This window comes from Zalophus californianus, chromosome 4, assembly GCF_009762305.2.
Source record: "Zalophus californianus isolate mZalCal1 chromosome 4, mZalCal1.pri.v2, whole genome shotgun sequence".
Lineage (NCBI taxonomy): Eukaryota > Metazoa > Chordata > Mammalia > Carnivora > Otariidae > Zalophus > Zalophus californianus.
This window is the reverse complement of record NC_045598.1, coordinates 145,817,466-145,943,761: the sequence shown is the minus strand read 5'-3', so window position 1 is coordinate 145,943,761 and position 126,296 is coordinate 145,817,466. Positions and strand designations below refer to the sequence as shown.

The following is a 126,296-nucleotide window of genomic DNA, read 5'->3' as shown; positions in this document are numbered from 1 at the left end:
TGGTGAGAAAGAAGAACATAAAGCAGACATTCAGAACCTGGCCTGGCACTCACAGGTAGTCCATGCTAATCTCCTTTTAAATATAAACCATCTCACAGAATACCAACCTCACCACTTGACTCCGAGATCAGAAGGTGAGACAAAGCAAGCCAACTTTATAACTTTGTCTAAGCACAAAGAGAAGATCACGGTTGTTACCCACCAAAATACCTAACAACCTGTCTCGTGGCTAAAATGAGTGACTACTTCTTTACCAATTACAGCTTTTACCTCATTCTAGTATCCCTTCACTCCAGATAAAATTTATCTTCCTTCCAGATCCACTCCAGATCTTCCTTCATAAATTGCCCTTGCTTTCTGACAGCATCCAACCTAGGGTGAACCGCCTACTTCCTTGCACCATCTCTTTAGTCGTCCAACCAAAGTCCAAATCCTGTAACAGGTTTCTAACACCCTTTTACTTAGACACACCATGGTAAACTATGGTGTCCTTCCTTGCTGCAAAAATTAATGAACCCAACTGGTTTGATCATAGGTGTGTCCCTGGTGGACTCTGGCTGGAGGGCATTGACAGTGCCTTTACAGTATTAACTCATTGTCTCACCTTAGGTCCCCCCAAAGCAGATCAGGGAACAAGGATCCAGTGCAAGTGACTCATTTGGGAACTTTGGGAATCACCAGTAGGGAAAAGAGGCAGGCAATACAGGATAAGTTATTCAGCTAGCAGACACTGTGGGCAATTAGTGCTAACACCACAGAGGAAACTCTGGAAGAAGATGGAGAAAACATGCTGCTATGGACTGAATAGTCATAGTTTGAAGCCCTAACCCTCAAGGTGATGGTATTAGGAGGTGGGGTCTTTGGGAAGTGATTAAATGAGTGCCCTTATAAAAGATGCCCCAGAGAGCTAACTCATCCCTTCCAACATGTGAAGATGCAAGGAGAAGTGGGCAGTCTGCAACCCAGAAGAGGGCTCTCACCAGAACTTGACCATGCTAGCATCAGACTTCCTGCTTCTGCAACTGCGAGCAATAAATTTCTGATTATGAGTCACCCAGTCTATGGTTTTTGTTATAGCAGCCTGAATGGGCTAACAGACTTGCCTCAGAGAAATCTCACCTGAGAAATGAGGGAGCTGGAGTATTTACACACCACTCCTTTTTCAATGGCTGAGGGCTGCTAGGTGTAGATGTTGATTCTCCAGACCTTCTCTCCTGTGGACTTGGCATCAGGGTTTCAGTGAAAGATCTCAAGAAAAGAAATGTAGGCACTGTAGTTGGTATACATGCTGCCTTGAAGTGGTAAGGCCCAAGGGACCTAAGAATGGGATGCCACACTATCCACCACCCTCATTTAATTCTCACAACCCTATAAGACTTATTATTCTTTTCCCTATTTCCCAGAGGCATAAACCAGGGTAGGTGAGGAACTTGCCTCAAGCTCCACAGCCTTTAAGTGGTAGGGCTGGGATGGGATTCCAGCAGTTAAGCCCTAGAGCCTGAGCTCTTTACCACTGTATTTTTTTTTTCCTGTTCGAATGTAACAAATTACCACCACCTTAGCTGTAACAAAAATCTGTCCTCATTTGTTGATGTTGACTGCTGGTAAATTTTAAGGCTCATTACCTCCCTTTCTCTTATGTCTTGGGTCAGCTGGGCAAGTGAACAGAAAAGCCCAGATAACTCTCTCCTTTGGCGCTGCAGTCAAGCCCCTTCTCACACATGGATACCCACACTCTGACCCCTAACCAGCCCCTAACCACAATAAAACCCCCCAAGCCACTCTTTTTTCCTTACTGTATTAATTTTCCAGGGCTGCCACTATAAAGTAGCACAGACTCAGTGGCTTAACCAATAGAAATTTTTTTTTTCCACAATTCTGGGGACTGGAAATCTGATAATCCAGATGTTGGTGGGATTGGTTTCCTCTGAAGCCTCTCTCCTTGGCTCATAGATGGTGCCTTCTTACACTGTCTCCACATGGTTTTCTTTCTTTACATTTCTATGTCCAAATTTCCCCTTATTATAAGGACACCAGTCATATCGGATTAGGGGCCACCATAATGACCTCATTTTAACTTTATTATCTCTTTAAAGCCCTATCTCTAAAATAGATGATTTGATCTATTTCTCATATTGTAAGGTATTAGGGGTTAGGACGTCAACATATGAATTTGAAGGGGACACAATTGAGCCCATAATACTTGCTCTGTCAAACCATTTTTAGATCAGCTCAGGAGGGCTGCTCTGTCCTCCCAAACATAAATAAACATTTTTATATTCTCATGGTGTGTGGTGTGTGGTGTGTGTATGTGGCATCATCAGTCTTAACATCCAAACTAAATTTTGGATGGGAATCTATCTTGTTTCCACAGAGATATTACAGCATTAGTGTCTTAAAATGATACATATTCATTATGTCACATTTTCTATGGGTCAGAAATCCAGATATGCTCAGAGATAGTCCTAGACAGACTCTAGGACTATCCAGGTATGGTCAGGCTCTCAAAAGACTGCCATCAAGTTGTCCACTAGGCCATGTTTTCATCTGGACTCACCTGGAGAAGAATCTGCTTCCAAGTTCATTCAGGTTATTGTCAGAATTCATTTCCTTGTGCCCGTATGACTGAGGCCCACAGCTTTTGCTGACTGTTGGCTGGAGGCCACCCTCAGCTTCTACAGGTCACTTATAATTTTTCTATATGAGCTTCCTTGGGGTGACTGCTTATTTTATCAAGATTGCAAGGAGAATCTCTCACCTCAGAGAGGCTCCAGTCCCTCTTTTAAGGATAACCACCTGATTAAGTGAGGCCCTCCCAGAATAATCGTAATCTCCTTTGATGAACTAAAAATCAGCTGATTTAGGACCTTACTTACATCTGCAAAATCCCTTCACCTTTGCCATATTCTGTAGGCTAGAATCAAGTCACAGGTCCCATCTGTATTCAAAGGGAGGGGATTATAACTGGGGTGAATACCAGGTGGTAGCGATTATTGGGACCTCTTAAAAATTTTGCCTACCACAACCACCATGCTATACATGGGAAGGAAAGGCGATTGGACACATTTTAGGTAGACCCACACTTTACCACCAGTCAGAGGAGAAGAGCCATAAAATATACTCAGGCAGGGAAGACATTGGGTACTTGGCTTAACTGATTATGCACCAAGCTTGGTACACCTTGGCAGAGGGTTGGACTTCAAGAGAACAAGCCAGCTAGGGAAAAAATAACCACTATGAACTGAATACCAGAGAGGTCTCCCCAAAGGCCTGTGTAAAACCTGGGACCCTTCTCATGATTCTGAGAGGGAAAGAGAGAGCAGGGCACAAAGACAAATAAAAGTAGGAATGAAAACAGTTATCCTAACCACTAATGGTACGATATTTTACTTTTGCAAATTTTGGAAAATAAATGGCCCTGGCATCTTGGAAGGGCTGTATGCTTAAGGGGCCCCAAAGTTTACCAGCTCCAGGTCCATCACCTTTGCCCTTACTACACATTTTCATAGAGCTCCGAATTTTCCTTTTGCAGCTCTTTTTTTTTTAAATCAAACAATTTTAATCAAGTGAATAGTAAGCAGTAAAAGTGCAATTGCATGAAGAGCCCCATATTTCACATGTTCAAACGGTTTTCCAGTGTCTTTACTTGTAAGGTGTTGAAGGTGGGACCCACTCTTGAATCTTCTTTCTAGTGGTAGAATAAGGTACATATTTTTCTGGAGTGCCACTCACATTGAACTTATGGTTTGTCCAGATGAATTTACGAGCAATAGGTTGTCTTGTTTTTGGAGGATCATTGGTCATACAGGGAAGCCAGCGATGCCATTCAGGGGGCACCATGTTTCCATCCACATCCCAAAATGTGTTTTTGCCATTCATTTCAGTAGTATATATAACCCATCGGTGACGGCCAAAAAACTGCTTGTTGTCTTCATAGTATTTGTTTCCATATTTGTCTTCCCCCACTAAGGTACCAACCCTCACATCATTTGCCCTCTCTTTTATATACTAGGGTGTGGAGGTGAGTGTCTTTTTTTTAAGCCACCCTTCTATCAAAAGCTTGGTACATAGTGAGCCTTCCACAAATATTTGCTGAACGAATAAGCATTGAGGCTGTTGCCATCTTGTAAAGGCAGTGGCATAAATATAATTTAGAGAACTTGTAGCACTGTTCAGCATGACTAAAGAATAGACTGGGGGCATGAAAAAAAGAGGCCACTTCCAAATGTAAGGAGTTATTTCAATTAGGCAGGAACCAAGGGGTTTGACTTCAATGCCTGAGGATGTATTACTCCTGAAAGCTAATATTTCTCAACTTTCTCTGTGTGTCAGGCGGCGCTCAGCACCCTACGTGTGTCCTAGTCTTCACAGGCATTTGTGGTTTATACTATTCTTATCCCCATTTGGAAACTGAGACACAGAACAATTAGGCAAACTGAGAAGCTAATAACTAACAGTGACAGAGTCTGAGCCACCCAGGCTGGCTCTGGGGCTCCAGCTGTCAGCCATTGCATTGTTCTCTGTGTTAGTGGGGCATAGACGTGGGAGTCAGACTCCTGGGCCTCAGGCAGAGCTATAAGGCTCACTAGATGTGTCACAGTTAGCCAATTAAGAACTTTTTCTGTTTCATTTCCTTATCTGTGAAGTGCAGGTATTAAGAGTGCTAACTTCAAAAGGTTTTACTCAGGTTTAAATGAAATAATATATTTAAAGCACTTGCAACAGGGCCTGGCACATACAAAACAACAGAAAATTCTCACTATGATCCTGCACTTAGGGACTGAGCAGTAGGTAACGCAGAGTTAAGGGAAACCCTGAAACCACTATACAATGGTTTTTCTTTTTTCTCTTGGAACCACAGGCTGTAACTATTAAGAATTTTTTTTTTTTTTTAGATTTTATTTATTTGAGGGACAGAGAGAGAGCATGAGCAGGGGGAGGGGCAGAGGGAGAGGAAGAGAGATAAGCAGACTCCCTGCTGAGCAGGGAGCCCAATGCGGGGCTCCATCCCAGGGGCTCCATCCCAGGACCGTGAGATCATAACCTGAGCTGAAATCAGACACTTAACCGAATGAGCCACCCAGGTGCCCCAAGTTCAACAAGATTATCACCCAGAAGATAAACTCCCCATGGAAGAAAAAAAGCAAAATACCTGCAAAATGCCTTGCTCAAGATTGTCTAGAAATTAAGCTCGGTGCTGTTTCATATTTTTGTTAAGAGAGTTCTACAGACACCTAATATGAAATGTCCAAAATAAGTTTACAAAGTTGTGTTTTGATGAAACCAAGGCCCACAGCTTCTGCCTCAGGGGAGGAAGTTGAAGAGGGTGACAATCAGTTTCAATCAGCTTGGCAATTAAGCAGTGTAAGCTCCCAGGTGTCCTGGGAGCTCTAACAGTGGATCAGAAACCAGCCCCCTGTCCCAGAGGCAGGATGAGACTGAAGAAAGAGACAGGCCACTCCATGTCAGTAGGTAGCAATTTTAATAATAGCAAAGGCAACTTACATATGAGGCTTGTCTTGGGTGAATGGACAGCAAGACAGATGGGTCCCTGCACCTGCCCTCCAAATCTTAGAAAGCTTATAAAGAGGCCCTAACTGGGCTCAGTCTTGTGTATACCTGCAGGCGTTTTCAACATCACCTCACATCAAAGGCTATGTCCTCAGAGCAGCCTCTGGGAGCAGGAAAGGCAAGTCAAACCCACATTCCAAGGGCAGGGGAGGGGGTAAGGAGCCTCCATGACCTCAACCCTCTGGTCCAGGTGGGAATGCGCATTACAATAAGAGACAATTCTCCCTATTGAAAATAAGGGAAAAGACTCCCTTTTTTAGAACATTACTTTAGAAAGATTGTCATTATAAATTCTTTCTTGAAATGTATGTAAATCCTTTTTAAAAGGGTGGATAAAGCTCTGCCACCTTTACAACCCAGCCATGTCAGGACCTGGGGCCATCTCCTTGAAATGTAACCATCAAGGAAGATAGAGCCATTTCCTAGTTCAACCTGCAAAACTATCTCCTGTCGTAAAGATTTGAGAAGTTTATTTGTCCTTTGGATAAATGTTATTAGCTAACACAGTGGTCACTCCAATTGCCGAGTGAATTTAGGATGAACTATGTGTGACAAATGATGCTGCCAAGTCCTCTTACTCAAAGACTAGCCATTGTTTACCTTGAAAACATGTATGGAATGGGTTTTATCTGCTTGCCTATTTAAAAGGGCGAGATTTCTCTCAGCCATCTGTTTAGCAGATTGTGATTCTGGTTTACTCTTATTTAATAATAAAACAGTTTCTCTTCTCTATTGGGGTGCCAGAAGATTTTGTTTTAATTAAGTTTTCCCAATAGCAATGACATTCAAACTGCAGCAAACCCCTTAGTGCCCAGGTCTAAAGTCACATAGTTACATCAGCTCAGGCCTGACTGCCAGGGTAATAAAGAACCGTGTCTTCCAGAAAAGGCCAGAGAGTTGTTTAGCATTGTCTTGGAGAGAGAATGAGCAGTCCTTTGACCAGCTTCTGTTTCACTCCTAAAGAATAGGAGGAAGGCTCACCTGAAAGGGGGACCTCATGAGTACTTTAAAAGGTGGCCATCAGACCAGTAACATTCTTAAAGGTACAAGTCTGAGTCTGAGAAAAGGGAACAACAATTGATAATGTTCCTACCTCTGGTTTTCCATCCAGCATTCACTCCTGGCTGCATAGCACGGGGGGGATTGCTAAATGGTAGTATCAGCTGGAAAGAAAAGCCACCCTCAAAGTGGGTTAGTAAATGCTTTAGTCCTCATCCTACTGAGTACTATAGCCCAGCAGAAAAAAACTGCTCCAAAGCTTGTCAGTTTACAGGGAATTATATATAAAAAAGGTAGAGGGTAGAGGTGCTTGCAAGCAGTTCTCCATGGTCTGCACATCACATGGTATAATTTGTTCAGTTGTAAAAATCAAGGTTTGTTGATTTCCACATAGATACATGCGAGACCATTAGGTCATCTTAATACATTCATTATGTTTCTATCATATTTTAATAAAAATATTGCCCTCATGCCTCCACTTGACTGATTTTCTGATTCTTGTTTTTGGTTTCTCCTGGAGCTCACTTGAAAGGGTCACAAGAGGCTAACATCATTCACCTACTGCAGTTTTAGTGCACAGTTAGTGCTCAGAGGACGTGGTCCAGGCTGCTGCTGCTGAAGGGATCTACAGAGATTCTGCACTGAGAAGCAGAAGACATGCTTGTCATGATTCTGCTACAGACTGGCTTTCTGCTACTGGGCAAGTAAACTTTCATCAACTTTATTTTCCTCATCATAAAACTGGGTGTTGGTGTAAACTATCTCTAAAATCACTTGTAGTTCTAAAAATCTGTGATTACAAATAAATTAGATTTGGCAAAGTAATTATAGGCCACCTGGGGCCATCTCCTTGAAATGTAACCATCAAGGAAGAAGGTCATTGTAAAATGCTATTACGATTTAAAAAAACTGATAGATAATATTCTTTCTTTAATATATTAGCTCTAGTGTATCTCTGGTGTTTGAGTACCTCATCTAATTTTACACATTTTAGGTGAATATTAAGCTTCATATTTTCAAAGTGCTTTACAATCATTAATTAGCTTCTTGAATGACCTCTGGAAGGGAAGCTTACCCATGATCCCAAACAAAGGCTTATTTTTTTCTCGTTCTGTAAAGGCAAGTCTTAAACTTGTCAATTTGGGATCTTACATTCATTTATTTTTCAATTAAAAAATAAATTATACTTAAACAGCCAATTTTATTCCAGTAATCCACTGCTGCTTCAGGTAACTCTACTAATAATTTATAGATTAACTTGATAGATAACCATTTTACTCCCATATAAAGATAAAACAATTAAGACACATAGAAGTTAATTTTTTTATTCTAGGAAAATATAAAATAGAATTACTACACTAAATTAATTACAATAAAATAGAATTGGGGTTGAGCTACAAAAAATAGAACTCATTTGTTCCTTACTATCTAGTAATCTTCAGACTAAAAAAGATGCAGGCTGAGTCATCACTGGTTCTCCACATGCTTCTCATTTCTCCAAACCACACCTACTTTCACAGTTCAACATAAGTACTAGACACAGGTGCAAAAGTGTTTCAATGAGTAGTTAAACTCAATAAACAGTTATATCAGGTGTTCAACACTAGGGTAAAAATTAGAGATTTAAAAGTGATTTAGACAGTAGGGACCCAAAAATGATTTAGACACAGCCCCTACCCTTAAGGAACTAGAAAGGAAGGAAAGGAAAGGAAACCAATGTTTGTTTGAACCCATGATGCATAGTGTAGTGTCTCATTTAACGCTAACAATAATACTGCAAAGTGGATATAATTTAAGCCCACTTACATGTAAGAGGAGACTGAGCTACCTTTATTGTTACCTGTGTGTGAGAGATCCTGAGACAATAAAATCCTAGCTCCATTAAACCTATGCTTTAGCATAACATTAGTTAGAAATTAATGGCCAAATTAATGAAATTTGGGGGAAAGACAAGATGGTCTTTTATTTATCTTTTTTTCCAAGTTTTTACTTAGATTCCAGTTAACGTACAGTGTAATATTAGTTTCAGGTATAGAATTTAGTGATTCAACACTCACATACAACACCCAGTTCTCATCACAATAAGTGTACTCCTTAATCCCCATCTCCTATTTAACCCATTCCCATACCCACCCCCACTCTGGTAACCATCAATTTGTTCTCTAAAGTTAAGAATCTGTTTCTTGGTTTTCCTTTCTTCCTCCCCCATATTCATTTGTTTTGTTTTTTAAATTCCACATATGAATGAAACCATATGGTATTTGTCTTTCTCTGACTGATTTCGCTTAGCCTAATAGTCTCTCACTCCTTCCATGTTGTTGCAAATGGCAAGATTTCATTCTTTTTATGGCTGAGTAATATTCCATGATATTCCATATCTATATCACATATAATATTCCATTATATTCCATATACACATACCACTTCTTCCTTATCAATTCATCTGTTGATGGACACTTGTGTTGCTTCCATAATTTGGCTATTGTAAATAATGCTGCAATAAATGTAAGGCTGGGTATCTCCTGCTGAATTAGTGTTCTTATATTTTCTGGGTAAATACCTAGTAGTGCAATTGTTGGATCATAAGTTAGTTCTATTTTTAACTTTTTGAGGAACCTCCATACTGTTTGCCAGAGTGACTGCACCAGTTTGCATCCCCACCAACCATGTAAGAGGGTTCTCCTTACTCCAGATCCTTGCCAACACCTGTTGTCCCCTATGTTCATTTTAGCCATTCTGACCAGCGTGAGGTGATATCTCATTATAGTTTTGATTTGTATTTACCTGATGACAAGTGGTATTGAACATTTTTCATGTGTCTGTTGTCATCTAGATGTCTTCTTTGGAAAAATATCTATTCATGTCTTCTGCCCATTTTTAAAAACTGAATTATTTGTTTTTTAGGTGTTGAGTTGTATAAGTTCTTTATAGATTTTGGATACTAACCCTTTATCAGATATGTCATTTGCAAATATCTTCTCCCATCCTGTAGGTTGCCTTTTAGTTTTGTTGATTGTTTCCTTCACTGTGCAGAAGATTTTTATTTTGATGAAGTCTCAATAGTTTATTTTTGCTTTTGTTTCCCTTCCCTCAACAGACCTATCTAATAAGAAGTTGCTATGGCCAATGCCAAAGAGGTTACTGCCTGTGTTCTCCTCAAGGATTTTGATGGATTCCTGTCTCACATTGAGGTCTTTCATCCATTTTGAGTCTATTTTTGTGTATGGTGTAAGGAAATGGTCCAGTTTCATTCCTCTGCATGTGGCTATCCAGTTTTCCCAACACCATTTGTTGAAGAGACTGTCTTTTTTCCATTGGACATTCTTTCCTGCTTTGTTGAAGATTAGTTGACTATAGCATTGTGGGTTCACTTCTGGGTTTTCTATTCTGTTCCATTGATTTGTCTGCAACATGGCCTTTTAAATGTTTTTAAGATAAGGTGAAGGAATCAAAGAGAAAAATGGAAAATATGTAGGAGAAGGAGGTAACTGATAAAGCAAGGCCTTGGGATAGATGAGAGCAGATGGATTTAAATTGAGCACAAATGGAGGAATTGATCCTGAACTGAAGGGTCAAATCATACCCTGAAACGAGAGAGAAGGGGTAAGGATGAGGTGTAGGTATAGATTTTAAAAGAAAAGAAGTTTCTTTTATGACTAGGATAGGGGCAGAGTAGGATAGAAATTGTAAAGAGGTCCTTACAGGAATTTCCTCAGTAAGATACAACACCATATTCTTTGAAGGAGGCCAGGAGATGGCCAGATCTGAGTAGATATTAGCAAAGGTGTGGAATAGCTCTTCAGCATTTCAGAGAATTTTTTTTCTAAGAATTTTACTTATTTATTTGACACAGAGAGAGAGAAAGAAAGAGAGAGAGAGAGAGCACAAGTAAGGGGAGCGGCAGACAGAGGAAGAGGGAGAAACAGACTCCACACTGAGCAAGGAACGTGATGCAGGACCCGATCCCAGGATTCTGGGATCATGACCTGAGCTGAAGGCAGCCACCTAACTGACTGAGCCACCCAGGCGCCCCAGAGAATAGGTTTTTTAAAAAGCAGGAAGTGGGACTGATGAGTCATGTTCTATAGTTCAGCTGATATTAGAGCTTATGAATTTTCATTGATTCCACGTTTTCAAAGATAGGCAGTTTTAATCCAGAAGCTTTAGTATAGAGGATGGTTGTATAATTAATGGGCTCATGGCTGGGGTTTCTTAGGGCTCATACACAAGTGAGGTACAGAGTTGAGAGCTCTGAGACTAAAAGTAGTTCTGAGAGCAGCTCCTAGTACTGAAAGCCAAGCTGTGAGTAAGGGTAGTTCAAGCTCCGATCCCGGTACCCAGCCCAAATATGCTGGAGGACAGGAGACTCATCACCTAGGGAAAGTGGAGGGATCAAGAGATGAGAGACCTGGATGAAGCCAAGAAGCAGGTGTTATGGAACAAGTATATAAGAAACCTAGAAGGCTAGGCAGCTCCACTCAGAAGTAGGATCTTAAAGATGGGGAAGTTTCTGGTGATGGAGAGATCTAAAGGGTGGCCATCGAAGAGGTTGTGTGTATGAAGTAGAGATGAAAATCATAGGATTTGAGAAAGTCAAAGAAATGTGAGCCTAATGGGTAGAGTGAGTTTTCCACTTGTGTCTTACAGTTATTTAAGAATAATGGCAGGAACTGGGACAGAGCAGAAAGCTCTCACGCAGGTGGCAATTTTCTCAATGAAAATGGACAAGTAACATGGATATGTCTGCAATAGGTAGCAGGAACAGGATTCATAAAGGGTGGGTATTCACACATAATGATTCTATCTAGGAGAGATTTTGCAAGTTGGAGAAGAGTAAGATGCTGAAATGGAAAGTTAAGGTATAGGTTTAGGGAGAAAGAGTAATCCTCTTGACCAAAAAATATGGTGGTTATCCTATTGGTCAGTAGCTATAGGAGAGATATTGGAGCAACTATCCTAGAACCAGTAGAGAAAAACTGATCTCGGGTGAGAGCCATGTTTAATATAAAGCAAAACATAGAGGGAAGTTTTCATGAAGACTTAAAAAAATCGAGCAGGGTTTGTTTACAACAGAACAGGGGGTGAGAGCAGATGCCAGTAAGCTACAGGAAACAGGGAGCATGGAATAGTAAGCAATTTGCTACCTTTTTCAAAATTTTTCTAAGCTCTGATTATCAGACCTATGTTGTTACCAAGCAACAGATACATTTTCCTCTATCACTTTGACATTGTCCCATCTTCCCTTCTGGCAACCAAAAAATAAAGGGCTAAGACAGTGTAACCCAGCTGGGGAAGGACTTGGCCTGCTGAGGAGAGAGTGGCTTTACAGTAAAGGAGCAGCAGGGCCATCAACACGTGCCAGCAGGAGCAAGGAGAGTACTTTTGGGGACTGTGTTCTGAGGCTGCTGAACAAGAGGCAAATGGAAAATGAATTTGGATAAGGGAGGGTTTATTAATTTGGGAGCACTCATCAGGAAGAGAAGAATGAATGCCCTGGGAAGGATCCTGGAAAACATGACTATTGTACTTCCATGATGGCTCTTAGAAGCTTGAAGAAAGTGGTGACCCACACTGAGAGAAGTAGAAGGAGAATTGTCATGCCAGAGGGTGGAAGCAGGGGAGCAAAATGCTCAGGCAAGTGGGCATGCTAGAGTGGCTATCCCCTGTAAAGCTGGAAATTGCACCAGATGACAAAGTTCTGATTCAGATGCTCCATTTGTCAAAGTGACTAGGAATTTTCTGGTGAGAGGGGTACCCCATCACTGAGAAGCTCAATGGTGGCTCTCCTCTGTGGGTCATGGCTGATGATAAAAGATGCTATCACCAAACTAGGTTCAAAGATAGCAACAAGGATAATAGAATCCTGAAACAATAGAGGCCAGGTGGCAGCACTTAACCATCAGAAGGGTACAACTGTGGCAGAATTGGAGTGGCACTCAGCGGTCTTGACCTAGAGAGAGCTGTAAAGATGATTAATACAATATGGCACCCCTGGGGGAAAAGACAGAAGCTAGCCAACAAGAGCGTGCTCAATGAAAAAAAAAATCAAGGATGGATGAACACAAGCCTGAGAGCAGCAGCCTCAATAAAAAGTTTCAGTCTCTTCCCCAGGTTCCTGACTTGAGCCAGTTCATCAATCCAGAGCCCAGTGGCTGAGGAGAGGCAGGAATGCAAGGAGGGAGGACCCCGAAACACCGTAGTGAGAATGTATGGTAATGACTTCTCCCACCCCCACCTCACCCCCAATTCTTCCCCAAAGAGACCTATGGCCATCCCCTTGGAAAACCATACACTGAAAAGAGAATGCCTAAACATTTTGAAGATTGCTGGACACAATCATTATTGACACCTAGGAACTCTGAGTATTATTATGGTCCCCAATTAGAGTAGAGGTCTAAAGGAGCCAAATAATGAATGAATGGAGTTTTTGCCCAGATCTGGCATACAGTGGGTCCATTAAGCACATGGGCCTATGTGGTGATCATTTCCCCAGTCCTAAATGCATCATTGGAACAGACATACTTGATAGGTAGTATAACACCCACATCAGTTCCTTGGCCTATGGGATAAGAGTTGTCAAAGTGGGAAAGGGGAGCCTCTGAAATTACACAGTCAATATATTAAATAAAAAACAGTATAGGAGAATGGTAGATATTAATGCCACTTTTGGTTCTCATCGTATCTCCATTTAATTCACCATACACGTCCCTCCAAAGACCCAACAGTTCCTGGAGAATAAACAATAGACTACTGCAATTCAACCAAGTAATAACCCCAATTAGAGCGACTGTACCACATGTGGTATCTTTACAAGAGCAGAGCCAGATGACCTCAGGTAACTGGCTTGAGGTGATCAATATGATGATTGTGTTCTTTCCCAACCTTATTAGAAAGTGTTTGCTTTCAATTAGAATGAATAATAGAAAAATATTTATAGTGTACCCCTAGGGTTACGTTGTCTCTTCCACCCTCTGTCATAATATAGTTTTAAGAGACTTGAAATGTTTGGACATCTCACAGAACACAACACTGGTCTGCTACATTGATGGCATTATCCTAATCAGGTTAGATTAACAAAGATTGGAGGCCTTGGTGAAGCATGTATACTCCAGAAGAATAAGAAGAAAATCCCTACAAATTGTTGGGGATCCAGCAAATCAGTGAAATTTAAGAATTATGGGGTCCAGAGCATATTTTTTGTGTCCTGTTTAAGAAAAATTTGCCTATTTCCCAGTCATGTTTTCTTATAGAATATTTATTATTTTACTTTCATATTTAGGTTTATGATCCATCTGGAATTTATGTTTTGTATGTGTGTGAGGTAGGTGGGCAGCCTTTATTTCTTCTGTTAATCCATATCCCCAGGATCATACATTGAACCCTTCCCTCCAAAAAAACAACTTTCCTACGTTCTGTAGGAAAAAAAAAAATCAAATTACCTTACATGTGTGGATCTTTTTTAGTTTCTCTTGACCATTTGCCTATTTTCTATCCTTGTGCCAAAAGACCTGATTTAATAACCTTAGCCTTATAATAGATCTTAATATCTGGTAGTTTAAGTACTCCAGCTTTGGTTTTTGAAATTACCTTGGCTATTCTCAGCCCTTGAATTTTCATATATATTTTAGAATCTGCTTATCAATTTCCATTCAAAAAATCTTCTGGGACATTATTGAAATTGCATTGAATTTATAGATCAGTTTTGGGAGAAATGACATCTTAACAATCTACAAATATGGTATAACTGCATTTATTTAGGATTTATTTTAATTTCTGCCAATGTTTTGTAGTCAGTAAGGCTTTGTATCACATCTTTTGATAGATTTATTTCTAGGTTTATTTCTTTTTGAGGACTTCGGATGATTCCATTTGCTAATTTCGTTTTTAGGACTTTTGCATCTATGTTTATAACAGAGATTGTTAAAACTGCCTCTTAACACTTTTTTCTTCTCGTTACAAATGCTTTAGAAAACCAGAAATTATATGATCACAAGCATTCTCTAGGGTGTTTACTTTGTGATGTACAGGATGTAGAATGAGTGGTGAAGGATTAGGGGTCTCCTGGAGTATTAAGAGAAGAGCTTGGACCAGTTTGGTACAAGTAGAAATGAAAAGGAAGGATAGACTCCCCAGTGTTTAGCTCCAGATTAGATGGAGGGGTAACATTATGAAATAGAGAAGTTGGGAGAAGTTGATTTCGGCTTGGAGAAGAGCAAAAATAATAAGCTGACTTGGGGTAAAATCTTTATCTTCATCATAACTGTCACCATCATTAGGGTGCATACAAAGGAATAACAGCAATTTTTTAGAAATCACAAATGCATGAAATTACATAACTGGCTAGCATGTTAATGTCTTTAATTAGAAAATTTCCTTACATTGCTTTGTAGCTAATTTTACAAATTATTTCCATTCACAATCAGAAAACGTAATTCATCGTATATTCGTTGAACACCTTGCAAGGGATCCGTACTTCATACATAATACAACTCATTTCTATACAGACTGCGCTTTTCCTTTCCTTAACCACCAGGTGGCGACCAGGAGCCCACGTCTCCCTCCTGCTCCTCCCTCCTCTTCCCAGGCGGCCCAACTCCCGGGAGCGCGCACGTTCCGGAGCCCACGCCGATTGCGGGAGCTGCGGCCGCGCACGTCGGTCAGCTGCGGCTACGCCTTCGCGAGTCGGCCGAGACTCAGAGGACCCAGGCCCATGTGGAAGCTGCTCCCCGCCGCGGGCCCGGCCCGAGGTAAGGGCGGAGGGGCGATGCCCCGGGACTGTTTTCCCGGGAGCAGCTGCCTTGGGCAGAGGGTCTGAGGAGGGATGTTTTCGGTCGGTGCCTGTTCCTCTCTCCGCCTTCCGGCGCCGCCTTAGTCCCCGCCCCGGGAGGCTGCGGAAACGGGATACGCGAACCGTAGGACTGCGTGTGGGGACCGCGTTGTCTTCCCGGGCGCGGGGCGGATCGTTGGCGGCGGCGTCCCTCACGCGATCTACCGCCAGGTTCTCGGTGGTTGGGACCAGCGCCTCCGGCAAGACCAACGCTGACGCGGCTTACAGGCCCCGCCGAGTTGAGTCTTGGCGGGCCACCTGTTGTGGCCTCTAGTGTTCTGAGCTTTTGGCCAAACACCTAGAATAAGTTATCACAGGCTAGACGCACTGTGGCAACAGATGATTTTGTTTGGAGCACATTGTTTGATTTTGTGAAAAAACACAGAGATGAGTTGGGTCAATGGCAGCCACAGGGAAGGCATAATTTCGGTTTTGTTTTAGAGCCTTTTTTTTTCCATCAGAACTGAGAAAGTGGGGTTTTTGGTTTTTTGTTGTTTTCTGTTCTGCACTTGCATCAATGGCAGATGGTTATCTCCTGTTAATTGATTTCCTAGTCGAAGTCCTTATTAGTGGATAAGCAGATGTAGCCTATGATTAGGTCTTGCCCCCAGGGAGTGTATTCTGATCGGCCAAAGATCTACCTCGAAGCTAAATTTACGAACAGTGTATGAAGAGGACCAAACAAATGGTTAGGAAAATAAAGAGTAAAAAGACTCTTAAGATCCAGGCATCCCTGTGGACTTGGAGCAGTGCGGAGGTAGAACATAAGCTGTTGATGGGAAGCAGGATTCAGTTCCTTTCCAGGAACAGTTGTGGTCTGTGGCTGGCTCTCAGTTCCTGTAGAGAGAGGCAGATAACAGTGGGAAAATGCTTTTATCATCAGCGGCCAGCATTCTTAACTTCTAGGAGATTGTGACCTCTTTTCAGAATCTAACGGACACTATGGGCCCATTCCTCTAGAAGAAAATGTAAGTAAACCAAGGTACAATTTTTTTCCTTGAAACACCCCACTCTAGGCTGAGTTTCTGAATAACAAAATATCCAAACATGACTTGCCTTTCTGCTTGTCTAGTTTATATGCCCTAATTACCCTACCACTCCAGTGATGGACTCATGGGCTCCCATACTAAGCTCCACTAATCTCCAACAAATATGCTGTTACACAACAATTTGTGATTTTCAACATTTTTTTTAGAAACTAAACACTTACTTACTTGAGATGCTACCTTTAACATAAAAACAAAACAAAATATACACTTAAATCAGGTCTGAACTTTGCTTGCATTGACCTATGTTGTTTACTCCTAATTCAGTACCATATAATTTAATTACTATGGCTTTATGGCATAGTTTACCATCTTGTAGGGGAAGTTCCTGTAAATTTCAGATTTTTCTTTACAGTTCTTTTACATTCTATTTTCCCAGTGGATTTTTGAATCTGTTTATTGGGTTCCAAACATAGTATTGTGATTTGTTTGGTAATGTATGAAATGTATAAGTTAATTGGGGCAAGCATTGACACTTGTTTTTTTTAAATTTATTTATTTGCAAGAAGGCAAGAGTGCGCGAGTGAGCACGCAAATGGGTGAGCCAGTGGACACGTGCATGGGAGGCAGAGGGAGAGATATGAACCCGAAGCCGACTCTCCAGTGAGCACTGAGCCCAACATGGGGCTCAGTCTCATGACCTGGAGATCATGACCTGAGCCGAAACCAAAAGTCAGACGCTTAACAGACTGCGCCAATCACCTCTGACACTTCAGTATTGTTTTCACTTTAGAAAATGCTAGAGCTTTCCATCTGTTTAATCTTTTGCGGGGCGCCTGGGTGACTCAGTCGTTAAGCGTCTGCCTTCGGCTCAGGTCATGATCCCAGGGTCCTGGGATTGAGCCCCGCATCAGGCTCCCCGCTCTGCGGGAAGCCTGTTCTCCCTCTCCCCCTGCTTGTGTTCCCTTTCTTGTGTCTCTGTCAAAAAATAAAAAAAATCTTTAAAATAAAAAAATAAAATAATCTTTTGCATCTTTCAGTGAGGTTTTACTAGAAATCACAAGTTTGATTTATATGAAGTTGATTATTAACATTTAAAAGCAAAATAAAAATATTTTACTTATGTATTTGCTGTACCTATGTATACATAATCGTGTGTGTCTACGTTTTTTTTTTTCTTTTTTTTAATAGAACCATTCAGACTTTTGACTGGTGTCGAATACATTGTTGGACGGAAAAACTGTGGCATTCTAATTGAAGGTGATCAGTCAATCAGTCGAAATCATGCTGTGTTAACTGCTAACTTTTCTGTAACCAACCTGGTATGTTACTAATTTTATTTCACTAGCTTAAAGTAAGGGGGTGGAAATTACAAGATTACTTTGGTGTGTATGTAAGAGAGTTTGTAGGATTTTTAATTCCATAAGGGTGTTAGTTTTTTTAATGTTAAAATTAAATACTTAATTGTGGTAGTGGTAACAGCGGTGTTTGTTTTGGTATTTGAAGTTTCTGTTCCAGTGTTTGTTGTAGTGATTTAGAAACTCGAAGTAGAACACATTTATACTTACTTAATGAACATTAAGTGCTTACAGTGTCTATCATTGTGCCAAACCTGGTAATAGAGCAGTGAACATACTGTCACCCTCCTGCTCATAAGAGATTGTATAGCCACGTGAACACAGGCATTTTCCATATAATGTAGGTTTTCACAGTGGGAATTGGTTTATTAGGAAAAACAGCTGTTGCTTATGTCTCACAGTTCTTTGGCTTTGAGTTTGTTTTGGTTGGTTAGTTTTAATCACAACTGGGTAGTAAAAAAATATAAATGGCTGTGTTCATGATAATACTGGTGATAATAAGAAAAGCCATTATTTTGAGCAAAGACTACATATCAACAAATGCTGGATCCTTCAGTAATATTTAACTTTTGTGCCTGTATTCTTTTAGGTATAAAAGAAGATTATTGAAATTCCTAAAGGAAAAATAAAATTGTTCCTTTAAGTCAGACACTCTAACCTTTTCTCATTGGACTTTTTTTTTTACTGTGTTATTTGGTAATGTAAAAAAAAAAACTTAGGGACAAAGCTGTCATGGATAAAACAGACTACACAAAAGCAAAGAAATTCTCGAATGTGTGAAATTGAGGGGTCAGAAAAATCTGCACTGACTTACAAAAATAAAGAAAATGCATGTTCTAAGAGGAGTGATCCTGGAATTCAGACATTTGCTATTAATTTCTAGTTGAGTGATCATTCTGTGCCCACAACCGTAACAGTAACTATTGCCTTCTATGTTGGGAGTTAGCCATCTATCCAGTTACCTATTCAAAAAGTTACCAGCTTTTTGTTTTGAAACCTTTTCCCCCGGGAATTGTATTTATTGATTGGTAAAAGACTTTAACTGTATTGATTTTTGTTCGTTTGTTTCAGAGTCAAACAGATGAGACTCCTATATTGACAATAAAAGATAATTCTAAGTATGGTACCTTTGTTAATGAGGAAAAAATGCAGAATGGCCTTTCCCAAGCTTTGAAGACAGGGGATAGAGTTACTTTTGGAGTGTTTGAAAGTAAATTCAGGTAAGAATTTTTTTAATTGATATTAAAAATGGATGGTTTTGTTTTGCACTGATCAAATTTTAAAGGATATGATATTTGTGGATAATGAATTTAAAAACATTTAATTTAGTTCCTGCTTAGCACATTAGTGCCCTTTGCATCGCATGTGGTTAGTGCATTTTGTCAATCACAGATAGTGCCAAGAGTGAATAAGAGTTCAAGTGGTCTCTCAGGACTTTGATGGGAGCTACATTTGTTTGATTACTTTTGATTTCACATAAGTGAAAGTATAATATTAACTTTGATCATTGTTTTTTCTTAAGTGCAACTCAAGACTTAGGAAGTGATAATTTCATAAATTAGAAAGTTTAATAATACATAAAAATTAAAATAATAGCATGTGATGTGAGCTTAAAGTACTGTAAGTTGCCATCTTTGGAGCTATGATAATATAACTTTATGTAACTTATTCTCATTTACAGAGTAGAATATGAGCCTTTGGTTGCATGCTCTTCTTGTTTAGATGTTTCTGGGAAAACTTCTTTAAATCAAGCTATATTGCAACTTGGAGGACTTACTGTGAACAATTGGACGGAAGAATGTACTCATCTTGTCATGATAACAGTCAAAGTTACCATTAAAGTAGGTTGAATGCCATGTTATTATGTTAAAATAAGTTCTGTGTATTTAAGCTACTCACCAACTATACACACAACATTTTTAAAGCCATTAACTTTAAAACTATCAGAACTGTTGTGACTTTATATATGTCAACCCATGCCTTCGTGTGCCGTTTAGGCTCGAATGATGTTTCAGGTAACCTGTTTATCATTTGAGACAAGCAAAAGCATATAAAATTATATTTGATTTTGATTTAACATTTTCAAAATGATATATGTTATATTTTCACCAATAAGTTTATTACAGTGTGTAGTTGGTATCTTCAGTCTAAAGGCAAACTGGCTGAAGTCCACTGCCAGTCTCCAAAGTTAGCATCTCTAGTCCCTTCTCTCAGGTTGTCTTCCTCATCTCATTGTCTCATCCTCTCTTACTCAGTTTCTGTTTCGTATAATGCTCTTAAAAGACTTTCTAAATTATTTTTTTTTTTTAAGATTTTATTTATTTATTTGACAGAGACACAGTGAGAGAGGGAACACAAGCAGGGGGAGTGGGAGAGGGAGAAGCAGGCTTCCCACTGAGCAGGGAGCCTGATGCGGGCCTCGATCCCAGGACCCTGAGATCATGACCTGAGCTGAAGGCAGACGCTTAACGACTGAGCCACCCAGGCGCCCCGACTTTTTAAGTTCATATAGTTTAATATTACCTTAATGTATCTTCACCATCTAGAGATATGTAGATATGTACCATTAGAAGATGCCAACTCTTCATTAAAACAGTGATATATTTTGGTATGTTTTCAGATTTTGCATCTTCATCAGATTTGGTTATATCCAAAGCTAATTGAAGAATGACACTGGGAAGTGATTTGTCTCTTTTTAAACAGGTTGATTATAGATATGTGAGATTGTTTTAGGTTAACATCTATAGTAAAAAGAAACATTTAGATTCCTTCATTAGATGGTACAAAAATCCTTTAATATCTAATATAATTAGAATATGTATATTACAGCTAAACAGATGTCACAGAGAAAGGCTTGCTGCTCAGGTTGAACCTCAGGTTAAACTTGTATGTTGGTGGGGTTATCGCTGATGAAGGATCGTTCTAGCTTTGCAAGTTTATGAAGTTTATAAATTCAGAGTAATTGGCCTCCTGAGTACTAATTTATGCTAATAAATTAAAATGTCCATTTATTAGTTTATAGTAGGTATGGAACTTTATAGTGACCACATATTTATGTGTGCACTCCAACACAATCCCCTTAAAGATACTAAGGTACCTGAGAAATGAGATTTAGGTCATTAGGTGCTCCCTTGGTGGATATGAAATAAGAGCAAGGGCAGTTAGATGGTCTTGAGAGAGATTTTACTGAGTCTGTGACAGACTTGGAACTAGCGTCCATTCACCGGAGTATACACTGTTCCAGTGACTGAGATAATGGCACTGGATATTAGAGTGTCACTGTATATATACCAGCAATGACTTGCAGAGCAATCCTTTTTCAGTACTTTTGATCAGTCATGTGCCAAAAAAGAAAACCTAGCTATTTTTAGAGTAAATTTTCCAAAAGTACAGGTTACCTTATATTTTTAAAATTGTTAAATGTTAGAACCAAAAGGAAACTTAAGGAACATTTTGGTTCAATTTTTATTTCCTGAAGAGGAAACTGAGGCATGGAGCACTGAAATCCTTTGCCCAGGATCACATGTATTGGAGTTTGCTTCCTGCCAGAGGCCAATTATTTCACTCACATTCGAGGTTGTTGTATTCAGATTCCAGTTTTGAGAGGCACCATACATTGCTTGCTCATATTTAAGTAATACCCCATGTTATTAGAAGCATACTTAGAAATTCTTCAGTGGGATTATTTCCTAAGACTATGCTGAATCTTTATTTTCATCTCCAGTGTTGGTATTTTCTAATCTTTTTCAGATTTTGTGGTACATTTTATTTGATGTTTATAGCTTAGGTCAGTTGCTAGTTGAAGTTTCTCCACCCTTACCCCCGATCTCTGTGTACTTATTTTGAGCTTTTACCCCACTCCAAACAGTTATTCCTTTATTTCCTTTCTTGAAAATACTTTATTCCATAGTTACAATCTGTTCAAAAGGTATTTAGGCAGAAAAGATCTTATTATAGCTCATGTTTATCTCTTGATACTGTCTTCTCTAGGGTAGTTGTTACATTTACTTAATTCTGCGATCACTTTTTAACATTTTAAGAACTTTTAAATTGGAATACACTTTAAAATTGACTTATTTTATGTTACATTGTTCTGCCCTCCCCAAAGCAGTTTTTAAATTAATATTATAATGGGTGGCTTCTTAAAATTAAGTGATTATATAGAGATTTGTATACTAAAACTAAACAGTGACCAAATACTGATTTCAGTTTTATAGATTGTGACTCCTTTATAAATGTAGAGGAATGAAAGAAAAAACATAATAAACAGAACAGCCCCTTTGTAGTCTCTAACTTAAAACCTTTCTTTAAAGAAAAGCTAGCACATGAGTATTTGTATTCACATATGTTTTCTTCTTTCCAGACGATATGCGCGCTCATTTGTGGACGTCCGATTGTAAAGCCAGAATATTTTACTGAATTTCTTAAAGCAGTTAAGTCCAATAAACAGCCTCCACAAATTGAAAGGTATATCTGTATTTTTTTTTAACCTATACCAGTTTATTAAAGGATATGATAAAGGATACTAACCAACAGCCAGATGAAGAAATACACAAGGCAAGGTATGGAGAAAGGGCAAGGAGCTTCATGCTCTCTCCAGGTACACTACTCTCCCTGCACTGCACCTCCATGTGTTCACCAACCTGGAAGCTCCTGTATCATGTATTTTAAACATAATATGACATACAGAAGGCAGTAGGACTGATTTTATTTAGGTTGATTCCCTCTTTAATGACTGTTTCAGGATGTAGTGTTCAGTTTAACAGTTTTTTTGTTAGTATGTAAAAGGAGTTTGTTGGTGTTCTTTATCTCAGTAAAACAAATGTTACATATGTGTCAATATTTCTTTTAAAGATTTTATTTATTTATTAGAGAAAGAGCACGAGGAGGGCTGGGCAGGAGAAGGAGAAGCAGACTCCTCACTGATCAGGGAGTCTGAGGTGGGGCTCGATCCCAGGACCACGAGATCATGACCTGCCCTGAAGGCAGATGTTTAACCGACTGATCCACCCAGGTGCCCCCATATGTGCCAATATTTAAACAAAAAATTGAAGGACAGCAAATGGCATGGAGGTACAATCAAAAGGCCACAACATGTTCCAGTGCTGGACATCATGGAAACAGTACCCCTGGAATTGTGTTGTGCAGCAACCCTGTTCTGGAGTCACATAGTCCTGGGCCAGAATATTAACAGCACTGTGGCCTTGGGAATGGAGCTTAGTTCTTTTGATCATCAGTTACCTCCCTTGAAAAATGAGACTAATACCTGTCCTATATTTAAGTATTTAGTAGTATTAGTATTAGTTATTTTAACTAATAGAGTATACAAAGTCTTGAGCATTTTGCCTGGCACTATAATAGGTGCTTGCTAAAAGAAATGCTGCCAATTGCAATAATACTGTGTAAGATTCACAGTAGCTTTATGATGATGGTGATGATGATTTTAGATGCTCTGTTAAATTTGTGAACCACCAGACTAAGGGAATTATCTACTGTATAGTATTTGTGATGCTTTGAAGTGTAATACAAGCTGTGGTTGAGGAGGAAGATGTTTGGATTTTTATTTTCAGTGCATGGTTAAATTGCTGGTGACTATAAAATGGTGGGTGTTTTCGGTCAACTTAGCACAAGAACATGCTTGCTTAAAATGTCAATAGATTATAGTCTATATGGCATAATAGGCAAACTATAAGCTTATCTTTATAAGACAACTTTGAATATTTGAGTCTTTAGAAATCTAAAATGTTATGCAAGTTAAGAATTTTATTAGTAGTTGTAAAATATCATTAGCTGTCATAAACAATTTTGCCTAATGCTGGGCTTTTTTGTTTTTTTTTGAGGTGGGGAGACTATGCCTAATAATATGTGTGTTTTTAAAAGTAACTGAAAGTCAGATTTTTCTTCTTGTTTGTTTTCCATTTGGGGGGTTTCTTGTATTTTATATTCGGCTTAACAATATAATTTTTTTGGACTCTAGAAAGAGGTCCTCAGATTTTAAAATAGGTGATTGTAAACCTTTTTTGAATCCTAGACTCCTGTGAGAACGTGAAAACACTGTTTTCACAATTTCCTCCAGAAACTTCACTTTCATACTACCAACGTGCCTAGTATTTCAAAGGAATCACATCTTCCTCTAAAGCCTTTTCATGATCCTCCATATGGAAGCCAATAAACACCATAAAGATGTTTGCTACAGATAATAAACAATTGTTAATCCTATATTACTTGGGAGTGGAATAATCTGATAGGTTTTTACTACTGATGATATGTTTTTTATGGTCTTGAAGGTCTTAGGATTAGTCATTGATTTCTACTTACTGTTCAGACTCCACAGTATGTTTAACCTGGGTCTATTTTTGACTTTAGGTTCAGCATAATTTTTTCTGGCTTCAATGTATGACTGTATTAACTTAGATGACTGTAATAAAACATCTCTGCTCTAAGATTGTTTAATAACTTCACTGTATTTAAAATAAAAGGGATATTTTTAACCTAACAAAAAGTATAGTTCTATTTAGTGCAGTTGTGTCTTCATCTTTGCACTGTTACCAAGAGACAGGGTAAGACAGAGTTTAAGCTTCATGTACCTGACATAATTTGTGAGATCTCATTTGCCTAAACTGTCATCAAAATACCAATGTAGATGAAGTCATTTGTAGAAGACTCCATTTAAAATATTTATTTTGATAATCAGTACTTTATTAAAGGAAGTTCATCCCTTAAAAAGTAGGAGTTACCTTTTGCTTGAATTTTTAGTTTCATATCATGGGAGTGCTCTCTCAATTACTGTATTTCAAATAACAAGCATTGTTTTTGGGAAAATACTTTTAGGAGAAAGTTAACCTTTGCATTCATATACAGCTTGTCGAATGTGCCAAGAATGCAAGGCACTGACTGCCCTATATACCCAGGCCATTTCTCATGGTTTGCATTGAAAAGCCTTAAGGGAAGAGGTAGTGTCCCTTTCAGGACGAAGAACGGCCTGCTTATAGCTTGCTATGAAACTCATGGATTCTCAAGTTCATTGTTGCTCTCTCCTGTAACACAACCTACTGTATGTGCCTTTTTTTTTTTTTTTAAGATTTTATTTATTTATTTGACAGAAACACAGAGAGGGAACAGAAGCAGAGGGAGTAGGAGAGGGAGAAGCAGGCTCCCCGCTGAGCAGGGAGCCCGATGCAGGGCTCAATCCCAGGACCCTGGGATCATGACCTGAGCCGAAGGCAGACGCTTAACAACTGAGCCACCCAGGCGCCCCTGTATGTGCTTATATATCATCCTGACCGAACTTGGTCAGGGAGGAGATCTACCACAGATATGCAGAGGCTTGCTGCTCACTTTGTCTCTGATCCAGGAGTCTTGTGTCTTCTGCCCACATCCAAGAAACAGGAACAGGCTAACTTATTGGCTTGTAATCAGATATCAGACCCAAGAGACACATTAGTCTGAAGCAATCTTAGTTAATGGAGTTGACTGTATATAATCAATCAAAATTCAAGGCAAAGAAATTTAACATATGGCAGAAATTTGTTCCTGACTGTATAACCTTATATTTACAGGTTGTGAATGTCAATGTAACTTGGGCCTTTTAGAGATCACCAAAAGGAAGTAGTATAAGTTCTTGTACAAATAATGAACACATGCCTATAGGACTGACTAATGAAATAAACAGCTGTCCAGATGTTGGGCAATTGAATGTTGTGGCTTGAAATACAGTTTCCATGACAAGAATTATACATGAATTGAGAAAAATTGTGCATTTGAAAAATCTTGGGACAGAAATTAAGATGCTGTGCTTTGAATTAGATGAAATTTATTGATGATGAGACAAAGAATTTAAAAGTCATAAAATGTACAGGAAAAATTAGTATTTCTAGATTAATATTTTATAGAATTTGTGAATTATATGTACTAGTTACTATATAATATAACATTATTTGTAGCTCTCAAAGTTTCTATATAAGTGTGCCAAAAAAAGTAATTTTTTCATTATAGAAATTGGAGATTATATTTGGAGTAGCCTATTATTTAGGCAATGTGCCTCTAATCTTGGTCTCTGCTAAGTTACTCTTTTCCATATTTTTACTAGCTATCAAATCACTGGAGCCTCAGAAATGCTTTAAAACTTCTAGGACATATTGCTTCAGAAATACTGATTTTTAGTGATGTTTTCCTCACATTTATTAGTTTCTTGTTCTCATCTTTATACTATTAAAGAGAAAACTTGTTTAGGTATATAAAGTTCAAAGCACAGTGTATTATTTATCACTGTCCTATTAATAATTTTATCATACATATGTATATGTATACATGTGTACCTGACTCCAGCATTTGGTTAGATTCTTCACAATACAATGATGTATTTTTTTGCAAAATCAGTCTTAGTGGCTCAAATTTACCACTGTTGTTTTTTTTTTTTTAAGATTTTATTTATTTATTAGAAAGAGACAGCAAGAGAGGGAACAGAAGCAGAGGGAGTGGGAGAGGGAGACGCAGGCTTCCTGCTGAGCAGGGAGCCTGATGCGGCACTCGATCCCAGGACCCTGGGATCATGACCTGAGCTGAAGGCAGATGCTTAATGACTGAGCCACCCAGGTGCCACAATTTACCACTGTTTTTAAAAGAAAACCAAAACATATTTTTTCAATCCCAGAATTTTAAAGCTCAGATCTGTATATTCAGGGAATGAAGGGATGTTTATAATTTTGTCTGCTTTTATTAGATGCATTTTTAATTTATATTTTGTACTATCAGTTTATTACCAGATTTTTTTTTTTTTTTAAAGATTTTATTTGACAGAAAGAGACACAGCGAGAGAAGGAACACAAGCAGGGGGAGTGGGAGAGGGAGAAGCAGCCTTCCCGCGGAGCACGGAGCCCGATGTGCGGCTCGATCCCAGGACCCTGGGATCATAACCTGAGCCGAAGGCAGACGCTTAACGAGTGAGCCACCCAGGCGCCCCTATTACCAAATATTTCTGAATGCCTACCATGAATTAGGCAAGATAGACCTGAGGATATAGTGATGAGCCAAAAAACATTACAGTTTCTGCCCTCATTGCACTTGGTAGAAGAGCCAAACATTAAAAATCACACACATTAAAATTAGAACTCTGGTAGTGCCATCGAGAAAAGGGTGTATCAGGCACCTGTCTTTAGGAACCTGATTCAAGGTTTAACAAATGTTTACTCTTCATTGAACTCAGCTATAATTAACTGTTCTCTGGGGACAGTAAACTATTATTTGGGGCAAAATTAAGAATGACAGTGTAATTAACAGTGGTATAAGTAATTTAAAAATCATTTTTCATTGTCATTGGAAGGCAGACTCAGCATCTACTCAGCTATATGTATGTGTCAAACATTTACACACCATTTTTGCCTAGGACTGGCTCCATCATCCAGTGTTACAGTACTATGTACACTAATTTGTGGACTAGCCATTTGTGTTTAAGTGAAGTGATAGTTGCCTTTCACACTGAAAGAAGTGTGAAATATGGGAGAATTCTTACTAAAAGGGAGAGGATAAAAGGCATTCAAAGAGAATAAAAATTTATCCTATTTATGAATTAGAATATTTACTAATTTTCTAGCACTACTTATTGTAGATTTAACTTTAATGGTTAAAATAGTTTCCACTATTACCTGTGTCTTTAAAAGTAAATAAATAGAATTATAAAGTCACTTATTTAGAAAATCAGAATAATGCAATGGGTTGCATTTCACCTTGTTGGCTAGGTCAGCTGTTGCCTGCAGATAACTCATTTATTTGAGATTGCAGTTTCTAGGAAACACTGTCTTGGAATAGATGTACAGTATCCATTGTAGCAGGTTAAAACACATACATTTGTGGTTTAATCAGTTACTAAATTAAAAAAAATGGCTTGGTTGGGCAGCTGCCTTCGGCTCAGGTCATGATCCTGGAGTCCCGGGATCGAGTCCCACATCGGGCTCCCTGCTCGGCAGGGCGTCTGCATCGCCCTCTGACCCTCCCCCCTCTCGTGCTCTCTATCTCTCATTCTCTCTTTCTCAAATAAATAAATAAAATCTTAAAAAAAAAATGTAATCTTTTAATCATGACTTAGCTAACTTTGAGAAATAGTATGTTGCCAAGGAGAAATCTGAGAGAAAAAGTTGTAAAATGTGGGATGGTGATCCTCATGACCAAAATATTTTTACCGTATTGGCTGTTGCTCTCTGCAGATGGCTAAGTCTTGATTGTTTAGTGACTAATTGTCCAGGTTGTGAATTTCCCCTGTCCTACATTGTTTCCTCCTCATCACCATGATATGTTAGTAACTTTTTTAAGATTTTTTTTTAAGAAATCACCTAATTATTTTTTTTAAATGTTATTTATTTATTCATGAGAGTCAGAGAGAGAGAGGCAGAGGCAGAGGGAGAAGCAGGCTCCCTGCCTAGCAGAGAGCCTGATGCGGGACTCAATCCCAGGACCCTGGGATCATGACCTCAGCCGAAGGCAGACGCTTAACCATCTGAGCCACCCCGCCCAAGATTTTTTTTTTTTAAGAGCAGTTTTAGGGTCATACCAAAATTGAGAGGAAGGTACAGAGGCTTCCCAGATACCTTCTGTTTCCACACATGCTTTGCCTCCCCCAAAAGGGGTACCTCCATCAAAGTGGCATGAGTCTACATTGACATCATAATCACCCAGATTTCATAGTTTACATTAGGGTTTATTCCCTTGGTGTTGTACATTCTGTGGGTTTGGATAAATATATAGTGACATATATCAGTCATTATAATATCATACTGAGTATTTTCACTGCCATGAAAACCCTCTGTTTTCCTATTCATCATTGCCACTCCCCCAACTCCCGGCCACCACTGAACTTTTACCATTTCCATAGTTTTGCCTTTTCCAGAATGTCATATAGTTGAAATAATATAGTAGGTAGCCATTTCAGAATGGCTTTTTTCACCTAGTAACGTGCATTTAAAGTTTCTTCATGTGTTTATGGCTTGGTAGCTCATTTCTTTTTAGTGCTGAGTAATATTTCATTGTTTGAATGTACTACAGTTTATCCATTCACCTACTGAAGGACATCTTGGTTGCTTCCAGGTTATGGCAGTTAAGAATAAAGCTGCTATTCACATCCATATCAGGTTTTAGTGTGGACATAACTTTCCAGCTCTTTTGGATAAGTACCAGGGAGTGCAGTTGCTGCATCATACCATAAGAATGTGTTTAGTTTTGTGAGCAAGTGCCAAGCTGTCTTCCAAAGTCGCTTTACCATTTTGCATTCTCCCCAGCAGTGAATGAAAGTTCCTGTCACTCCACATTCTCACAAACTTTGGTGGTGGTTGTGTTCTGGATCTTGGCCATTGTAATAGATGTGTAATAGTGTCTCATTGTTCTAATTTGCATTTTCCTGATAACATGATGTGTTGAGCATCTTGTGCTTATTTGTTATCCGTATATTTCTTTGGTGAGGTAGCTGTTAAGATTTTGGCCCTTAAAAAAAATTCTTAAATTCAATTGAGTTAACATATAGTGTACTCTTAGTTTCAGGGTTAGACTTTAGTGATTCATCAGTTGCATATAACATCCAGTGCTCATTACATCAAGTGCCCTCCTTAATGCCCATCACCCAATTACCCCATCTCCCCAACTACCCCCCTCCCCTCCAACAACCCTCAGTTTGTTTCCTATAGTTTGGAGTCTCTTACGGTTTGCCTCCCTTCTCTTTTTATCTTATTTTTCCTTCCCTTTCCCTATGTTCATCTGTTTTGTTTCTTAAATTCCACATGAGTGAGATCCTATGGTATTTGTCTTTTTCTGACTGACTTATGTCACTTAGCATAATACTGTCTAGTTCCATCCATGTCATTGCATATGGCAAGATTTCATTCTTTTGGATGGCTGAGTAATATTCCAGTGTGTGTGTGTGTGTGTGTGTGTGTGTGTGTGTGTGTGTGTGTGTGTGTGTGTGTATTACATCTTTATCCGTTCATGTGTCAGTGGACATCTGGGCTCTTTTCATATTTTGGCTATTATGGATATTGCTGCTATAAACATTGGGGGTGCATGTGTCCCTTTGAATCACTATTTTTGTATCCTTTGGATAAATACCTAGTAGTGCAATTGTGGGTTGTAGGGTAGTTCTATTTTTAACTTTTTGAGGAACCTCCATACAGTTTTCCAGAGTGGCTGCATCAGTGTGCATTCCCACCAAGAGTGTAAGAGGGTTCCCCTTTTTCCACATCCTTGCCAACATCTGTTGTTTCCTGAGTTGTTAATTTTAGCCATTCTGACCCAGTGTGAGATGGTATCATTGGGGTTTTGATTTGTGTTTTCCTGATGAGGAGTGATGTTGAGCGTTTTGCATGTGTCTGTTAGCCATTTGTATGTCTTTTTTTTTTAGATTTTATTTATTTTTCAACAGAGAGACAGCGAGAGAGGGAACAGAAGCAGGGGGAGTGGGAGAGGGAAAAGCAGGCTTCCCACCAAGCAGGGAGCCCGATGTGGGACTTGATCCCAGGACCCTGGGATCATGACCTGAGCCGAAGGCAGACACTTAACGACTGAGCCACCCAGGCGCCCTATTTGTATGTCGTCTTTGGAGCAATGTCTGTTCATGTCTTCTGCCCATTTCTTGATTGAATTTTTTTTTTTTAAGATTTTATTTATTTATTTGAGAGAGAGAGAAAGAGAGAGAGCACATCAGAGGGGATAGGGTCAGAGGGAGAAGCAGACTCCCTGCCGAGCAGGGAGCCCGATGCGGGACTCGATCCTGGGACTCCAGGATCATGACCTGAGCCGAAGGCAGTGGCTTAACCAACTGAGCCACCCAGGCGCCCCCTTTTTTTTTTTTTTTTAAGATTTTATGATTGAATTTTTTATTTTTGGGGGTGTTGAGTTTGATAAGTTCTTTATAGATTTTGGATACTAGCCCTTTATCTGATCAGACATTTGCAAATATCTTCTTCCTTTTCCTAGGTTGCCTTTTAGTTTTGTTGTTTCCTTTGCTGGCAAAAGCTTTTTATCCTGATGAAGTCCCAATAGTTCATTTTTGCTTTTGTTTCCCTTACCTCTAGAGACGTGTCTCGCAAGAAGTTGCTACAGGATTTTGGCTCATTTTTTAATCAGGTGGTTTTCTTACTGTTGAATTTTGAGAGTTGTTTGTATATTTTGAGTAACAGTCCTTTATCAGATGTGTCTTTCGCAAATATTTTCTTCCACTTTCTGATACATCATCTCATTTTCTTGACATTGTCTTTCACAGAGCAGAAGTTAAAATTTTTTTTAAAAGTTTTAAATGTTAATGAAGTCTAGCTTGTAATTCTTTCATAGATCATGCCCGCTGTTGTATTCTAAAAAGTCACTGCCATAAAAAGGTAATCTAGATTTTCTGCTGTATTATCTATGTTATCTTCTAGGAGTATTATAGTTTAGCATTTTACTTTAGGTCTGTGATCCATTTTGAGTTAATTTTTGTGAACACTGTAAGGTCTGCGTCTAGATTCATTTTTTTGCGTGTGAATGTCCAGTATCCAGTAACCTCATCATTTGTTGAAAACAGTATCTGAGCTCCATTGTACTGCCTTTGTTCCTTTGTTAAAGATCAGTTGGGTATATTTATGTTAGTCTATTTCTGGGCGCTCTATTCTCTTTTGTCTGTTTTTTTCATAATATCAGACTCTCTCGATTACTGTAGCTTTATAGTAAATCTTGAATTTGGGTTGTATTAGTACTCCAACTTTGTTCTTCCTTAATATTATGTTGGCTTTTCTTTTGCCTCTCATATAAACTTTAAAATCCGTTTGTCAGTATCCACAAAATAACTTGCTGGGGGTTTTATTGGGATTACATTTAATCTATAGATCAAGTTGGGAAGAACTGACATCTTGATAATACTGAGTTTTCTTATCCATGAGCATTAATAATTAGGAATTTTTACTTGAAAGTAGAGTTAAGCTGAAAGACTGATCAGCTATAAATTGCTATAGCAAAGATTTGATTATACAGAACATTGAAACTGAGCTGATGTGAGGCTTAATAATTATCTGTTGATTTTATGTATTTTCCTTCATTTTCATGGATGACTAAGATGTTTTACAGCATTATGTTAAAGAGCTAAAAGATTGTTCTTGGTAGGGAGAGAGAGAATCCCAAGCAGGCTCCACACCCAGTGCTGAGCCTGACACTCCCACAAACCCGAGATCATGACCTGAGCTGAAATCAAGAGTCAGACGCTCAATGAACTGAGCTACCCAGGCGCCCCAAAAGATTGTGTTTTCTAATCTCACTTTGGAAATTTTATTTAAATTGACAAATATTTTAAGTTTTAAAATTTCCTGAGCTTCTCCGAAGGGATCTCTAAAAGCACTTAAAATAGTGGTTTATAGAATTGGATGTGAACATTGTTAACACATATTGGTTCCCAGGAAACCTAAGATGCGAATAGAATTTGATCTTTATGGACAGTGTCTCTTTCAGTCTTTTATAATTCGCATAACTTGTTCGACTCCTGTATATTAAATCATATTTTAGGATTGTCTACCCATGGATTATATTTTTTCAGAAAATGAGCAGTAATGCAATTCCATATGGCATCTGTCACCATTTTGTCCTAGAGAAAACTCTTACTTTTTAAAAAAAATAATGATGAATTAATGATGTTACGAAAATTAAACCTTCCTAGTGTCTAGATAGCCACTCTATTTATAAATTTAACAGTATACATACAGAATAATACATAATTAAAATATTCTTTAAATTTTTTGTACAGCTTTTACCCACCTGTTGATGAACCAGCTATTGGAAATAAAAACATTGATCTGTCAGGACGACAGGAAAGAAAGCAAATTTTCAAAGGGAAAACGTTTGTATTTCTAAATGCCAAACAGGTAATCTTATGAGCTAAATTTTCTTAAAACATTATAAACTAGGATAAATTATTACTGTTATCAACAGTTAGTATATTTTTTTTGAGATTTTGTATAGAAGTGTGAAGTGAAACTGTCTAGGCACCAGAACTTGCCTGGTATTCATGTATATATTTTTTTGGCATACGTTAATTGGCCAATAAATTAAGTTTATATAAATATATAAGTGAGGGGGTGGGGATAGAAAACTGATTCAAGTCCTTACTTGGTCAGTTAGTAAATAGATGTTGAATGTCTTCTGTGTGCTGAAATGGGGATTCAAAGAGTTTATGTTGTAGGTGGAAAATGCAAGCAAGCCCACAGTTAGACCACTGTGAAGTAAGTATGATAAGGAAGTGCAAAGAATGTAACAATTCCAGGGCTGCAGAGATACCTGGTAAACTGGGGATTTTCTGAGTGGAAACTCGGATTGTCTTCTCAAAAAGTAGAACCAATTCTATTTCAGTTCTACTTTTATTTTACTTCCCTAATATAAATGAATGGATAAAGAGATGTGGTATATATACAATAATATTACTCAGCCATAAAAAATAATGAAATAGTGCCATTTGCAATGACATGGATGGAGCTAGAGTATAATGCTAAGCTAAATAAGTCATTCAGAGAAAGACAAATACCATATGATTTCATTCATGTGCGGAATTTAAGAAACAAAACAAATGAACAAATAGAAGAAAAAGAGAGGCAAACCAAGGCACAGATTCTTAACTGTAGACAACAAACTGATGGTTATCAGAGGGGAGGAGGTGGGGTGATGGGTGAAATAGGTGATGGGGATTAAGGAGTGTACTTGTGATGAGCACTGGATGATAGGGAAGTGTTGAATTACTGTATTGAACACCTGAAACTAATATAACACTGTTAACTATACTGGAATTAAAATAAATTGAAAAGAACATACTCAAGGAATTGAAATGTGGCTATTTCATTATATTTTTTCTATTTCTATTTTTAGCATAAAAAGTTAAGTTCAGCAATTGTTTTTGGAGGAGGAGATGCTAGGTTGATAACAGAAGAAAATGAAGAAAAAGATAGTTTCTTTTCAGTCCCTGGAATTTGTGTTGTTGATGTAGGAATAACAAATTCACAGACTCTGATTCCTGACTCTCAGAAAAAATGGATTCACTCAATTATGGATAAGCTCCAAAGGTACAGAATTATCTTTGTTGGTAAAAAAATAAATAAAGGCAATTTTGTGTGTAACTTTTTTATACCAAATTAAGATAAAGGATATACAAGAATTACATTTTATCGCGTAAACGTTGCTACTGAGATCATTTTTGTATGTTTCCTCTTGGTACTTCTGCAAGGTTTTCTTTGGAGAATATTCTTAAGGTTAGAACTGCTGGGTTATAGGTTATGTGAATACTCAACCTCTGGAGGTAGTATCAAATTGTTTGCCACTTTATACTCCCACCACAGTATGTAAGAGATCAAGTAGATGCACATTGTTTTCAACACTTGTTATTGTTAGACTTTACCATATTTGCTAGTTGAATGGATATATAATCCTATCCTGTGATTTTTGTTTCTATTTTTCTCATCACTAGTGATGCTTAACATTTCTTCCGATATTTATTGGACATGTGTTTTTCCTGTTCTGAAGTATCTGCTCATGTCTTTTACCCAGTTTTCTAATTGTATTTTTTTATACGGATTTCCTAGTTTTTGTGTGAGTGTGTGTTTTAGTTCTATACAATTTTATCCCTTGTTGGTACATATATTCACCACCTTAGTCAAGATACAGAACAGTTCCATCACCACAAGGATCCCTCCTGTTCTTTTATAACCACACCCACTTCCCTCCCTACCTTTCCCACTTCCCATTCCAAGTACCCAAATCCTGGAAAACCACTAATTTTTTCTCCCTTTCTAAAATTTTGTCTTTTAAAAAAGTGTTGTATAAATGAAAGCATATACACTTTAGGACTGGTTTTCTCATTCACAATTTCTTGGAGATTCATCTAAGTTGTGTGTATCAGTTGTTCATCCTTTTTAATTCCTGATCAGTATTGTGCATATATATATATATGTGTGTGTGTGTGTATACTGCAGTTTTTGAGTCATTCTTACATTTTTCCAATTTTTGTTACGAATAAAACCTCTATAAACATGCATGTACAAGTTTCTTTGCGCATGTAAGTTTTCATTTCTTTGGGATAGATTCCCAAGAGTGCAATTCCTGGATCATATGGTAATTATATATTTGTGTATTCTTTTTTATTTGTAGAAGTTCTTTCTATTTCTCGATATTAATCCTTTTTTCACTTGTATATATTGCAAAATCTTATAACCACTTTGTAATTAATGTTTTACTGTGATACATGAAAGTCCTTAATTTTAATATACTAAAAATTAACAACCTTTTTTTCTTAGTGATTTTTGTATTTTAAGAAATCTTTTTCTATTCATAGGTCAAAAAGATATTCACCTGTATTTTTTGCTAATTTGCTAGTGTTTTGATACTTTGTTTTTGAAATTTGCTTTTAATCTATTTGGAATTGATTCTGTTTTTTACCAAAGTCCCATATATGCGTAGCAATGTTTTTGGCTTTTCTCTATTCCATTCGTCAAGATGTCCTTGTACCAACACCACATTTACCACATTGTCTTAACTACTGTAACTTCAATTAAGTCCTCATATCTGGTATGGCAAATGTCTCTGCTCTTCTTTAGAAGCATCCTGTCCATTCCTGGTTCTTTGTTTTTCCATATACATTTTATTTTGTTTTTTTTCCATATACATTTTAAATCATCTTTTCAAAAACCCTGTTGGGATTTTGATTAGGAATTCCATTGAATTTACAAATCAGTTTGGTGAGAATTAACAATTTTTACAATTTTTCTATAAAGATCTTGAGTACCTTTTATTAGATTTATTCCTAGGTACTGTATATTCTGTGGTAGATATTATATGTCTGATAGGTAGAATATAAATAGATAATATTATCTCTTTAATTACATTTTCTAGTTTATTATTGGTGTATATAATTTCAGTAGACATTTAGATAATTAATCTTATATCCTGCCACCTTGTTAGACTCCCCTTTTATTTCTAATGTATGTATAGTCCTTTTTTTGTAAAAATATTATCTATGAATAATGTTTCTATCCTGTTTTTTTAATCCTTATACTTTTGATGCTTCTTTTTCTCTTTTTCTGTTTTGTATCTACTGGGACGTGTAGAGCAGTGTTGTATAGAGAAAGTATTAGTGGCCACATTTATCTCACTGTTGACTAAAAGGATGTGTTTCCCCATTTAGGATGTTTCCCCATTTAGGATAATGTAATTATCTGTATAACATTATTAATTACATTTTAAAAATGTTTTTATTTTATGAAGCCAACCTTTCTAACTAATTTACATAATATATTTACAGTTTCAAAAAAGTAAGATAATAAAATACCAATTCTCAATTGCCTGAATTATAAGTAGGTATATGTGATCACTTGATTATAATACTTAAAAAATATTCATAGAGTCCTATCATAATTGCACATATAGTTGAGTTCTGTTACATTAACCCAGGACATACAAAAAACAAATGTTAAGCATTTGAAAAATACCTTTTAAACTAATAACAACCACTTAAAACATATTTGCAATAAATATTAAAAGTAGTTTTGTAGTTCTTAAAGTCTGAGGTATAGTTTTATATAGCAGTGTTACTAAATTGTCTTTGTTTCATTCACATAATAGAAAACAGAAGGTAGGTTTACTATAAGATTCCTTTAAGAAGATTCCTTAATGCATGTAAATTTGGTAAAATTTTATTTACTAAACAAAATTACAAAACATGTATAGATACAGCTTATGGTATTTCTTTGTACTTCCTCCCTTCTTCCCTTTCTCCCCTCTTCTGTCTCTCTTTTAAGTTTTATCTTTGGATCCTAGTAATAGATGTGCTTATAAAAATTTATTTTATTGTTTCATCTGGTATTACTGTTCTTCTGAAAATTATAGAATTTCAGAAATGGAATTTCTGATTCAGATAGAGCTATCTCCTTTACTCTAGGCCTTTATTTTACAGATGAGATGACTGAATTGCTAAAGGTGGTGGGCTTGTCCAATATAACATTGCCCCAGTTGAGTAAGCCAGTACTGTGTGTATTTGAAATTCTCTCCATACCATAAAATTGTGTTATCTCTTTGGGGAAGGAATAAAAAGATTCCACTTGACATCACGTTAATAGAAGTTGTTAGTTTTAATATATTATCATGCTTAAACTATTTTATTCTCATAGGCAGGGGCTTAGACCTATCCCTGAAGCAGAAATTGGACTGGCGGTCATTTTCATGACTACAGAGAATTACTGTGATCCTCAAGGCCAGCCCAGTACAGGTAATTAAAGCATTATTTTATTGGTTCTTTAGCAACTTTATGTGTAACTTGGTGATAGGCTGTATGCACATTACTCTGTATTTGTTAGGGATGACCATTTTCACCATCTCTTAAAACTCATCTATTTACCATTTCATTTATTTATTTGATAAATATTTGTGGCTGCCATGTAATACTGGGTACTGTTTCTAAAGAAGTGCTGAAGATACAGTGGTGAATAAAGTAAAACAAGATATCTGTTACTGTGAACTTTATATTCTAAAGGTCAGGTTTCAAACAGTTAACAGGCAAACAGACATATCTGATCAGTTCAGTTAAAGTCAAGCACCAAGAAAAAGCTAAAACAAGACCTGAAATTCTCCTTGTGCAGCTTCTGCTCAGGAGGTCTGTTGCCATCTGTTCTCACAGCCACTGCCCCACTTCTTGAACTTTACATTGTCTTCCTTTCGTGAGGGCTGTTATAATAGCGCCCAGTAATGGTCCCGCCTCCATACTCATCTCTACAGTTAACAGTTCCCTTTGCCAGTAGAACCACCTTTTCTTAAAACCTTTTACTAGCTCATTATTTATAAAATAAAACCCTAAGCCCTTCGTCTAGAGTTCTGAGCCCTCAACAGTTTAGCCTTTCTCCTCCCATCCTCATTTTTTTTTAAATACATCTCCCTACAGTTTATATGTGCTATATTATTTATAATTTCCACACTCCTCGATCTTGCTCATCATGGTCCCTGTTCCAACACTGCTTTTCAAAATTTGACTCATTTGGCAGATGTTCACCTCCTTCATGAAGTTTTTCTAAGTTGTTTTCTCTCCCATAACTCTCCTCCAAGTCAGAATTGTTCTGTTTTCTATTCCCCAATAACTTTCTTTTGTATTCTAGCTAGACTTTCTTCCTACTTTGAAATATAACCAGTTGTTTCCATGCCTTTTCAGCCACTAAATTGGTCATAAGCTCTAATTAATTTTGGATTCCCTGACAGCACCAAGCCATAGTACTTGTTTGTACTAGGGTATGAATATTTGCTTAACTGAACTAAATTATTGGCATACAGAATTATCTTTGCCATTGTGGAGGAACAAAGTTTTATCATCCACTGTTGGAAATGTGTTCATGGCGAAAAGGGCCTTAGAGATCATCTAATCTGTCTTTCTATTAAAAGGTAAGCGAGCTTGTAAGGCTGAGAACAGTTAAGATTCCATAAATAATTCATGGCCAAGCCAATCCTAAAATTTGGGTTTTCTGAACACTTAGACCAGTACCTTTTCTGTTGTATCATTTCATACAGAGTCATAAGGAGTAAAAATCAACATTTTAATTAGTAGTGTTACTTCTTGCACATACTCATAGGTGGGTCTGTGTAGACTCCATGTCCTAGACATCTGATTTATAAACAATTTTAGAATACAACCCTTTGGGAGGGAATAGAATAAATGCATGTGTCTCTCCCTCCCTTTCTCCCCACCTTATTTTCTTCCATTCATGTTTGTTTGTTTATGAGTTCAGCAAACATTTATTGAACATCTGTTACATACCTGTAATTATTCTAAATACTTGGAATAAAGAGGTGAGCAAATCAAAGCCCTACCCCTGTAGTATTTTTAGCGAGGAGAACATTATAAATCTTTTATTGGCAAACCCTTATTCTGGGTCATTAGATTCAACTTATAGTTTTTTCTAGTGATAATATAAGCATTTGTAATTACTATTTTTTGCAAACTTCTGTGCAAGCTGAAATGAATTCTAGGGATATGCGTATTTAAGGAAATGACAGCTTCTATGGGGGTCATATAAGAGAAGTGGCAGAATTTGGAATCAGTAATAAACACTAAGCACATCCTATGTCATGAGGACCTAATAAGTGATGATTTAGCTTAGATACTTAGTAGATGTCAGCTTTTTAAAATTTTCAGTTAGTGATTTAATTCCATTAACTTATTTATATCTGTAATGTCCCAAACATTGCTCAGGGACTACAGATTTAGAAGTGAACAACAACCAGTTCCTATTCTCAAGGAGATTCTAATAAGGGAAAGTAACAAAGTAAACAAGTGTAGTGTAAAGTGATGATGATAACAGCTAATATTTGCATCATACTGTGTTCCAAGCATTTTTCTAACTGCTATCCATGTATCGATTCATTTTGTTCTCAAAACAAAATGGTCCTGATTTAATGGATGAGGAAACTAAGGCACAGAGAGGTTAAATAACACATACAGCTAATGATTAGTGTGTTAAAAGTTAGCAGAGTGATGTAAAGGGTGGTATGGAAGCTGAAAGGAAGGATACCTAATTCAATGTAGGAGGTTCAAGGAATGTATGCCAGAAGAGTGACACTTGAATTAAGTTGCTATTCTAGTAAATTAAAAGATGAAGTAATCTTTATGGTTTTCTGGAGTGGCCACAGAATTTATGCCTAAAGCTATTTATGTCTTTTTTTCAAATAGTATTCCTTCAGAAGGTGAAACTCACATTAATTTTGATTTATGTCAGCAGTAGAGTTGATTCTCTTTCTGTGGGGAAGAAATGCAATTGTTTTGTCTCCTAATTTAAACCATAATTTCAATTATTACTTAAGTTGATTTTATTTTTAAGTTGGTAATACTTCACAAAAGATTTGATGTAGCTTTAAAATGATTTGATTTAGATGAGTCCATTACAGATGCCAACAGGCTGCTTTTAGGCTATTTCATTAAATGTTTGTTGGTTCCACTGAGCGAAGATGACTGTGTTCTGTGTTGCCTACTTAATTCCCTCAGCATGGCACAGTCTAGCCATTTTAAGTGACAAAATGTCCATCTTGTGTCTAGCAATTGTGATTCTTCGCTTCACTTGTGTGATTTACAGCACTGAAGATGACTCCAGGGCCAAGCCTTTCCCAAGGCTTATCAGTCAATGAAAAGCTAATGCCAAGTGCCACCGTGAATACCACAACATATGTAGCTGACACGGAATCAGAGCAAGCAGATACATGGTAAAGCTTCATTGTTGACAAACTGTTGTTATTCTATGAATAAATTAATAGTATATTCAAGAAGTAAAGTCAGTGTCTTTATCAGATCAGCTCTTAAGAGATAAAGCATGGGAGAATGGGATGCCAGGGAAAATAATATATTAGGTTTAAGGATTAGTAAACTTTCTATAAAAGACCAGTAAATATTTTTGGCTTTCTGAGTCATTAATCTCTGTCACAGCTACTCAACTTTGCCATTGTAGCATGAAAGCAGCCATAGACAACATGTAAATGAATGTGTGTGGCTTTGTTGTTCCAATAAATGAAAATGAATGAAAACAAGTGGCAAGCCAGATTTGGCCTGTAAGCCATAGTTTGCTAACCCCTGTCTTACAGTAAAGTGTTGTTGTTGTTCCTTACAAACGTACATGGAAGACTGTAAAGAATTACACTACTTTATTTGTGACTGTTGAAACAAGTTTGAAGTAAATTTCTTTGTACTATAATGTTTCCTTTATTATTTTAACTTTGGAGATACTTTCTATGTGTCTACCTGGCTATCTAAATAATTAATATTTTTATAAAGATAGTTTTCTAGTGGTTCTCTATTTGAAGAGGTTTTTTGTTCTTTGGGGGCGGTTTTTTGAGCAAGGGTAGGTCGTTTGTATTTGTGGTATTTTTCATTTAAGAGAGTGTATTGTATTTTAAATAATACATAATTACTCATTGAAAAATACTTGTGATATCACTATATTAGATCATATTTAAATTTTTAATACATCCTTTTTTTATAGAGGCCAGATGTGAGTTTTTAAAGAAACTGTTAATGTTTTGAAAGTCATGTGTATGGCCACTTTACTTGTTTTTTGTGAAATAAGAATTAAAGGTAGTTTATGTAACCATACATTGTGAAACTGTGTGTGTGTGTTTTAAATATTTTTCTGGTAGTATAGAGTTATACTCTATTCTAGGGACTGCCATCTGGCTGAAATGTAACCATATCAACTCATCTGAATCTAAATTCATCTCATTTAGATCTAAATGGGATCTAAATATGTCGTTATGACGCTGGAATTATAGGAGATTGTTCTTTTTCTGATTTTCCTTTTTTAATAAATTTTTTGCATGAAAATAATTCTAAAATTTTAAACAAAGCAAAAATTATCTAAGATTATCACCTACTTTATAATAGAATACTAGTTGATACTCCATGTGTGTATGACAGTTTTTTATAGTAGAGTATGCTAGACATTGTGTGCTATAGGGAATGCAGAGTTATCATTTGCCTTTATGGAGCCTTGATGAAAAAGGAACAACTTTTTTGGGATAGTGAAATATATTCCCTAAATTATTGTCTAAAGATAATTATGTTCTAAAGCTGTATCACATTAGTACTATTTAGAAGCCTTTTTTTCCTAGATAAAAATTGGTATAAATCTGATTATGTTGCATTCTTTTCTTTTGTTACAGTATGGATTTTAGTGAAAAACCTAAAGAAATCACAATCTCCAGAGTGGAACAAAAATTCAGAATGCCTTCACAAGAAACATCCACTGTGAAGGAATCCCCCAAAATAAGCTCTAATGATAAAAATGCAGTATCAAATACTCTTGAAAGGATGAAAATCCCAACGTATCAGCTTTCACCAAGTAAATTCTCAGGTGTAAATAAAAGTAGAGATCAGCCTTCTCAGCAGCTGCAGACCAGCTCCATCAAAAACTACTTTCAGCCTTCTACCAAAAAAAGGTCTATTTTTAAATAATACCTCTCTGTCTCTGAAAAATATTAAGAGAATGGCATTTAGTCTGTGTTCTGCTTGAATATGCTTCTGTGGAAAACTGACCCTTTGACCTCATTCCCTCTCAAAAATGTCTGTATCTCCTTCTTCACTAACGTCATTATGGATAGATTCTCCCTCATCCCTTTTTTTTGTGGGTACCTTAAGCTTATCTGTTGTTTCACTGTGCTGCACTCCTTTTGAAGAAGTCTGTCCAGTATCCTGATAGTAGATTAGTATTACTAAAATATCACCTTGACTATTCCAGTTTAACATGAATTTGGTAAACTTCTGGGAAGCAGAGATCCACATTTTTATGTTCTCTATGGACCTTAGTGCAATTTAAATGAATAAAGTACTTATTCAGTACTTAAACAGTATTGTACAGAAAACTCTTAGTCATATTCACATATTATTTGCAATTTATAGTCTGTACTGTATTCTGGATTTAGCCACTCTGACTTATTATCTTGAATCTAGCTCTCACTAACCCATCAGGTTTTATTCCCAAGGTAATTTTTCCCTTCCTATAAGTTCCCTACATTGTAAAGTAAGCTATTGTTTCCTGGCAACAAGTGCTTTGTATTTTTATATCTTTCTACCTTTTCCTCTACATTGACTTATCAGCTACTGCTGCCTTAGCAGAGAAGATAAACCTCTCCCTGTTGTTTTAGCCATTGGGTTGACAGTCCTACGAAAACAGTGTCCATATGAATTATGCTTTTTGTCAGATGTCCCATTTTTTATTTCCAGTGATATTAATTAATAAAATTAATGTTGTGAATTAAATGGGGTGAATATTACCAAAAAATTACTTAGCTGTGTTCATTTTCTGTTTTTGCTTTCTTTTCTCCTTTTTTAAATCTAAGGGAAAGAGATGACGAAAATCAAGAAATGTCTTCACCCAAATCAGCAAGAGTAGAAATGTCTTGTTCTCTTTTAGAACAAACACAGCCTTCTACACCCTCAGTATGGAAAAATAAGGAGGAGCATCTATCTCAGAATAAGCCTGTGGAAAAGAAACCAGATAATTTACTTACAGATAGAGATTTAAAATCCACTGTGAAAAATTTTGCCAATAAATCTCTTTCTACAGAAAAACTAAGATCAGAAAAAAAAGAAATTGATGACTTAGCCATAGAAGATGAAGTATTAGATCAGTTATTCAAGAACACAAAAGCAGAGTTAGAAATTGGAGTGAAAGTTCAAAAACAAGAGGAAGATGTCAATGTTAGAAAAAGGCCAAGATTGGATATAGAAACAAATGGCACTTTTAATGATGAAGCAATATCAGAAAGTAACAGAATATCTGTAAGTAACATTTTTTAATGAGAAGTACTACAAAGAGAAACTTAGAATGTTAAAAAGAAATTTGTGATAGTATAAGCATTCACTCTTATTTCCTTGAGGAAAAAGTTAGGATCTTCAAAACCAGTATTAAGTATAAGAATTTGTTGGTTGATAAGGTCAATATTAAAAATGCAGTGTTTCTCTGACAGGATATAATAAATGACAGCAAGTAAAACTGTTGTTTCCAGGCTGTACTATTACTATACTACTATATCAGACCTTTGGCCCTGCTGGTCAGTATAGGAGATGACTTCATAGAGGAAACAGACAGAAAAATGAAGAAAGTTAGTAAAACAAACTACTAAATAAATTTTTAGATAAAATAGTTATCACTAGGAATTTTTATTTTCATTTTGATCTTTAATATCCTGTCCCGTTTTCCTGAATGTTGGTAATTTGTCTTACCACTTCAGATTATTTCCAGTTTTATGTGTGAGTAAGTTGCCTACTATCTGTAGAAGAGTTAGAGGTCACTGGCTGAGAGCACTGACCACGTGGAGTTGAAAGGTAATGTTCTGACCCTTCAGCTAGGTCTGTTAGCTCCAGTCTCATTCACGGTTGTGGCCGTCACTTCCATGAATGGCTACTGCAGAAGGATAGGCCTAAGGAAAAGGATAAGGATTAAGTGGTTGGAAGGTGCAATGATTCAGGAGGTGTTTGTTGAGAACCTAGTGTGTACCAAGCACGATAAATCTATAACTGCTGTTGAAAAAACAAAGTTTAGTCAAAATACTGGCATCTTCATATGAAGGAGAGAATCCTCATTACTAAATGCCCTTCTGTGGACCAGCTGTGTCAGAATCAGCTGGTGAGCTTTTTTAAAAGTAGGGGTACCCAGACCAAAACCCCAGAAGATCCTGATGTAATACATCCAGGTTTTTTTCCCAGAAAAAGTTTCCTCATTTTATGAGTTAAGAATTCCTTTTGCTCTCTTTAAAAAATTCTAAAATCAGGTGCCTGGGTGGCTCAGTCGTTAAGCGTCTGCCTTCGGCTCAGGTTGTGGTCCCAGGGATCCTGGGATCGAGTCCCGCATTGGGCTCCCTGCTCCGCAGGAAGCCTGCTTCTCCCTCTCCCACTCCCCCTGCTTGTGACCCCTCTCTCACTGTGTCTCTCTCTGTCAAATAAATAAATAAAATCTTAAAAAAAAAAAATCTTATCCAGCAACAGGAAGGAATCTTCAGGCTGATTTAGTAACGATTAACCTGCAATTAAAAAGTGGCTTTCAGGTAATGAGGTAGTATATCCAGAATTAATAATTTTTTTGAGGTGTCAAAATAATAAAATTACTGAAAATCCAAGAAAGTTTAAATATATTAGATGAGAACTTGTAGAACAGATTGTTGTAATAATGTTAGGGTTTTAATGAAAAGAGGTAGACAATACTGAGATTTCTTGCTAAGAAAATATATACAAGAAGATAAATTATTAATTGAGACATTTGTTAGAATAAACTAAATTAAAATGCTATATGCTTTTAGTCTTCTAGCATAGATGTTATAAATGTTTCTAAAGTTGTGGAGTATTTGAGTAATTTTCTTGTTTGAAGTAGATATGATTTGATTCCAAATACAAAGTTTGGGTGCCAGAAATAAACCTTTTTTACAATTTTTTTCAGGTATTTGAACTTATTTCTATAGCTCCCCAAATGACAAGTAATTTTCTTTTTCCTTATTTTTTTCTGTTTATGTATCCATCTTAACCCCATTTAAGATCAAAGGTGAACTTCAGGAGGATGATGATATGCTTCCAAGGAAGGTGTTACTAACTGAATTTAGATCACTGGTGGTTAGTAACTCTGCCTCCAGAAATGCATCCAGTGTAAATAGTGATTATGGTCAACTAAAGAATTTCAAGAAATTCAAAAAGGTATGGTATTCCTTTTAACTAAAATATCACAAGAGGGCAGTGTTTGAAATGCTTTTAGAAATACCACTGATGCTAAATAGTAAAAGCCGTTCATATTGAAAACTAATGTTATTTTTTCTGCTTAAAACAGTTAAAATTACTCTAGGAAGGACATGAAGTGACAGGTAATGAATATATGAATAAATGTATGATGAATATATATAATGAATACTTGAAAACAAACTTCTTCAAAACCGTATTCCCTAAAGGGTGCTGTTTACCTCGTCTTCTCCACCTTGAGTGGCAGGCTTTGTGTTATAGTGATAGGGTCTTTTACTTCTAATAATCATCTGTGTCTACCTGAAGGGGTTCTTTAGCTTAGGACTTTATGAAGATAACAGATTTGTTGAAAATAGCTGAGCACATTAAATCATGAAAAGTAGGCACTTTACTATTACATGTATATATAAAAAATATAAATATGTATCCTGAATATTATCATCAGACCTAGGTTTCTTCTCCTCTAGGAACTAGTAAGATGTTTATCAGTATGGTTAAAAATATTTCTGATCTAGTCTGTATTCTTTTGTTGTCTTTTCTGGAATATTTGCTTCTTATTCCATATCTATTACTGACTGCTACCTTTTGCTTAAACATTTAATCAGAATACAGGTGATTTCTGTGGAAGACTGCTTTTCACTAGAATATGGTATATATGATTCTTGCTCTACTGTGAGGTGTTGTAGCTTTTTTTCTCTAATGTGAGCTACTATTAACATTTGTCAGTTAATTTTTTGCCCACTATGACAAATGTGTAAAAGGTTCTAAACTCCATATCTTGTACTTAGATGGAAATATCTCCCACTTAGATGGCACCTGCTTTCTCTTTTCCATCCCACAGGTGTGGCTCATGAATACCACAGGGTCAGTGTTTTTTTTTTTGTTTGTTTTTAAAGATTTTATTTATTTGAGAGAGAGAGCACGAACACAAGCCAAGGGGGAGGCAGAGGGAGAGGGAGAAGCAGACTCCCCACTGAGCAGGGAGCCGGATGTGGGGCTTGATCCCAGGACTCTGGGATCATAACCTGAGCCGAAGGCAGCCACTCAACCGACTGAGCCACCCAGGCGCCCCACCACAGGGTCATTCTTAACTGTATAGTTACTTCATGTTCAGTATCATGTTACCAAGTCTCATTGTTAAAATTCAAAAGACATAGTATTTTTTTGTTATTAATGAAGTTACCAAAGATTAAAGTAGTAATACTCACTGTTGACCCAGGCATGGTGAAGTATAGAGTAGTACAAACTTCTGGAAAGTAGTTTGGAAAAATTTTAAACTCTTAAAAATAATATCTTTGACTAAGGAATTTTTTTGAGACTGTAAAAGAAATTCAAACCAAAATTTGTATAGCAGGATGATTTAACTAGATTGGCTCTAATGAAAGAATTTGTCTCTGTTTTTCTTTATATGCCCAAATCCAATGACATGGCTCTATTTGTGCTTTTTAAAATAGTGTTTAATGATGAAAACTATTTTAGAATTCCCTTTCCGGGGCACCTGGGTGGCTCAGTTGGTTAAGTGTCTACCTTCAGCTCAGGTCATGATTCCGAGGGTCCTGGGATCTAGCCTTGCACTGGGCTCCCTCTGTCCCTCCCCCTGCTCATGCGTGCGTGCGTACTCTACCTCTCTCTCTCTCTAATCTTAAAATTCCCTTTCCACTTTGTATATTGAAATTTTGAAGGTATGTCCCATAGATACTAAGAATTTATTATTTCCTAAATTCAGTATTAGCAGTGTGCTTCATTTGCATTTTCACAATATTTTTAGCACCTCTTTATTTAAAATAAGCCATTAAAATTTTAATTAAAAATATAAATTGTTGCCATCTCCAACATCTTTTGCTAGAGATCTATAAATTAGAAAGTTTTGAAGATGTAAATTTTCATGAGTACTAGACAAGGCTTAAACTTTGAAATCTTTAGAACAAAATATGGTACTTTATAGTCTCTATATTTGCCTTAAGTTGCTTTAACTGCTAAATGATGAGCTAAGGCCGTTTTTTAATAAAAACTCCCAATTAAGAATCTTAATTAAATTCTTGGTACATAAATCCCAATGACATCTAAATCTAGGTATAGCAATAACCAAAAAAAAAAAAAAAATAGGGCAAAAACATGGGTCTAGCATAGTTACTTCTCTCTCACTTTCATTTGTAGGATATAAACATATTTGGCATTTATGTTATACATGATTTATACTGTGCTATTATTAAGCTTTTTAAAAAATAATGGTTTTGAGGGTACCTGGGTGGCTTAGTTGGTTAGGCGTCTGACTCTTGATTTCAGCTCAGGCCATGATCTCAAGGTTGGGAGATTGAGTCCCGCGTTGGATTCTGCCTTGGTGGCAAGTCTGCTTGAGATTCTCTCTCTCCCTCTTCCTCCTGCGACCCTCTCCGTTGTTCACACACTCTCGATCTCAAAAAAAAAAAAACGAAAAAAAATGAGATGGTCTTAATTGGTTAATGCATTTAACCTTACTATTTTTACTATATAACAGGTCACATTTCTTGGAGCAGGAAGACTTCCACACATCATTGGAGGATCAGATCTAATAGCTCATCGTGCTCAGAAGAATACAGAATTAGAAGAATGGTTAAGGCAGGAAATGGAGGTTAGTAGGAAGTGAGGCCTGGTAATTTGCTTGGTTTAAATTTTGGTCCTTTATGGTTTCCTTAGAGCAAATCCTTAAAACCAAACGTTAAGATAATTGACCTAAGGTCATTCAATCAGGAAGATTCCTAAGTTATAGAGCATTAAGATTAATTTGTACCTTTCCATAAAGCTTCTTTAAGATACTTTTAGACTTACTAGTTAAAAAAACAAATGAATTAAGTTTATATCCTAATGTAAGGGGGAGAAAGGAGACTTAACCTACAAAAATGTAAAAGAAAGCTAAAGGATAACAATTAAAAGAAGGTTGTACAGTCATATGGGTGTTATGCAAATAATATTAATTACATAATATATGAATGTACTGGGCTTTCCAGATCTGGAAATTATCTTTCAGTCGTTCTGAGAATTTCTCAGTCATTATTTTATTGAGTTATTACCCCTTTTTCCTGTTCTCTTATATCTTTTTTTCCCCTATGTTTAATGTTTTAAAGAACTACCATACTGTTCTACAAAGTAACTGCACCATTTCACATTCCCACTGATAGTGCACGAGAGTTCCAGTTTCTCCATATCCTCTCCAACACTTGTTATTCTCTTGTTTTTGATAGTGGGCATCTAATTGGAACCTTACTGTGGTTTTGATTTGCACTTTCCTAATGATTAGTGAGGTCATGCATCTTATGCTTGTTGGCCATTTGTATATATTTTTTGGAGAAATATCTATTCAAAAATCTCTTCCCATTATTAATCAGATTGTTTATTTTTTGTTGTTGAATTAGAGGTGTTCTTTAGTCTGGATAATAGTCCCTTATCAGATGTATGATTTGCAGATTTTTTTCTCCCTTTCTCTGGGTTGCCTTTCACTCTGTTGTTTGTGTATTTTGATGCACAGAAATTTTAAATTTTGATGTAGTTCAGTTTATCAGTTTTGTTGTTGATACCTATGCTTTTGGCATCATATCCAAAAATTCACTGCCTGATCCAATGTCTGAAAGTTTTTCCCTTTTTTCTTCTAAGAGTTTTATAGTTTTAGCTCTTATATTTAGATCTTGAATTGATTTTAAGTTAATTTTCATAGGTATTATAAGGTTAGAGTTTGACTTCATTCTCTGTGGTATACTTTTATACTTTGGTTTAATGATGCATGAGCACACCATCTCAATAGTGAGGGAGGGAGTCTTAAGTCAGTTATACTATTGACAACTGCTTGCTGTGGGAAACTCGCCTTAATGCTTCCTCCTATGGGCAGTTGTTACTGATCTCATTTTTCCCCAGAGTCTTTCCATGTAGTTCAAATTCTTAAACTTTCTATTACAAGAACTTTTCAAACATATACAAAATAAAGGGAGTGTGAAACCCAAAACACAGCTTCAACAAATACCAGTATTTGCACATCTTGCTTCATCTGTTCTTTCCAACTTTTTTTTTTTTTCCTGGAGTATTTTAAAGCAAATCCCAGTCATTTTATCATTTCATTTATATTTATATGTTCAAACATATACAGATTTCTGATCAAATATGTATTATGTCAGAGTGTGCTTTTCTATGTACTTTCACAGGAGGATACTTACATGATCAGTTCATATTGTTTTAAATCCTAGATTAGGACCAGCAGCATAAATTTGACACTTGAAATTGCTTTAGAGTTTTATAATTTTGCATACTTCATGGCATGTCTTTGATCATATCTATAAGTAATATGTTGCCTAAGTCTCAGGAAACCAAACCACTTATAACACTGTTCTTCTGGGAAGATGTGAACTGCTTACAACTCTCCATGTTAGACTGTCATTTTCAAGAATTCATTGTTTACACATATCAACTGTGTATATTTATATACTCTGTAATGAGAACTCACAGGAAAGATTATGAAAATATGCTTCTCTTTTTTTACTTTCTTCCTGGGTATTTTGAGTCCTAGTGGATATCATGTAAAACAGCCATATAGCTTATTCCTAATTCTTTCTACCCCTTACTTATTTTTAACTGGAGAATTTAATAAAATTCAATAAAATGGCAACTTTTTGCTCTAGAGGAAGTTACTGCATGGAAGTTAAGATTTCAGAAACACATGACTATTGAATTGAGAGATAACCAGAGGTCTCTTCCAAGGTTAGACAGTTTTCTTCTTAGCCTTTATATTGCCTGCTTATCTAGTGCTCCTAGAACCCAAAGGTGGGCTCCAGATAGGTCCTCTTAGCAGGCTATTTGAAGTAGGGCCATTTGGTAATTACGGGTAGGGGTATTATCTCTTTCTTAAACTCCAATTTGACAGAAGTCAAATTTCACTTTCTTCTCTATCTTATTTTCTATATATTTTATCTCTTTTTTTCTCTGGATAGTATTTTTTGGCAACTTCTCCAGATTATCTTCCAGTTTGGTACTTTTCCTTTCCACTCTGTCTGGTTGGTATTCCCACCTATCCATTGAGTTTTCATTCAGCCTATTGTATTTTTTCAATTCTGGTTCTCTGTTTCATTCATCTCCAGGTCTTATTGTTCCCTGCTAATATTTTGAAGCTCGTCTTACATTCTTTGCCTAAAGTGTTTGTTGATATGTTTCTGCTACTCTTCTCTTATGGAGTCTTGTTTCCAAGTATATATTTTGTGATAGTTGAATGTGAACTGCTCATTTTCCTTGGAATTTGATCTGTGGGAATTCCTTGAGTCCTAAGATCAAGTTTATTTCCTCTAGAAAAGATTTGTTTGTGTCTGCCAGTCTTGTTCTACCAAATGAGACCCACTTTAGCCTCCACTTGTGATTTTTTCGGATCACCTAGGTAGTTAATACATATTTGGACTAGAAGCCCGAGTGAAGGCCAGCTTGTCATTATAAACTCAAAAGTTTTTTTTTTTTCCTTCACCCCGTGTGTTAGGGTTGAGGCAGGCAAGTTTCTTTCTTGCCTTCTTTTGTGTTGTACAGTTTATTCCACTTTCTCTCTTTAATGCTGGAGTCTTTTCTTAGATTCCCCATCTTTGATTTTCTTTCATGTCACTTATCCCCCATACAGACATCAAAGCAGAGCCCAGTTTTTTTATGCTTTGCAGAAACCCACAGGGCAAGGCAAAAGCTGACCATGGTACTTGTTAACTTCTCAGGGTTTTTATTTTGCTTCATTGTGGGTTAATGAAGTCTTCAGCAGTTTGTGTTTTAAAAATGCTTTTTAATCAAAAAATTGTTAGGAAGGTTGCCAAAAAGTAGGGTTGTTAAGGTCACTCAGGATATTTAGTGTCAAAAAATGAAAGAATGGAAGTCACATCCTTTCCTCCTTTCTTTTTTAAAGAATAAATGGCCTTATTTAAAATGTGCATTTCAAAGAATTGTGGTACCACACAAGAGAATGACGAAGTTAAAATCATGAAGTCCAGGAATTACCCATTTAAACATGAAGTGAATTATTCCAGATATCTCTTTATTGAAGAGGAGTAATTGCCAGAGACAGAGTGGGAAGAGAGGGAGAGAGATTGATAGAAGGAAGAAAAGCTGAAAGCATTGCTGAATTTTTGCAAATGTTTCTTCTTTTAAGGTGTTTTATTTCCTGAGTTCCATCTAAGACCAAGGGTGATATGACCAAAAAAACCCCAAAACAAAATTACTGTCAGGTTAGAATCAGTATTTGTTTCATACTGCCTATTTTGATTTTAGATATATTTTTTGGGTCCCTGCTGTAAACAGTGAGGAAATTATTTGTGCTTCCTCTGTTCCCCCACCCCCCTCCCCACACCCCACCATCTTATGACAGTCCTTTCTCTCTTTTTAAAAGGTGACTTGCATGCCTGCCCCATTCCTTCTTAGGCTTGCACGTCAGTAACTATGAGAATATGTTTCATTGTTGATCAATTTTCCATTCATTTTTCTTGGAATACAGTATGTTATTTTTATTTGCAGATGCAGGTCTTTTTATTTCAAGGAATTCTTCTAATACATCTTGGAAAGCATTTTTATATTTGTTGGGTTCTCTACATTTAAGATGTAACTATCCTTTTATTGGATCACCTTTGCCTTCCACATCCATTTCTTCTGCATTCACTGTGGTTTTCCTGAGCTCTTTCACTATGTCAGAAATCAAATTTCATTTGTGTCTGTTCTATTCCTCATCAGCTATGTTATCTTGGGCAAATTACTTTCTTATGCTTGCATTTCTTCCTGTGTAGAATGGGAACAATAATTATACCTCTGTTTCACAGAATTTTTGTGAGGATTATATAAGATGCTACTTGTAAAGCATTTATAACAGTGGAAACAGTCACTATTAGGTATTTCCAATTTATTTGATTCTGAAATGGTGTTATTAATAGGTCTTAGTTTGTTTACTTAGCATTTATTCCCTTTTCATTGTCATTGTGGTTTTTGTCATCTAACTTTTTGGTTTTTGTTTTATTGCTTTCATGTTCTTAGTAACTTCATTTTTTTATCCTTGGGTTATTATTTCTTACGGACTAGGTTCTTCATCTGTCTTGAATGTTCTGTTCCAGTTGCTGCCCCTTTTTTCCCCTTTAGTATGTGCGGTAGCTTGCAGTTTTCTTTCATCTTGCAGCTATTTAGAATAAAATACCCTGTCCAGGTACTCTGTTTGCTTTGTGAAGCATCGTATGCTATCTTGTGCAGGGATTACAGTCTAAAGACAGCTTATGCGACTGATAAATTATTGAACTCTACATCTGAAACTAATGTATTATATGTTGGCTAATTGAATTTAAATAAAAAAAAACAGATGAATGGATAAAGAAGATAATGGTGTATATATACACAATGGAATATTACTCAACCATTAAAGAATGAAATCTTGCCATTTGCAATGACGTGGATGGAGCTAGAGTGTTTTCTGCTAAACAAAATAAGTCAGAGGAAGACACATACCATATGATTTCACTCATATGTGGAATTTAAGAAACAAAATAGATGAACATAGGGGAAAGGAAGGAAAAATAAGATAAATCAGAGAGGGAGGGAAACCAGAAAGACTTAATTATAGGACACAAACTGAGGGTTGCTGGAGGGGAGGTGGGTGGGTGGGGGATGGGGTAATTGGGTGATGGGCATTAAGGAGGGCACTTGAAGTCATGAGCCCTGGGTGTTATATGCAACTGATGAATCACTAAACTCTACCTCTGAAATTAATAATACACTCTATGTTAACTAAGTTGAATTTAAATAAAAAATTAAAGACAGTTTGTGAGTCAAAAGTGAATGTAGTCACAATTACTCCTACCCAAGCTCTTAGTGTTCTGGTAGAGAACAGAATTATCCTGGTGGCTCCATTCCATTAGTATGGCAATGTGCTCAGTCAGAGGCGAATTGCATGTCCCATCTAATTTCTGTTGTCTGAAGACTTTGAATCCAGGAAAGGAAGGGCTCAGCTGGAGCTATGTGCTGCTCCTTCCTGGAACTGGAATTAAGTGTGTACCAGGGGGGGTGTATCTTATCCCAGAAGACAACAACCTGCCATTTTAGGTTGTTTACCTAATTTGTCAGGGCTGCATGGGGCTGTGCCTTTGGTCAGTGTCAGTACCACTCACTTCCCTATGCCATTTGTCCCTTTCCAGTAGTCTACCAGCAGTGTTTTTCTGCTCAGGCTACTTTTTCCCAAATTTGGAGTATTACTAAGCATTCTCAGGTTTGGTTTTAGTTTGTTTAATGAGTTAGGGCAGTGTTAAGAACATGTTGCAGCAGTCTTTTGGTTCTCTGCAGGCTACTTGTCTCAAGTCTGTGGCTTCTTGATTATCATAGGTTTTGTTGGTTTTTGGCTAAAGAGGAGTTGAGAGATTGACGGTGTAGCTGCTGACTTTTTTCTGTCTTTTGTTTATTTGATTAGAATTAGCGCATGTTCTAGATTTATTCCACCAAATCTCTGTTTCTGCTAGAGCAATTTTAGGTGCACTAGGTTGGATTTACTCTTTAAGATAATAGAGTTGACTTTCTTGTGCACTTACAGTGCCTGTGTATAAGTATGCTACTGCCTTGATGTCCTATTTCCTTAGGCTTGTCCCAGCTACTCTTCTTAAGTATTTTTTTGCCTTTCATTCTTTTTCAGTTTTTCTTTCTCTACGTCTGCTGCAGACCAGTCTTTGTTTTCATAACCACCAAATCCATTCCTGAAGTTTCCTTAGATTTAGGATATTTTCATTTTGTGCATTAAACATAATAACTCTGAGACACTATCTAACCTGATTTGAATTTTGAAAGACTAGATATGTAACTCTCCCCAACCCTTAAAAAATGCCAGTAATGTGAGGATTTCTATTTCTTAAAACTATTTTACTTCATGTTTTTACTAAGACACATAAAAACTGATTTTTCCTTACTGATTTTTCTTTACTATATTATAACTTTAAAATTAACATCCCCTGCCAGGAAGCATTTCAAAATAATTACAATAATAATACCAACTGCTTTTTTGACAGCTGCTTTATGAAAATCATTGTCTTACCATTTATGTTCTGCTATACCTATTAGAAAATGTGTAAAGATGTAATGTCATTTTGATATTTCACCTTATGAGTAGAAAATCATTCTGTAAGAATCCCTGCAAGTCATTCTTCTCGGCCCTTTCCAAAGACTCAGAATCAGTGTAGTAGCCTGGTTAAGACCTGGTCAAATCCCAGTTCTTCCATATGACAACCTTTTTATCTTCTGCAAGTTACTTAACCTAAATTTTTGCTTCCTTGTTGGTTAAAACTGGGACAATAGGGGGCGCCTGGGGGGCTCAGTTGTTAAGCATCTGCCTTCGGCTCAGGTCATGATCCCAGGATCCTGGGATCAAGCCCCGCGTCGGGCTCCCTGCTCCGCGGAGAGTCTGCGTCTCCCTCCCTCTGCTGTTCCCCCTGCTTGTGCTCACTCACTCTCTCTTTCTCAAAATAAATAAATAATAAAATCTTAAAAAAAAAAACTGGGATAATAGTCTAATAGTAATAATGAAGTTATATGAAGATTAAATGAGATATTTTTAGAAGGAGTTTTAAGATAATATCTGGAAAAACAAATGTAAGTTATTAACAGTAAAAATAAATAGTATGGCCCATTTCAATAGTCGCGGGATACTTGAACTGCACGAACAGCCGCCGCTCCGGCGGGCTGCTCGCTGCATCTCGGGGGCCTCTTTAGCTTTCCATGCCCGGCAGTTCCTACCTACGCCTTTCGCAACCTCTTCGGACCTGCGCGATCCCGAGCGAGCAGGCTGGCCCGGGCTGCGGCGGCTGATTACGGCTGGAGCGTTTCTCGGCAGGACGGAGTACACGCTGCTTGGCGCCACAGGCTGATCCCGCCGCGACCCCGGGAGCAGTGATGTTGGGCAGCTCCGAGCCTGGGCCTGCGGTCCGCAAGGCGGGCTCGTCGCTGCTAACATTGCAGCATACGGCACTCCAAGAGGACCAGGAGAACATCAACCCCGAGAAGGTGGTGCCCGCCTGGCAGCCCCGGACCCGGGCGGGGCTGGCGGTACTGAAGACCGGGAACCCGCGCATTCCAGCGCCGCAGCAGAGGCCCAAGACATGACGGGTTGCACCTCTTAAGGATCTTCCTATAAATGATGAACATGTCACTATTCCTCCCTGGAAAACAAACAGTAAACAGCCTGCATTTACCATTCATGTGGATGAAGCAGAAGAAGAGACTCAAAAGAGGCCACCTGCATCTAAAAAAACAACATGAAAATGTCCTGGCTTTTAATTCAGCTATTACTTTACCTGGACCAAGAAAACCACTGGTACCTCTTGATTATCCAATGGATGGTAGTTTTGAGTCACCACTTACTATGGACATATCAATTGTATTAGAAGATGAAAAGCCACTGAGTGTCAATGAAGTCCCAGACTATCATGAGGACATTCACACACACCTTAGGTAAATGGAGGTTAAATGTAAGCCTAAAGTGGGTTACATGAAGAAACAGCCAGACATCACTAACAGTATGAGGGCTATCCTTGTGGAGTGGTTAGTTGAAGTAGGAGAAGAATATAAACTACAGAATGAGACCCTGCACTTGGCTGAGAACTACATTGATAGGTTCCTTTCATCGATGTCTGTGTTGAGAGGAAAACTTCAGCTTGTGGGCACTGCTGCTATGCTATTGGCCTCAAAGTTTGAAGAAATATATCCCCCAGAAGTAGCAGAGTTTGTGTAGATTACAGATGATACCTATACCAAGAAACATGTCCTGAGAATGGAGCACCTAGTCTTGAAAGTGCTTGCTTTTGACCTAGCTGCACCAACAATAAATCAGTTTCTTACCCAATACTTTCTGCACCAGCCGTCTGCCAACTGCAAAGTTGAAAGTTTAGCAATGTTTTTGGGAGAACTAAGTCTGATAGATGCTGACCCCTACCTAAAGTATCTGCCATCAGTTATTGCTGCAGCAGCTTTTCATTTAGCACTCTACACAGTCACGGGACAAAGCTGGCCTGAATCTTTAGTTCAAAAGACTGGATATACCTTGGAAAATCTTAAGCCTTGTCTCATGGACCTTCACCAGACCTACCTCAAAGCACCACAGCATGCACAACAGTTAATAAGAGAAAAGTATAAAAGTTCAAAGTGTCATGGTGTTTCTCTCCTCAACCCACCAGACACACTAAATGTGTAACAGTGAAAGACTGCCTTTGTTTTCTAAGATGTAAATCACTCAAAGTATATGGTGTACAGTTTTTGTAAGGTTTTAATTTTACAATCATTTCTGAATCGAGTTATGGTCAAGCACAAATTATGTTATCTATTACTTTTTAAATGGTTTTAATTTGTATATCTTTTGTACATGTAACTATCTTAGATATTTGGCTAATTTTAAGTAGTTTTGTTAAAGTATTAATGATGCCAGCTATCAGCACAGTAAGAATAAGAACTAATAAATGGATTTGGAAAAAAAATAGTATGTACATTCAAGGAACTAACGAAGATAAGATACAGAATTATAACTTCTTAACTATAAATTCTTAACTTCAGCGAAGATAAGATACAGAATTATAACAGGGAAATCATTTGATAGGCATCTATGAGTTGTATAGTTGAAGTTTTATGGGAGTTCTTCATAGCAGACGTTATTTTTATATTTTTAAATGAAGAGAATTGAAAAACCATTGGTAAAGAGGTGAAGAACATGTCCCTGGACGTGTTAGTAGGCACTAAATTGTTACTGAAGTGAATGCACACTGAAAGAGAGAGATGGGAAGAGGAGAAACAGGAGGTCATTTTCCAGGCAGAGGGGAAAACATGAACACAAACAGAGGGACACAGGGTATTTGTTAACAGGTGAGTCTGATTGGTTGGCTTGTGATTCAGTTTTAACTGGCATACAGTGATCATGAAGAGGAGCGTGAGAAGTGATTGAGAATGTGGAATCGAGCCAGGTTATGAAGAGCCTTTCCCATGTTGAGGGTCAAACTCAAGAGTTTGTGTTTTCTTTGGTAGGTTAAAAAAAAAAAAAAAAAGTCATTGAAGGGTTTTGAATGGCATATGATGGGATCTAGACTTTAGAAAGAGGGACCCAGTCTGGAGTTTTTCTGGTCCTCACTCTCAGAAGTGCATTAGGAGTTTGACGAGGTTGTGTTTAAAATTACTTTGTCAGTGATGTAGTTAAGCAGCAGCTTCAGAGCCCTGACTTGGGACAAGGGCAAGAGAACCACTTCACCCATAAAGTTGCTCTAGTTGAAATGGGATAGATTTTGCCCTCTCAGCCCCTTCATCAGTCCTGTGACCTCAAAACAGTGGCATTTCATTTAGTAAAAGAGTTCTTCTGGAAAAAATATTTAAAAACTCAACAAGCTAGCAGTATATACATATGTTGGTTGCTTTTGATGGAGAGGGGATTAGCTGGAGAAAGTTGTTTAATTAGAGGACTTTTGCAGTAATCTTGGCATGAAGTGAAAATGGAGAGGATTTGATGAATGAGGGAAATACCGTAGAGGCAAGAGCTCATAGACCTGGTGATTTCCTCAATGTGGAAATATCTGAGATGACTGACCACCCACTATAGCAGTTAATTAACCATATATTCATCATTGAACACGTTTGAAATTATGTTAATTTTGGCAGGTGCAAAATCAACATGCGAAAGAAGAATCTCTTGCTGATGATCTCTTCAGGTAAAGTTTAATTTCATCTTTCTCATGAATCTTTGAGATGTATATAAAATTCAGTTTTATTCGTAGAGATTAAATATTCATTTATTCTGTCTTTAGAAATAGACACAGGGCGCCTGGGTGGCTCAGTTGGTTAAGCAGCTGACTCTTGATTTCAGCACAGGTCACGGTCTCAGGGTCGTGGGATCCAGCCCTGCATCGGGCTCTGTGCTCAGGGTGGAGTCTGCTTGTCCTTCTCCCTCCGCACTTCCCGACACACACGTGCTCTCTTTCTCTTAAATAAATAAAAAAATAAAATCTTAAAAAAAAAAAATAGACATTTAGTCCCTTCACCTAAAGAATGTTTCATTTTTGATGTTTTTTTTTTTTTTTTTTTTAACTACTTGAGCACCTCTCAATTGGGTTTGCTGGATATATCTTCAAGGTTTGGGGGCGATTCAGTTGAATTGTATCACAAGATACTTAAAATTGCTGTGAAGGCATTCACACAAAAGAAGGATCCTAAACTGGTGAATTTAGCTGATGACATTTGTGAGATTTTCAGCTCTGAGTTGCGTTATGAATGAATGGGTTTTGAGTTAAGACAAATAAAATACCAGAGCATTTGTTCAGTTTTAGTTGGCATAAGCATAAAAACAAGAGGCTGGATTAGAGTTTCAAATCAGGTTTTTGTGGGAGGTTTAGAGGAGTTATAACGGGTGGTTACAATTTAATTCTGATTTAACACATTTTCAGCATTCCTGCAGCCCCAAAACCTTATAATAATTAGCTCTCAAATACAAATAGTATAAAATAAAATTATCTACTTATAGGTAGGTACTGACTAGGGGAGGATAACATTTTCACAAATTTATGTAAAGGCAGAACCAAGAAGTACTGTATTTTTGAATTTGTTTTGCAGCCAGTTTTGATTTCTTTAATTTCATTATTGACAGTATATGTCTTGGTGAAAATGTTGACAAATGGTGCCGATTTTTCGTAAGTAGTTAAGACTATCTGGTTGCCAGTTAAATTTGTTTAATTACTTATAGGAGAAAATGTATGTTTATTTTAGGCTCATATTATACTCTTTTATGCAGATGTTATACTTTAGTTGGGAGTGGAAGGAGTTTGAAGCCATACTAGGATAGGTGTAAACATGTATTTATTTTTAAACCGTTTTCATTATTTTAATGCTTTTACGGGACTTTTTCTATTGGTGGTGTTTTATTTTTACCAAATAGTCATCAAACCAACATCAAAAGGATAAGTTAAAGTAAAAATGTCAGTGGTTAATACCGGATCCTAAGGATAAATTGACATTCTCATTGTGTTTGCCAAAGTGTGACTGTTTTGAAAGCCCTTTAATTTTATTTCTTTCTTTGCAGATACAATCCTAATGTAAAAAGGAGACGATAACTGAGGGTTTTATAAAGGAGCCACAGAAAAACATTTCCTCTCAAGCATTTACATCAAGTTTCCTCTGGCATACATTCATTAAGTATATAGAAGGGATTTAAATTACAAAGGTTTTATGGCCTAAATTTGTTGAATAAAATGCACAAACTCCATTTTTTTTGTATGTGACAGTATTATTCAGTTTTCAGTCTTTGTCATCTCATCTCTTATGGTAATTTTTTCATTTCTAAATGTGGCTTTTTACTTATTGAATATTTAATATAGTCACAGTTCAAAATTCTAAAAGTATAAAAGGATAAGAAATGATAAAATCTCCCTTTCCCCACTGGTCTAGCTTTTTGGTTCCCCTCTTCTGAAAAAATCCATGATACTCATTTCTTATGAGTCTTTCCAGAGATTTTTGCTGCCTCTTCAAATTTCTGTGTGTATTATTTTTCCAGTGATTTCCTACAGAAATGATAGCATAACATATACAGTATTCTGCACCTTGCTGTTTTTTTGCCAAATAGATTGGAAGATCATATACATATCAGAGCATACATTTTCCCCCTATTACACTGTAGTCTTCCTTGAGCTGAAGTGACCCAAATGGATTTCAGGGGTGAAGATATCACCCACATATTATTCTAGTACTAGAAAAGACAAAATATGGAAGACTTCATCAAGCTTGTGGATAGATTTTACTAGAATGGGAAGACTTATTTGGTGGTCTTACTGAGCTGGGTGTGTAGCTCTTGAGCTTCTTAGAGTCCTGGTTTTCCTATCTGCAAAACAGAAATGATAAGATTGTCTTTGTTAAAGGACTATAGTAAGAAAAAAATGTTTTTTCAAATTTTGTAATATAGACAACTTTGTACATTAGAATTTTAGTAGACTTTTTATCAACTCTGATGCATTAAGTTCTGGGAGGTAGAACAAGCTTTTTATACTGATTGAAATCTTCGTGGTCTCTCACAGGTTCTGCCACCCTAACGAGCTAAGCATTTTATGTTGTTAGAGATAACCTAGCATGAAAGATTATATTGAAAGTTAATATGTACTGTTGCTAGATCCTCATGGAAGATTATTGATGTTGAACATCTCTTCATGAACTTGTATATCTTTTTTTGGGAAAAAAGTCTGTTCAGCTCCTCTGCCCATTTTTTAAATTGGATTGTTTGGTTTTTTGCTGTTGAATTGTAGGAGTTCTTTATATATTTTGGATGTTAACCCCTTATCAGATATATGATATATGATATGCATATATTTTCTCCCATTCCACAGGTTGCCTTTTTGTTTGGTTGATTGCTGCCTTTGATGTGTAGAAGCTTTTTAGTTTGATGTAGTTCCACTTGTTTATTTTTTATTTCGTTGATTTTGCTTTATATGTCAAATCCAAAGACAATCATTGTCATGACTGATGTCAAGAAGCTTACCTCCTTTGTTTTCTTGTAGGAGTTTCATAGTTTCAGGTCTTACGTTTAAGTCTTTAACCCATTTTTAGTTGATTTTTTCGCATATGGGACAAGATAGTGGTCTAGTTTCATTCTTCTGCATGTGGCTGTTCAGTTTTCCTGCAACCATTTATGAAGAGACTGTCTTTTTCCTGTTGTATACTCATGGATCCTTTGTCCAAAAATTAATTGACCATAAACGTGTGACTTTATTTCTGGGCTCTCTATCATGTTCGATTCCTCTATGTGTTTTTTATGCCAATACCAAACAGTTTTGATTAATATAGCTGTGTAATATACTTTGAAATCAGGAAGTATGATGCCTCCAGCTTTGTTTTTTCTCAAGACTGCTTTGGTCATTCAGAGTTTTCTTCTGGGTCCAGCTTTATTTTTTCACATGTGAATATGCAATTATTCCAGCACAATTTATTGAAGAGACTCCTCCATTGAGTGTTCTTGGCTCCCTTGACAAATACTAGTTGGTGACATATACTTGGGTTTATTTTTGGGCTCTTGATTATATATTTGTCTTGGTGTATTTGTTTTTATGCCAGTACCATATGGTTTTGCAGACTATAGCTTCATAGAATAGCTTGAAATAAGGAAAGGGGGTGCCTACTGCTGTGTTCTTTCTTGGGATTTTTTGGGCTATTTGGGGTCTTTTGTGGTTCCATACAAATTTTAGGAGTGCTTTTTCTACTTTTCTAAAAAATGCCATTGGAATCTTGATAGGGATTGCATTGAGTCTGTAAATGCCTTTTAGTAGTATTGACATTTTAACAATATTAATTTTTCTAGTCCACAAACAAGGGATACTTTTCTGTTTGTATCTTCTTCAATTTCTGTCATTGGTGTTTTGTAGTTTTCAGAGTAGAGATCTTTTATCTCCTTAAATTTGTTCCTAAGTATTTTGTTTTTGGTGCCATTTCAAATGGGATCTACTTTATTTTTCAGAAAACTTAGTGTTACTGTATAGAAATGCTGCAGATTTTTGTAAGTTAATTTTGTTTTGTATCCTTAGTTTTACCAAATTCATTAATTAGATGAACAGTTTTTTTATTGAGTCTTTAGTATTTTTTATAAAATCATGTCTACAAATAGAGACAATTTTACTTCTTTCTTTCCAATTCTGATACCTTTTTTTTAAAGATTTTATTTATCTGAGAGAGAGAGAGAGTATGAGCAAGGGGAGGGGCAGAGGGAAAAGCAGACTCCCCGCGGAGTAAGGGGCCCAATGTGAGGCTTCATCCCTGGACCCTGGAATCATGACCTGAGCCACCCAGGCGCCCCTGATACCTTTTATTCCTTTTTCTTGCCTGACTCCTCTAGCTAGGACTTCTGATATTATGTTGTATAGGCATGGTGAGTGGACACCCTTATCTTGGTCCTGATCTTAGAGGGAAAGCTTTCAACTGGTCACCATTGAGTGGGATATTAGCTGTGGGCTTATCGTGAACGGCCTTTATTATGTGGAGGTACGTGCCCTCTATACCTACCTTGTTGAGAGTTTTTATCATGAATGGATGTCAAATTTTGTCAGATGGCTTTTCTGCATCTATTAAGATGACTGATTTTTCACCTTCATTTTCTTAAAGTTTGTATCACATTGAGTTATTTGCAAACGTTGAACCATCCTTGTGTCCCTGGTCATGGTATATGATCTTTTTAATGTATTGTTGAGTTTGGTTTGCTAATATTTATTGAGGATTTTTTTCCATCTGTGTTCATCAGGGATTTTGGCCTGTAATTTTATTTTCTTGTGCTATTTTTTGCTTTTGCCATCAGAATAATGCGGGCCTCATAAAATGAGTATTTCTTCCACTTCTGTTTTTTGGGAGAGTTTGAGAAGGATTGGTTTTAATTCCTTGTTAAATGTTTTGTCGAATTCACCAGTGAAGCCACCTAGTCCTGGGCTTTTCTTTGTTGGGAGGTGTTTGATTACTGATTCAATCTCCTTAGTAATACTTGGTCTATTCAGATATTCTATATCTTCATGATTGCACCTGTGTCGATTATATGCTCCTACAAATTTACCCACTCTTGCAAAGTTCTACAGTTTTTTGGCATATAATTGCTTATCATAGTCTGTTATCCTTTCTATTTATGTGGTATCAGTTGTAATGTCTCCTCTTTGATTTCTGATGTTACTTTTTTGAGTCCCTTCTCTCTCTCTCTCTCTCTCTCTCTGTTACATCTAGCTAAAGTTTTGTTAATCTTTTGAGAAAAAAACAGGTTTAGTTTCACTGATCTTTTCTGTTGTCTTTTTAGTCTATTTCTGCGCTGATCTTTGTTATTTCCTCCCTTCTAACTTTAGGCTTGGTTTGTTCTTTTTTTTAGCTCCTTGAGGTGTAAGTTTAGGTGGTTTATTGGAGATCTTTCTTGTTTCTTGGTGTAGGCAGCTTATTGGTATGAACTTCCTTCTTTGAAGTGTTTTTGCTGCATCCCATAAATTTTGACATACTTCTTTACATTTTAATTTGTCTCAGGGTACTTTTATTTCTCTTTTGATCTCTTCTTTGATCCAGTGATTGTTCAGTAGTATGCTGTTTTATCTCCACATACTGTGAGCTTTCCAATTTTCTTCTTGTAATTGAATTTTAGTTTCACACTGTGATTGGAAAAGATGCTTGATAGGATTCCAATCTTAAATATTTTGAGACTTGTTTTGTGATCTCATATATGATCTGTCCTATAGAATATTTGTGTGTGCTTGAGAAGAATAGGTATTCTGCTGCTGTTGGATGGAATGTTCTGTAAATGTCTGTTAAGTCCATCTGGTCTAATGCATCACTTCAGCCCCATATTTCCTAATTTTCTGTCTGATCTACCCATTGCATAAAATGGGGCATTGAAGTTTCCAACTATTATTGTATTGCTGTCCATTTCTTCCTTCAAATCTATTAATATTTATTCTATATATTTAGGTAATTCTATGTTGGGTGCATAAATATTTGTATTCGTTATATCCTGTTGGATTGACCCTTAATATTATATCATGACCTTTGTTTATTACACTCTCTGGATGGAAGTCTGTTTTGTTTAAATATAGCTACTCCTGCTTTCGTTTCCATGTCCATGGAATATCTTTTCCCATCCCTTCACATTCATTCTGTGTATGTCCCTAAAGCTGACATGGGTCTCTCGCAATCAGCATGTAGTTAGGTCTTATTTGTTTTGTTTTGTTTTCGTCTATTGAGCCACTGTATGTCTTTTCATTGGAAGATTTAGACCATTTACATTTAAAGTAATTATGGATATATGTGAACTTAATGTCATTTGGCTAATTGTTTTCTGGCTAATTAATTTCTGTAAATTGTTTTTTAATTCTTTGAGTCCTTCTCTTTGTGATTTGACAGTTTTCTGTAGTGGTTTATTTAGATTCCTTTCTTTTTATCTTTTGCATATCTAATGTAGATGCTTTGTATTTACCATGAGGCTTAAATATTGGTCCCATGAGTCTCATAAGTTGTCTGCACTCTTTTTCATTCTTTTTTTTCTTTTTTCTTCTCTGATTATGCTGATTCCGCGCTCTTCAAGTTCACTCTTTCTTCCTGTTTCCCCTATCAAGTCTGTTTTGAATCCTCTATTGAATTTTTCAGTTCAGTTTTGTATTCTTCAGCCTTGTGATATGTTTGGTTCTTTTCTCTTTGTTGAAATATTCACTTTGTGCATATGTTATTCTGACCTTGGTGAGCATCTCTATGACCATAATTCTTAACTCTTTATCAGATAAATCACTAATCTTCAAGGTCTACTTCTAGATTTTTATCTTGTTATTCAATGTGGAACATGTTTCTGTATTTCTTCATTTTCCTTGACTACCTGTGTTGATTTCTGTGTATGAGATAACATAGATAACATAGTTGAGGGTGTGCCAAGTTCTCTAAGTGTTTTAAAGGGGAGGATCTTAGCATCTAGATACAGACTGACGGGAAGCTGGACCCTCAGGCAGAAGCTTTTAAAGTATTGAGCCATCTTTCATGGAACTGTGAGCTAGGTGTTTGTCTACTTCTCCACTGAACCCTGGGGGAGTAGCTAGTTAAGAATTGTTTCTGTTTAGCTACAGTCCTGTGTGACCTATGAACACAAGCTCCTTCCAGTGATGTTGGTGATTTGGATTGGGCTACATACAGGGAGAATGCAGCCATGGTGTCTGCTGGCTTCCCTGGTCTCTGAATAGGATGGCAGTCTCTCCCTAGGTGTGAGATAGATTAGAAGCCTGACCTTTACGCTACAGCTACAGCTTTTAAGGTACGCAGATAGTGTTCCCTCTCTCACTGTGTCTCTGTCAAATAAATAAATGAAATCTTTACCAAAAAAAAAGATAGGCAGCTAGGCCTCTGTCATGGAAAGACTGAGATAAGGGCATTTTTGCCTACTGATTCTTTCTTGAACCCTGGGCATATAGCTGGTTTAAACCTGTTTCTTTGTTAGCCATAGTCTTGTTCAACCCACAAACAAAAGCCCTGCTGGCCACCACTGCCAGGCTATCAAGGACTGTGTCATCTGGGTGGCAGCTACAAGAGCTCCTGCACCTGGTATGTGTGCCAGCCCCTTGGAGGAAGACACGAGTGACTTAGAGCAAAAGAGAGTGCAGAGATGATACCTGCTGGGCTCAGAGAAAATAATCTGTTCCTAAACCAGCAACCAGACTTTCAGGCTGTAGCTTGTAAGATATGCAAAGAAGCCTCAGGAAAGACTGGGAGGAAAATGGGCATTTTTCTCTGCTGCCTCTGGTGGGTTTTCCACAGTAAATCCAAGCCAGTTAACCATTCTCTTGTGGGTCCTGTGGGCACCAGGCTTGTTGGCTTTCAAACCTAGGTGTTTCAGGGGCTCATCCCTCAGAAGTCTTAAAAATGGGGACATTAGATGTTGCATCCACACCCTTCAGTCCTCTGGGAGTATATGTAAGTTCCTTCCTGATTGTTTGCTGCTGTGCCAGAAGTGGAGTTCATGGCAAGAGTGTCTCTAAACCTCTCCAACCCCTTTTGGGGGGTGGGGGGTGTTTCCTTGTTTGACCATGGCAGCGTTTCTCAGCTATTTTCTGGATTTCTTTCAGAAGGAATTGTTCCATGTGTAGCTCTAGATTTGGTGTATTAGATTTGGTGTATCCATGGGAGGAGATGAATTCAGGAGCCTCCTGTGTCACTGTCTTGACCAGAACTTCATTTATCTTAAAACTCAGTAATTAGGTGCATATACATTTAAGGTTGGTACATCTTCTGGACTTACTATATTTTTTGTTATGAAATATCCATCTCTAGTAATACTTGTCTTGAAGTCACCTTTCTCTTTAGTGTTTGCATCCTATGTCTTTGTCTTTCTTAATCCTTTTTTAACCAGTGCTTGTCTTTATATTTTCCTAAGTCTTTTTAAACACAACATTGAAGCTTTTTATCCAGTATGATGATATTTGCATTTATTGGTGATGCTTAATCTGTACACAATTTGTGGTTGGGTTAGGGTCTGTTACCATGTTTTTCCTCTTTGTCCCTTTTTCTCCTCTGCATTAATCAAGTATTTTTAAATATTCCATTTTATTGCTTCTCTTGGCTTTATAACTACACCATTTACATTTTCTTAATACTTGCTAGAAGGATATACATTCTTAATACAGCCTACCTTAAATAACATACCATTTATGCCTGTATAATATATGTCATATATGTGTACTCCACTTATCCCTTTATGGTGTAATTATATATTTTACTTCTACATGTCCTAAATCTTAGTTTTTTAAATTTTACTTTAAATTGTTTTAAATAGTTATTTTCCTTTCAAAAGTTAATTGGAAATAGAGCTACCCTACAACCCAGCAATTGTACCAGGTATTTACCCTAAAGATACAAATGCAGTGATCCAGAGGGGCACCTGCACCCCGGTGTTTATAGCAGCAATGTCCACAATAGCCAAACTATGGAAAGAGCCCAGATGTCCATCGAGAGATGGATAAAGATGTGGTGTGTATATATATTGAATATAATGGAATATTACGCAGCCATTAAAAAATGAAATCTTGCCATTTGCAATGACTTGGATGGAACTAGAAGGTATTATGCTAAGCAAAATGAGTCAATCAGAGAAAGACAATTAACCATATGATCTCACTGATACACAGAATTTAAGAAACCAACCAGGCAAAGGATCATAGGGGAAGAGAGGAAAAAACGAAACAAGACAAAACGGGAGAGGAAGACAAACCATAAAAGACTCAATCATAGGAAACAAACTGAGGGTTGCTGGAGGGGAAGGGGGTAGAGGGATCGGGTAACTGGGTGATAGACATTGGGGAGGGTATGTGTCATAATGAACACTAGGTATTATGTAAGATTGATGAATCACAGACCTGTACCCATGAAACAAATAATATATATTGAATTTAAAGTTAATTGGATTTTAATTTAGGCACTAAAGTAATTATCATTTTTGGCACTTTTTTCCTTCATGAAGGTATGTTTCATCAGGTTATCATGTACCTTCAATGTGAAGAATTTCCTTTAGTATTTTGTGTAGTGCAGGTCTTCTGAAATCAAATTTTCTCAGCTTTCATTAAATATAAAGGATATAGAATTTTATGTAAAGATCAGCATTTAGACTTTTAGTTTGACAGTTTTTTTAAGCACTATGAAGACATTTGTAATCCATTTGTACATTTCTTCTGGTCATTTGTTCATTCTTACCATTTTTCCCTGCTGTCTTTTTTCCTTTAAAATTTCTCATCTTGATTTCCAGCAGTTTGATAATGATGTGCATAGGTGTGACTTCCCTTATATTTATCTTGTTTGCAGTTTGAGTTTCTTGGATCTGTGCGTGCTTATTTTTTAAATCAAATTGGAAAAATTTTCAACTTTTATTTCTCCATATATATTTTTCTGCCCTAATCTCTCTCCCTCTCCTGGATTCCAGCTGTCCATGTTAGATCACTTGCTATTTATATGTTAAGTCTGTTCGTTTTTTTTTTTAATCCTTTTAACCTCTCTATGCTTCAGTTTAGTTTCTAAAGATGAACTAAGTTCACATACTCAGACTGCCTAAATCTTATTTTTTCAAACCCCAAAAATTATGCTTTTTAAACATTTTTTTTGAGCTAGACTTTTAAGGGATGAAGGAGACATCCATGGAATAACTAGTCAGTTATTTAGTGCTTCTCCCACCACCTGAATAGCTAGTTGATACTGAATAAAAGATTTAGAATTATGGGACAGAAATTGGTTAAAAGTACAAGAGTATAGTATATCAGAGAAAAGGCTAGAATGTTATCTGTACCCCAGAAGAGCTAGGTTGGAGGGAGAAATGAGGGTTTACTACAGGTGAAATTATTCACCAGGTTTATTTAGGCCCTTACTGAAGCTTTATTTTCCCTAAAGTTTTTTTTTTTTTTTGATGAATACTTTCATTACAAAAATGCTATCGTTTGGTTAAGAGCAAACTTTTGAGACACAAGGGGATGTTAACAGTTCTCAATCTTATAAAAACATCCAGCCCAACTCATTCAGAGCTCAAAAGGACAAGCGAGTGTGCTCAATCATATGCAGTGAGGGGATGTTATAACCATTTCAATAGGTGTGAAATTTGAAAGTTACAATTATAGTTAACTAAAAATGGATTACATCATTTATAATCCAAACTAAATCAGACATGACACATATTGAGTGTAAGAATTCAATTCATCTGAAACAGCTACTTGTAGAAGTGTACTATAAACACTGATGTTTTAAGGTGAATTATGATTCTGTAAGCATATAACACTGCAATTAGAAAAATAGACATTTTAGTCTTTTTATACTAAAGAAAAAGGAAGACATTCAATAAACACATTCCAGATGAAATAAGTTTTACAAAAAGAAATGAAGGCTGAGAAATTAAATTTGCCATGAAGAACTTCAGAAATCAGACTTTTCTGCCTAACACTACAAATGCTGGAGATGTCTGTGAAAATATGGACATTAAGCACATCTAAATAAATGTAAGTCAAGATAGGGCATATAATTCAATGAATAACCATAGGATAAGCTACTATGTCATCTCCAATGAACAGATTTCAAAGTAATCAGCATTGGAATGGGAAAGACAGTTTTTAACCCTAAATAATTCTAGCAGTACCCAAACAGTATTACAATATAAGTATTTATGCCCAAATGTTAGTTTTTTAATGACAGAAACTCAATATTCACACGGGGATAAGTAGTTTAATTCACAATTTATTGAATTGCAAATTAGGTGGTTATGTGAGTTAGAGAATAAATCTCCAAAAATATCTTGGCAGGTTCCTGAATGTCTAAGTGTATGCCAACATTACTGGACTTTATTAGAAGCTAAGAATATGAAGTACTTATCAAGGTTTCAACAATAAAAATATTTTTTTAAAATACCGCATTTGGTAATAAATTAGATTTATAGAAATTGATAATTGAAAATAAATTAAACCTGAGTTGTAAATGCCTCCTACCCTGCCCACCCCCAGCATACATAACTTATATCACATTTTCTTTTAGACCAGCGTGCCTCAAACTTTAGTAAGCATACATATTCCTTGAGGATCTCATTAGATGCAGTTTGATTCACTAATTCTGTTGTGGGACCTGAGGATCCACATTTCTAACAAGCTACATATGAAGTTAATGCTGGTCTTTAGACCACCCTTGAGCAGCAAGGTGACCTAAAGTATAACGAAGATGGTTTCTGGCCTAATATACCATATGGTTTTATAGATTATTCAAGGCTGTAAGATTTTGGAATCAAACGTAGCCACAAATGATCACAAAAAGTAAGTCTTGGCAGAAAAGAATGTTTTAGTTAAGTGAAAGCTTAAAGTATACCAAATTGGCAGTGTTTCTATTTGTCTGACAGTGACACCTCTGATACAATATAAATCAGAACACCAAGTTCTTGTAACTTTAAATAGTTACTATAGCTTGAGGCTCTCTTCCACAGTTAATTCAAGTCCAGAAAATTCAAGCCAGTACACTGCAAAACCACTATGAAAAATCTTTAATGGTTAACTGCCCATATTAATTACTTATAAACTCGCTTTAAGCTATCCCATCTCCTCCTCTTTCAACAAATAAATGTTTTTTTTTCTGTCTTGTAGCTAAACAGCGTGTCACACCCAATGCCCCTCCCTTTAAAAATCGAACAAAATTGTCTCCAACCAAAGGACCCAATGCAAAAAGGTTGGCTTCTTTAACACATTCGTAGGTATATGCATCTATTTCCACAGGATTACTCTTACATGTGATTGGCTGGCTTGAGTTATGGCCCAAGTAACAGCCTTGTTCCTTCAGAAAAGACAGATTGGGATGAGAACCTATGAGTACTACTGCTGCAGAGAGCTTAAATATTTTTTTCAATCCAGAGAGGCTTTGAAGAATGCATTTCATGTCCGCCTTAAAGGAAAGCACATGGTGCTCAGGAAAACTGGTATAATCAGATAAAAGATTGGACTCTACAGAATATGACTGAGTACACATCATATGATAGACTTTATGGTATTCTGGATAAAGCTTTTTGGGAAGCTGTTTGAAAATTAAGCTTGGATCAGTTACTCGTCTGCGAAACACATGAATCACAGGAATATTATTGTTGTACGCACACAGTACTGCATCAGCTGCAGTAAGCCCAGAACCTACAATTAACACTGGATCCACTTTGCCACGCAACTTTCCTTTGGTTATAGCAGCTCCAAATTCAGGCATTGAATGAAACACAAAAGGAAAATCTTCCCCTTCAATTTCCAGATGGGCAGGAGAATCCAATGTTCCAGTTGCCAGAGCTACATTCTCAGCAAAGAGACAGAAGGGAACATGGGAACCATCCGCTATTCGCTGATAACCCCTGATTTCCCAATTTCTCTTGATAAATTTAGACTTCTCTATCTGTAAATGCTGTGTTGAAATATTTCTGTCTTGTCCATCATCATCTTGATCTCTGTAGAGTCTTGATACAGAGGTGATGTAAGTATTCTCTCTGAAATTCTTCTGAAGACCCATGACTTTTACATAATGTTTATAGTAGCGAGCTATTTCCTCTGGCATAACTCTGTCTCCTTTTAGGTTCCTAAAAATGGAAAAGGAAAAATATCCTATGAGAAGAGTACTGTGATAGTTTCCATGATTATTCCTGCTCCTCCTAGTAAGCTATTATAAACATCTTTTTAATTCCTCTGGACTGTCTTAGCTATAAATTATCCTTTTACAAAGAAAGCAAGTTTTTTTATTTAGTTAAAAATGTTAAAGAATTAGTTTTATCAATAGAAGTCCTATGAGGGTAGAAACTATTTTAATGCATCTGTTTCCCCAGTGCCTTGCACAGGATCTGTTCAGATTAGCTACCTTTATCAAGAAATGTATTAAATAAATGAATTAAAATGTGGAAATACACTTTTATAGTCTTATCTCACAACTATTCAGTCTACTGTTCAGTCTACACACTGTAATAGACTGAATTAGATTACAATTGAGATTCTGCAAGTCTATAGTATATATATTTCTTAATATACATGATTTTGACATGATTTTTCATGAGTTGTTTCCTAATGACTGAAAATTCAGATCCATCTTCTGAAGAAAATCATCTTAATCTAAGTACATAAAACATTTGTGTTTTCCTGTTCATAAGGAAATCTATAAATGAACTGTACTTTTTTCATAAAACTGTAAACATAAAACTGTACTTTTTTCATAAAGTGCAGTTTCTTTCATTTTCCACTTGAACTTTAAAGCAATAGGCATTAATACCCCTAAACCCTGGGCCCCAATTAGAAAGAAGTAGCAATAAAAACATACCCAATAATTTCACATAATTCATTACAAATTATAACTGGACATTCATAAAAGTTTTTCTTAAAATTTAAAATGTTAACTCTCACTTTTTACGGAAACCCTATGTAGCAGTTAATACTATCATAATCTCCATTTTATAAATGAGGAAATTAACAGCTAGTTTAAGTTACTTGACCATGGTCACAAAATTATAAGTCAGAGTCAGGATTCAAGAGTCAGTCTCTCAAGATCTAATAGTCAACACTATGCAAAGGCAGGAAGTAAAGCCAATATTTAATCACAAGATTCTTTTTCACATATTACTTCAATATACAATATGCCCAATGTAAAAGGATGAACACTTCTAGCACATAAAAAAATAAAGCTTCCCCTTTTTTACCCATATCACCAAAGGAAGAATGTTAAGCAATTTTTCACTTGCTTGCTTATGAAAATCAAGAACTTGTACAACTTGCCTGATTTTACTACTTTTCATTTCAAACCCATATAAAATCCATTTTTAAAAAATCCGAAAGGTATTGGGGCGCCTGGGTGGCTCAGTCAAGCGGCTGCCTTTGGCTCAGGTCATGACCCAGGGTTCTAGGATCGAGCCCCGCATCGGGCTCCCTGCTCAGCAGGAAGCCTGCTTCTCCCTCTCCCACTCCCCCTGCTTGTGTTCCCTCTCTCGCTGTGTCTCTGTCAAATAAATAAAATATTTAAAAAAAAAAATCCAAAACGGGGGGCGGCGTGGCCGGCTCATTCAGAAAAGCACGTGATTCTTGATCTCGGGGTCATGAGTTCAAGCCCCACACTGGGTGGTGGGATTACTTAAATAAAACTTAAAAAAAAAAAAATCTGAAAGGTTTAATTCTCAATGACTCATGCTGGCCTGAATTTGTTCTCCTTAAATCTTCCCAAATTAAGGATAATTTCTATGGAGTAATACGGTTTTCGTCTAAAAGGAAGTCAAGCACTCAAATGTTGCAACCCTGTTCTAACAAAGGTCAAGTAACTTCCCTGCTTTATTGTTTCTGTGAGCAAATTAGATTCTCTGTATTAGCGATTCCTATCTAATTTAATACTACTATTCTTGAAAATAAGGCTTTTCAGCGTGCCTGGGTGGCTCAGTCGTTAAGCATCTGCCTTCGGCTCAGGCCATGATCCCGGGGTCCTGGGATCAAGCCCCGCATCAGGCTACCCTCAGCAGGAAGCCTGCTTCTCCCTCTCCCACCACCCCCCCCGCTTGTATTCCCCCTCTCACGGTCTCTCTGTCAAATAAATAAAATTAAGCTTTGCGCAGTGGCAGTATCGTAGCCAATGAGGTTTATCCGAGGCACGATTATTGCTAATTGAAAACTTTTCCCAATAAATAAATAAAATTTAAAAAAAAAAAGGCTTTTCATATTACTTTACATTTTAGGTATTTTTCCCCAAATAAATTCATATTCTTCCAAGCAGAGCTTTCTTCTTTCTTCTATTTTCATATTTCTTAATATTTACCTCTATAGTAGCCAGTAGGGTAACCAATCACATCACAGATTCTGGCTTATTCCATCATTCTAAATTATTAATCATATGCACTCTTCTACTCTGAAAGTCAAACACTATAGGTATACATACATGAGATATCCATACACAAACTTGTATATCGACTGATAAGAATAAGTAAGTATAGAAAGGATTTGTGGGTGGATGAGAAATTAGAGTGGTTTAATCAGAAAGTGGGATAAATCCATAATTAACAAAAGCAAAGGAACCCAATCTATCTTATAACATCTCTCTAAATGGAAATTAGCTCATGATCACTGCTACAAAGAGGTTTTATTTGAAAGACATATTATTCCTCTAAGAGTCACAAATATTTTGAAATTTGCTGATGGACTTTCTCATTGTATATCAAAGAACTGTAACAGTTTGATCTTTACCTTCGTTTGCTAGATACCCAATCTTTAAATTTAAGTCCAGGTAGCTCCATCCAATTTCCAAAGCTGATTGTCAACATGGAACCTTCCATATTCTATTTGAATAAAAAATGCACAAATACATTTAAGCAGTGACATGGATTTTTTTTAAAAAACCAAATCCATCTTCATTCACTGTAATTAAGAATCTGGATAAGGAGAGCTGAAAGAAGTTCTAAATGGATGTGTAAATTACAAATACTTTTATCATTTTGTAGGATCTATATTCCTTCTTTCATAAAGTTATACACTTATAAAACAAGTTTATTATAATATTGCCAGATGCCTATACAATGTTAATAGCTTAAGCCTATAATAATATAATCCAGGTACAGAATATGTTAGAGGAACAAATCAAATCAGTATTTTCACTTTTTAAACAAAAGGAGAAAAGTTCATTAATTTCTAACACTTTAGATGTAAATCCATTTTAATATTAACGGATTTTTTTAAAAATGTGCAGAACAGCTTTTCCCCCTCCATCAATTATAATTACAAAGTCAGCTGGTTTGGATACAGCAACATCTCGTTCTTAAACTAGGGAAAGAAGCAGTGGTTACCTGATTAAGAACAGACTCACTGCTGAAGAAGCTAATGCTGCCTTTGAGGACGTGAGCCCTTCAGGCTCCCTTGTCGTCCTCCTTTCTGCTTTGCTCACTACAACGCAACAAAAAGCCCCGAGGGCCAACAGCACCTGTCCCAATGACCTCAATGATCTCTTTCAACCAAGTCTTTTAGGCTATGGCTGTTTCTTAAGTCTTCCTGCCCTGCTTCTATACAACCCAGTACTGGGAATGGTACTTATTGTTATAGTTATTATTATTGACTAACATTTCCAAGCACTTACTATGTGCTGGGCCTTAAGAAGCCTATTATTTGTGACAGTGTGTAGATCACTCCTGGGAGAGAAGGCAGCAAGGTGCCACTGCTTTGGGGCAGACTGGGCCTGATACTAGGATATGAACCAAGAAGATGGAAAACATCACAAGGAAAACTTAAGAATGTATTATATACAGAAGTTATCTGGAGCTGTAATTGTCTCATCTGAAACTCAAAAACCTTAAGGCACAAATATTCCACTTTCTACAATCTACACTTTATTCCCACAGCACCAGCTCTTCCAGTTAGTTGCGAGCCCTAGTCCCTTGATCTCATCTTTCTCCCAGTCTTCCTTGTTTTCCTTATGCCATGCATTCCTGCTGCCAGGGAGACTATAGTATATTAAGGAACACAAACCTGACAGAAGTACCAGGGGCATACAGAAAGAGAAGAATATTTCTTAAAGGACACAAATGGGCTGTGGGGAGTGTACCATTAGGGAGAATATTCCAGGCAGAATAAAGATGTTATGTGAGTTTTATAAAGAGAAAGAACAGCAGTGTCCTTCAAGAAATTAAAAGAAGTTCAGCCTTATGCAAGAAAGTATTAACAGACTTGGGTTGCTTAAACCGTGCACATTACTAAGAAAGGTCTGTCTTTAGGACCTGGCTTTTGGCTGCTTCCTAGGAAACAACCCCTGAGCTCTTGGAATATTCTACCTGATGAGTGACTTTTTGTATGCCAGAGGCCTTGGGCCCTGCTGTACCTGTAACTGTACAGTGTGACTGTAAGTTTATCTTAACAATGAGATTTATGGTAAACGCTAGCATTTGCTCTGGGAGGCAGAGGAGTCAGTCACATGGGTGCTGCTTTTCTACACGACTGGCCCCCAGAAGATCCTGGACACCAACGTGTGGGTGAGCATCCCTGATTGGCAACTCTTTGAACATGTTGTCACAAATCATTGTTGGGAGAATTAAGTGCAGCCCCCTGCAACTCCACTAAAAATGAACATTTAGAAACTGGAGCTTGTTTTCTCCTGGACTTTATTCCATGAATTTTTTCCCTTTAATGATTCTAATCTGTATCCTTTCACTGTAATAAACTATAACCATGAGTACAACACCTTTAAGGAGTCCTGTGAATCCTAGTGAATCTACAGCCTGAGTGTGAACCTGGATTCCCAGAAAGAGTATTCTGGAGCATGGAATGTAAGAGAGCAGTAAAGCAAGAAAGTCAAATGGGGGCTAGATCACCCAGGTATTGGTAAAATACATTAATGAGTTTGCATACTATTCATTAGATGAATTAAGAGCAGCTACAGGGTTTTATGCATGGGTGTTAACATTCAAAAGAAAGATAACTCTGGCTTTGGTATGAAGAAGAAAAGACTGGAGTAGGAAACCTCTGCAATAATTTGGGTCAAAGATGATGATGGCCAAACACAATTACGATGGGGAAAAGTAGGGTGGAAGGACTCACAATATGTTTATGAGAAAGAATGGAGAAAATACAATTAACTGGTTTGAAATGGGAGTTGAGGCAAGAACAATCAAGGAAGGTTTTTGGCTTGAGTAACAACATTCCAGGGCTATTACTCCATGATAAGGAAAGGAAGAAATCTGATGATAAAGATGATTGGTTATGCAGGCATGCTGAGTTTGAGAACACCTATGGAATAATCAAGGGAAGGTATCTAGGTGAATCTGTAAGAGAAAGCAATGTGGGCCAGGGTCCTGATTTGGGAATCACTCAGCAGTCACATGCAAGTCACTGAAGTATATGAGACAAGCCAGGGAGAATGAAGGCAAGACCATGGCTTGGCAGAGAGCTTACAGAAGAGTCCACAAGGTAATGAAAAGGAGTGACTATAAGAAAAACAAGGAGATGAAAGGTTCAGAGAATCTAAGAGGGGTATCATCATTGTCAAATGTTGCAGAGGTCAGGAAAGAAAATTCTGAGACTATCAAACTGAGCAAAAAAGGAAGTTACCAACCTTTAAAAATCAGAAAATGCAGTGACAGAAGCTAGAGTTAAGTTGGCTAAGGAATAGGAGGCGAAGGCAAAAAATAATGGATAGGTGGGGTGCCTGGATGGCTCAGTCAGTTAAGCGTATGCCTTCGGCTCAGGTCATGATCCCAGGGTCCTGGGATCAAGCCCCAAGTTGGGCTCCCTGCTTGGTGGTGAGCCTGCTTCTCCCTCTCCTCCCTGGCTCATGCTATCAGCTCATGCTCTCTGTTGCTATCTCTCTCTCTCTCAAATAAATAAATAAAATCTTAAAAAAAAATAATGGATAGGTAACTATTTCAAGAAGGTGGCTCTAAAGCAAAGAATACAGATAAGCTAACAGAAAAACTTTAATAATAGAAAATAATTTTAGTGTATTTATATACTGATAAATAGGAGCTGCCAGAGAAACTTAAGATACAAGAAGGGGAAAATCAAATAAGCAATATCCTTGGAGAACACAAGGGTCCAGAACATAGCTGGAAGGTTAGTCTTAGATAGAAGGGACACCACTTCTACAATAACAGGGGATAAGAAACAAAAAGGTAGCATGAATGCAGATACATTTGTAGGTTTGAGCACAAAATTATGGAAGTTCAATCCTGATGGATTCTATTTTCTAAAAATCAAGAGTATTTCTAAGTAGGAAGGTGAAAAAAAAGGGATTGAGATTTGAGAAGAATATTTAATAAGGAAGTATCAAAGGATTACTAAGTAGTATTCAGGACCCAAATGAGGTTGCAGAATACTTTTCACAGCTGTCCAACTTTTTTTTTCCTGGCAATGTTTAACAGTTTAAGTATGGGAAAAGATAACGTAGACAGTCATATAAATTGCTTTTTTTACCAAGCCCATGTGATAGAAGGACAATGGGTCAAGAGACTACAGAACCCAAGCTGGGTAGGTAAGGAGGTGAAGATCAGAGCCTCAAACTCTCTGTGTTTGAAGATTAGGTTCAGTGTAATTGGGTGATGCAGCTGGAAGAATAAAAAGTTGTGATCATAAAGTAACATATTTGAAAATTCAGGTTTTCACTGAGTAGTCACAGTGGTGGCCCTGGAGTCAGTATCTAAGGAGGAGATGAGGAGATCATTGAGAATGAAGAGACTAAGAGGTTAAGGGGTTGCTTCTGTGTCACATACGTAGAGGTACTCAAGTTGACAATAAAACCTGAGATACAATGGAAAACCATGACTTAGGTGCCACAGATTCAACAACTGAGGGGGGACAAGCAGGCACAGTCGAGCTAGAAGATAACAAGACCTGTTCAAAGGAACGGGGACTTTGACAGAAGAGCGATGGGGAAGAAAGAGAACCCCAACCTCACTAGTCAACCTGATAGGACATGGGGCCAAGTGAACAGACTCCACTTCAGAGGGCTGCAGCGAGAACAGTATCTTCAGGAAAGCAAGATTTCAAGGAAGGGAGTAAAAGCAGCATATAATAACTGAAATGGTTAAGAGTAAACAAAAGCTTGTTTATTAGCAAATGGAGTTTTAGGGGTACACTGTTAGAAAGTCTGGAAGTGAGGAGAGTGGTGAGAAACTGGATCACACAAGAGAAGCAAAGAACTATACAGAAATGACTACGAGAGGACAAATGACTTAGGGAGCTTACATCCTGAGTCATAACTTAGGTTAACAAGCAGGTACGTGAAGTACGGCAGGGGAGAGGGCTGTCTAAAAAGATAGTACTACAGTCAAGAGTTTTAAGATTAAGGTATGGAATGCAGAGGTGGGAGGGAATAAATAATTATGCCTGGAAAAGTCAGGTCAATTCATAGAAGTGATGCTTGAGAGATGGATAATAGCTAAAATATCATTTATTTATAACCCTATTCTAGTGGATATCCTATATGATGCATGAAAAAAATTCAGCAAGTTTTAAGTATATTTTAGCTTTACCACTGATTCAAATGTTTTTAGTAATCAAGGCTTACACATGCTTTAACTTTTCTATATTAGAGGAAAAAATGATATTAATAGATTATTGTCTGTACATTTTTCTAAGCTGGAAAATATAAGTACAATAAAACCTCAGGAATTTAGAGAAGCATTATGCATTATGGCTTTTTCAGGAACTACCGTTTAACAATGCTACTCATTAACAGCACAAATATAATAAACACTTAAGCCAAAAGGCACAGATAAAGTTAGTTGCTATCTGTTACCATTAAGGAACTTAACATTAAGAAGTTGGTGATATATTTAATCTAGAAAGTCCCCCAAATACCCTGAAACAGTCACTTATTAAATGTAAATAACTACTTAGACATACAGCATTGCACTAATATAGGAATATTCAACTGAAGTCTGTAATGAAGATCTGATATTTAATGTTAAAATTCTGATGAAATCCTTATTCATAAAATAGCAAAAATTATTTACCATTTATTTGTATAACAAATGAGCATTCACTACATACCAGATGCCATACTAACAGCTAAGGACACAGGAGAAAAGAAAAATGATTAGTTCCTGACCCCTAAGGAAATGCACTGAATTTTTATGTTAATCAATTCTCTGGTTTAACCCCTGCCATGAACTCAATTTGTGTCACCCCCAAAATCCATATGCTGAAGCCCTAACCCCCAGTGTCACGGTATTTGGAGATGAGGCCTTTGGGAGGTAACCAGGGCTACAGGAAGTCATGAGGGTAGTGCCCTCATGATAGGATTAGTGGCTTTATTAGAAGAGGGGCAGAGGGGAGGAAGGAGCATGCACCAAGAAAGGCGCTGTCTGCAAACCAGGAAAAGAGCCCTCACACGAACTAAACAGCAGGCACCTTGCTCTTGAACTTCCCAGCTCCACACTATGAAATAAATATCTGTTGTTTAAGGCACATATAGCAGCCCAGATTAATACAACTTCTTTCTTTTACAATCCACTTTTCACTTAAGATATTGAAAACATAGGGAAATAATGGGTATTGGCCTGAAATACTGTGTGAGATTTTATAAAGTCTGAAATGAATTTAAAACTTTTTACTATGCAAAACAATGCTGAAATATTTTCTATATAGTTATTGTAAAATAGTATAGAGAAGCTTAGTTCTAAGACTATACTGGTAATCAAATTTGGCTTAACTTCTCGTAACCCATATTTTATTGAACACCATTAAAATTCTCAGATAAAAATGTGGTAAATGTATATAATGTATAACATTGTATATCATAATGTTTCAAAATTCAAATGGTCTTATCAAGATGACATATAACAACTTACATACACTATAAAACGCGAAGAAAAACATACTCACATGCCAAGCTCCACCAGGTGGACCTTTACCAAGAACTAAGTGAGGGATGTAATGATGTTGTTCTAATTTCCAATGCAAAACGGATGGATAATCATAACCAAAGTCAGCATCTGGATGAAGAAGTGTGTCAAAAAGTACTGCAACTGGATTGGATGATCGGCCCTCAAGGCCCTCAGACAAGTATTCTAAGTCCTGAATAAATTTTTTAAAAAAAGAAAGAAAAAAGGTAGAGTTTGAAGGAAAAAAAACAAAACAAAACCAAACCTCAGCTGGTACAACAGTGAAAGCCATCACTCTAATCCAGCATTTCCTTGGTGGTGTTACTATAAAACACTGATGTTCCCTGAGACCTTAACAGATTCTTTGGTCAAATGAATATAGGAAAAGACTGGATTTCAACAAAACTAATCAGATCCTTTTACTGCAACTCTTGAAGATGCATTTAAAATACATTAATATGCCTTAATATGTCTACTGTAACATTCCAATAACAAAAAGCAGCACTTCCCAAACTTATTTGAACATAGAGCACCTATTAGAACTCCCGCCAGGAAATAATTTGGGAAATTTGAGTATAAAAAAAAAAAATTGACATGTAAGAAATACCTGATCAACAATGGAAAGATGTCTTGCTTCTTCTAATTTACTATGTAAGATTGTATTTGGATGTATTGCTTCTGATGATAAATATGGTCTGTAGCCTGATAACATATAAGAAAGGCAGATTCCTGAGGGTCCATTTCCTATTTAGAAAAAAAAAAAGGTGGAGAGGTACATCATCTGTCTTAACATTCTTATTCCTTGGCTTTTCTCAAAGATGCCTTTTCTCCCTTACCAATATGTCTTCCTTCCCTAAACTCTTAAAACCAAGTATTCGTAGGATACTGACTTTTGTCTTCTCTGTTTTCTTTTGGTAGTCTCATCTACTCGAAGCGTTAAGTCTCTATGCTACTGACCCCAAATTAGACCTGTAGGCTGACCTCTTGCCCAAAAATACATCCCACATTTCCATATGCCACCCCTTCACTCCACCTCATCGAACCACTAAATAATCTAACCACAATGTATCCAAAAGCATACTCTTGAGTTCCTTCCTTCAGAAGTTCTCTCCTTTAAATCCCATCCCCTCTCAGAGTCTGGTGCTAACAAAATCCTAAATTAATCAGGTTCTGACTCTAAATCTATTTAGTCACTATATCCATTCAGTCATCTCTGTGTCACTCCAAGACAAAAAGTCTCTTGTTCATCCTAAAGATACACCTATTCCAAAATCATTTCACATTCTACATGCAGATGAATTTTGATAAAACAAGGTCCTCATCATGCTACCCCCTCCATTTGGAAAGCTTTAATTGCTTGCTTCTGATTACCCAGTGCTCACCATGTTTTGGTCTCAATCATCTTTCCAGACCCATCTCCTCATAGTGTCTTCCTACATTTTTATATGCTTAAACTAAAACCAAACTGGATTTTTTCTTGAACCCTGGTGAACCAGCTCCACTTCTGTACTTCCTTTAGTCTAGGTTTTCACTTCTCTATTATCTCCATCTACCAAAAATTTAATCCAACTGGGATAACTGCTAGCCTCAGGAAGAAAATTCTGTTCCATTCTCTAATATTTTGCCCCAAATAAAAGAAGCTCAAAGATGTAAATATGAAAAGTAAAATCCAAGAATACTGGAAAATGGATTGCTACTTCTACTTATAATAATGAAGTGGGAAGCCTTTAAGCATGACACAAAACTCAAAAGACAGAAAGGAAAGTAAACCATTTGCCTTCATAAAAATTAAAAACAAATGAGAAATAGTGGAAGTTAAGATCTGAGGCAGAGTTAATTTCCTTGAATCAAAAACAAAGACAAAACTAAAGAATAAATATCATATAATAATATCAATACAGATAAAAGATACAGAAAAAGCCTTTAACAAAATCCAACAACTATTCATAAAAAAAAAAAAAACAAAACTCTGTAAACTCAGACGGATACTTCCTCAAGTTGGTAAATTTCTACAGTAAACCTACAACTAACATCATACTTAATGGTGAAAAACTAGATGCTTTCCCTCCAAGATCAAGAACAAGGATGTCTCTTCCCATCATTCCTATTCAACACAAACCATGATAAAAGTCATAGTTAATGCAATAAGAAAAGGAAATAAGAGACTTAGAAAGAAATAAAACTGTCTTTGTTCATAAAAGCCATGATTTCTATGTAGAAAATCCCAAAGAATGGGCCAAAAAACTCCTAGAACTAACATCAAGATTGCACAATACAAGGTTATATGCAAAAGCCAATTTCTTTCCTATATACCAGCAATGAACAGGTGGCATTTGAAATTAAATGTACAATACTGCTTAATCTATGCATGTGCCCACACACACACACCCACACACAAATACCTGGGTATGAATCCAACTATATATATTTAAGATGCTAACTATATATATAAGATGCATACAAGGAAAACCACAAAACTCTGATAAAGATGACCTAAATAGATGCTCATGAATAAGAAGATTTGATATTGTTAAGACGTCAGCTCTTCTCAACTTCATCTACAGATTCAATGCAATCCAGGTAAAAATCCCATCAAGTTACTCTGTGGATACCAACTAATTCGAAAGTTTGAATGGAAAGGCGAAAGACCCAGAATAGCAAACACAATACTGAAGCAGCAAGTCAAGACCAACATCATCAAAACTCAAGTCTTCCATTAAACTACAATCAAAAAAACAGTGTGGAAATTATTAAAGAGGAGACAAATCAATGGAACAGAAGACAGCAGAGATAGATTCTCACAGATACAGTCAAACTGATCTTTGACAAAGGGGCAAAGGCAATCCAATGGAGAAAGGAGAGTCTTTTCAACAAATGGTGCTGGAACAAATGGACATCCACATGCAAAAATATGAATCTAGATACCAACCTTTTATCTTTTACAAAAATTAACTCAAAACAGATCAAAGACCTAAATCAAAGCACAAAATTATATAACTGCTAGAAGATAAAATAGGGGAAAAAAATCTAGGTGACCTTGAGTTTGATAGTAAGTTTTTAGATATAACACTAAAAACAGGATCATCCATGGAAGAAAAAAACTGACAAACAGAACTTCATTAAAATTTAAAATTTCTGCTCTGCAAAAGACACTATTAAGAGAGTGAAAAGATGTCACACTGGGAGAAAATATTTGCAAAACCTAACATATACAAAGAACTCTTGAATCTCAATCATAAGAAAATAACCTAATCAATTAAAAAGTACAGAAAGGAGATGCACAGGCATTTCAAAGATACACAGATTAACAAATAAGCATATGACAAGATGTTCATCATGTATGATTACAGCGCTGCAAACTAAAACAATGAGGTACCACTACACACCTATTAAATGGCTAAAATCTAAAACACAATACCAAATGCTGACAAAGATTTAGAGAAACAGGAACTCTCATTCACAGTTGCTGGGAATGCAAAATGATACAGCCACCTTGGAAGACAGTTTGACAGTTTCTTAAAAAGCTAAACATAGTCTTATGATATGATCCGACAATCACACTCCTAGGTATTTACCCAAATGAGCTGAAAACTCAATGGCTGTGCAAAACCTACACATGCATGTTTATAGCAGCTTTACTCATAATTGTCAAAAATTGTCAGCAACCAAGATGTCCTTCAATCAGTGCATAAACAAACTCAAACATCCATACAATGCAATAGTATTCAGTGATAAAAAAGAAATGAGCTATCAAGCCATGAGAAGACTTAGACGAATCTTTAAGGCATACTGTTAAGTGAAAGAAGCCAGTATGAAAAGGTTCCATACTGTATAATTCCATGAATATGATATTCTAAATAAATCAAAATTACACAGACAGTAAAAGGTCAGTGGTTGCCAGGGGTTGGGGGTTGAGGGAGGGGTAAATACATGGAGCAAAGAAGATTTTGAGGGCAGTGAGACTACTCGGTAGGATACCGCAATTGGGGATATATGACTTACACATTCAGCAAAACCCACAGAACTATACAACACACAAAAGTGAAGCCTAATGCAAACTACAGATTTTAGCTAAAAATAATGTATAATCAGAGGTTCATCAATTATAACAAAGGCAGCACACCAATGCAAGATACTAATAATAGGGGAAACTGGAGGTGGCAGGAGAACGGGAGTATACGAGAACTCTCTGTACTTTCTACTCGATTTTCATGTAGACCTAAACTGCTCTAAAAAAATCTATTAATTAAAATAAACATTAAATAAATGCAAAATAGTGAGACTTAGGATCTGAGGCAAAGAGCTAAGTTCCTTAAATCAAAAAACAACACTCAACAGACATAGGCAAAAAATACAAACAGGCAGTTTACAGAGAAATAAATACATAGGTGGACTGCTCCTTACTCCCAAAGACAGTCCCCATCCTAACCCCAAGAACCTGAGAGTGTTACTTTATATAACAAAAGGTAACTTTGTACATGTGATTAAATTAAGGATCATGAGATCGGGAGAATACCCTGGATCGTAAAGGTAGACATCACCTAATTATACCAGTCCTAAAAAGAGAGACTCTTTCCCAGCTTTGGTGAGGGGGGAAAGGGGACAATGAAAGAAGGTTGAGAGAGAACCCACACTGCAGATCATGAAAATGGAGAAGGGGTCCAGGAGTCAAGAAATGAGAATAACCTATAGAAACTGGAAAAGGCAAGGAAACAAATGTTCTGCCCTAGACACCCCAGAAAGGAATGCAATCTTGCTGACATCCTGACTTTAGCCTACAGAGACTAGTGGACTTCTGACCTATAAAACAGTGAAATAATAAATTTACATAGTTTAAAGCCACTATGTTTGTGGAAATTTGTTATGACAGCAACAGAAAACACACACATTAAGGAAAATAGTTCCTTCTCTGTGCTCTGATGGAGTGCTACTGTCAGTCCAATGTGCATTAGGTTAAGCTACTCATTGGCTAGCTGAAGCAAAACACAAACAGATTGTTTTGGAGGGAGTGAGGTGGGCAGGTACAGATGATGGTACTTTTTTCTTTTCTGACCTGCCCACAGCCAGCGAGAACAAGAAGAGGGTTCCTTTACTCATGCCAACACACTCAGGATGAAAAACCAGTGTTGGACAGAAGTGAGAAAATGGAACATGAGGTAGAGTCGCCAAGATACCCTGGATGTGAACTACTCCAAACACCATCATCTCTAGCATCACCCCTGAAAAGAAATCTAGGATAGAATGGTCTTCCCTCCCTCCCTCCCTCCCTCCCTTTACTGTATCCCCCCATATGCCAGTCAGAGGACAGGACTTTTCTCTCCTTCCTGTTAACTTTGAAAGAGGCTATCAGGGGCCCCTGGATGTCTCAGTCGGTTAAACGTTCAACTCTTTATTTTGGATCAGGTCCTGAGATCTCAGGTCGTGGGATCAAGCCCCACATTAAGCTCCATGCTCAGTGGGTCAGTGTTCCCAGACTAAAGGAACCACAGTTGCTGGAGATCTTTCTCCCTCTCCCTGCCCCTCCCCCACCTCACACGGGCACATGTGCTCTCTCTCTCTCTCTGATAAATAAATCTTAAAAAAAAAAAGAAAGAAAAGCTTTCAGAGAAGCTAAGGAAGCTATATGCCATCAAGGTATGTTATGCCCCGTAATTCCTTCCTGCAGATTGCTTCACACCACAGCACTTATCTTGTAGTACGTTTGAATATTAGATGCAAGATGTGACAGGTAGTTAAAAACATGCAATAAACAAAATCATAAAAATATCTACAATTCTGAAGTAATTAGGTTGCACTAATAGCTTAACTTTTAATACCTTCTATGCCTATCTGTTGAGCTGGTACAAAGGATCTATAATGATAATACTGTGGTTAAGGTCATTACAGTACACACCACAGCAGAGTACCCTAACAGTCATTACTGAGAACCTTTACTAGCTTGCACAAGTTACTCAACTTCTGAGTTGCCCTGACTGTATCCACCCCACAACAGAGGACTCTAGGGTTCTAAGGCATAATCCAATTATGTACACAGAATGCTCTGTATGGGGCTCTACTAATCCTGGTTATAATCATTGCCATGACACTATCATAATAATTAACACAATTGACAGTATTTTAACACAATAGGGTAGTATCAATCCTTCAATGAAAAAAATGTTACATTCTAACACAGAATCTAGTATCAGATAAACCAATTACTCGCTCCCAAGACTTGGTTACTGGTTACTTAATCATATCAAAAAACCTAAGACTACTTCTCAATACAATCCTAAGACCTTGTGCCATGTAACTATGCATATATAGTAGTAGTAAGGATCAGAATTGTAATTTTAAAAGTAAAATGTAGTACTTACCTATTACTACCACAGGCAAAGTCACTGATGAATCTTCCAGTAAAGAAGTTTCTTCAACTAATGGCATAGCTTTAACTTTCTGCCCCAAATTATCACCAAAATATTGCACTAAGGAATTAAAAATCTCTCCTTCGGTTTCAGTGTCACTATAGTTTCTTCAAAAAAAAAAAAAATGAAACAAAAAACAAGAGATGTAGTTTATATATGTGCCTTTATAAAAACCTGTCTTTATTCAGATTTTATTTAGGCCATAAAATATGCAATAGTTCCATAAAAGGAGAAAAAGAAATTCTTCTGATTGCTTTCAAATTAGTAGCTTAGCTTACCTGTCAACCTGTACCATTTTTAATGTCAGAAATCCTAAATAGCTGTTAATGTCTCTGTAGTACCATGTAGGCAAGTCCCACACAAGTTCTAAATAAGAAGCTATCTTTAAAGACCAAAGAGACAGCATTGTATTGGGGATTTTTAGAATTCTCTGAGATTTCCTAGGAATGGCTAGTTTCTTATTTTTTTCTCATTAATAAAAAGATAGGTGCACTAGAGGTGGCATATTTGGAACAAAATAGTCATAATACTAAGGAAAACAGTTATTTCACAGGACTCACAGATCCTGGAGAATGATAAACAGAAAGAATTAGGCAGAGACCAAAATTTCTGCTTCCCTAATAGCCTCCGAAGGTCCCAGTCTACCGTGGGATAGAGTTCTCCAGGATATGCTAACAGCTTTCCTGAAGAAGGTATAAACTCCACCCCAAATATTTGGACTCCTCTAATGATACATAGCCTTTTGGGACCAGAATAGATACCCTTTGGATAGGTCTATTAGGGAAAGCCCCTCCTTATACTGAAGCCTGCTCCCGGAAGAAGTATCTTATGCTCAGCTCAATGCATCCCTTTCAGATCATCCCAACTACTTCTCTGAGCAGATCCAGGTATACTAGTTACCCAGCCTGCTTCTGCGCAACTGCCCTCAAATGAGTGTATTATACTCAGGCCTATTTCTGGTCTCTCTCCTGAATGTGTGCCGAGGACAGGTCCCCCAGCTCCCTCTGGATGCTTCTGATCAAAGTCCTTTTGCATACCCAGGCCTGATTGATATTGTGGTGGCTGTAAAGGCAATTCTTTTTCAGACGATGCACACCTCATCTTCCAGATACCCCCACCTCAAACACTGTTGCTCCCATATATATCACCCGGGAAATAAAATAAAAAATTTTTTTAAAAAAAGATCATCACTAACTTTGTTAATCAAAGAGATGTTTCCTTCAAACCTTAACAAACATGTCCTCCTTTTCAAGTGTGCGATTCAGGGTTGTTAGTATAATCACAAGGTTTTGCAATCACTACTAATTCCAGAAAAATTTTATCACCCTAAAAGTGATAAACTAAGTTAACAGTAGCAAACTAGTTACTACTAAACTACAGTACCCATTAAAACTCATTCCCCATTCTTCCTTCCCTCCAGCTACTGGTGACCACTCATTGGGTGTTGTTGGATTTGCCTCTTCTGGAAATTGCATATAAATGGAACCTCTCACACATTATGTGGCCTTTTGTGTCTGGCTTCTTCCACTGAGCATGTTTTCAAGCTTCACCCACAGTGTAGGGGGTATTGGTACTTCATTTCTTTTCATGCCTAAGTAATTTCTCACTGTAGAGAGAGAACACATTTTGTTCATTCACAAACTGATGAACATTTGAGTTGTTCCCATTTTTTGGCTACACAAATAATGCTGTGACTATTCATGTATAAATTTTGTGTGGATAAATGTTTTCGTATCTCTTACGAGTACATGCAGTGGCTGGGTCATAAACTCTGTTTAACATCTTAAGGAATTGAAAAACTGTTTCCTAAAATGGTTGCATCATTTTACATTCCCACCAGCAATATAGGAGGGTTCCAACTTTTCCACACCCTCACCAACACTTACCTTTTTTTTTTTTAGTTACCCTCATTGGTGTGAAGTTACATCTCACTGCAGTTTTGACTTGCATTTCCCTAATGACTAATAATGTTAAGCATCTTTTCATACACTTTTTAGCAATTTGTATTAACTTCTTTGTAGAAATATTTTTCACCCACTTTCAAACTGGGCTTTTTTATTGAGCTTTAGAAATTATATATGTAGAGCACAAGTTCCTTTTCAGATAGATGATTTGCAAATATTTTCTCCCATTCTGTGGGCTGTCTTTCCCTTTGTTGTCTTTTGAATCACAAAAGTTTCAATTTTTTTATTTTTGCTACTGTGCTTTTGGTGTCTAAGAAACCACTCCCTAATCTAAGATCACTAAGACTTACTATTTCCTGTAAGTTTTATAGTTCTAGTTTTTAGATTTAAGTCTGTCATCCATTTTGAGTTAATTTTTATATGTGATGTGTGAGATAAGAGTCCAACTCCATTCTTTTGCTTGTGGATATCCATTTGTCCTGGAATCATCTGTTGAAGAGACTGTGATCTCCCCTTTGTCTTGTGATGCCATGGAAAAACCAACTGACCATAAATTTAAGGATTTATTTCTGAACTCTCAATTCTATTCCACTGATTAATCTTTATGCACGCGCCACAGTGTCTTGCTTATTGTTTCTTTGTAGTAAAGTCTGAAATTAGGAAGTGGGAATTCTCCGACTTTGTTCTTTTTCAAATTGTCTTGGCTATTCTGGGTTCCTTGCAATTCCGTATGAATTTTAGGATCTTGTCATTTCTGCATAAAAAGGGTGCTAGGATTTTGATAAGACTGCACTAAATTTATAGATCAATTTGAAAAATATTGCCATCTTAATTAAGAATACTAAGCTTTTCAATCCATGAACATGGGATTCCTTTTACTTAGGCCTTCTTTAGTTCTTCTCAAAGATGTTTTGTAGTTTTCGGTGTACAAGTCTTAAGACTTAGGAATAAGTCTTTCTTTTTGATGCTAGTGTAAATGGAATTTTGTTCATTTCATTGTCAGACTGTTCACTGTTAGTGTGTAGAAATAGGACTGATTTTTGTATGTTGACCTTATATTCTCCAATGTTGCTTAATTCATTTATTAGGTCTAGTAGGTTTTGTGTGTGGGCCTCCAACAATTTAAGTCTAGTCTGTTCCAAGACTCTAGAACATTAAGTAGAGCCAAAGTTTTAGCTTATCTAAATTCTCTATAGAGTGTAAGTAATTAGATCTGATTTTCTACTGGTCATTGGTATAATCTGTAATATACAATATGTATATAATCTATAATAATATTGGTATGTATATAATTGTATATGACCTATAATTCTGGTATAAACTATTTGTAATAAACTTGCCTGGTATTTGGAAAATTTAATACTAATTAACACAGATGAAAAACTGAATCAAGAGAAGCAAACAAAAAACAAAAGTATGGTTCACTGATTCTGCATAAAGCAACAATGAAACAAAGGCCTGATAAGTATTCTTTCTAAAAAATTCAGAGCCTAAGTTATAATTCATTATTACTGCACGTTTTATAATATATTCATAATATATCACAGGTCTATGAACAGTTTCAACTTTTACTTGAGATATCCAACCTGATCAATGTTATGTTTAAAACAGTATTGTGAGTAATAAAAAATCTACTTTTCCTTTATTTGGGATACTAAGAAAACATATAATTACATTTTAGGAAATAGTAAACAGCACTTTACACACATGCAAAAATAGTTGCCCTATTAGGCATAAAGACTATTTGATATTTGAGAGGATTTTAGAGCACTTCCATCTTTTGTTCTTGAAATATTATAGTCCAGTCTCAAAACAAACTTAAGAGGATGGCACAGGCATAAAATTTGGGTAACAAAAAGACTTTTCTCACATCTAGCAATACTTCTTTAAATGATGACTCAAACTCAAATGAAATGCTTTAGTATCTGAATTTTTATAGTCTTTGGAAGTATGATCCTAAATTGTCACCAATTTAATACTACTATATGAAAAAAAGGTTCTAAAGTCACAAATGAAGTCAGTCACACTGTTCATCTTCCAACACAGTAGGTATGGAACAAGCAGCTGGAAAGTCATTGGACAGTTATCACAATACCTATTCCTTTCAGGTATGGCACAAGATCCAAAACATACAGGTTTGTCACAACCTGTTTTAAAATGTGGGTTCCTAATAAAATTGCTCAAAAAAATAGCATGAGTAAATTACAGACACCTTCCTAAAGAAGAGGTCTTAAATGTTTTAGTTTTTAAATCTGAGATACAATGTAGTTATTTTTACAATGGAAATAAGGTTTATTAATCACAATTTTTTTCTTTTGGCTAGCAAGGCTTGTTTTCCTTTATCCCTCAAGATCAAAACATACCAACTACTTTTGTCTTCATCTCCTCCAAATTTCTGTACAAAGTGGTAATAGGCATATGGTATCCACAACCGAGGGTTAGCTGAATGGATATGAATCCCAACCTGTGTCCTTAGAGTTCAACTATACCAAAAGCAATCAATTCACAGCCGTGCAGTCAAAAGGCTAAATTTTAGACAGCAGTGTCTGAAAGGCATGTTAATTTCTCAAGGGGCTTCAGTTTAACAAGTTTTCACTAGAGGAACCTGTTTTCACCCAAACTCTCCAAAGTGGATCTGATACTCTCAAACCAATGTCTGTCAAGTAGTCAACAAAGTTGCCTAAAACTTAAAAATCCAGCAATTGCATCAAACATTTTTTTTTTTAATATCTAGAATTTAGAAACCCCTACAAAACTCACTGAGAAGTTGGGTAAGCCCGAACTGTTGCTCTCTATTAAAACAGGAGTTCTGAACCTTCTTGGTGCCTTACACTCCTCAGCAAATTGGTGAAACCTCTGAACCTCTTCGTTGAATATTATTATTAAATACAAAAGAGATACATAGGATTTACAAGGAAACCAATTACATTAAAATACAGTTATAAAAAGTAAACTTGTGACATGTTTATTTGCACAAAAAAAAATAAGTAACAAGTTTGGTGATGTGTAATTACTGTAATTTTGAAAAAATAAGCATACAGTATTTCTAGGTATGTGCAACTGATATATTTGTAATTTTATTGATGATAAGTTCATAAGTACTATGTGACTTGTTGCTTATATTCATAATTGAAAGACATATTAGATTTTGGTTAAAGTTTAGCAAAAATATCAGTTGTACCTTTCTTCCACGCAAGTTCATGGCCACTTAAATTCTACCTACGAACTCCAATTTTAAAATTCTTGATCAGAGTTTCATATTTTGAGAAAAATTTATACATCATTATTCTAGCACATTCATATATGCGAAGTAAGGTAATTTACTTAAGTCTTCGATAAACTGAACATTTATTCACCACAGGGTTAAAATCACTTCCAAGTGCCTTTAGCCTTTCTCCCCGTAACTGAGTTAAATGTCTGCCAACCGTGCAAGAGAACACATACTTTTATTCTCAAATGCATTAACCTCATCACCCTTAAGAACGTTCCCATAATGTGAGTCTTGAATGGCCACCTATTTCAAATTTCTATAATATACAGCTTGCAATGACAAGCATCCTAGAACAAAGTTAGCACCTACTTTTAACTAGACCATCAGACTTAAAACAGTTTCCTACCTCCTTTCAACCCAATAAATTAGATTATTACGTTTATTTAAAAAATCTATAGACTGTAAAGGTGGGGTAGGAGACCTTCGCAACTCTTCAAACTTTGCGCTACTCGGAAGTCTCAGGTCGCAGTAACCGACTCGCTCCGGGTCTAGCCGGTTTCGAAGTCCCGTGACTGGCCCGGTCCCGGAGAGGATAAGAGGACAAGAGAGGAGAGTCCTCCCCACCCCCCCGGAGCGAGGTGCCCCCAAGCAGAGGCTGCCGAGGCGGGAACCCTGATGAGGCAGGAACCAGGAGGAAGCGGCGGCCGAGGCGGGAGGCCGCTGCAGTCCCGGCGCTCGCCCCTCACCCCGGACCCGTCCCGACTCCAGACCGGTCCTGACCCCGACCCCGCCCGGCCTCTGCCCATCTCGGCCCCAGCACGGGGCCGGGAAGCGCTCCACCCTCCGCCTGCTCCCATTCCCTCCGCTCCCCGGCTGAGAAGTCACCTGAAATGACCGGCCAGGGAGCAGCTGCAGCACCACACCGGCATGGAGTGCGGCGCACGGGGCGCCTGAGCGCGACCGCCACGGCCGCCGCCGCCGCCGCCGCCGCCTGCCCCGGCTGGGCTGCCCGTTCGGGGCGCCCGCCCACTCGCCCGGGGTCGCGGGGTCCGCGGGGCGCCAGCGCTCCGCGCGTCGCCGTTACTGCGGCTGCCCGGAAGCTGCGGTTCAGCAGCGGGCCGGGCTCCGGCGCCCCGAACTCCGCCTCAGAAAAAGCGGCTTCCGCTCCTCGCTTGCGGGGAGCTAGACGCCGGCGGCGGATGATCTGGGGGCGCCGCGATGGGGGCGGAACGGGGCGGGGACGCTGCGACGGCTGCGGCGGAGACGCGCGGGCTCCTCCTCGCAGGTGCGGCGGCGGGCGAGGCCGGCGATTGGTGGAGACGCGGCCGGGGCGAGGGGCCGGGCCTAACGGAGCGGCGGCTGCGCGGGCCGGGGGCCGAGGTCCTCGCGCCAACCGGACCGCTGCGGCGGCAACCGGGGACCCGGGCCTCGGCCTGCGCCCCGCGGCCCGCGGCCCCTCCGCGTGCACCCACGGCCTGGGGGGTTAGCAGGGCTGGGCGGATGCGCGTCGAGAGGACCGGATGATGAGAGGAAGAGAAAGCTGTAGCGGAACGGCTCGGGGGGGACCCCTGCGTACACCGCGGCCTCCGCGACCGGGGAGCAACGCGGCGTCACCCCAGTCCGTCCGCGCGGGACTCCCACCGAGGAGGCCAGGGAAAGGCCGAGAGTCCCACCCAAGAAACCCACCTTAGCGCCTTTTCTCGCGCTGGGCTGGGCGCAGACGCTGGGAGCTTCTGCGCGCTTCTCGCTTTCGACCCTGCATCACAATCGCCTGGGGCGTGGTGGGGGGTGGGGGAAAACACACCAAACCACAGGTGCCCGGGCTCCACCCCCAACTGTTCTGACTGTGGAAGTCCTCCTTCCTGAATGGGGGGGAGCCTCCCTTCCCTAAGTAAGTGGCTCGCAAACATTCACTAGTGTGAGAATCACCGGCGTTGCTGGCTAAAAAGTACAGGTGCTTAGCCCCGCCCAAGACTTACTGAGTCCGTTTCCGGGCGGGGGAAAGGGCGGGAACGCGTATTCTAAGTCCCTCCAGGTGAACAGGATTCAAGAAAAGTTAGGAAAGTACCGAGTAATGAGTGTCCCTATTCGATGTTGTCAAAAAAATAGAGGCGGGAAAAACTCCTAGAAGTGATTGATTGCATGTGCTGTTAGATGTAGATGTCTTCCTATCCCCACTTCCAAAAAATCCCAATTATTTTTGCGGTTAAAATATAAGACACATAGTTTCTGTTTTTAAATATTTTTTTTATTTAAGTTCTCTAGTTTTGCTGAAAGTTGTCATTGAACGAAATTGCACATAGCAGGTATTTTAGATTCTGTGGAGCTTAACAGAAAATTGTAGGACTCAGCCTGCCTCCAGGGTTATAAAAAAATTCTGTTTTTTCCCTTGTCTTATTGACAATTTGACACGTTCATTTCATTTAATGTTGTCTCGAAAAGTGAAGCATGAAGTTACTTTTCTGTTACTAGGCATAACATTATCCTTTTAAAGGACCTAAATTCCTAAAATGTATGCCAATCCAGAGAATTGAAATATTTAAAACTGTAAGAATGTTTATAAGTATTTTGTGTAATTTTTCCTTTATGGCTTTGTTTTTACTTTGAGTTTTTTTGAAGTATTTCAGATCAAATAGTAAAGTGAGCATATCAAATTTTAGGCTTAATCTGGTTTGTATTTAAACCTTGTGAACTTGGCTATTGTGGTTTACACTATATAATGGTTTATGATTAAATCAGGCCACAGTGACTACATAGAGGATTTTTCTTACAGTTAGAGTTTTTGTATTTTTTTTAAGATTTTATTTATTTGTCAGACAGGGCACGAGTGGTGGGAGGGGCAGGCAGAGGGAGAGGCAGGCTCCCTGCTGAGCAAAGAGCCTAATGTGGGACTCAATCCCAGGACCCCGGGATCATGACCTGAGCCAAAGGCGTCCTGGAGATTTTGTATTTTTATTTTGAATTGTAGGTGAGGTCTTATTTAAATATAAAATTCAGGTTTTATAATAAAAAATAATATAAATTGTGAGGTTGTGGGGCAACAGACTCAGATACAGCTGGTGAGAAGGTAAATTAGCATGTAATCCAATACTCCCTCACCTGCTTAGTAGAACCTCCATGGACCTTTCAGCCCCCACACTAGTGCGCTTATCTCACACCAGAAGCCTTGCCACTCCACAGTACTTTCTGGACTCCCAGCATTACGTGGTTGTAGAATCCTTACTGAACAACTCTTCTTACTGGTATATAATGTGCTGTATGTCATACATTTAATTATAACCAAGTGGCTCAAAGGACTGTCTGTTGGAACCTTCACTGTGCAGCTAAGGTGATCTTGGACAAGTTACTCAGCATCTCTGGGCTTTGATTCCTCATCTATTATGAACTTACTTCTTTGGTTGTAAGGATTAAATGAGAAAATACTTGGGGCGCCTGGGTGGCTCAGTCGTTAAGCGTCTGTCTGCCTTCGGCTCGGGTCATGATCCCAGAGTCCTGGGATCGAGTCCCGCATGGGGCTCCCTGCTCGGCGGAAGCCTGCTTCTCCCTCTCCCACTCCCCCTGCTTGTGTTCTCTCTCTCGCTGTGTCTTTCTCTGTCAAATAAATAAAATCTTTAAAAAAATAAAAAAAAATAAATGAGAAAATACTTATAAAGCACTCATCACAGTGTCTGGCTCATGTTAATCACTGAATAAATGTTAGTCTTCATTATCAATAATAATACTGTAAAGTATTTTTACATTTTCTAAAGCAGAAATTCAGAAAGTATGGATTGAACTGTGCCCCTTGCCAAATTCATATGTTGAAGTGCTAACCCCCAGTGTGACTATATGTGGAGACAGGGCCTGTAAAGAGGTAATTAAGGTTATATGAGGTCATAAGTATGGGACTCTAATCCAGAAGGGCTGGCACCTTATAAGAAGAGCAGCTTTCTTTTTCTGCCAGGAGAGGGTGGGAAGCCAGGAAGAGCTCTCACCAGGAACCACATTGGCAGGCACCTTGATTTCAGACTTCACAGTCTCCAGAATTATGAGAAAATGTCTGTTGTTTAAGCCACTCAGTCTGTGGCATCTTATTATGGCAGCCCAACCTCACTAAGACAGTATGTTTTTGCATTTTCTAGAAGCAAACAAAAAATTTTAATGTACACTATTCGAAGTAAACCACTGCATTTCATAAACTAGGTAATCTATCAAAAGATCATCTCATGCAGTAGTTTGGTAGTATAATACTCAGTTTTAGAGTGTTCTAGAAAACATTGTAGAAAAAAACAGTTCCTCCTTTATTGAAGCTCCAGGAAGCTCAGATACCGTTCAGATTTCTTATCCTCAAGCCTATCAATAATTTTCGGTACAGTGAATACCTCTGTTGAGCTGTCAGTTTGGAATTCTTAACTAATTCAATTCTCTATATTGATGGCATAGTGTGAGTGCTTTCTTGACTACACAGAAAACTGGGGACAGAAGCTGGTGCTAGAGACTTAAGATGAAGTTTATTACTGCAGCTTGAACTTAGGACAGAGAGAAAAATACCAAAGAGGCTGCTTGCTAAAAATACAATTTATTTTTGCGAATTTTGTAGCAGTCAGTCTCTGTTGCGAGGAACAGAACTCATGAATTCACTCAAGCTAACTTAAGAATAAAAGGAATTTCTTACAGGGTATTGACATGTTGCAGAATCATAGGTAGACTGAAGAACATAGGTAGGACCTAAGAAAAAATACTCAAAGTCACAATGAAAGGGTAAACCAAAGGGCAAAGAGGAGCTGCTGCCTATCCATGGCCAAGATGCTGCCTGCCAAATTTGGTGTTTTGGCTACAGCTGCTGATTCCAGAGCTGTACCTGACATTGCAATACTTTATTTATTTATTGTCTGTCTCCCTCTATATACAAAGGAACTTAGTTTTTCTGTTCATGGTTATATACCACAGCACTGAGAACAGATCTTGGTTTGTAGTAGGGATAAACACATAGCATCATAGGTAACACTCATCCAGTAAACCAGCAGGGCCATTGTTGGATAAGCCTTTAACTAAATGGAAGGGGGAAATATGAATTACAACTCATTTGTCTGTCTCATTGCCTGTAAGGTCAACTTATACACTCTGCATTACTACAAGATTAGAGAAAAGGAGAAAAGTAGAGAATAGAGAGAGGTAGTCAGTGTGACCAAAAAGATAAGTCATTCAGAATTAATCAGGGTTTCAACATCAGAATAGAAGATCTGGAAAGTAAGGGCAGAGAAGATGGTTGGATGAAATTTACAAGAAAAAAATATTCAAAACTAAAGAGAGACATGAGTCTGCAAATGTGTAAGACCTACTGAGTCCTAAGAAGGAAAGAGAAAAGGTCTGCATGGAGGCGTATGTTAAAATTTAAGGATAGCAAGAATTAGAAGATTCTAAAAGCTTCCAGAGAGCAAATATAGGTCCTCTATAAAGGAATGAGAATCAGGCCAGCAATAGGCTAGCTTCCCATCAACAGGACCGGAAATTAGGAGATGAGCAAGCCTGAAAGTTCCATGGGAAAATGATTTTGAACTTGGAACTCTAAACCAAGCCAAACTATCAATAAAATATGGGGGCAGAATGAAAAAGAAAGTTAAACATGAACTGAGAAAGCTTCCTCACCCAAATACTCTTTTTAAGGGTGTTACTTAAGAATGTGGGGTGGCAAAACAAGGGAATTATCCAAGAAATTGGAGCAGGTTGAATGTATGAACAATAGGACCAACTCAGAAAAGCAATGAAGGCAAGTCCCAGGAGGACAACCATGCAGCAGGCCTGAAAGCCCCCCATACAAATTGAAAGGAGACCTCAGGGCTGCAAGAGAACTGCCCATGGAAAGAAGAGAGTCCTTAGATATGACAGTATCCTGCAAATGTCAGAAGAAACTATTCTAATGGTGCATGAAGGCAGACCATTCAAGTAAAAGTAAAAAGGCAACTCGAAGTCAAGAGGGCTGGGGGTGTATGACTAAAAGAATACAAAAAACAGGTATCGCATAGTCATGGAATACAAGTCACATGGGCAGGAGTTGTTTACTGATTTTGTTTTGTTTACTGGAGTAACAAAAAACAGGAGTAAACAAAAAAAGAGGAGTTGTTTACTGATTTTCAAATTTACACTTCACCTGTAGATGAAGCAAGAATCTCTTAACTATGGTTACAAAACATTTTAAATGTTAATCATGATAATGGAAAGAGAAGAAGAGAAAGGTATGGAATACAATATTCTTATGTGACAAAGTAATTGAAACTTATAATACTGCTTATAATTGAAAGAATCATTTTAAGATTATTATTTAGTATCACAAAGGTAACTAATGGAAAAGCTAACGATGGTGGTATAATTTATTAGGTATTACAGGTAGGGAAAATTTGAGGTGGTTTAATAAACGCTTAACTGTATTGGCAGGAAGTGAGTATGCAAGATCTAACACTGATTATGTCCAGAATTAGTGGCATAGAAAGAGGAGGGTAGCAATGAGCTAAATGTGATTGCCTCTGGGGAGCAACATTGGGAGGTTTGGGCAAGGAGGGGTTAGGGGTTCATTGCTTTGTGTTCAGCCCGCTTGAATTGATCCATTCATTTACATGACGAATATTTGTTGTGTACCAAAATGTGCCAGGCACAGGAATGAAACAGAAGATTTGGGGACACAGAATATTTTCTACCATGACAATGCCAAAATTTGGAATTGAATATTAGCCTTGTTCCGAAATTTTTTTTCTTAAGGTTTTATTTATTTGAGAGAGAGTGAAAGCGAGAGAGATCACAGAGGGAGAAGGAGAAGCCGACTCGCTGCTAAGCAGAGAGCCCGATGCGGGGCTCCGTCCCAGGACCCTGGGATCATGACCTGAGCTGAAGGCAGACGCTTAACCGACTCAGCCACCCAGGCGCCCCCGAAATTTTTTAATTAGGCAATCGATGCCAACCGTGTTGTTCCTCCCTTCTCGTGCCCTTCCTCTTGAGTTGTCTTGTTTGAACACACACTTTTCAGTCATCTGACCCCCATACCCAGTGTTGTTTGCTGGTGTTGTGGGGAACCTGGGGGCAAGGCAGCAAAGGAGGAAGGTGCCTTTCCTACACCAGTGGGGCGGTTGGCGAGGTCTCAGGATTTCTGTGGAGGTGATTTGTGGTTTTGGAGTTGCAAACTGATGTGAGCTGGAGCAGCAAGCATGATGAATATATTGGGCAGGCCACCTAGGAGCAGGAGTGAGAAAAGCCTTCTCTTTTTCACATATAACAGAGTCGCGCTTCTCAAACTGGCTGCAGCTTAGAATCACATAAAAGCGTTTAGAAAACAATGCCCAGGTGTAGCCCCTTCCCTAATACTGATTAAATGAAAAGTCTCTGGTGAAGGGACTTCAGGCACCTGGTTCAAATCATTAACACTGAATTCACAAGCAATGTTCACACAATTGATCAAGCTGACAAAACAGAATAGAGCTTCAAACCAGTTTTCATCCTGATATTCATACTATAGCCAGGCTGAGAAAGAGCACACTCACTTCTTTGACCCTATAATACATAGTTATAGCGTAAACGGAAAGTGTGTAGCTTATACTTAATTAATAAAGTTAACTTATTGGTTAAAAGCCCCCTACACACACATATGAGTTTACAGTTCCCATCTCACCTTTTATTCCTAGTGCCACCCATGCTGTTCTTTCCAAACATAGCAGAGAAGTCTCTCCTTAGGATTTTGCATTGGCCGTTCCCTTTGTCTGGAACACCCTTCCCACCATATCCACACAGCTAACTCCCTCCCCTCCTCAGAGTCCACTCAAATATCCCCTTCTTAATGAGGCTGACTCTGATCACCCTGTTTAAAATTGTAATCTGCCCTCCTTGTCCCAAGGCGGTACTACCAATCTCACCTACTCTACTGTTCTTTTTATCATAGCACTTATTACCTTCTAACAGATTATATAATTTGCCTGCTTAATGTATCCACTGTGTAATGTTTGTTCCCTCCCATTAGAATGTAAATCAAAGAGAGAGGGTTTTTTCCATTTTTTTCACAAATGAAACTTGTGTCTGGAACAGTGCCTAACACATAGTTAACACTCAAATATTTGCTGAACTTCAGTGGCCTCTTAAAATATCATTCCATACAAGATATGTGTTTGGCTATGTTACAATAATATGTGTTTGGAACGTGCTAGCATTCCACTGTTACATAATGTCTTTATGGAGCTGCGAATCTACCCAAGCAAAAGTTCTGTCTCCCAGTGAAGCGTGCTGGAAATCTGGGCTGGGAGTCAGAAAACCTGGGCTTTAGTCTTGTCCGTTAAGTAGGTATATAATATTGAGCAACTTATCTTCACCCCTCTGAGCCTCACTTACATAATCTGTAAAAGGCGTTTGTTATAAATGAATTCCAAGTTCTCTTCCTCTTCTGTCATACAATATTTTACTACCAAAGGTGGGGTGGAAACACAACATTACATTCATGTTGTTTTCTATTTTATTATAAAAACAGTTAAAATATGCACCAATCTCCGCATCGCAAGTTGAATTTAGTATAGTGGTTAAAAGTTATCCTCCGTGGAATCAGACTGTCCTTATTTTAATCCTTGCTTAACTGCTCATTACCTATGTATTAAACGAGTTATTAAACATCTCTCAGCCTCAGTTCCTTCTTCTGTAAAATGAAAATCGTAATAGTACCAATTTCAGAAGTCATTGTTATATTTACTGTGAAATTAGATAATCCATGTGAAACATTTAACACAGTGCATGGTTCATGGTAAGGGCTCAATAACAGTTACTAACTTTTTATGAAATATTCATCTTGCAATACTTTCTGTTTGTGGAAATAAATGAAAACTCATAAGATGAGAAAAGCAAAGGCTATTTTTATTCTGAGCTTGCTGTAGAATGGAGTCGGCCACCACCACTTGCATTTTGGCAGACACTCAAAGGGAAACAGATGAGTGGGAAAGCTTTTAGTGGGAGGGGAAGTTCTCAGGAAGGCCCTGATTGGAGGCTGTTGGCAAGGCGTAATTCTAGGCAGGCTAGCTAGAAGCCAGGCATCCCATGTGATTAGTTTGGGGTGCATATTTGGCTTTCTCTGTTGGGTACTAAGTCAGAAGCAGGAATTAAAAATAGGGGAGCTATCAGTTATTTAGCAAGTCCCGGACATTTGGAGCCGATTATTACGGAAGTTATTGTTAGCAGTCTAGCTTCCTGTAAGTCTGACATAGCAGCCTGGCTTCCTGGGCTGTTTATTGTAGGTGAAGGGGTTGGATTCCTGAGCAGGTGGCTGCAGGTTTTGGGTCAAAGTTTTATTTTTATATATGGTCTGATCATATAATCTGTTTGCATATTCAGCGTCTCAGATTCATAAGAAAACAAGTCAGGATTTAATTTCCTTCATTGTGGCTTTTTAATATCTCAGAATAATATTAAATCTGGGGACAATTTAATTAACTCAGTTCATTTGTTTACTTCGATATAGTGGTTTTAGATGTTATTTCCATTAAGAGTCAGTTTAGGGGGCATCTAGTGGCTCAGTTGGTTAAGCGTCTGACTCTTAATTGCAGCCCAGGTCATGATCTCAGGGTCATGAGATGGAGCCCCAAGTCAGGCTCCACACTCAGCGGGGAGTAGACTTGAGATTCTCCCTCACCCTTTATCCCTCCCCCCACCTCACAAGCTTGCTCTCTCTCTCAAACAAACAAATAAATCTTTGGAAGAAAAAAGAGTCAATTTAGTTCCAGTGGGAGATTCTATTTGGATGATGATAGTAGCTAAGCTTTATTAGCAAGGTTATAAGAATATCGACTGGAGAAAAATGGATTGTTTTAGTTTTGTAATAGATCACTTATTTATTTGATTTAAATGTTGATATTTTGTTGATATAAACTTATCCAATCAGCATCTTGCAAAGTACATTACCTTCCATTAATCAGTTTTATACATAAAAAAGGCTTAGAACAAATATAATTATAGATATCCTTTATACCTAATCATCCTCTTCAATAATTCTTTGCTCATTAAATCAGAGAAAATTCTAAAATGCCTGGCAAAGTTATTTTTGGAAAGGGACCCATTTCTGACATTTCCCTCCAGAGGCTCTAGAATTTCAATTTATGCCACCAAATAGGATAATTTCATAAAGACATTGACATTATTTTTTACTTTAAAATAGATTTTTGTTATTTTGTTCCTAACTTTATTCTTTTATATTTGGGGGCAACTATTTGGCCTCCTTGGTTAATAATACAGCAGTTCTTTTATATGTATGGATCTCAGGATCTTTCAAGTTGCTTAACAATTAACAGTGACTTATTTGAAGATTCTCACTCCTATTGAACATCCACTGCTATTTTGCATTTATTTCCTATAGATTTGAAAGAAAGGACTATGATGTCGAATAGATTACTTGGAAAGAACAATTGAATTTCCACCATTATATAATTTCTTCTTGATATGTTTCAGTGATAAAAGAAGAGGAATTGCAAACCTGGCATCTTAAGGCATTTAAAAATTATTAAATTATTTTAAAATATGACAATCTCTATTTATATAATAGTGATATCATCAGATATATAGTATTACTAAAATAACTATGTGTCCTTGTTCTCAATCTCAAAACAGATTATTATAAATCTCAGAAATAAATTTAACCATAAATGTGAACATATAGTTATTTTTAAATTTTATGGTAAAATATGTACCAGTCATAACATAGTTAAATTAATCATTTTATCAACTGTCTAACTGCCTATTACATTTCTATAACTAGAATCTTTGATAGGGTTGTTCATTTGGAAGGTGGCCAAGGAATGTGCTTATTTGCATTTTGTTTTTAAGAACCATAATAAAAAGCCATAAAAACTCATACTAAGTATGCTAGAAATTTAATGTGGCATCCAGAGCTCAGAACTAGAGTTTGGACTCAACTTCTGTAAGGGCGTGTAAAACACATCTAGCTTCCACATGCGATTCCAGGGAGGGGCAGGAGGATCAATTTTCTTCCCTGTGTAAAAATACTACATATGCAAGATTTAATTGCCAGGGTTAACTCACGGAAGACACAGAAGCATTACATAAACTAATTAAATAAAGACATTTGAAGTCTATCCACTCAGTATTTTCTTTCTTATGCGTATATATTTTATTGCAGAAAGATTCTGTTTGGCTTGTTTATAAATCTGTCTGCTCGTATTTAATGTACTCTCTCGTTCTTTCATTGTGATTTATATTCTTTCCTTTATAAATATGTCAAAGTATCTTTCAGACTAGATTGTATCCTTTTTTCTAGTCCTTGGTGTGCAAATTCTTCTATTTGTTGTGTCTGCTAATACTCTTTCCAGTGATTGATTTCAAGAAGATATGATGTCTAGCTATAAGTTCATCTCCAGTGGGGGGTGATTTGGGGACTTATGCCACACACTCAGGATGTAGATACCACAGCCCAGTTTCATATTTGCTTCTGCTTAGAAGACCAGAAGGGGTCTACCATAACTAGATGAGTTTTAATGAAAATATCTTAGTTGGGGATCATTTGAGCCAAACAGAGAGAATGAAGTTTGACTCTAGAGCTCCCCACAAGCTGAGGCGCTAGATTCCTTTTCCACCCAGCTTCCTTGCAGTCTGCTAAGCAGGATCAGTAGCTGTAGTTTTTCCATTTTCATGGACAGGCCAGCTTCTTATGACTCCTGGTCATATGCGGGAAGTTTACAGGTGGGTCTTTTGGCTATGACATGTTTCATGTTTCTCAGAATCCCAGCACCCTGCTCTCAAGCATAATATCTGGTTTCAACATATCCATTAGCTGGGAAGACCTTATAACTTAGCATCCAAATCAGGGCACTTCGAAAATTGGAAGGGGACATTGTTTGAATTACTCTGAAGCAGCAGGTACAAAGCAAGGCCGTCCTTTTCAAACCAGTATGTGTGTGGTAAACCTATAGTCACTCCAAGGTGTGAGCTATTTTGGCTTCTGCTCCTGCTCACTACTCGCTGCCCCACATTTTGCTTTTCTTTATTTCTACAGAGTGGAGATTTTCCTGTCAACTTCTAGCTTGAGAGTACATCCCAAGCTTCCATTGTTAGAGTTGATCCAGGTGTCTGTGTTAGGAGCAAGGGGTCCTTCCAATATCAACTTGTTCTGAAAATTCGTCAATTTCTTTAATATATGCAAGTCTTCCTGCTCCTTGTGAGATCCAGCTGAGTTTGTTAGCTATTTCCCTATTATCATAATCACACTTACTGGAATCCTGGATATAAAGATGGTAAATAATTTCCCCCCTTTTTCTCCCTTAAAATGGTTGACTGAATTTTGTCTTATATTATATGGTTTCTGAATGTTCATCATTCCTAGGGTATGATAGTTCTTTTATTTCTCTCCAAAGAATCAGACTAGTATTTTGTACTTGAATTTACTACCGATACGCACGATGCTTAATAATACTTCATTGTTATTTGACATCTAATTACAGCCAGCAAAACTACTTTGGCAGTAGAATTCATACCTAATTGCTCATTACTCAGAGTCAGGATTCCATTCTATGGGAGTGGGACTAGCAAAAGCCAAGAAAGCTCTGAATAGACTGAAGTACAAGAAAACTAACAGAAAATGACACCCACACATGCGAACAAAGCAGGCCTGTTTTTAAATCTGAATTAAGTCAAAACGGGCAGGAGGGTTTTGGCCTGCAGTAGAAATCTAGTGACGAGAATTGGGTCCCAAGGTGGATGAGCTGCACACATCAGGCAGAGTCCACACATGTGCTGAGTTGAGACATTCATGGCACAGCCACAAATTAAATGAGGCCAAGTGGGTCATAAGCTCTTAGAGAAGAGGCTATTGGAGCGCATTCATTGTGTTCCGCTGCCTCTTCAGTCCCCTATATGTTGTCCATTCCTTCAGAAATGCATGTCTTCCTTCCGACATGATCCTCTGTTATCCTCTAAGACTCTCCAGGCCCAGGCAGAGCACTCAGGACTGGCAAGGACAAACTTGTTGCCAAGGCAGCAGTTGGCAATGAGCTTCCATTAATACAGCTTGGCTTTGTTACAACTCTGGTAACTGCCTTCTCTACCTCTTCCACTTCTTCCATTCCAGCTTTTCCCTACTGACCATAATCCAGCTTTTCTTCCTGCTTTATATTTCTAGCTGGGCGCTCCTACCATCAGCCCATCCTGATGGGTTTTGTTCAACAAAGCTTCTTATTTTCTTACATTGAGGAATGGCCCAAACCCTATGTAATTCGTGGATGTGTTACACTTCTTGGCTTCATCTTATGAAGGTATAATTTAGAGCCAAGACCTGAAATAAAATAGAGTCAAAGCTTTATTTACTCTCTTAACAGAAGAAAATATTATCTTCTTTTTTCTTCTAAGTCTTTTGATTACTTAGAAAAATATCGTATTTCTGGGGCACCTGAGTGGCTCAGTCGGTTAAGGGTCAGATACTTGGATTTGGCTCAGGTCCTGTTCTCATGGCTCATGGGATCGAGCTCCACGTTGGGCTCAACGCTTGGCAGAAGTCTGCTTGGATAGTCTCTCCCTCTGCTCCTTCCCCCACTCATGCTCTTTCTCTCAAATAAAAAAAAAATGTATCATATTTCCGATTGTGACAATACAGTTACTGCTTCTCTGGGTTTCATAATATATTAACCTGAACATTGAAAGAGAAACTGTACATCTAAAGCAAACACACAGAAATGACATAGAAACACACTTGTGGATCTCACCTATCTTGCATATTTCAATCACACACTCTGGAAAATTCCAATGGGTGTCACTATTCTCTTTCCTGTCTTTGACTCCCTAGCCTACCTGCACAGGTTAGGATTCCTTGACAATAAGTCAGTTTATGCTCCATTGAACAAATATTTTCTTTTCTATTTATTTTATCTCAATACCTATCTGTTTTCCTTATCCTGCCCAAATCAAAGTGTAAAAGTTATACCTTCACCAAAAATATAAATCTTAAGCCTTTGCAAAGCATTCAAGGTAAGTGGTCGATTTTAACCGCTGTTTAACATCTTACCCTTAACTTTCTGGTGACCTCCAAATCCTAGTAGTTTCAGCAATACACCAAGATATTTCTTGTCTTGAACCTTTGTGCCAGCTTTCTTTTTTCTCTGGAATGACCTTTTTAAAAAAAAAATTACTGAGTAGTATTCCATTATAAAAACTACCATAACTATTTACCATTTGATGGGCATTGGAGTTATTTCCAGTTTGGGCTTATCATGGACAAACATTTAAAAAAAAAAAAAAAACTGTTGTAAACATTTGCAAGCATGTCTTTGTGTAGATGTGTGTTTTCATTTCATCTGGGAAAGACCCAGGAGTGGGATTGCTGAGTCATCGGATAGTGTATCCTTACCTTCAGAAAAAAATTTAGAACTGTTTTCCAATGTGGCTGTATTACTTTGCATCCCCACAAGCAATGAATGAGAGTTTCAGTTGCTCAGTATCTTCGACAACACTTGGTGTTGTCAGTCTTTTTAATTTTAGATATTCTGGTAGTATGTAAACTAGCATCTCATTTGGGTTGTAATTTGCTTTTCATGAATGATTAATACTGTTGAGCATCTTTTCATATGCTTATTTAGATTCTGAATACAAGTTCTTTCACAGAGGTTCTCTATATAGGGTTCCATTCAACTACTTCCTCTCATTATTCCTTGGGGCAATAAAGATGTGCAGTAGTTCCTGAAGTCATGCTATCAACCCTGGATGGCTTTTCTCCACATCTCATGAGAGAGAGTGAGTTAAGCCACAGTTATTTTGGATTTCTCTATCTAGTAGCTGAACTAGATACCAACCATCATAGTATCTTGCCTGTTTCTTCTTAACCTCCTGAAGAATTTGGTTAATTTCCTTCTAATAGTCAATATCAAAGTCAAAGGATTTTGACTTGAAACATTAATGGAGTTCTTGGTGGTGGGGAGAGTGATTTGCATTAATGTAGGGGGAAGGAAGAAAATTTTGTTCAGAACAGGAAAACTTTCTTTTTTTTTAAGATTTTGTTTACTTATTTGACACAGAGAGACACAGCGAGAGAGGGAACACAAGCAGGGGGAGTGGGAGAGGGAGAAGCAGACTCCCCGCTGAGCAGGGAGCCCGATGCGGGGCTCGATCCCAGGACGCTGGGACCATGACGTGAGCCAAAGGCAGATGCTTAATGACTGAGCCCCCCAGACCCCCCACAGTAAAACTTTCTAACAAAGAGCAAAATTGTTCATGTGGAAGGAAACGGCCGGGGAGTTTAGTTCAGTTGTGGGCTGGCATTTGCTAACTATGTGATCCTGGACAACTCGCCTAAACTCTCACATTCTGTCTCCTGATGTATAAAACAGGGATAGTAATTTTTGGTATCTCCTCTACTTCAAAGGGTTTTTGTAAAGATGAGATGAGATAACATATGTGAAAGATCTGTACAAATGCAATAGAATTAGTAGGAAGAGCCATTAGTGATACAAATAAAAAATAGGTGTGGAAAGTAGCATTGGTCAGCATTCAGCGTGCTGCCTCAGAAGAAGGGCGTTTCCTGCCTCCTGAGGTAATATTCCGGCAGAGGCTGGACAACCAGCCCTTAGCATGTTGTGGAAACGTTGGACAGAACTTCAACCATCTGGTCTTCAGTGTTCTTTCCAAGTCTAAGCCTCTGTTTCTGCGCTATTGTCAATCACTGTATGCTTTTTCTGGTCCTTTGGCAAAGTGCTACAGTCAGTACCCAAGGAAGCAGGGACACGGTATAAAATAAGAGGTAGTGAGATATTTTAAGTACTCTAATTGTGAAAGCTGTTCATTTAATTTCTACCACCTCCTTCGAAGCACTATTAGTGAATAGCAAGTAGGATTCAACATTAGTAAGTTTTAGGAACACTGAGTTAAGTTGATCCTTGTTAAAAATAAGGCATGGATTTAATTTGTGGACACAGACCTCACATTTTGGAATACTTAGAAGCAAAGATTTCCAGGGTCACTGGTATTTTTCATAAAGTTCTTAGTCTGATAGAAGCTAATCTGAGTAAATCAGTCATCAAGCAGCAAATAAATGCATAAGCTAAATGAATGATGTAATTTATAAAATGAATGAATTTGTAAAAGTATAAATTTGTATTATGCCCAAAGACATGGACAAATATTAAGGGGGGAAAATAGGATATTTCAGATACATGAAGTTTAGTAATTTTTTAAAATTAACATTGTTAGGAATAGACATTTTGGCAGTTATCAAATATCTGGAATGTTTTAAAAAGCATTCATATTTTAAAAATTTTCAAATATGTTTAAGCTAATAAACTTCTTCCTTTAACAATATATATTTGAAATTTCTACTTTAGAAATAATACCTGGTCATTACATAAAGTTAAGAAAGGAGTATACATTTCTATCAAAAGAAGAAAAAGAATTATAAGAATCATATCACTAAATGTAACCACTGTTAATATTTTTGGACATTCCCTTCTACAATATACATGTATATACCCATATAAATACATAATATATACATACATATAAACACTTTTAAAATGGGGGTCCTGCTTTCATTAAATATTTTTTTGAAAATCATACTATAATAGTTTCCTAATAGTACACTCTATATTTTATATCTAACATGTTTAACAGTATTCCCTCCCACTGAACATTTGGGCATAAAACATGGGACTTACTTAATCATCTAAACCAGGAAAATTCCATTCCGAGCTCTTTCGTGTGTATTTTATTCCCCGGGGCAATGTAAGTTTGAGTTGACTCAGATCATTGAGGTCTTTTTGTATCAAATCCAGTTGTCTGCAGACAGCTAGGTCACTGTGGCCCTATCTATCACGGTCCTATCCCCCCTCACCAAATAGGGCCATGGTCTGACAGGCCAGTCTTCCAAAGCAAGAGGGGAAAGCAAACCATGCTGTGTTCTAACGGGTGCCACACACTCCCAGATTGCATTAGGCATCAGGCTAGTCACTGCTTTAAGAGGGATGTGGTTTTAAGGTAAGTAATTCTTTACCAGAAGTCTTTTTTTTCTTTTTTAATTTTATTTGACAGAGAGCACAAGCAGGGGAAGGGCAGAGGGGAGGGAGAAGCAGGCTTCCCACTGAGCAGGGAGCCGGATGCGGGACTCCATCCCAGGACCCTGGGATCATGACCTGAGCCGAAGGCAGACACTTAACCAACTAAGCCACCCAGGCGCCCCTTTACCAGAGATCTTTATCTGGAATCAATCTTGAAATGGATGAAAGAAGTTGAGGATGCAATGTTGTACTTTCTACAGAGGATATTTTAAGAAAAACTAATTTGATCTGAAAATGTAGACTCAGAAACACCAGCTGGATAAAATTGTAAAGGAAAAAACTTAAGAATCCTATGTCCCTTACATTTTAGGAAAAATCAACCTCATAACTGTGTAAATAAGACAGATCTTAATGGCTAGCTAAGCTAGGCCAGCAACATAACAATCCTAATGAAAAGTTAGACATGCAGTTGGTAATAGGAACACGGAGGGTTAGGTGGGCTGGGAACCAGGACTGAGAGAGAGGTTCATGACCTCCCTTTCCCACAGCCCACAGCTGTCTTCTTCCTTCCTCATAGAAGTTGGATGAGGCCTCTACCATTAGGACAAAGACTGGGTTCACACCACGAACCTATAGCCACTTCCAAAACTTAAATGTCCCACACCCAGACCCAGAGAGTGCAGAGCTATGATTCAAGACTTCTTCCTCAGATGAGCCTTTATTGTGGAAGTGAGCCACATCTTAGGATGCTGTTGCCCCTTAGATATTTTTTTATTTTGTATTTTATTTTATTTAAATTCAAGTTAGTTAACATATAGTGTATTATTAGTTCCAGGGGTAGAATTTAGTGATGCGTCAGTTGCATACAACACCCAGTGCTCATGACTTCAAGTGCCCTCCTTAATGCCCATCACCCAGTGACCCCATCCCTCTACCCACCTTCCCTCCAGCAACCCTCAGTTTGTTCCCTAGAGTTAAGAATCTCTCATGGTTTGTCTCCCTCTCTGATTTTATCTTGTTTTCTTTTTCCTTCCCTTCCCTTATGATCCTCTATTTTGGTTCTTAAATTCCACATATGAGTGAAATCATATGATTTTTGTCTTTCTCTGACTGACTTATTTCACTTAGCATAATACACTCTAGTTCCATCCACATCGTTGCAAAAAGATTTCATTCTTTTTGATGACTAATATTCCATTGCGTGTGTGTGTGTGTGTGTGTGTGTGTGTGTGTGTATTACATCGTCTTTATCCATTCATATGTCGATGGACTTCTGGTGCTGCCCATTAGATATTATGTTAATTTGGTGAAAGCAGTTATAAGCAAGGATGCAGAATGTGTGACTGGCATGATTCTAAAGGGTCAGTGGGTGAGAATAAGGAAGGGGACACATAATAATTAACAGGGAATACTTGTCAGGCACGTCTAAGGGCATTATACATACTAATCCATTTAAACCACATAGCAATACCAAGGACATTTTTTCATTATAAAATATATTTTATTTCTGATTATATCATGCTAAGTAATTTCTGCATGTCGGTCATTAGACACAAGTGAAGCAGAGGAAGACCTAATTCTTGATTGTATCGATTTGCCTCTTGAATAGGGAAGCATGTAAAAAGTAGTTTAAGAAGGGCAGGTAGATAACTGCTTTGAGGGGAGGGAAGACCTGGACAGCTCCAAGTTACTAGGCTGCTCCTTTACATTCTGAGAGTCGGTGGGTTTTGGCTTGCAACAGGTGAGTGATTACCTTTTTACCCTCTACATTTAGTGCCTTTCTAGGGCAGCTGCTTCCCCCAGGTTATTCCCCTCCTTTAGAATGTCACTGACTGCTGGCTGAAAGTTTAGATAAGCAATATAAACTAGAAGCAAAAATGTTGACTTTTACTTACAAACAAATCAAGAGATTAGAGAATGCTATTACATGGGAGGCGAATAAAAGCAAACACCGACAGAGCCTTCCAGAATGCTTCACACAGATTAACACATGGAATCCACAACATGGCCCTGTGAAAATCCCCACACACAGCACAGGGAGGTTAAATATTTTACCCAAGAACACAAAGCTCAGACATGTTGAAGTCATGATTACAACCTTCCAAGTCTGGATCTCCAACCCACACCCCCTGAGAACCGCAGTTCTCTGTCCACCCAGATGTGAACGCTTGAACACGTCACTGTGTTTGTTTCTCTGTTTTCCTTTCCTTGATTTACCCCCCTTGGTAAATCATTTGAGAGTGAAAAATGATATAACATATGTGACTGTGTAAATAATACTACAAGGTGTTGTTTTTCATTGTTTTAAGCGTAAAGCTCTGGCAGTTGGGAGATCTCCCTTAAAAGCCAACATTATATTGGTACTTCCTTTTACTCCTGGAGGAACTGTGGCACTGACTCTGCAGGTGGCTTCAGTGTCTGTCTCACGATGACACCCAGGAGGTGAGCACTGGGCTGGAGATCCCTCACCGCTCCGATCTACTGAAGGGGCGACTCTAAGTGAGGTGACCCATGGTGCTGCAGCGGGTGCGAGGAGCGTGGTTATGTCCTTGCGGTTCTATGCTCTCCTTCTCCCGGTTGTTTTTATTTTATTTCATTAATTTTTTATTTTTATTTTATTTTATTTATTTGACAGAGAGAGAGAGAGAGAGAGAGCGTGCAAGTAGGCAGAGCGTCAGGCAGAGGGAGAAGCAGCCTCCCCACTGAGCACAGAACCTGATTCAGGACTCAATCCCAGCACCCTGGGATCATGACCTGAGCCAAAGGCAGACGCTTAACCGACTGAGCCACACAGGTGCTCCTTAATTTTTGTTTTACTTGAAGTATAGTTGACACACAATATAAGTTTCAGGTGTACTACATGATTTGAGAAGTATATACATTACAAAATGCTCACCATGTTACCTGCAGCTTCCGTCTGTCATCATACAACAGTATTACAATATTATTGACCATATTCCCTATGCTGTACGCTTCATCTCCTGGTTCTTTTTATTTATTTTTTTAAAGATTTTATTTATTTATTTATTTACTGTGGGGGGGGGAGAGGGAGAGAGAGAGAGAGAGAGAGCTCACAAGCAGGGGGGAAGGGCAGAGGGAGAGAGAGACCTCTCAAACGACTCTACACTGAGCAGAAGCCCTATGTGGGGCTCAATCTCACGACCTGAGATCATGACCTGAGCCAAATCAAGAGCTGGCCACTCAACCTACTGTGCCACGCAGGTGCCCCAGTATCTCTTGGTTCTTTTTAAATAGGTGTCCTCGCACGTCTGAGTGCTGCGGCCCCTGCCTTTGCCCTGCTGTGCCACACGCTAGAGCCCAGCGATGGGGAAGAGATGGTTCAGTTGTGTGGATGGCTGGGCGGGCGGGGGGGCGGTTACGCTGGGAAGGAATAATCTAGAAGCACCACAGATATAACTTCTGCTCTTGACTGTGATTAACTCAGTCAAAAGCAAAATCGCAGCAGTAAGCATGTGAATCACAGAAAAGTCCCTTAAAAATCGTTTGACAATTGGTATAACATTAAAGATAAACCAAAATTAAAGAATACGTGTTTAAACCAGAATATTAGTCTAGACCAAAAAAAAAAAAAAAAGGAGAAGATGATCCTACCTTCTTCCTGGTCACATACCTTCTCAGTTATTGTAACAGTTCTGACAGAGGAAATGAATTATCATAAAATAATAACCAGACCTCCTCCCAGCCAAAGGAAAAGATAAAACCTTCTAGATTCACAGTTTTCATTGTTCTTAGAATTTAAAACTTTTGATTAACATTCTGATGATGAGATTATCTATTTCTTAGGTAGTTTCATAAATAAAACTATAATGAATGTAATTCTTTTTTATTTTTATTTTTTGTCCATTTTTCTTTTTTTTATTATAATGTTAATCACCATACATTACATCAATAGTTTCTTATTAAGGCCTAGAGTTGGATTTTGAACATTGAGAAAAAGCATAAGCCCAATATCCTGGCATAAACAATTACTCTTTAATTTTTGTTATTTTTAGTGTTATATTAATTGTTAAACAAATTTGATTCTTCTATGATTCACATGCTTACTGCTGTGATTATTTTTGACGTTCACTATGGTTTTGGTTCCTGTGCACTGACATTACGTCGGACAATTGAGGCTTTTCTCGGACTGTAAAAATAAAACATTTGCAACAGTCAAATGTGAGGAAGACATACTGTTTCTATTTTGGAGAATTCTTGTAGAATTGGTCTGGTTTCTTTTTTCTAAAAGACAAAATATACTTCATTGTTTACTTAGCCATAACCACCCCAGTTATACTATTTGGGGCAGGGACCCTGGACCTTGGGGAGTGTGAGGGATATGAGATCAGGGTGAGTTTGGGAAGTAACATAAATGGCTCTAATAATATATGCAAGCTCTTAGCATTTGATTCTATTTTGGAAAAAAAACAAGTTTAATTCTAAAGAAAAAAGCTTGTCATGTGTTAGCTGAGTTCTATTTAAAGAGCCTGGTATTTTTAGTTATAAACATAGTTCTCTCTGCTTCTATGGTCCTCAGCCATATGAAAATGTTGTGCAGAGAGAAGACCACCGGATGCAAAGTCAGTAATATAATAAATGGATTAAAAATACAGAAAGTAAGTTGTCTGCAGATAAATCAAATAGAGTATATTAATACAGGTTCATCACCCCTTATATGAAACTTTTGGGTTCATATGTGTTTCAAACGCTTTTTCAAACATATGCCCTCTATCGTGCACATAATAACTTTCTCAGAGTTTGAGGAAGCACCCTATAATCAAACCCATTAATGTGTTTACAACAAAATACAGAAACACTCACACTACGTGAAATAAATAAAGACTATGAATAACCTCACATCATTTTGGGCAGGTTTTGCTGTCTGATGAGTTTACACCAAAATTAGGAAAAGACATTTAGTCTTCAGAATTTTTGCATTTTGTAACTGAAGGGACAATAGATCTATAAGGGTGCCACAAGGCAAAATATTATATTTTTCTCTAGTTATAAGCTATGTGGTGTCCAAAATAAAACACATATTTTAGAAGTTACTGGGTTTTTTTAGTGCAAATTCATTAAAAGGGGGAAGAAATAAATGTCAAATTTATTTTTTCATCCAATTTCAGATGTTGAAATATCTTAGAATAAAAAAATGCAAAGGTATCTGGTATTTTTGTAAATATTGACATTTGAAATAGAGCTGTCATATTGCTTTTTAACAATGTCTCTAATGAACTCTAAGTAAAATATTAGACTGATATCTACCATCACCCACTTTACAAATACACAAATTATTATGAAATAATATGGTGTCTGAGATTTGGCATAAAAATGCTAGCAGAAAAAAAGAAGTGGGGAATAAATGAAATAATATTGGCAAAATATTAGTAATTGTTGAAGTTGGATAATGAGGGTCCACTAAATCATTCGATTTTCGGATATATTTGAAAATTTCCATAATAAAACATTTTGGTGCTGTTTTAGTACAGATGACAAGTTCCCCTTTAGCACTCTTAAATATATATATTTTTAAGTTTTATTTCTTTGTCAGAGAGAGAGAGCACAACCAGGGGGAGTGGCAGGCAGAGGGAGAAGCAGTCTCCCTGCTGAGCAAGGAGCCCAGTGTGGGACTCGATCCCAGGATCCTGGGAACATGACCTGAGCCGAAGGCAGACGCTTAACTGACTGAGCCACCCAGGCTTCCCAGCACTCTTAAATATTGTGTAATTCTCTTTTCTCTTTGAAATTGCTTTGCCATTCCACAGTCCCTACATACTTTTATCTTCATGTAATTTTTAAGCTTGAAAATCTTGATCACCCTAACATACTTCTCTGCAACAATAGTCATATAAAGTGAATTTTGAAAAGTTATTTTCTATGATCCTAAAGCTCTGAGTACTACAGATGTCTCCCCAATTGAGTTTTTAATACAATCATAATTTGTTTATAAAATAAATATATTACATAAGATGTATGCAGCTTTGATAAATAAAAGCTAAAATATTTTAGATTTACACCTTTTCAGGAGAGATGGAACTGTGTTTTAACTTTTTTAAATCAGTGTACCTCTATGAGATGCATATTATTAATTACTAGAATGAGACCAGTTTCTAGTCTCATCAGTTCTATGCCCATTTTTAGGAATATGGAATATTTTGAAATATCCCTACTTTTTAATATTTATATATTTAGTGCCGAGAAACTGTTTACATTAGAAAATAGATACAAATGTGAAAACTTTGTAGTAGCAATGTCATTTTGATGTCTTTCCAAGTCATATACACATAAAAACTCCATAATGATCTATTATTAAAATAGACCTATTATTAAAAGTTATTTTAAAATCTATCAGCTGACAAGTTAGATTAGGCTTTCCTTCACTTCTGATGAAAGCAAATAATTAGAAAACAGCTCAAAAATTAGCATTAGAATAATTTACTTTCATTAGAATAGTCATTAGAATAATTCACTTTCTCAGCATTAACGTCAATACTTCCAATTTTCCCTTTGCTTTGCCACCTTAGAATTGTTCATACCTGAAGCATGATAGACTTTTGTGAAAAAGGAGATGAGCCATTATTAAGATCTCTTGGGAAAGAGTGAAGATAAAGATCTGACAAATAATTCCCTTAAAATATCCACATCATCTTATCTCACTCTTTTTGAATGAAATTTAAGAAGTTACAAAAAGTAATATAGGTTGGTTGGGGAAAAAAAATGGTCAAATGAAATAGATGTTTATAATGTTAATGTTTATAATGTTGTTTCCTCACCCCCAAATGTGAGCTCAAGTTTGAATGCCTGACTGGAAACTGGGGAAAAGGCCTATTCAAAATTAAGAGGCAAACCTAGTATGAAATCTGAGATGAGAGAAAGAACAGAGGACCAGAATTAACCATGGACAAAAGAAAAGAGTTCTTCACAGTAAATATTTTTCTTCTTTTAAATTTCTGCTGAATTCCAAGTTTCCACAGTAGGGAGTGAGATAGGTTATTCCAAAAGGCTAGGTTGGAGTAGAAGATGCAAATATTCATGAATTGAGCTTAGCTAAATACTGTAGATGTGTGCCAAGATAAAAACAACAAACAGGTGAAGAGTTAGAGATTAACCAAAATCTAAGAGTCAAAAGTGAGTTATCAAACCTAGGCTACTGAATCAATGATCTGGGGCATAGAGAAGGAGCAGACACAGTTGATTTGGAAACAAATAGGGAGGATATGGATCGGAATTCCAGTGAGTGATTTATCTTCTAGAATCTGAGTACTTTCTAAATTCTAGAGACATCACAAATGTTTATTTGTATCTTGCTTACATGAATGGCCTGGGGCACAGCCAGGGGTAATTTGTCCTGGTTTAATGGATTTTCACAGAAGTAGAATTCTAATAATTAAGAATTTTATCGCCTTGGGTTAAAGCATCTTGAATAGCTTTCTGTTAAAGTGTAAATGTGCCTGGAAAGGATGAATTATCAATCCTTAGCTAGAGTGAAATAAGAAGGCTTTTAAAAAAATTTGTTTGTCAGAAAGAGAGAGAATGAACACAAGCAGGGGGAGTGGCAGGCAGAGGGAGGAACAGGCTCCCTGCTGAGCAAGGAGCCCACATGGGACTCAATCATAGGATTCTGGGATCATGACCCAAGCCGAAGGCAGACATGTAACCGACTGAGCCACCCGGAGCCTTAAAACAAAATGTATGGTGGTGTTTTCACTTGTCAAAATTTACTGTGTCCTTAAAACCGGTTCAATTTTATTGTATGTAAATTGCACCTTAATAATTCAAGTGAAAAAAATCAAGCAAACAGAATGTTGCACCTTTCAGTTTTTAGGGTTGGAAGAATTTTCAATTGAGAAAAAATTGGACTGAGTGGTTTCCAACTCTGCTTGAGTTTGACCTTCCCATTGAGATTTTCTCCTCAGTTTCTACCCATGCGACACTTTTTGAGGAATGTGTTGCTCTCACTTCTTAAAATGTTTCTCTCTTTTGACTTACAAAATATTTCCATTTAAAAAGTTGGAAATGATTAAAAATTATCAAATCTTATAGAATTTAATGTTTCTTCCGTATTTACTTTTCCCTACAACTTTCTCCCCTTAGATGTAACCATTTTTAACAATTTCAGTTTTTATCCTATCACACCTTTCTTTATGCAAATTCAGATATACATATCTTTTTTTTAACCAAATTGTATCATGACTAACATATTATTCTGAAACTTGTTTTTTATTCAGTGACATATCACGTGTATCTTTCTACTGCTTATACATCCACTTCATTATTTTAAGTTTGAATTTTATTCTAGTGAAAGAATGTATCACAACTTTTAAACCAGTCCTCAACTGATTTACTTTAAATTTGTTCTAGTTCTTAACAATTTCAAAAATGCTACTAAGAATAGTCTTGAGCAACTATCCTTGCCCATTTTAAATGACTATTTCTGCTCGAGAGATACTAAGAAATGGATTTACTGTGGCAGTGGATATGTGTATTTTTACTTTTTTTTGGTAAGTATTATTTTACACTCCTAAAAATAGTATATAAGAGTATCCTTTTCTCCACTGTGATGTTTTGAATTTTTGCCTAAATAAAAGTAATATCTTACTTTAATTTTCATGTCCCCATCCATTAGTAAGGTTAAATATTTTAAATTATGTTCACTGGCCATTTGTATTTATGTTCCTTCACTTGCCTGGTAAAGGATTCTAGAATATGCCACTTTGGCATATTGAATATTTTAAATTAAAGACACTTAGGAGGGGCACCTAGGTGGCTCAGTCGTTAAGCGTCTGCCTTCAGCTCAGGTCATGGTCCCAGGGTCCTGGGATAGGGTTCTAGGGATAATGTCCTAGGGATAATAATAACCTAATGCATGAAATCCTGTTTGATATGGTGTAGATGGTTCTGGAGATGCTCAAGAAGTGAAGTTATTTTGGCCGGTCGGACCGACTGATGGGAGGGACAGGAGGCAAGCAAGACTCAGGGCACCCGGAGGAAAGTCTGTTACTACTACGACCGGGATGTTGGAAATTACTATTATGGACAAGGCCACCCAATGAAGCCACACTGAATCTGCATGACTCACAATTTGCTACTTAACTATGGTCTGTACCGAAAAATGGAAATCTATCGCCCTCACAAAGCCAATGCTGAGGAGAGGACCAAGTACCACAGTGACGACTACATTATATTCTTGTGCTCCATCCGCCCAGATAACATGTCTGAGTACAGCAAGCAGATGCAGAGATTCAACGTCGGTGAGGACCGTCCAGTATTTGATGGCCTGTTTGAGTTCTGTCAGTTGTCTACTGGTGGCTCTGTGGTGAGTGCTGTGAAACTGAATAAGCAGCAGACAGACATCGCTGTGAATTGGGCCGGGGGCCTGCACCATGCAAAGAAGTCTGTGGCATCTGGCCTCTGTTACATCAATGATATCGTCTTGGCCATCCTGGAACTGCTAAAGTATCACCCCGGGGTGCCGTATATTGACACTGATATTCACCACGGTGATGGCGTGGAAGAGGCCTTCTCTACCACAGACCAGGTCATGACTGTGTCCTAGTCATAAATACAGAGAGTACTTCCCAGGAACTGGGGACCTATGGGATATTGGGGCTGGCAAAGGCAAGTATTACGCTTTAACTACCCTCTCCGAGATGGGATCGATGATGCGTCCTATGAGGCCATTTTCAAGCTGGTCATATCTAAAGTGATGGAGATGTTCCAGCCCAGTGCAGTTGTCTTACAGTGTGGCTCCGACTCCCTGTCCAGGGATTGGTTAGGCTGCTTCAGTCTGACCATCAAAGGGCACACCAAGTGTGTGGAGTTTGTGAAGAACTTCAACCTGCCCATGCTGATGCTGGGTGGGGGGGGGGGGGGGCGCGGGGTACGGCTACACCATCCGCAGCGCAGTCCACTGCTGGACGTATGCAACAGCCGTGGCCCTGGACACAGAGACCCCGAATGAGCTTCCATACAACTACTTTGAATACTTTGGACCAGATTTCAAACTTCACATCAGTTCTTGCAATATGACCAACCAGAATACCAATGAAAACCTGGAGAAGATCAAACAGTGACTGTTTGAGAACCTGAGAAGGCCACCCCACGCACCTGGGGTCCAAATGCAGGTGATCCCTGAGGATGCCATTCCAGAGGACAGTGGCGATGAGGACGAAGAAGACCCTGACAAGCGCATCTCGATCTGTTCTTCTGACAAACGAATAGCCTGTGAGGAAGAGTTCTCAGACTCTGATGAGGAGGGAGAAGGTGGGTGCAAGAACTCTTTCAATTTCAAAAAAGCCAAGAGAGTCAAAACTGAGGATGAAAAAGAGAAAGACCCAGAAGAGAAGAAAGAGGTCACAGAAGAGGAGAAAACCAAGGAGGAGAAGCAAGAAGCCAAAGGGGTCAAGGAGGAAGTCAAGTTGGCCTGAGCCGACCTCTCCAGTTCTGGCTTCCTGCCAAGTTCCCCACCTTTCTTCCACAACCCCTCAGATTTTATATTTTCTATTTCTCTGTGTATTTATACAAAATTATATTAAATATAAATATCCCCAGGGACTAGACAGGAACCAGGGCCCCAAGCCCAGGGCACATGTTATGAGTGAGCTTTTCTAGTGGCTGCCTTGCCACCATCTTTCCCCAGTTCTTAATTTTGAACCATAAAGGGTGCCGGGTCTGGAAGGCATACTCTTAAGCAGCCATGGGACAAAAATCCTGAAATGCCAAGTGTCTGCTTAGTAGCTTTGGAAAGGTGCCCTTACTGAGCATTCCAGAAGGAGTGGCTGGGTCTTCAGGGACCACCCCTCCCAATCAGGCTCCTTAAGGTAACAGCTGTTTTTAGATTGGTTCTGTTATCATGCCTTCCCACTGGCCCCGTGTAAGCCGAGGAACTCCCACTGCCTGCCCTCTACCCTCGCCCAATTCTGCAGGTGGAGACTAGTAAGTAGTCTAGTACCCTTTTTGAGATACTATTTTCATTTTCGTGAGAATCTTTGTAATAATAAAATGGTACATTTCTACATCCTCCTGAAAAAAAAAAAGAAGTGAAGTTATTTTGTTGTGAATTTTTATTATTTTGGTCTCCAGAACTTCCAGCTACTGCTTCGTCTTGATTTGAACTCAACTGTTACTGTTTGACAATTAAAGAGACACAATTTTAGGAAAACTCTTAATATATTAGTTGTGAAGGAATTGAAGCTAAATCTGTTATTTTTCCTTTACTATAAATCTTTTTCTAAAAAGAATAGTTTCATGTTAAAACATTTAATGTTTAAGTATTACCTTAATAATATTGTATTTTAAAATCGCTATGATAGCAATAAGCAGTGCATTATCATCCCTAATTTTTATTGTGTACCTATTTCACACAAGGTGAAAGTGTGTGAAAATTTATCTTTTAAGTACTCTTTCATCATTTTTATATGCTATATTACTCTATTTTCTAATGTATTCTATATTTAATAGAATTTTAATAGAATTTAAACCTTTTAAACTATTTTTCCGCCATCATAAACTGCTGGTTTGTAAACTGATATAACACCTTTGAAAAGTAATTTGGCAATTCAAAGTGCTTTGGTGAACTGAAGATGTCATTGATCCTAAGATAGAACTTTATCGCAAAGAAAGAAATAAAATCTGTAGGTTGATACAATGATTTCTTTCATTTGTAACATTTATTTTATACTTAACTGAGTTTAGACATTTTTAGATGTGAAATTGTATCATTTATAATTCTAGTGCATGTATAAAAAGGAAAAACATAAGCCAACTTCTTTATACTTGGAATTCAACTCTTCTGTGTCACTCTTTCACTTGGGGTTGTTTGTGTCCACGTTTTTCTACATAATTTTGTCCTCTCTGCCATCAAGGGTAAGATGTTAGATCCTTCTTTCAAAGTGAACTCTAAGGGGTTAAAAACCATTTTTGTAAATTTTGACACATGTGCTTTCTTTGTCCTAGCAGAAGGTGTCAGTGGAAAGTATTCGGTGAATAACCAGGACTCATTTCTTCTTCAGATGGTTTCTAGTAGGTTTGTTGACCAAATTGGGGAGGGTCACAGTGCTCCAGCTGTTGCCAGTGGGTATAACCACCACATTCACATGTACACAGGAAATGACCGCTAGGTCAGTAACTGATGCTTGGCAGACCCTGATGTTGACACCGTGGATTGTATGCTGCCTTCTGATTTCAGAGATAATAAATGAAAGAAAAATGCATCATAGAACCAGTAAAATATTATTTGCAATGGTGAACAAAATTATATTTGATTATATATTATACGAAATTAACTGATTATATATTTTGATCTTCTTGCTAGCAATAATTCTATCTTGCATAATAACAAGTGCAGAAAAGTCTGTATACAAAGATGTTCACAACAATGTTACTTATATTCATAAAAATTAAAATATTCTCTCTCTCTGGCTACAAAGGAATAGCTAAATAAGATATGATAAATTCATGCAAAGTGTAAAACAGGTGTACAGTGCAGTATGATTTCAATTATGTATATTTTTAAAATGCCCAAAACTTATGCTTAGAAGAAAGATAGGAAGAAGATACATCAAAATCTTATTAATCAAATAAAAAATTTTTAAAGATTTTATTTATTTATTTATTTTAGAGAGAAAAAGAGTGCACACACGCAAGCAGTGGGAGGGGCAGACAGAGGGAGAGAAAGAATTTCAAGCCAATCCCGCACTGAGCCTGACTAAGCCTCATGAGGCTGGATCTGAGGACCCTGAGATCATGACCTGAACCGAGATCAGGAGTAGGTCACTTAACGAACTGAGCCATCCAGGCACTGCGCAAATAAAAAATTTTACAAATGTTATCATTATTTCTATTTTTAGATGGTTTGGAATTTGTCTTTGCTGCTTACTTTTCAGTATATTGAATTTTTAAATTTTCTTTTTAAAATTTTTTTAAATTTTCTCTGAGTATGAACTACTTTTATTGTTGATTTAATATTATTTAATGTTTTATTATTTATTTTTTCAAAGATTTTATATATTTATTTGACAGAGAGAAAGAGCATAAGCAGGGGGAGCGGCAGGCAGAGGGAGAGCGAGAAGCAGGCTCCCGCTGAGCAGGGGGAGCCCGATGCAGGGCTCGATCCCAGGAGCCTGGGATCATGACCTGAGCCGCTTAAACAACTAGGCCACCCAGGCACCCCATTTTATTATTATTTAATGAAAAATCACAAGCCCATATTGTATAAAACAATTTTCACTGTTTAGATTTGCCTTGTTATCACATGCTGCAGGCATTTTAGTGATTTAAAAATAGGAAAGTATTTGTCAGAATGCTTAATATGTTTATTCCCTTCCAAAATCTTCAGCTGACCACAAAGTGTAATTCTTTCAGAAACATTGAATATAACATTTCAGTCTGAAAGCACCATTGCAAATTAATTAGTTCGGCTGCCTTTTAGTTCCAAGCATTTTTCCTCAGTGATCTCGAAATAGCAAGGCATGTTGTTGCTAACGTATCACCTGCCTGGTCTTGTGAATGCATGAACAACGCAAACTTATACCAAATAAATCTTGCCTTTAACTTTCCTATGACATTTTCATCTGCTAAGTTTTAACAGTTCTCCTATTAACAGGATCACCTTTCCTGTTTATACTCCTAGTTAAATGTTACCAAAACAGCAATGAGTTATTTCAGATAATCCTGATTTTCAGTCTGTTCTTTTGTCCCCCTAATTACACTCATCTCATTTTGTGCGACTCCAATCAAAAAGTTATTGACAGGGAAGGAGGTATGAGGTTTGAGTCAAACTCAAGATAGCAAATTACCTATCCTGGCTTTGGGGAACAAGACAATTTTACCAATTTTCAGAATATTAGCGACACCCATATCCAAACACAGGTATAGAAACTCATTCCAAAGTTTAAGGAAATATGTCTTTTATTCTCTGTATTATTCACACTAATGCTGCTTGCCATAGTATCTGAATTAGCTAAAGAATAGTATTTTTCACATAGGTTCAGGTAAAGAAAGTGTGTTGGAGTTAGTGTGGTATTAGGATATGTGGGTCATACGGCAGAGTTTGTTTTCTCACCGCTGGTTAGGTGATATTGGGGAAGTTATTTAAATTCTCCAAAGCTTGTTTTCCCTGGGTGTAAACTAGATACAACGATTAAGATTTATCAAAGGAAATAGCAGGCTTTTGGTTGGATCACCACAATTTGACTCAACAACAGCTGGATTAAACCTCTTATGTTTATAGTCTTATCAGTTGATATTCCTTTGTTATTCTACCTCTGACCTAGAAATTCCATATAGGGTACAATTCTTGCTGGCCTTTGTGAATCATCACAGGTTGCTGAATTACAAAAGAGAAACATGCCTTACCAGTAAGATAAAAGTTTCCAAACTGGTTTTGCCCTGAAGGTGCTTAAGAACGCTCTGTGCTATTTGTAGTTGCAGATACTGTAAAGTCAAAACCACTGGTCTGGGCATTGTCTTGAACCTACGAGCAGGTGGAGAGAGGCACTTAGTCCATACTTCAGTATGTATTGTCGCCTTTAAATGTGTAAACTTCAGGTATTAAACTTGTGAAATATTGCCAAGCTCCATCAGTGAATATATAATTATATTGAGCAGTTTTCTTCGCAGTAAGCACTGTCATTATACAACTTCTGGACCAAATTTCCTTCCATTTTAAGCTATGTTTACCTTTGTTGGAATACAAGCTTTCCTCAAATGTTCCACTGCCAACAGTAGAATGAAAAGAATAGCCTTGAACGAGCTGCTGCTGAATAAACTATGTTTGGGGTCGTAATGCACATCAACAATCACTCTGCTGTCTCTCAGTTTATTAGATAAGCCACTTAAAGCTATACCCTTACCCATGACAAATTATTTCCAGTAGAAAATATCTTATAAGGGTAATCATAAAAAATTAGGCTTTGCAAAATAGTTTTACAATCTTGTTTTAGGTGTCCATTGACATAAGCTGCAGGATTCATATGAATCCCCTTTTATTTCAGAGGGTTTTGTGTCTCCCCCTCCCCCACAAAAAAAGGTTAAGAAACTGGTCCCATCTGAATAGGGGCCCTATGGAACTCTGGGAGTTGATTTTCTGAGTCAGCAGAACTGAGTCGGTTATCTGGAAGAGAGGCTGCCAGCATTGGCAGCCTGGACCTAGAGGCCTGGACGAACTTCAGAGTCTGATTATACCAAAAACAAAGGATTGTTGGCATCATCAGTTCCGTGAACAAGCAACAAGGGGGCATTCCATTCCAGGGTGGAATTGGGTGACCTCATGATCTTTCCCCAACTGTGAGAAAGTTACTTTTAGCTCAGCTATTAAGAAACAAAGAAAGGTTTATATTTTCTGAAAACTGTAGCTTGAAGGTTTTTGTTTTTGTTTTACAGAACTTTTGTTGATTGAGAAAAACTAAAAATGTTTCAAAGGGTGCTTTGTTTGAATTATTAGATATTCAGAAATCAGCTCTTTCATTAAATATTGTGCTTTGCTAAGTACTGGAAATATGAAAATGAATAAGACTTGCTATCCTCAAGGAATATACAGTTTGGTGAATAAATACATATGTATTTTATGTCAACGATAAACTCAGTCTCTCTGATCATTACAGGGCCATCCTGTAGGAAAGATCTGGCTGCCCCTGCATCTTCTGAAAACTCAACCTCCTCGTCTATAAGATGAAAACAATCCCGGTCCTCCTTACGTTAAAATATAACTGAGGGGATGAAATGATAGTCTGCAAATATTTTTAAAAAACATCCTTTATTAATGTTTCTCAACTTGTGATCTACCTGATTTATGGTCACCTTGGTCACGTGGTACTTGTGAAAAGGACAGGTCCCTGCACTTTACCCCAGACCTGCTGTATTAGAATATCTGAGAGTGGAGTCCAGGGAGCTGCATTTTCATAATGGCCCTCAAATGATTCTTATGCACACGGAGTTTGAGAAATTGATTTTGCAGATGCAGACCATTGTGCAGGCAGCCTTATGAGAAGGTTCACATGTCCCAGACATGTCAGAGAAGCTGGAACGAGCCTGAGACCTGATGAGGCCATGCAGAAAGGAACAGAGGACGGATGACCAGTTCCTCTTTGAAAGCTTTTGCCCTGTGTGGGATCTAGCAACTATGGCTCAGGAGGCGGGGAGGTAGGCAAGATATAGAAACTCCTCAATGGGCTGTGGTGAATTTTCTGCCAGCCCTGTAGAACAAGGACTTAGAATATAGATTCTTATCTACCTGAGAAGGTGAACTCTGTTAGTCCGCCACCACTTAAAATCTACGACTCTTTCCATTTATTCAAGAAGGGTTTTGAGTACGTATTTTTTTGCTAGGTACTGTGTTAGTAGTCACTGTAGACACTGTGCTGAATTAGCAGACACGATTTCTGTCCTTGTGATTTTAACAGGCCAACAGAGTTACACCAATCATCACACAGTGAAACATGTAATTACAATCATGAAAAATACCATGAAGGACAAGTAAAAAGTATCATGAGGCATTATGACAGAGACCTAACCTAGACCAAGGGCTCAGGAAACCTAAAAGATTGGCACTGGGGGAAGGGGATGGCTCTTCAGAAAAAGTGTTCAGACAGAAATAAATTTTTCAATTTTAAGATTGGTGAAGATCATGATAGATTTGGACAATGTTCCGTAAGAAGTTATTGAGGAAGTAAACGTATTTTACTTTTGTTTGTTTGTTTTTTGAAACGATTATTTTCGAAAAGATGGAAAGATCTTAATTTCTAAAAAATAAGAAACTAAAACATAAGAACATAACACAAGTGTCTTGCAAAAAATGCATCTGTGAGAATTTTTTAGTGATTTTTCTAATAGCCAAAATGCAAGACTACAAACTATCCAACACTGGTGAATTATTTAAATAAAGATGCACACAATGGAGACTATTCAACTTTAAAAATGTTCTTATAGTGGGGCGCCTGGGTGGCTCAATTGGTTAAGCGGCCGCCTTCAGCTCAGGTCATCATCCCAGGGTCCCGGGATCGAGCCCCGCATCGAGCCCCGCATCGAGCCCCGCATCGAGCCCCGCATCGAGCCCCGCATCGGGCTCCCTCCTCGGGCTCCCTCCTCGGGCTCCCTCCTCGGCGGGGAGCCTGCTTCTCCCTCTCCCTCTGCTTGCCTCTCTGCCTACTTGTTCTCTCTCTGTATCTCTCTGCCAAATAAATAAATAAAATCTTTTTAAAAAATGTTCTTATAGATGATTTATTGGTTGGTTACATAAAAAAAGGTTTTTGAACAAAATGGGTGATAGTCTATCTTTGTGAACATATTTAATAAAGACGTATATATTGACGTAGAAAAATAGATTCTGAGCAGTAAGGTTATTTTTCTTTGTTTGGCATGTCTGAATTTTCTAGTTTTTCTACAGAGTTTTATCCCAAGGGAAGAATGATAAAAATGTATTTTAATAACAAATGTTGCAAACAAACTTGTACTATTTTGGCTGGATATAAGAAGTTGTGGTGGGAGAGAGTGTGGCGCTGGGAAAGAAGAAAGGACATAATGTCCATGTTCAGATTCAATGTCTTTCCTGAGAATAAGAAAAAAGACTTCTTACCTCCGGCCAGAGGGCAGAAGCAGAATAAAAGTACAATGTTAAACAGCAGAAAAATGAAGCTGTGAAGATCGAAGAGTTTCTTTTGCAGAATTAGGGCCATCCAGTAAGAGACGAGTCTGCCTTAGTGGGCGGGGGGATCTCCTCCACGTACCTGAGCACCGCAAGGGCCCAAAGGCAGCAAAAGGACTTCCCTGTGCAGGAGGGGTAGACAAAGCCTCCTGGGTTCCTTCCAAATGCAAAGGTCTGGATTTTATGAACCTTAGCCTTTTCCCCAGGACGTGCAAATAACCATGTCTTGAGAGACTTGAGGCTCATATTTACTGGCTCCTGCCTGGAAAGTAGAAAGGAATACCTAAAACTCTTATTTCCATTATATTTTATTTCTTCACTACAAATGTGGCTTGTGAAAACATACGTGTGATGCTAATATCCTTCTCATTCTTATTTGCAAGTCTCATCCAATTATTTCTATGAGGCCCAGAGCTGTCTTTTATTTTTGTTCAAAATCCTTCAGCTGCAGGACTTAGTGAATACTTACTGTCTTCTAAGAGTCTCATTTAATCTTTTTTTTTTTTTTTTTTTTTTTTTAACAGCTTGAGTACAAAGTTCACTGGCTTTTGGCCGTAAATAGTGGTGACAAAATTGAGGTGTCCCTCGTTTTTTTAAAAAGTGCATCTATCACAAGAGGTGTATTTATGGGCAGTTCATACATTGTAATAATACTACAGATTTAAAGGTGGAGCGTCATCTGAGGGCCAGATATTGTTCCTGTGGGTATTGTACTGACCGTCTTGCATAGACCTTTCATTGGAGGCAGGGGGCTGAGGCAGCTTTCATGCATTGTGTTCCAATCTTTACTCATCCATTCCATTTTGGACCGTTGCAAAGAGCATGAGCCATTTCAGAGGGGCATTCAAAGAAGTGTA

The 126,296-nt window shown here is 37.6% G+C and overlaps 2 protein-coding genes, 1 non-coding gene and 2 pseudogenes across 13 annotated transcripts; 4 read left to right on the top strand and 1 right to left on the bottom strand.

Moving 5' to 3' along the window:
• The first annotated feature begins 15,095 nt into the window (after positions 1–15,095).
• Positions 15,096–59,209, top strand: NBN (nibrin). 6 transcript variants are annotated; one of them, XM_027607607.2, is made up of 16 exons: positions 15,096–15,317; positions 16,325–16,365; positions 17,575–17,705; positions 18,813–18,961; positions 19,423–19,582; positions 22,105–22,208; positions 32,491–32,608; positions 33,603–33,796; positions 36,893–36,990; positions 39,836–39,962; positions 41,412–41,687; positions 42,588–43,029; positions 44,779–44,934; positions 47,471–47,584; positions 57,613–57,662; positions 59,027–59,209. In XM_027607607.2, exons 4-16 carry the CDS (start codon positions 18,888–18,890, stop codon positions 59,055–59,057), a joined length of 1,944 nt encoding a protein of 647 aa, XP_027463408.1. In that variant the 5' UTR covers positions 15,096–15,317; positions 16,325–16,365; positions 17,575–17,705; positions 18,813–18,887; the 3' UTR covers positions 59,058–59,209. The 6 variants fall into 6 exon arrangements, with proteins under 6 accessions (XP_027463408.1, XP_027463409.1, XP_027463404.1 ...); XM_027607608.2 differs by having other exon boundaries at positions 16,281–16,365; XM_027607609.2 differs by having other exon boundaries at positions 15,229–15,317; positions 16,304–16,365.
• Positions 54,446–57,606, top strand: LOC113930466 (annotated as a pseudogene).
• A 9,462-nt stretch (positions 59,210–68,671) lies between the features above and the next one.
• Positions 68,672–92,702, bottom strand: OSGIN2 (oxidative stress induced growth inhibitor family member 2). 6 transcript variants are annotated; one of them, XM_027617261.1, is made up of 7 exons: positions 92,500–92,561; positions 87,194–87,304; positions 85,651–85,805; positions 79,902–80,038; positions 79,296–79,487; positions 73,176–73,267; positions 68,672–70,546 (listed from the first exon to the last, which is right to left on the bottom strand). In XM_027617261.1, the coding sequence occupies exons 3-7, from the start codon at positions 85,715–85,717 to the stop codon at positions 69,523–69,525; spliced, it is 1,512 nt and encodes a 503-aa protein (XP_027473062.1). In that variant the 5' UTR covers positions 85,718–85,805; positions 87,194–87,304; positions 92,500–92,561; the 3' UTR covers positions 68,672–69,522. The 6 variants fall into 6 exon arrangements, with proteins under 6 accessions (XP_027473062.1, XP_027473033.1, XP_027473043.1 ...); XM_027617232.2 differs by lacking the exon at positions 87,194–87,304 and having other exon boundaries at positions 92,500–92,702; XM_027617242.2 differs by lacking the exons at positions 87,194–87,304; positions 92,500–92,561 and adding an exon at positions 91,699–91,875.
• On the top strand, positions 72,539–72,686 carry LOC113917885. Its single transcript, XR_003518389.1, has one exon. It is a non-coding gene; the product is annotated as a U4 spliceosomal RNA (small nuclear RNA).
• A 24,083-nt stretch (positions 92,703–116,785) lies between the features above and the next one.
• LOC113925644 lies at positions 116,786–118,335 on the top strand (annotated as a pseudogene).
• The last annotated feature ends 7,961 nt before the right edge of the window (positions 118,336–126,296 follow it).

Bases quoted from the DNA above. Each gene is read 5' to 3' on its own strand.
- NBN (XM_027607603.2), top strand. From the start codon at position 15,281: ATGTGGAAGCTGCTCCCCGCCGCGGGCCCGGCCCGAG. The intron at 32,609-33,602 runs GTAATCTTATGA...TTCTATTTTTAG, and splicing joins TATTTCTAAATGCCAAACAG to CATAAAAAGTTAAGTTCAGC. The intron at 43,030-44,778 runs GTAAGTAACATT...ACCCCATTTAAG, and splicing joins CAGAAAGTAACAGAATATCT to ATCAAAGGTGAACTTCAGGA.
- OSGIN2 (XM_027617242.2), bottom strand. From the start codon at position 91,742: ATGCCGGTGTGGTGCTGCAGCTGCTCCCTGGCCGGTCATTTCAG. The intron at 85,806-91,698 runs GTGACTTCTCAG...TTTTTTTTGAAG, and splicing joins TCCCTGGCCGGTCATTTCAG to AAACTATAGTGACACTGAAA. The intron at 80,039-85,650 runs GTAAGTACTACA...TTTTCTAAATAG, and splicing joins TTTGCCTGTGGTAGTAATAG to GAAATGGACCCTCAGGAATC.